Source organism: Dunckerocampus dactyliophorus, chromosome 4 (assembly GCF_027744805.1).
Source record: "Dunckerocampus dactyliophorus isolate RoL2022-P2 chromosome 4, RoL_Ddac_1.1, whole genome shotgun sequence".
Taxonomy (NCBI): Eukaryota; Metazoa; Chordata; class Actinopteri; order Syngnathiformes; family Syngnathidae; genus Dunckerocampus; species Dunckerocampus dactyliophorus.
Genome location: NC_072822.1, coordinates 17,158,912 through 17,280,807, shown reverse-complemented (window position 1 = coordinate 17,280,807; position 121,896 = coordinate 17,158,912). Strand labels below are relative to the sequence as shown.

The following is a 121,896-nucleotide window of genomic DNA, read 5'->3' as shown; positions in this document are numbered from 1 at the left end:
TTCGGCCACTTTTCAAAATAAAACATAAAATACATAAATAAAAAAAAAAAAATGAAATGGAAATGATTTTTTCTTTCTTTGCGGCCCGGGGGTTTGGGACCACTGCTTTAAAGGTTTAAGGTAAGATAGAAGCACTCTCAGAATCTTTATGACGATGGCCCCTGCAGCACAGAGTTCAAGTAAGACCACACGTCCCACAAAATGAAATGTGTTTCCATGCTTTAATATTCACATTGAGCTGTGGTGCACAGAAACATGACATAGTGTTTGAGCTCTTATTTACAGCACTTCCTGCCTTATGTTTTATCGCCCAAGTGGAAGTATGTTACAAATACTCCAAAATTGAGCACATATAGTTTTATCCAAGTCAAATGAAAAAGAATTTTCAATGTCTTCTCAAATTCTAGACATGGACACATGTTAAAAGAAAATAAAATAAAAGGAAATCTTAATTTAGCGTAATGTTGTAAAACACACAAATGTACGTGTTCAGTAAGGAGTTGGATTTGTCAGGAGTAAAATTCTCTTTTTTACAAATGTCTTCTCCCCCCGCCCCCATAACGCCACTCGATAATAATAAAAAGTGTGCGATGCCATGAAAATGGTGGCAGGCTCACGGATCACGTCGAGCAGCAAGTGTATCAATACACACTTTGCTGCTAGAATGACATACAAAGACAGTACAAACCTGATTTCCAGCAGCACTGCAGACTTCAGACAGATGGGCGTACACTGATATGAATACAGGTATAGATACACAGTATATCAAAAGAAAAACCCAGTGTGAATGTATTCAATAGTAAAATGCTGACACCAGAATAACTTAAATCTAAATAAAGTGACCCGAGTTGGGTCCAAAATGTAAAGTACCAACATGGGAACACATGACTTCCTGTTTAATGGAAATGATGACAGCCGTAGAAAAATGTACGTGTAATAACTTAAAAAGTTGTGTAAAATGTTTTCTCGTTGGATGAGACTGAATTTAAACACAAAAAAATGTGGTTGTGCTAAAAAGGTCAAGCAAAAATGTAAAATGGTAGCTTCTTCTCTTGGGAAATACATACCGGTACATGATTTTGAGGAGAGGACAACGCATCAATACGGCTGACGGGAATAATTAACACACGGACACACACATTCGCAACCCGCCCGCCTGGTCTGTCGGCAACGATGTGACCCCGTCACACTGAGGCTGGACGTTCACTGGACGTTCGCAGGTCAGAGGTCAGAGGGCCGGCCCATGGCCATCTCGTGTCTGCGCAGGTGGTTGACCAGAGACTGCACGTAAGTGAAGACGCATTTGGAGTCAGGCTTGTTTCCCATGATCATCATGTCCTCCACCTCCAGCAGGGGCATGCAGTTGGCGTACGTCCTGAGGAGGCATTCAAAGACAGACCACGTGAGACGTTTGATGAGCTAAGAGGAACCCACAAAAGCTATTCAACTTGGGTGGAGGAACAGACTAAACGTATACGTCATTGCCTTTTTCACCACTCAATTCTCATGTTCTCATCTGAAGACACTTTATGAGGTACACCTGCACAATTTCATGAGATCCAATACAAACTAAAGCGCATTCATTTAACGATATATTTATTAATGTGGTTGTATTACACTGCGGTGGTGTAAAACTGCACTGCATCATCCTGACAGCTCATTTTATTTTAGTTTGATGCAATGCAGATTCTACACTACTGCAACAGTGGAATTCATATAAACTATTTTTTAATTTAATAGCGCTCTGGGAGTGTTGTGAGCATTGGATGGCACTACATTGTGCAGCTGTACCTAATGTAAGTTTATCGTATGCAGGCGTTCATAAATGTTCCTCATGTTTTTGTCTTTTAATAACAATAAATACCACGGCTGCCCAATTTTGTTCAAAAGGGCGCATTCTTGGCAAATGTGCAAAGGACGCGTCCCTCCCCCATCTGCGTGAAATTGTTTGATCCTGCCTGAGGGCACTCACTGGTGCTGACTGTGCTTAGTAGCAGTCAGTCGTTGCACCAAAAGCGCTATAAAGCTGTCTAGTACTACAATAAAATCTGGTTTTCAAAAAAGGAAAGGGAAATGCATGGGTGCATTATATGAAATTTTACCTATTCCCTGCACATTCCTTTGTGGGGCCCTGTTGTTGTAATGGTACACACTGCTGGCAGAATGTGTGTGTGTAAGGGGTTACAATCCCAGCCCTAGAAAGATTTTTTTTTCTTTAACAAGAGGAGGCTCCTCCCACCTCTCCAAATAAAATTCTGCTTAGGACCCCAATGTGCCCGCGGGCACCTCTGATTAATAAAACGTGTCTTCATGCGGGAGTAATGCACCAAAGTGACCACCGGGTGGCAATGTGTGCACATACTGTAACTTCTCCCACATTTCTACACAAAGTATCAGAAATAGCGCAGACATCCTGTCTGTGCTCCTGCATGAGAACAGAAACATCAACATAATAAAATAAGTGCTGCTATTTTTGGAACTGCACGCATGTCATTCTTTACTTGAAATGTGTCTTTAAAAGGGTTTAAAAGCCTAAATGCATAAACACATGTAAACTATCGCTTGATTAAAAGAAACTAAACATTTTTTCCTCCGTTTTGTCTGTGAGGCTGTCTGTTCTGGAATACTTGCTCCTTTTAAAGTATTCAAGTGCAGATGGACCAGACCTGGAGCCTCCGCCAAAGTCTGGATAATACACACTAAGGGACATGAACATACCATGTTTGGATCTTTAACGTGAACATCCTACAGCAAGGAAGGATATATGCATCTAGCTGCCTATAACACGCTGGTTACACACGCATACACGGTCCCTTTCTCACCATGGGGTCACTTTTAGCCTGGGGTGCAGCTTTAGGAGGAGTTTTTGGTTTTAACCAGGCCCTTGGTCACCAGACCCCTGTAGAACTCCTGCAGGTACGTGTACACACACTTCCAATCGGGCTCGCGCATCTTCACCATGTCATCCACGTCCAGCAGCTGAGGACAGTCCACTAGCTTCCTGCTCCCGGCAAAGAACGGGAAAACGCAGACAGGAAGGAGGAACCAAACGGTAGGAAGAGGGCAAGAAGAGTGAAAGGAAGGAGAAAGAGGAGGACAACAACAGGTGGGAGAGACATAAAGCAGTGAGCAGCCACGATAAAGAATCAGTGTGAAGAGACAGCAGAGAGAGACAAACAGAAACAATAACATTACATTCTCGGTGTTCACACAAACACAGTGAGGACATGCTCCAAAAACATCATCATACATAACAGTGTGTGGCGTACACAAACACATACACATACACAAAACAAAATGTCAAATGAGCATCAGTCCATGCTCACTTAGACATTTTGTTTCTTTGCTTTAAGACAATAAGATGTCTTTGTGACAACATAATAAAGGAGGTGGCTGAAAGCACACTGGTGAACGCACGGTGTATGCTGTACAACACGTGGTGTTCAGGATAACTGCACACTGCTGCTGTGTTCACGACTGTACATGTGCATCACAAACACACAGGTGGTGACTGTGGTTGGGCGACAATCCAGTGATGAGGACATAAATTATGAACCAGCGTGCACGAGAGCCCACTGGCTGCATGGTGCACATGGGTAACATCACAGGTGAAAATGGTATGATGACAGAAATAAAAAGGAGAGAAACTAGAAGGAGAGATGATATCCCATTGTCCGTTTTTGGTGGGGGTTTTTTTTGACCTGGTGATTTTTTTTAGTTGCTTACAGGTCTCTCTGGTTGAGAAAGAGGAGACAGGTGGAGGCATGGCTGGAACGTGTCATATAAGACAGGTGCCAAGGAGGTTTTGAGGTCATTATTATGAGGAAAAAGTAGTAGATTCACTATACGACTGAATTAAGGGAGAGGTTATTCATCTCTATACTTTTAAGCCCAAGTGTTGACTTGTACATATATTTCATTTATTGCTTGTACAAATATTTCAATATCTTTCCAATTATTTTCTCTCAAGAGTTATTTTTTAGAGCATATTAGATGTATTTAGGAGTTTTAAACAATATATATATATTTTTACGTTTTAAAAATAATGTATTAAAATGCAGACTGTATAACATCCTCAAATAAAAGCAAAATAATATATCTAAAAGAAAAATTATATAGAAATTACTATTTTCATTGTCTTTCTTTATTTTACTTGCTTTATTTTCAGTTATATTACATTAAAATATAGTTACTGCGCTCTTTTATCTTTTCATATTATTAAAAAAAATGTATACATTTTGAGAACAACTACTTAGCTTATCCTATGTTTAAGGAGGGAAGCAGAAGGTTCCATTGCTTCATTGCTTAGCTCCATTGGCTTTTCAATGTGTACTGTATCAATTCTGAAAACAGCACTGACATGCAGCATGAGCAGTCACATGGAGTAAAATACAGCTAAATATTACACTGCATTTGAGGTGTATATCATTTCTGCTGCTTTGTCCAGATTTTCTCTTCAAGAGTGATCATGTGAGTTGATGTGGTTTCTCCATGTACTGAAATGATCAGTCACCTGCTGCCCTGGTGAACCTGCTTGTGTGTTTGGACTCACTCTGCATTGCTGAAGGCCACCTCAAAGTTTTGCCTGCGGTTGCAGGGACTCAAGGAGCTGTAGTCGAAAGCCTCTGGAAAGAAATTGTGCACCAGCGCACAGAACGCCATGCCATCGCTCCAGCTGGATGAAAAGTTTTGTATATCCACATGCTGATTGGGGATGGAAAAGAGGACAAGTTAAGTGATGGAAACATTCCCTGCGTAGGAAGATATTATCTTGGCCTAGAGTGCATTAGCAGCTCGACGTTTACTGGCTGTCATGAAAGAAGAGTGGCGAGCATGAGGCTGCGAGGCTCACCTCATATGAGCGGGTCTTGGCGCGGCACCAGTCGAGCAGCATCTGCTTGATGGAGTTTGCATTGGGTACACCAAAGCTAGTGGAACGCTGGACTCTGTTTACTTTGGAGACCACCTGATTTACCGGGCTTCAAGAGAAGAGATGGTTTGTGTCAATACTTTCATGCTCTTTCTTTCTTTGGTAGTACTAACTCAACTGTTTATCCTCACCCGCCTTCCTCCTTCTCCAGCTTCTCTATCATGGCTTTGCGGGCCTGCATGGCTGAGGTCTTGGGCAAAGTCTGCGCTCTCATCAGCTCCTTGTGCCTCTCTGCTTGCCTTCGTTCCACAGCGGCCAACCCACCACTGCGAGATGTTGATTCATCCTCACGGTCAAACACACTGAAGCATTCACATGGACAGACAACTTCATTATTAAAAAAGGCACACGGCTTATCAAATTGAGTTTAACTAGAAATGCATGATCATAGTAGATCGGAGTAGCCCACCGGCATAAATGTTCCTCAAAAAAAAAAAAAAAAAAATCAGGTTCTAATAAGGTTAGCTAAGATAAAACTGCCTGTTGAATGAGAAGAAGAAATGGCATGACCATTATCAAACTTCAATAAACAGATACCGTTTTGCCCCAAGATCACAAGTACATTACCGTTACAAACGCACAACGTGAACTTTATCCAAATAAAAAGTGTGACCTGTGTTCATTTCGTGGAAGGACCGCAACTCACCTGCCTACTTTTTTGCTTGTATTGGAAGAGGATGAAGATGTGTAGCTGTATGATTTAGACTGGACTGTTCCTCCTGAAATGTAGAGAGCTTTTATCAAAACAAACCCAGCAGATACTAGTATATGAATGGAACTGTAATTTTCAAGAGAGAAGGGCTAACTCACTGTCTGTTTTCTGCACATAGCTAGCCTCTACGACTGTGCTGCGACTTGATCTGCTGCCATCATCTAATCAAACACATTTGATATTGGACTCGTGTAGTTCACTGTCTACTTAACATGTAAGTTTTTTGAGGAATAAAAGTGGTAGGAAAAAAAAAAAAAAAAAAGTACCAGACTGTGCAAAGCGGTCTGTTTTGGTGACTTGGCTGAGGGTGGAACCATCGGCTGACTTCTCCACTTTCCTCCTCATCATCACCTCTTCTGCTCCGACCCCAGCACGATTTTTATGCGCACGGTCATCTCTCTGCTGACGAAGCTCCTGCAGGCGAGTCTCGCGCTCTTTTTCTCTCTGGTCTGGAGAGCATAAACAGATAGATGGAACAGAGGTGGGACATGGGGAGGGGGGAGGAGATGAAGTCAGTGGAAAAAAGAAAGGGAAGGGGATGATACTTATGAAATGCCCCATCTACTTGCACAAAGGTGGATAAAAACAGGACTTGTAGGGGATTTTATGATTTTGTTTTTAGTATTACTGCATATACACTAGCCAGCAATAGCATTACCACTTGCATGATTGAATGTTATCCAATACAAAAACCTGACATTACAAAAAAAATAATGAATTGACACCGTCAGACAGATATTCATTTAAAAGTTTGTTTGTAGTAGTACTTTGTAGTGTTGTACAACTGCAATGCACCATACAGAGAGCCATTTCTAAAATGTTGGTAACTTCATTTAGCTACATGACTGAGTCACGTAGCTCTCGTCATCCGGGGTGGGATGACGGCTGGTGTATAATGTGCAGAGACAAACAGTGACAGACAATGATTTTCAGGGCCAACTCTGCCAAATTCAGAGAGGCCCACTCCACATTATTTAAAACCTACCGCTATTACACTTGTGTGTGTTTAGACTAGCATTAATAAATCATGCACTTTAATATTAGACCATCGGTTGACTTCTCATATTCTACAATGAAGTAGACGTAACACTGTTGTGATGAGTGGCAAACAAAACAATTATCCTGCATCATCATATCTTGCATTGCCCAACACAAGGGATGTGAGATTTACTTGTATGTGCCGGTATTGTTGGACAATACTGGGGGGGTGAAAAAACACACACACACACACAGAGATGATGCAGGCATGTAAGGTGTAAAACCACACTGCAAACCAACCTGTCCTACCTATTTCCTCTTGAGTACAGCCGAGCATGGCCTCTAGGAGCAGAATGGATAGACATATTTTGAAAATGACCTGTGAGCTTGTTTTTTTAGGTCACCCCTTTCACCTCGGTGACTCAAGGTTGTAACAACTTAGTAAATACTTCTCTTTGGAGACTCTGTGTCATCGTAACTGACATAGTAGAGATTTATTATCTTTTTGTTACCTCTCTTTTTCTTGCGAAGGTCTCTCATTGCTGCACGGATCATTTTCCTCTCCTCAAAATCTTTGGACTCATCAAGCTGTCGGAAGAGATCAAAATAGAAACAATGAGTGGTCAGTCCTGACACAAAGGAGGTCACAGCTGTTTATTCACGCTGCGCTGGGGATGATAACGTGCTAACACACTGCAACAAGCTGTGAAATCTCTGAATATAACCCAGCTGACAAGATTTACTGCACTTACACATACTGTGTGTATGTCTCAAGCTATTTGTCACTAAGTGGATCCACAAATCCTCCCACATCATAACTTGGATGTGAAGTACCATTTTATCAAGGAGTTCTTCATCCTCGATGGCAGCCAGCTGGTCAGCGGTCATCTTTCCTGGACACTCAGTCTTGGTTTCGACCGTGGAACCGTTTGGGATGGTGGGGATCTGACATGCCACCTGGACAGAGGGACCAGAAGAAAACACCGGCTCAGAGGCGACGACAGGCTCTGTCTCCATCTGTTGGAGACACACAACACGAACGATAAGAACACATCCATACACAAAGAGGAAAGGTTGCATTACTAAGTGTGAGATTGTGACCATAGTTGGATACAACGAGAACACCCTATGCTGAGCCTCAGATTGTTAAGTTTTATGATTATGAGACCTGGATGATGTGAAGAAAAAAAAAAACAATGTTTGTTGACATTTAGCAGCAATAGGCACAGGGGGATTTGGGTTGAACACCATAATAGGCCTGAGTCAGTGAGGTAGGTTGTAAAACCCACATCTTTCCCTCGTTCTGATAATCTCTTCTCGGACAAAGACTGCCCACTCCTCATAGGCCATTATTTCATCCCACCTCTCCCCCGTCAAGACATGCCAGAAAGAGTGACTTCAAGCACATGAGAGTTACTTGTTCTTCAAGTGTGACTGACACAGTGGGTGTCTAAATGAGACCGAGCTGCCAGGAACCCACCACTTACACGATACCATTAGTAGACAGTGGACATAATGGCATGGATGAAATTAATCCAAGTCATTCTGCCCGCACAATGCTGGAACACACAAATATAATGCATCTCTGTGGTTGCGTTTTCAGGTTGTGACAAATGCGCATGACAGCTGGTGAATGTGTTTTTATGTGGACATACATTTTTTAAAACTTCACTCGTGTGGATTGACATTTTTTGGGGTGGGGGGAAATGTGCATTTTTTCGCGTTTGTTCATTCCTGCTTGAGATTTCTACTTTATGATAGCCTATGGACTATGGTTGTTTTGGCGTGATTGTTCGTTTCGATAAAGTCATTGTTGATCGACCACCTCTTTTGTCATTCTCTCAATGTCGGGCAAAAGCTGCAGTATTTTATATCAACACAAAAACATCACAATCCACAAGATGTGTCACCCGGAAGAGTTTGCAGCCGTGGAATGGGCAGATTACGCATTTCCCAGCATGCTCTGCTGTACCTAAAATTATCACTTTTCACTGTCTTATGCCTCTTTAAAGGTGTTATTTTGTACAGACGAGGTGTAAGTGCTGCGTTTTTAGTCGTGTACAGTTAAATTATTTAGACTTTTGGTCTGAATCTGGCACCCTTATTAAGAATGGTTGTCAATTTCATGCTACACACAATATTGTTTCCACTTTTAAAACTAAAATTCCAGAGGAGTAATAATCTGCGTAATAAAGCAATAGAATTTGTAGTCCATTGCTTTATCACGCAGATCGCTGTAAGCACTTTGTCTGATTCCACGGGCCAGATGAAATTGCAGAGTGGGCCAGATACGGCCCCGGGCCCTGAGTTTGACACATATATTGTCTACGGGCTCTTGATGAGTGTGTGGTGGGATGATGAGACGAAGCTGTGTGCTAATAAAAAGTGCCTTGGCTGATGCTCTTTCATCGTGTTGAGCTTGCACAACATCTTCAGACCTTAAACATATTGACAATCCAAAGGCAAAACTTGTTGCATGTCATGACTTGCATGCCGATGTCATCATCGGCAGAAAACAAACATACATTTTTACGCCAATAAATGAATATATCGGTCGGCCGATATCAGGCATCACTACAAGAGACAGAAAAAAAGCTGAGCATTGATCTGAGGCTATGGCATGACTGTACGGTAGGCGGCTAGTATAAGACAATTAGATAGTTTCCTTGCAACAATATAAACAGATATTACAATATTGCTTAATTACTGTATGTCTCCATGGATTGTTGTAATTTACCATGCAAGTCATAGCACTGACTTGCGATCAAGTTAAGTGTACTGTACTTATACTCTTAACCTAATTTGAAGGGGAATGCATATTTTTTAAATTTAAACATTGTGGGAAGCCTCTGAGACAATGAAAAGTACCTTAGTCTGGTTGTTTGTAGACTTGTTTTGGGAGGAAACGCCCTAGGCGTACACCAAAATATATTCAGTGGCCATGAAGCCCAAACAAACAACTCTTAAATTTTTCACATGGTGGTGAATGAATGTGGAAGACTACAAACTGTAGCTGTGGGCTTTGTGCTTATGCCACAATCAAGTCCAGGTCCAGATATAGCTCAGACAGCTGTCCCCATCATCTACCACCACCACCACCACCACCACCACCTGCCTTCTCCTCTATGAAGGCCTGACTAGGTTTCCCCAGGGAGAGACTATAAGTAATGTAGAGCCAGTGTCGTACGATAACTGTTGACCGCAGCTTTGTGAACTTTTGACCCCTTAGACAGGGTGGACTGAGAGTAACTTGACCGACAAGGAATGTTTTGGGCTGAGTGAACTCGAAACTGAAACCAGCAAAATGCAACAAAATGGAGAGCAGTGAAGCATACAAGCGTGTTCAAGAGTCAAATTGCATGCTGAGTACGACAAATTCATACATGTTGGCAGGTCTGAACTAATATTGAAAGTCCTCCCTGCCTCTCATGCCCCCCTTGACAGTTCACCGCACCCCGCCAGGAGTCCCACCCCACTATTTGGAAAGCACTGCTGTAGACAGATACTGCAGTTGAAGCCAACTGGTCACAGATCAATGACTATTTTTTCAACTACTAATATTGTGTATAGACAAACACACTCATTATTAAGTGGATGTTGAGGGATTACTAATGTCGAAGCTTGTTTAATAACCCACTGACAACCTAGTCTTCAATAGAATGTGTCAAGTGAGAGGCAAACAACCTGACAAGGTAAAAGCTTTGTTAGGATTGGAGAAAACCATGCTCTCTGCTGAAAAGGCAATTCTGGCCTTTGGTAGAACTAACATACAGTATGTCTGTCTACAACTATCCACACAGGAACACAACATGTCCCAATCAAAGCAATCAAATAAAAACAGATCAGAATCAGAAGCGTGGTGATAGCAGTACCGTGCTACTGTTCCATGAAATGTTTGCCATCAGAGCGGGAGCAGAGAGGGAGCGGCAGGATGCAAAGGCCGGAGGGTGAGAGACTGGCGCTGACTCGTTTTCCATAGTCTGTGTTGTGTCTGTCCATTTGGAAGCAGAGTCTGAGACTTGGGAGCAAGATTTCTTTGTCTGGAGTTTGACTGAAGGATCATCCACAGCTGAAATATGTGAGGTTGCCTGATGCTCTGTATCAATTGTTTCATTCTGGGTTGTGCAGGCTGGGGAATGACTCGAGGGAACGTTTGTTTTAGATGGCTCGGAGGGTAGGTTTGAGATGACTTGTGATAAAGAATCAGGAAGGCCCATCGCCTGGCAAAGAGCCTCAACTTGCCTCAACAATCTCTCCTGCTGAATCGTCAGCCTCAGGTTCTCTTCTTGCAGCCTGATCACAGCCTCAGTCAGGGGTACCACCTGAGCTGCTGCCTCCTCCATCTGTAAATCCACTCGCTTTCCAAATGCCTTGAGATCACAGTGAATCTCCTCCACCACACATCTCAGTGCCGATTCAAAACTTCTATCACTAAACTGCTCCTCTTCATACACTTGCGCTGCAAGGAGATCTCCAATGACCTCCTCTAGGCCTGATGTGGAACAAACACTATCTGGGCTATCCAGTGCCTCTGGAGCCTGTGAGGCTGGTAGGAAGTCCAAGTTTACCCCAGGCATGGCGACAACAACTGACAGCTTTTAGGCCTTCAAGAAATTACAACTGTATTTTTTCCTAAGTGGGCCTCAATGTGATGGCTGCATGAAAAAGTGGCCTAGTCTTCTGTCCTTCAGCCCTTTTCAGGCCCTCAAAACACATGCTCTTTATAGCCCCCGCAAACCGCTCCTCTTTGGTAGCCCACACTCTACCAGCCAATGAGCGTGAAAGGAATCCCGTTACCAAGGCAGCAGCAGTCCCATCCCCTTTTTCCAGGTGCCATAGACATGTCTATTTATCTCCGACTGGGGCATTATTCCAATGAGCCAGTCAGCTGTGGGGCTGAGAGGGCACAATAGTGTCAGCAATTTTAAAAAATGCCCCCCTCCCTTTGCCCTTCACACCTCCATTGGAAGGCAAACATTATTAAGTTTAGGCTTAGGCTTTTAAAGGGCTAAATATGTATTATTAACACATATATATTAGTCTTTCAATTCCCTCAAAATTGCTTGTTTGGGCAGATTTCTATGACTGTGATTAAGAGCATTCTACGTAATTTTTAGGATTATGCATGATCACTGGGGGTAAACTTGAGCTTTAGGCACATATTCTAGAAGTAGAGTGCTACAAATATACCGTATTGAATGAGAAAAAAACAAACGTGCAGCCTCAAGGTGCTGTGTATAAAGTGTGGTCAGGTACATGCAATAAACAAACAGAGTTGCATTATCTCCTTTAAATATGTCGGTGTCTGTGCATATTAGAAACAATCTGCTGCTGCGTTTCTAAAAATAACAGTGGAGCTTCCCTCAAAGCTAAGAAATATAGGCATGTAGAGACCATGGTTAGGCACCGGTCCATAGAAAAATAATAAACCGCAATGGAGTAGCAAACTCAAATAAATCCTCAAGATGAACAACAAGAAAAGTTTTGAAACTTTCCAGTTCGCACCCACTCTGCAAACCATTATCTGTAATGTACAATATGTGAAGCAGCATGTGACATGCCTCAGTGGTATTTTAACAATGGGGTCATCCTCACACTGTGCTCATCTAAGATAATCTGTCATTGACTGTAGGCCACAGTGATCCATAGTTAATGCAAGCAGCATGCTTGATCCACAGCTCCACAGTAATCTCTCTGACGATGCGAAAGACTGACTATGCTGTCATCAGTCAACATTTATTATATGAGTGTTAACGGACGACAAGCACAGTAAGCAGAGAAGAGAACAGCTGTGATCACTGGGGCTGTGAAGCAGTATTTTGCACACACCTCTTGATCTTCCTATTGATCTCATCTCAGTCATGCTGTAATAAATTATGAGGGGCAGCACCAAAGCGACATCTACATAGAAAGTGATACTTGTCACTTTGACACATTCTAGGCTCTAGTTACATATAAGTAAGGTTCTCTTTTCAATCTCTCCATCCAAATACAATTGCATCACAGCAACACATCACTGCTATTTGTTTTTGTGATTGCACTTTTCTTAAAAGGCTCAAAACGCATCAAAGCATTGCACATAAGACAAGAATGTGTGGCCTGTGGTTTAATATCTCCAAAAATAGCCGAACACATCAGTTTTTTTTTAATCCTGTTCAGTGTTGCGGGGAGCTGAAGCCTATCCCAGCTAACTTTAGGCAAAAGGCAGACTACACTACACCATTGACTAGATGCCAAACACAGGGCTTGTGAGTAGATTATTTCAATGCCACACGTAATAATTAAAAGGTGCTGTCTGCATTGGTTGGGTACCGCATGGGAGGGCTAACTTTCAAATGTGTTTTTTTTCGCCCCTTCCTGCTCTGACATTTCACGCTACGGCCCATGTAACATGCACATGCGGTCATTAGTTATATTTGTTGTCAGCTAATGAAAGCGATTTGGCAAAGTTTAGCTACCAAAGTTGGCTATCATTGAATGTATAGCCTATCATAACCATACAGTGACTTAATTGTCGGTCGCTTCTAAGACTGCTTTTGTGTATGTGCACGTGCCATGGACATGTACGACTATACGACACTGCGGTGAGGGTGAGTGAAAGCCATGAATGCCAATCGTTTTATTCAGGTCGAACAGAACTTTTAGTTTAACTTCTAATTGTGACAAATATAGACATTTATTTGTTCAGCCTGTTCTTTTAAACCACTGTTGATAACATATTCTAGCCGGTGGTGGTGCTGTTTTATTTTACGGTTGAAGAAAATATAGCTTGGAGCCGAAGAAGGACAGCTCCTTTAATTCCCTACAGATGCTCCAGAGATGGGGAGATGTCCATCTGTCAGCTATAGAAAAGTACAAGAGCAATAAAATGGAACGAAGGAAATAGTGGAGGTTTGACATTGGACCACCGAGGCAAAGTCGAGACCACACAAACAGATCAGAGACTTGCTATAGTCTGTGGTGCTGTGTTTAAAAAAAAAAAAAAAAAAGAAACACACAAACACACAAAAACAAGCAATCTGCAAATCTTTGCTGTTATGAAGAGTTTTGATTATGTAAAATGATTAATAAACAAAAATAAAATATTCTTGATCTAATCCTTTTAATTAACTTATTGAACACATTCATGTTATGCCACAAATTAATTTGTTTCTAATCATACAGTAAACATTGCCTTTATTGTACTGCAGTGGTTCCCAAACTTCTTACAATCACGTACGCCTCCAACATTTGACCTGAAGCCAGGTACCCCCTACTCTTGCACAATTAAAACATAAACCTTTTTTTTAATCTTAACTTGAAATATTAAACATAATTATTTGTTAATTTAAAAAGTAATTCTGGGTCAAAAAATGTATTGTGTGTGGTCAACTTTTGATAAAGTTTCACATGAGCACTGATAAATAGAGAAATAATTGTCCTACATATACATTATTCCAGCCTGATGTTGGGATCCTTCCATTTAAATGGGTTAAATTTGAGCTTCACTTTTTTTGTCCACTCACGATTGCTATTTGATACCATATGGAAGGGGAAAGTTTAACATACATGATAAACCTGTATTCGAAGCAAAAAAATAAAATAAAATACATACATACAACCAGCGATAAAGCCTCAATTTCTGGGGAATACCCACTCTCTCACGTAGACACACACACACACACACACACACACACACACACACACACACACACACACACAAGCCTCAATTTCTGGGGAATACCCACTCTCTCATGTAAACACACACACACACACACACACACACACACACACACACACACACACATGCATACATATACATATACACACGCATGCACGCACATTGACAGGTTTTCACCGCTGCACATTGCAGGGGCTAGAACACCAATAAAAATAAAATCTTGTCAGATTAAACACTCTTAATACACAAAGTAATTACACTTATTTGTTCATATAATGCATACAGAGCAATGAACAACTTCATGCTCTGTCTGAGTCTCCTCCCTGCTTTTTGTTCTGTGCTGTTTGTGCTGTAAGGCATTCAGGCACACTCGTAATTGTGAGAGTTAGGCACTCATTTTTTTTCATTTATATTCACGTACCCCCTATGACAATTGGCGTACCCCTGGGGGTGCGCATACCCCACTTTGGGGAACTAGGTTCTACTGATAATCAATGATATGTCTTTCTAAAAATTATGCCCATTTTTGATTGACAAAATGGTGGAGTGCCTTTCTACATACACCATTGCAAAACTACAACCACAATAATAAACATACTGTTAAATTAACACCTCTTTAACAGTGTCAATGAAACCTAAGGATTAAAAAAGCAGGGTTTTGACATGGCTCTTGTATTGGATTAACTGTTTCGGATGTAATTTTTGTACAACCAAAATAAGTGTGCTAACATTACTGTTATATATTGGGGTAAAAATCATATATTTGTTTGCCTTCTGTTAAAGGGATAGTTAGATTATTTGTTTGTACTTTGAGCTAAAACGGAATGTTGCCATCACTTGTTTCTTAGTCAGACATGTTTACTTTCACTATCCCAGCAGTAAACACTGTGAAACATGTGATGGAAAGGTATGCAACAGTTGACAGGCGGCAGCCCGAAGAGAGAAAAAATCACGTCAAGCAATTATGAAGACTTTTTCGTGTCAAACGGTTTTGTGATGCAAATGTATTACTCTATTGAAAGTATATTGTTTAGAGAAGCAAAACGCTTTCTTTTTGTGACCCACCAACTAGCCGGAACTACTTTCTTCAACACCAAAAACTAACCAGAACTCACGAGACAAAGTGGGGGAAAAGTCACCATTGATGCACTATACTGCTGGTGGGGATGTCACACAATTTCATGTCCAAAAAATCCAAACTGTCCCTTTAACATACTATACATATAGGACAACATACTACATGCTTGCTATTGCTGTTAAAAGAAAAAAATCAGCAAATAAAAACTAAATGAAAGACTCACTGTCATAGTCTTAGTCCTTAACAATGTTGGCATTCATGATAAGCCTATACAATAAGGAAACCATTGTTGTGGTTCTTAGCTTATAAGTGAGAGTCTTGCTGTGTAGGCATGCAGTCATCCCTGCTGTGCAATGGTAATGTCTGTGGCTGACCCTCAATGCCAGTTGTGATGAATAAAACTTGGTAGCAAACTCATAAGACTTTAACGATTAGTGAGTAACTACACTACATACAACACTGTATGCTGACGGGTTGGTGAAAATAGTGAACTCTTGGATGATTGAAAGATGTGGTCCAACTTACCAAAACTGCACATCCTCTTTAAGAAAGCAAGCATTTACCTGCACGTTGTTAGGTTGTTGTACTCAGGTATGTCAATCTCATCTCCTACAAAATGCTGCCCTCTTCTTGTGAAATAGACTGATGAAGTGTCTTAGTTCATACCTGTGTCTCAGTGAGGCTCGAACTGATGGACACACTCTCATTCCAACCTCTTAAATGCACTCTTCAGCCTCGAACACTCCTCCCAGCCCTAATTAACCAGCTCCCTGATCCCATAACGAGATTATGTCTGCTCTCAAGAGCGCCATTAAAGAGTAGGCAAGACACCACCTCTCCTCACCTTCTCACCCTCCCCTATCCTCAGTTCATCAGAACACTTCCTTTCATGGAGGGCAGTGGAGGTTAAGGAAGGCAACACATTTGGACTTTAGCTCCTTTCCAAAACCCTGGAGGTCACTGAGCATTCTAACAGCAGTGGCTCTCCTCCATCAGCGGACAACTTGGGCTGCTCTCCAAAGAGATGCATCTTAAAGGATGGCCAAAAAAAGACGTGATGGAACGACTTGAGTTTTCAGCTGAGACTTAACCAACACTTCCCATATAGATCTCAGTGGGCATTTGCCTGCTGAGAGAAAAGGAGGAATGCCCTGAGCACCTCCTCTTCCTTCACTCTCCTTCACATACCCTACAAGGAGAGATGTGACTGGCCTTTCTGTGTTTGATAAACACTGTTCCCCTCCGCTCTCCTCTCACTCAGTCTTTCACTGAACAGACGTGCTTACCCCCCGAGTCCTTTGTGGGTGATTTCTGTCATACAAACAGGTCAGAAACATTGCATAATTCAACACTAAACCCCTATTTGAATGCCCACAGAGTGTAGAAATTGCTTTATGTTTTGATGAACTCATAGATGAGTCATAATTTTCAGAGTAAGGTTGTACCTTGATGGAGGATCCAGTGGACAAGCTGGAGGAGGAGGAGGAGATCTTGAATGGTGTCGCCCGGAGGCCAAGGGTCAGCTCTGAAAGACATATCGCATTTTTGGGGTTAAAATACATCCGCGCAAAAAAGCCTCTGATATGTTGGTGCATCTTTAAATGTGAGACGTGTGCATGAACTGTGGCCACCATTAGTCAGTTACATAAGCTGCCATACTGCCAAAAACATAAACTAGTCTGAAAAGACACAAGCGAGAAATACATACATGACACCGGCATTAACATAAATAACTCTTACCTTTACCTTCATTAGTGTGCACGTGATCCCCCGCCCCCGAGCACAGAAGACACATCTGGATCATGACATACCCTTAAGACTCGCTTGCCGTTTTTTGGTATGGGAAAACATTTACACCCATTAAAACAAATGAGGCCAAAAAATAAAAAACTAAAATAAATCCCAAATATGTGACCCTTGTGAAGCAGCACAGTTAGGCCAGCGGAATGTGTCCTGAATGAGGTGAGGAGGCATAATAAACACACAGGTCTGGCCTGGGCCTAAATTGAGTGTTTGGGTTGGCGGTCATGGATGACAGGATTAAGTAAAACTTTAGATGCCTTGCTGTTTGGACAGACAGTAATAACTGTCGCTTCATCTGTGCTTCTGAAACACACACTTACAGGCTGTACAGCTGGTACACTTACGTAATAATGTAAATGGAATATACAGTATATATATGAGAAAGATCTTAATATGTACCATGTGGTATGATCTGTAATTTCATTAATGTATATGCTGAATAAATACAAGTTATATGTAAATTTGATATATGAATTAATACTGTTTTAATTGAGGAAATAGGACTGCAGTTACACTGTGAATGCAGATTAACTAGAACACTTTTTAGCTTGGGAAAGAAACCTAGAGCATAAAACTAAATGCTAAAGAAGCTAAAGCAATCAACTAAGTAATAGACAGGATTTGAGGTGCACTGCACTGTAACAAAATAGTGAACCTTCATTTCACCCCTAAAAATTCTTAACTTAGAAAGTAAATCACATAGCAGACAAACCAGTGCACTGTTCAGTCTGGTCTGAGTAGACAGTTGTTGTGTCCTTTGTCCTGATAAACTCTGTGGTGAACTGCTGACCTCACCCACTCAAAAGCCCTCCTTATGACAAGGACCCTTTAGAACAAGCATGCTTCTTCATTTGCAGTCTGACAAAAAGCTTTGTCATCATCCCACTTGTGACCAATTCTGGTGATTGTCACCTCCTACAGCTACCGGGTTCCAGTGGGAAATTAGGGTTGATTCCAATGAGCTCAACATGATAAAAGCTTAAGACAATATATACTGTAAATACATGTATTAGAGAGTGGAGTGAAGGTGTTTCCTATTGCTAAAAGGCCCTACCTGTTCTCTGCCCCAGAGCATTAGCAGTGATGCGTGGGGTCATGTTGTTGATGGGGATAACGTTGCCCCTTTGAGTGGATGTAGGTGAGGCACGTGTGTGCCCATCTTTGATCTCAATGGTGAGGAAAGTCTTCATGTCTGGGTCTGTCTCTTCTTGGATGCACTGCTGTCCAGCTGCTCTCCCTGGGGTCCTGTCGTCCTTTGAATCCCTCAAGACAGGCCCACTCTTCTCAGCCAGATTGTTCGTACCTCCCATGGACTCCTGGGATTGGCCGGCTGAAGACAGAGGTTTGTTAGCCACACCTCTGAAATGAGGTGTGGCCTGACTCTTGGATGCAAGAGAGGTGTGAGCTGTCGAGTCCACGCGCACCCATGCGGGCCTGTCGCCAGAGGAGTTGAGGGATGTTGCAGTGGGTGTAAACAGCTGCGCAGCTCTGGAGAAGTTTGTCTGGCCAATGCTGCTCAGAGGACTCTTCTTCAAAGCCGGGACGTTTATGTTCTGACTGGGCTCGTTGAACTTGCGCATCCGATCGCGTACAGAGTTAGCACGCTTGGCCTGGTCCAGCACAACATCTTTCTTTTCAGGTGCTGTGAAGACATAATGACAAAGGAAAACTGAAAGGTGATCTGAACTTACCACACTTTCCTCTTTAAAGTCCTGCTCTCCACTCCCACCTCAAATGCTCCATAAATCCCCTCCCTCTGTGTTTGGTTCCAACAGTTTTATGTATCTTCTTACAATATCTCCTTTCACATCTTTCAGAAAATAATTCTTTCACTTGTTTTTTTATAATCCTTATTAAATGAAGGTTATACCCTGACTTGCTACAACATTATGACAACTATTGAGCCAAAATAGGACATGTATAAAAACATTCTGCATGCAAAGATAATGTTTACTTTTTGCATCACAAGGTGTGTTCCCCTCCCTGCTGTCCCTCTTGTGGAACTAGACATCCAGTGTTTCCCATACATTCAGTTATTTATTTATTTGTGGTGGCCCGCCAAAACGTTGTACATCGTAACTCTGCTCCGAATTCCCACACGATATGCATTAAAAAGTGAAAGAGAGGAAGTGTTTCTTGCATCATGCATTTATAATACAAGCGGTCAAAAGGTAAGTATTCGCCACAGGAGCAGAGAGATCAAGCCGTGTGTGCGTTAACACAGCCGTGAAAGACGAGGTGTGGAAGCGTGCAGAACACCTCCACAAGTGTGCAGCCGAGCCTTTAACTGTGCCTGTGGCACACTGTAGAAATAAATAAATAAAAACTCCAGCAAAAATGGAAAAGTGGAGCAAAAAGACGATGTAAAAAGAAAAAGCTGAAATGTTGATACTACAGTACTAATAAAAAAAAAAAAATCACAAAAACTTGTCTTTTTTTTACAAAATCACAAGCTCATACGTCATGGCCAATTTTGCTAATTAGAATGACATCTAGGCCCACCTCCCCGGGACACCTGTCACCACAAATAGACTGCAGTCCAATAGGAAACACTGCATTCACAATAGTCAGTATCAGTTCATTATTTCTTACCAGCATCCTTGTCCTTTCTATGAGTGAGGGTCAAATCACCTTCAAGTACCTAAGTGCAGGGAACCAAAAACAGACAACAAAATGATTAATGAAGGGCGGAGTAAGAAGCACCGGATTGACAAACACCATGTACTCAGTGCAGGGTCTCACATTCAAGAGGCCTTACAGTTGCCATGAATGGATGACCGTGGTGACAACTACACACAATCCTTAACACAGAATTGACTGCTGTTGTTTTTATTTTTTCAATTTATTTAGGATAGCCCCTTGAGATGCAGCATCTCATTTTCGAGGGGGTCCCAAGACAGATACAGAAAATATAAATACACATAATATACACAATACATAGAGACAATAATACACAGCAAGCATAAAAACACACTGCTCTACCACTTCCACAAACCATACACCATTATGTAACATTTGTGTTTGGAGTAAAGCAGAGAGCCCCTGTTCTTTTTTTGGCTGTGGAGGCCCAGAGTGTTTACATTACATTCAGTCGGCTGAGCATCATCCTATATAAAGCAGGCAGTAAAAGAAGTCAGGGCTGGGCTAGGGTAAACACATTTAGAGAAGCCACCCCATGGAGTCATGGACATTCAGGATGACAACTAATATCTGCTCTGTGCTTTGGGATGAACAGATACTGAACTGTGTTTGCTCCTCTCTGATAGCAGGTGAGGCTGACACACTGCTGACAGGAAGCAGACACACTCAGGTGCACATGTGTTTGTACTTGTAGCCCAGCAACAAAAGCTAAACAGCACAGACTAGGACCTCATCTCTATGTGTTTATGGATGCCAATGTGACCTGGGTGTCAAATAAGACCGGAATGTGTCAGGGAAAGAACTGCTCACACTAGAGGTTCTAACACTCCACAGCCCCATCTAGTGGAAGAGTTTAAAAAATGTTCTTAGACACTGAAGAGACAACATTATACAATTACAGTGTACTTACTTTTCATTTAGATATGATGAGTCGTTAGCTATTTTTACATTAACATTGATTGCATTGAAATAATTCTCACTTTTAATAAAACTAATAACAGTCACATATTTTGGTTACCAAAACAGATACTTGCCAATTGTATTTTGCGAGGAGTTTAAATGTACGGTTTTGATGAATCGGATTAAGTGAGGATTTGAGGTGATATGTTTTGACATATGACCATGTTTATTCATGTTTCCATTGAACACCACACCCCAGTAACCTCATTAGAAATAACAATACGGTATGTAGTTTACCTTCTGTCTCAGAAAGTTGTGTTTCCCCTCAGCAGTACCATTGACTGGGCCACTTTCAGGAGTTCTCCGAGATAAGACAGACCCATCTGGAAGATCCTGGTCGACAACAAGGTCCTGGTCGGGCTGAGTCTGAAAGTTGGTTACACCCTGGCTTCTGCTCTCGGTTTCTGAGTCAGTGCTGTATGCTGAGATACTTGTGTCTACCTCGCCTTCCTCTGTCGGACACCTCTCCTCAGAGGACATACTCACACTTTGGTCTGAAGCCACTGAGTCATTTCTCTTTCTTGACACCAAGCCAATGTTGTCAGAAGCTCCAGAACCTAAAGAAAGTCTGATAGCAGAATCTGAGACATCTGAGTCCAGTCTTTGCCTGATGTGAGATTGGGAGGTGATGCTGCGCTCTGATGCCCCTGAGTCTTGTCTGCTGCGTTGAGCGGAGCCCTGGCTCCTGTCAGAACCTCCAGAGTCCAAACGGGCTCTGTAGGTCGAGCCGAGGCTCTTTTCTGTGGCCACAGAATCCATATTGGACCTGGAAAGCATTGAGGCCACGCTGCAGTCTGAAGCTGCAGAATCAGATCTCTGTCTATGGGACAGGACGAGGTCAGGCTTTGGTGCCACTTCTTCTCTCTGCGAATGGATCAGCAGAGGTTCAGAGCCCTCCGCCTTCACGAGGTGATCAAAAACCAGCACCATGCCTGATTTGGACCCTGCAACACAAATGTGCAATGTAAAAAAAAACCAAAAAACAGTACAATCCAGGTTAAACTTTGTTGCTGCCTCTGGTGTTTAACTCGATAAGAGAAGAGATGCAACAGGTGGTTATTAGGTGAATCAAAAGAGGGGAAAAAAATACTTCCGCAGATCAGCAGCTCAAAGAGAGGCTAGAAAATATAACTTGGGAACAAAGAGGAGACACGTGGAGACATGAAGGGATGTCGTCATTTCCTCCAGACTAGCCTCAGTTCCTGAGCAATATTTGCTGGATTGTGTTGCACATCAATAAAAAGAACTGAAAGACGAAGCATGTTGTAGGTGGCAGGCAAGACGACAAGGAGGAAGTGGGACTGAAATGGAGACATGAGCTCCCTCAATGATTCCTCTCTCCTCAGGAAACCACACTCCAAACAACACAGCATGCCCACATCCTTTCTACCTCTAAACAAACAGTGCGTTTTATGGGGGAATATCTGAGGCTGCGCACATACCATAGATAAGGAAACCAGATCACAAGGATAACTTCAAGTTACCAAAGTTATCCAGCAGCTGATTTTACCTCCACCGGAGATATTATGTTTCTATTGCCATTTGTTTGTGTGGGCTGAGGAAGAAGATATTAACATTGTTCTGTGGTTTCAGATAAAAAAGGTACAAATGCAAATATTTTTCCTCACTATAACATTCCAAAATTTGTATTTTGTATATTACACTACGCATGTCCACCATTTGGAGCTTGTTTAGTATTTGCACCCCTCCATTTCTAAAAAAAAAACAGTATGCTGTTAATTTAAAAAATATACGTATGTAATGTAATACAATTGCAGCTACATCCCACTCGAGGTCAGAGGTCATTCTGTGTATAATCTGCTCCTTTACTCTTTAATTAAAAGTTAAGAACCCAAGAACGCTGCTTCTCTTCCAAAGTCTCACATTTTGCCACTGGGGAAAACAAAAAAAAGTCTGGTACATTGTGTAACAAAGTCTGGGAAGATCCCCACTGCTCCTGGATAATGACAGCTTTTCATTTTGCTTGAAATTAGCAGTAAAAGCACTTGCACTGCAGCCAATGTGGTGTAGAGTCTCAACAATAGCCAAGCAATGAGTCGTCTTCTTCTCACTGAAGCCATGCGCCAATGCAATCAAGAATTTGTCATAGTTGAGTGTGCATCTTGACTGATGTTGCTCATGAGGATGATTTCCATATAGTGATGTTATAATCCTTAAAAAAACGAATGCCATATTTGAGGATCTGTAGCTTTTACTTCAGTGCACATAAGGACAATTTTACGGTGGCCGTCACAGTCAAACATGCTTAACGTCCAAACATTAAGATGATCCAAAACCAAAAACACACAGACACCATAAGGCACATGCAACGAGAAATGATGAAATCATATAAACACTACATAATCAAACAAATGACATGATAAAAGTTGGTGGTGCAAAGGTAGATTTTTATTTTGATGTCTTTATTAAACATGGTTCCGTAAAAATCAGTTGCTCTACTATGTCTTAAATTTTTAAAGATGAATATCCCTCATGTCTGGAAGCCTGGCTAACTTCCTGGAGGCCTGGCTAACTTCCATTTTGTTCCATGAACTTGAAGTATTTCTGTCATTTGTGTGATTTGGGGGTTTGTGTGTGTTTTTTGCATTTGTTTTTGATCCTGCAGCATTTATGTGACTGTAGTATTTCTTTGTTTTCCGTTTTATGGTGTGTGTTTTTTTCTTTTGGATCAATTTTTGCGTTTGAAGCGTTCGGACGTTGCTGCATGATTGCCCCTGTCTACCACCGGACAATTTGGTCACAAAAAATACTCATTAAGATAAATCATTTGTCATCCATGGTGGAGACAAATTCATGTTCTAAAGTGGTCATGTCAGAAACGTATACAATGCATCCTACAGTCTGTACAAACATTTCATTTTCTAAATCACAGCCTTGCCAATTACAGTTGTTGCATGCAGTATGGCTGAACATATGCTCATATACTTAAAGCATTTAAATAGAAACTTTTGTCTTTGCGCCAGAGGAATGTGTTTTTGCAATGTTGACAATCGCAAAGAATGCACTTCTAAAAGGCTCATCTGTCATTTTCTCTCATACTTTTACTCCAAAAAAGGACAACCACCCGCTAGAAAAAACACCAGCTCACACTGCCGACTCTGTGCTGTCACAACCGCATAATGTACTCTCTTTGTTGACAAGTGATTTTCACAGGTGGTCTTCTTTTGTTGACCCAAGCTTTACCCTGACTTAAATTATAAGGTAGGAATAAATTAGGAAAACTGGCAGATATACTATGCCACATGAAGCAAACATAAGTCCTGTTATGGTATCAGCTTTATTTAGCTGAGGTGTGGCTGCTGGGTTTCCCTCTGCTGGTTCCCATAAACCCATCGCCAAAGTCGAGGTCCATGAGAAATGCCCTAGGAGGCTAAGTGGACCAGGCCACACAGAATAGCATGGCTGCAGAATGGACTTTAAATTGTATGACAAGGATATTTCGTCAACGATCATGACGTTTAATAGGGGGAGTCATTGTTTGACAGGCTATAGATGTGGTTAAAACATTATTACAGTTAACGAGGCATAACAAGTTATTAATGATCAGGTCAGCAATAAAAGAAATCCATCCATTCCCCCCTGAAGGCTTATATTCATACCCTTTTATTAAAAGGCCCCAGTAACGGCAGTTAATGAAATTACTTCACACTTAAGATGCAAAAGAATTTAAGCTGTTGGCTTGAGGGGCTCCACACAGTTAATAAACCTACATGAATTAACTTAAAGGGTCTGAAATAATATTACTTTTTGACTGCCAACTTGGAAGAAAAGCTCCTTTAGGCGGTTGTTTAACAAGCGCTTAAGAGGAAGTTGTGTTAAGTTTGCCGAATCCAGCCACAAGTTCACTGCACAGAGGTGGTCAGTGTTTACCTCTCGTTATTAGCGACTGAAGTAAATTTGACCTTCTTGGTGAATGTTTACACCGTACACAAGCTTTTGTATTGCAACAATCCTGAACGTGTGGGATGTTGAAAACTGATTCGAGTGTGAGGGTGTGCACGATTTCAAAAGAAGTGGCTCTCACCCAGTCTCTGCAGCTCTCTTCTTGGGTTTGTCTGCTGGCCACGCAACTCCCGGATCTGAGATTTGATGTGATCTTGTTCAAATGGACTCTCCTGTTCTCTCTTCTGTAAAAAATACAATAGGTAAAGCTATTAGCTCAAAAACAGTCATGTTTGATGTCTGCTGAGGATCGCAGTTAGAGGTCAGCTGCTGTGCTTGAAGATGGAGCCATGCTGTGGAACATGCTTTGCCAGCTGGCAAAGTAAATACAAATTTTACTTCCCCTACTACAGTCTCTAGATAGAGAAAAACGCATATACATTATACATTATACATTATACATATACACACACACACACACACACACAGTATATACACATACATACATGACGGCAACATTAATGGAAAGGAAGTTGCAACAGAGGGGCAATCTACAAGGACTGGCAGCAGCATTTCAGGAGGGAAGTACAAAGGGTGCAACAATGTACTGTTGATGCACTCCACAGGAACATCAGCTGCATAAATATGTCTCCTCCAAAATTCTGCATAAAGGCAACTGTCCCAAGTTTTAAAATATAATAGTTCGCTGAATAGCTAAAGCACTTTGGATGTGATGTCGAGGTACTTTGAAAAAGGTGTTGGGAAAAGTCTAACATAGGTTTGGGTGGATCCTAAAACATAAACACAAGCTTATGTTCTTGGGGGAAAAAATGACTTTATTCGAGATTTACAACTCAGTATTACTTCAAAAAGCCTCTGAACAAAAATTGCAAATCTTTGAAGCAAGGAATGAAAACACACACAAACATTCTCAAGCACACACAGACACAAACCAGTGTGTCAAAAGGTAAGAATGTAATGTAATGTAATCTATTACATTACATTATTATCTATTACAGTTGTCAGTTACATAATTAATCAGAGTTGTATTCTAAAGGGCTTTTAATCTAGCTGCTGTGTAATCAGAGATGACAAGATGAGCATTATTGCATTGACCTGGCAGTACACACCAATGTTCCCTCTAAGCTGCACGCGTGCACAACCGCGCACTGATCTTGTGTTCAACGTACAGCTAATCCTTGCAGCACAACAAAATAAAATCCAACCTGAACTCTAAACAAACAAAAAACATAATAGGCCTGTAACGATAAATGGATTAATCAATAAATAAATAAAAAAAACAACAAAGTTGGTAATTTTTTCCGGCCTCAATAAATTGACATGTATACGCATGCGTGTTTGTTTTCCTCGTCTCGCTTTCAGGCTGCATGACAAGAGGGTTCACTCTGCAGCTGTCTGTGCAAGTTGGTGCTACAGTGGAATGAACGGAGAGAGTGAACCCTCCTCTCAGCTATCTATGAGCTTTGTCCCTGTATGTGGAGGTGGGGCTACCTTGGCTAGCAGCAAGTTAGCCTCGTGGGCAAGCATACGCCAAGATGAATGAAGGCACAAAACTAAGGCGAATGCCACAGCTCCAGTGTGGGAATATTTCAGTTTTAAAAACAGAATGAGCAAGGTGAGTGCATGAACACCAACGAACCCATATGTCGCATTTGTTCGAAAGTAGTGACGAGGAAGCATAAATGTTGCTTGCTGTCTTTTAAGGTGGACTGGCTGTTTGAGTGTGTGGAAACAGAAGAACAACAGTTGAATCTGGGTGAGACTTTGAGCCAGTTTTCTGAGTGAAAAGTGTGGACTGAATGTGTTGCTGAACCGTGCATGTGGTTATAGCATGCTTTTATTTTGATGGCAGGACTTACCGAATACAGGAAGTATTACGCCGAGTTTGCCCGAGTCATGCTGGAGGGACCGGAAGATGGTTGTTTTTTCAGTTGAGACTTTTTTTTTTGTTTTCATTTAGACAAAAGTAAACATATACAGCAAATGTGGCATCACTTTGAAGTAAATTTCCAGAATGAAATAGTGCCAGAACAGGCTGCTGCCAAACATAAAGGAAATTAGGAAATAAAAGTACACATAATTAACAAAATAAATGGTAAAAAAAAAAAAGGTTAAAAATTTTTTTTAATGATAAACTAGGCGTTTCTTACAATATTCAGATCATTAATTGGATGAGATAGTTCCACGGCTTGTTTTGTCCAAGGTGGACAAAAAAGAAAGCTACATTGTGAAATACGTGTTGCTGACCTTTTGAACCCACTAATATACAAAATACCACAGAATGGAAGTTGGACTACCTCAAGTTCTCAGGTTTTGGACAGGTGCAATACTACAGTGTGCATGTCTGATGGGGCTCACAGTGGGCGATGCTCAGGTCGGTGTGTGAATGCTCAGACAGTGGGAAAATTGGCAGACACGCATACAAACACACATCTAATCTGTTTAAATGCAAGTGAGAGGCCTTCTGTTGAGTCATCTTCCCCACCTTGAGCAGATTATGAAGTATAAACTCAGATAAAATGTCACCAGATAAGAAAGGCAAATGTCTGTTAAAGTAATCAATTAAGCCACATCATTGGATGTGTCAAAAGCTACAATGTGTTTATTAGTTTAGGCTTTGTTATTAAAATCGGGTTGAGATCAGATAGTGTGTGAGATATCTGAAAGAAGTGATCTGGAAAATTTTTTAAAACAACACACGGCCAAGTAAATGGAGAAAGAAGATGCTGCCAGTCATTTTTTCCACTGCGCTTCTTCCCATAGTGGAACAAAAATCTCAAGTGACCAGGCTTATTGCCTCACAAAAAACAATAGCAAATGCTCACTGCTCCAGTGCGGGGTACTATGCTGAGGAGTGGGAAATCTCTGGAATGCTCCTTTAATGACTGATTGCAGAGACTGACAATCTTGGAAGGATAGAAATAGGACATTTGCCACAACACAAAAGACTAAAGACAGTGGCGAGTAATAATGGGAAAGGTCACACACAAAGAGCGGTCTCCACGTGAGTGGACCTACTTGGGAGCCACAGGAGGAGATATTTGTGTCCGAGCTATAAACACAATTAGAGAGACCGACTCTTTCCTTGCCTGCCTGTTGCACTGGCAGCCATCAGTTCACAGCTCCCACTTAAACGGTGGGAACAGGTTTCTCACAGACACAGAAGATTGAAGATGGAGACCTGCTGCCTGTCGCCATGCGGTCATTAGCAGCTTTCTGCTGGTCCAGACATCTGTGACCTGAAAGAGTCAACAGTGACACCGGCCTAATGCCACACTCCTATAAAGCACTCATCTCTGCTTGCCCGCAGGAAACCATTTGTGTCAAATGACTATCATTACAAAAGCTCAAGCCACGACCACAAAAATGGGGACTATCCTCTTTTGCGACCACAGCAAGGCGTAGTTCATCTTGACTTTTCTGAACCCCCAAAGGAGGCATAAACAAACAAAAAAACAGTACAGCTGAGAAACTGCCAACCCTGAAGGTAGCACATTCTTCACTAAGTCTTTCAGATATCCAGGTATCGATTAACAGATTGTGGATCAGTGCTGTTCATTTCCATGGAATTTGCACCAGTGTGGGTGTGTTCCATACCTCCATGTGAAAGGGACATGAAACCTGGCGGATTTTCATGACTGCCTTCCTACACTAGGCCCACATCCAAAATCAGAGTTACAGTAGCAATCAAGTCTACCTCACACAGATGAGGGAACCCACAAAGGAAATTCCCATTACTTTCTGCTCTTCATCGCAAGCTTTTGCAACGTTAAGATGCTTTTTAGCTCGGCTTCTTCTCATAACATGTTTATGATACGATCAGACAATGTAGCTGCTGCAACAAGCAAGATGCCTGAGTTTTTTACCATTTTACACTAACCTCTTGGACAATTTGGACTCCACCTCCCATTTAAAAGAAAATGCCTTGAATGACAACTTGCAAGCAACAAACTGACTTGCTTTCTAAGGTATCATTATAATGGCAAATGGTCTTCTACTTGTATAGTGCTTTTCCACCTCCAAGGCACTCAAAGGGCTTTGACACTATTAGCACATTTACTACTGATGACGCAGCATCAGGAGCAACTGAGGGTTCAATATCTTGCCCAAGGATACTTCAACATGATCACAGGACGATGGAGGATCGAACTCACAACCTCCAGGTTGGGAGGTAACCACTCTACCACCTGTACCACCTCTACCATAATGTACAGTTAAGGGCAACATTATTCATATCCTGGCAGAATGTTCAGTTTATGTGAATTTTGTTTGCCTAATAGTTACGACTCACCTAAAAAAAAAAAAAAAAAATTGCAGATTGTTTTTTGGCACTTTACACAAATTGTTCATATCCCTGACACTTTTGTCGAAACAAACTTTCGACTATTCTAAACCATCCTAATAACTTCTAGCATAATGAAGACCATTTAATCAACTATAGAATTTGATATGCTTTAATAATATGACATGCAACCTTTTTCAAAATGTTAAAAATAAACAATATCCTAAAACACATCTTACTTTTGCCACTTTTCTGTCCATTTTCCAACTATAAATGTCCCGTTCACTAAATAAAAATGCTAATTACAGCCAGGGAATGAGTCGTTTTGGGATTAACACTGCACTGTACATTTAGAGTTATTTTTATCTGACCTACTCACCCCCTTGAACCTTATCCATGGACCACAACTCATTGTGTGATATGTAAACCATAGCAGAAGGCTGACTAAATGGATGGAAGGTTAACATTTAGTATCATCATTGAGTTAATGTGGGTCTACATATTTTCATCTCATGCATTAAGAAGGTCATCTACATCCTGACATTCAAGCAGTCAAAATAGATAAAATTGCTCACAAACCTGAACAGTTACCAGAGAAGCAGAACTGTCCCATTCTTCAAACAGATATCAAAATAAGTAAAGTTCACTAATTGCGTTTTTCAGTGTCACAGAGGTGGGGAAAAAAGCCAGTGAGCACTTGGCGAGTGTGACACACATCTGGAGAAAAGAAGACTGACATTTACCTCTTAACAAAAACGACCGCCTCCCTCTTTCTCGCTCTCTCTCTTAACCCTGTGGAGTCAGGACGTCCGCTAACTCTGCCACATTACACAGACAACACACACATACACACCACATAGTACAAACAAAGCCACTCCCTCGACTTCCCCTACCTCCCCTTCTGTCTCCACAGGGATCCGACCCCCCAAAACACCCTCCCAATACACACACAGGTTAATGGGCTGCCTGGTTGACACATTAACTTCTGATACTCGCCTTTGTTTTGACCTTGTTTTTCCCCCCAAAGTGCCATATTTACATGAGAAATGTAAAAAATGTACCTGCAAATGTCAGGTTATACACGATGTGATAAAAATCACAAGAGTCAAAATGTATCTATATGAAAATTTATTAAAATATCACCTAGATAATGAACCTCCCTATCCCTCACAGTTTCAGTCGTTTTAAAAGTTGGCAAATTTAAAATGGCATTTTATCCAGAAAAATATGGCCCTTGAGTGATATATTTTAACACCTATACAGTCTCTGTTGCTTTGACTTCAGTTCAACAAAGAGGGAATTTCTTTACATCTGCAGAAGTGCTCTGCTGACTTCAATTACTAAGCCTGGTGCTCAAATTTCTTAGTGCTACCAACATATAATTAAAGTTTTAATATACTGTCACCATGCGGTTTCTCCAAATGAGCAAAAGGAAACTTCTTCTCTACCTCAGCCATGCCATTTAAAACAGTTATTAACGTCTAATGGGTGCTGGCTTTGGTTAGGGTTACGCGTGCATTAATCCTCTAACTCAGCCCACATATTTTCCAACTGAAGTTTCACAAGTCGGTGTTTGAAGATTGTGGCACACCTATTGGATAACGTGTGTGTGTCTGTTGTGCTGGAGGGGGGGCCCTATCTGAGATGTCATCTTCCACGGTATAATTGTGCGCAGCTCAAAGAGATCCGCTGCTGTGATGTGACTGGAAGGAGCCCTGCTGCTGCTGCTTGTGTTGGTTTTGGACACGTCCACTTTCCACTGCAGACTTGAGGTTGCTTGAGCACAGCTAGTAGCTGTCTGTCTGTCTGTCAGTCAGCCAGTCTGAAACCCCACCTACCACCTTTCAACCCCCTATCCACACATTCTGTGACTCATGACCTCAATATGGTATTGCACACAGCTGTCTTACAGGAAGTGAGGCAAAAAAGACTTGAATGCTGGAGCATCCTGTGACGCCAGCCTGCTGTTATGGCTTCTTAATCTGATGAGAAGAGAAAAGTGGCCACCTACAGTAAGGGTTATTGCGCCTTCCAGCAGAAACATAGTTGACACACGGTCACTGAAACAATCCTATCATTTCATATTTTGGTTAAACTGTGAACACTCCTGCTGTTGTCCACTAGAGGGCTGGACAGCTGAAAAGTGAGCACGAGTGAGCAAAAGTGTAAAACAAGAGGGTTGCATTGCTTTTGATTTTGAGTTTGTGAATCAAGTCACATGCTTCTTTCTGCATGTTGCATACGTGATTGTAGCAGCATACAAACCATAGTGGCCACTACAGCTATGCAAACACACTTGCCACCCACAAATTAGCCAGGACTCTGTTCGCATTTGCAAATAGAGCCTGTGACAAGACAACTAATTGAGATTATTTATAACGGTGTAAGCCTTTTAAATGATTTCTACATTCCTACAAAAAATAGATTTTTCTTTTAAGTGTACTCACCGCAGTCCCCTTGGTGCTCTGGGACTCCAGACTCTCTGGCTCCAGACTGCTACCAGGGACTTTAACTCTCTCCACTGCCCCTAAAAACGAAATTTACAACGGCGGCACAAGCCTCGTCAATTTGTAGCATCATTTTGTTCACTTGTGATGTGAGAAGGGAAGTAAACAAAGATGAGATACATGCTGAGATGAGCTGAATTGTTTACAGTGTCCTTACATGGCTTATGCAAAGAAAGGGGCAGGGTAGGATGAGGACACATTGTGTGTGTGTGTGTGTGTGTGTGTGTGTGTGTGTGTGTGTGTGTGTGTGTTTACATCACATAGTCCAATTATCACTGAGATACAAAATGGCAGAAGCAATGCACATAGTCGACCGCAGTAAGGAATGGCAGGAATCCACTATCTGATGCAACATCATAGATTGTTGTGTTGTGTCTCCATAGTTAGAGTTGTAACTGATAACTTGCATGACCTTTTGACTTCTTGACATTTTTTTCCTTGAAATTAATGTCCTCAGAGGTGAATTAAAGTAGTTTTATTACCAACTTGAAGATGCATCAAGAGTGACAATAAGTCACAACTACATCAACTGTGATGTCGTCAGACTCACCTTGCTGTTGTTCATCTCGGATTTGTCGGATGGCTGCTCTAATCAGCTTCCTCTCCTCGTAGTCAGTGGCAGCACGGAGCTACAAGTACAAAGGCAGGTAAGATTGTTCTTTTAGCATGCACAGGATAAAAAAGTTCATATATTTAAATAGGGAAGGGCAATTCACAAAATTTCCTTGACTGACTATGGGAAGAATTAATGATTGATTACTCAATTAATATTGATTGGTTACTAATTAATGGCAGTGGAGTATTTTTTTAGAATAAACCTTTGTCAATGTGACAGGAACAATGAAAATCAGTTTGGCATCTCTTCATAATTAGCAGCACTGAAGACAAAAATAAAAGATAAAAAACACACAATTATTTATAAGTTGGGAATATGTCCATATTTGGCTATGAATGGTAGTTCATGGTGTTGATTATTTAAATTTTGCACTGGTACTTGGCATCGCACTTTGGCATTCTCATTCTGAATACAGTGTTCCCTCGCTCCATTGCGGTTCACCTGTCGCAGACTCGCTGTTCCGCGGGTTTTTTTTAGTGCAATTTTACGGCTTAATTTATTTTTTTTAAACAGCATATGAACACACATTGTGTTCGGCATCCTGGTTGGCTAACAGAGAACCCGCACATTGTGTTCTGCGTCCTTATTGGCTAAGGGAGAACCTGCCCATTGCGTTCTCATTGGCTGTAGACCATTGTTAATCAATCTCTTTCGTGCGAACTGCCGTGTTTCCTGTTGTCTGATCACTAGCAAACAGCTTGCAGAGACTCTATACAGAGAACTCCGTATATTTGCGAGTTTTCTCCCTGACAAAAACCACGAGGTAGACAAAACGTTCCGCACCCAAAAGTCAGAGGAAATGCTAACAATCGCAGAAAAAGTTGGACTTGTGGACATGCTGAAGGAAGGCTATAGGGCAATGAATCTTCGATTGGAGGAGGAAAAGGATGCAGCAACAAAATGTTTTAACAAGGATACAAAAACGCTTCAGCGGAGCGGCGCCAGGACAAAGACGCACAGTCAGAGGAATGAAATACGCATGAGTCAATTTCTTGTGTCCAACCTCGTCAGTTGAGCATTAAAATTCAAACAAATGTTTGAACTTAAGAGTGTTTAAACAAGAGAGAAATGTGAGAAAATGTTAATGCCTGTCTAAGAAAAGTGGATAAAGTGTACAGTCAGGGGTTTTACAGCCTTAAAACATACATAATTGTAAAAAAATTTAAGTTGGCCACTTTGAGGATTTCACTTATTTCACTTGAGCTGAATAATGTTGCATAGAAGAGTTGCCATAGCACAGATATAGGTCATTTTCCAGTAGCTGATGTCTGCTTTGGCTCACAAACGAGTTGAGGATGCCTCTGCTGGATGCAGTCAACTGGATGCACTCAAATTTGCCTCAATTGCTTCCATATGTAATCAATCCCAATTCCAGCCATGGAGCCATTATCGATAATTTCTGATTCTCATCCCTACTTTAAATCACGATCCTCCACTGACACTCACCATCTTGGTGAGTTCATCGACATCTCTGATTGCTTTTAGTTTGTTTGACAGGACATCCAAGGCCTCACTGGATTCACTGGACCTGAGAGAGCAACAGCAGAGTGGTTATAACATTGTCATCATCGCTGGTCTGTAACTTCAGAACCCAAACTATATGGCTTCACTGACACAGCAGGACACAAAGTTTTCTTAGCTATGCAAAAAATATTCCATAACTGGAAATAATTATACTGCAGCAGAATACATTTGGCATCACTCGCATGTACAGTTTGAAAAAGACACCTCAACATTTTTATTTGCGGATGCAGTTTTCTGGTTTGTTTTCATTACTCATACTCTATTTCAGTTTGCCCATCATGTCTGCTTGTGTTCAGTTGACAGCATTTAAAAGGGCACATATACAGTATTATTCTATTTCATGTTCCACCACTAAAAGCTACTGCAGTGGTCATTTAGTGTGTGGAAGTGTAGAATGTGTGCACGTGCTGCATCTCAGTGAGGCACCTTTGTTTTTGTAACTCAAGTCATCTAAGAGCAGCAGTGAATGGAAATTCTTAGGCCTAGCCACTGGTCTTAATGGGATTCAGTGAGAACCTCATATCCAGGAGGCGCCATCTCTACTGTGGTTCAGAACAGATGCTAGAAATGAACCCATGAAACTTGTTAACGCCTGAAAATCAAGCCCCAAAAATATATATATATTTTTTTTAGCTTTTAGACATCAAATATTGCTCACCAAAAAGAGCAACTTAACATCAAATGACTTTGCTTTTTGAAGATGTTTATCTTGAAATCTTATTGGTTGACAGCTGCTGTTTCTCTAATCTCTTTAAAGGCCAAACCTGCCAAATGTGGATTTTGTGGTTTTTAAATGATACAATTTGGCCCGAATGGAGTGATTTCAGGGATTTATAACCAGCAAAAGCCAGTTCAATCCTAAGTTTGCAGAGGGGTGCCGTCTTTACTGAAGCTTAAAGATTTTTACGAAAAGTCACGTGTGATTAGTTTCAGATCTCCTTTGATCCTCTTAAAATGATAAATGAGTACACTTGTTTATTGTAAAAACACCATCAACCTTCTACTTAGATTTCAGTAGGAAAACTATGAATGAGCAAGACATTTTTTTTTTCCACAACTAAGCTATAAACGGGGCCAATAAAGAAAAAAACACAATGATAAAAATTCTAACCGCATGCACTCTTCAATCAGACTCATGGTTTAAATGCTGACTTGTAAGCGGACAGGAAGATGACCTATTCAATTTATTGTAAAAAGGGTAAACATGATGGAAAGTTTACTGTGGTTGTCATTTACAATTTAACGACTTCACATTTCCAGACTTTTCCTACTGGTGTGCTCGGCCGGGTATGCGGCATCTGATTTTATGTTTTTCTCAGCATTTACATTTCACCTGGACTTGTGCAGTTAGTAATTGGGACATTCAGGTTCGGTTTGTGTGTTTGTGTTCTCACCTGTGCTGATTCTCCTTGTCCTCCTGCTGTTTGAGTCGTGTGGGGCGAAACCTCTTAGTGGCCAGAGCGGCCTCTATGTCCTCGATCTCCCTCCTTCTCAACTCCCGGATGGCTGAACGGATGAGGCGTCTCTCGTCCAGATCCACGGTCCCATCCAGCTGCATGTGCACCACAAAAAGACAGAGGGAGCTGAATGATGGAGGTGTAGACATAGCAGGGCGCCGTGCTGTCAAGCATCGGTAACAACACAAAGTATGAGTCTGCTGCTAAAAGCTCTGTTTGGTAAAATATAGGGTAATAAAAAGTGACTTTTGTTACATTGTGTCAGTTTTAGAAACAGGCTATAGGTACGTAACTATACTGTAAAAGAAGTATATCTATCTTTCCAGCCATCATAGACCTGTATAAAATCAGTGTGAATGGCTTCAAATGTAAGAGGTTGCTGGGCCAGTCAGTGGGTAGCTGATAGTTTCATTTGCAACAACATCAGGTACAACAACACAAAAGAGACCTAATACAAGCTGCATTGAAAAAAAAGAAAAAGGGAATCACCTGTGTATAATGAGTTTGAAGTTCAGTGTTAGAATACTGCAGTGCATTACACTGAAAAGTGTTTTGTAATATTTTGTCCCCTTCTTGTTACTAAATATCGGTGAAAGTAGGCTGGCGCTTGTAAGCAAACTACTCTAATATGAAAAGACAGGTCCACCCGGGCAAGCTAATGTTTGGTTTTTCAAGCGTTCAGTTCTTCTACAGGCATGGCATATTATCTCTTCTATTTATTACTTCAAGGTAATTTAAGCCAATAAAAGGCTGATTTCTAATAACCAAGGTTCTTGCCATCACGTGAGACAGATCTCTCTTTTGGAAAACGGCAGGAACCTGTCAACACACGCAGAGCTGAGTGGTCTAAGAGGTTGATACACATCACGCTCAGCCACACTCCTTAAGGTTTCCTACTGCTCAGGTCCAAATGTGCAGCGGAGAGACACCAGGCTTCATTCCTCTTAATGCCAGCTTGCTTCTACTAGCTGGATGTGCTTGTTATGCCAAGCCACACAGTTTGACAGCTCCAAAGTGGGGGTTGATGTATCGCCTCCCACACGTGTTAGAGGAGGCGGAGGCTCACAGGGAATGACGAGTGGTTTTTGAGGTCTCGCTGTGGTTTGACAAAAATATGCATCGCCCTCGTGCTGTCATTTGTGGAAATTGAAAGCGCTTAAGTGCAGAGGAGTGGAAGAGTGGAAACAGTTAACAGATACAGCGATAGGATGACAAGGAGAATAAAGAAAGCTGGGCTTTGCTGTGCCTAAAAATGGGCAGAGAAGTGAACTGGGCGGGAAAGGGGACAGGTCATTCCTCACATTCCTGCTGACTCACAAGGAAAGACATGGTGGTGAAGACAAGGGAAATGATGAAGGGAGACAGGAAATGACAACACATGTGCTTGTTTCTGTCATTGGACATTGTGTCTCCCTCCCAAAGAAAAATGTAATGCTCGAGGGAGCCGTCACTGCTGACTGAATGTACGGTCCGCTGCCAAGTTTGGCAATGACTGATTTATTTATTCGTTATAAAGATCTAACCAGGGACTATGCCACAAAAAACCCAGATCAGCTCAACACAGCTCTTGAGTTAAGAACTGAACTGACTCACATTTGTTCTACACACAGCTCATATCAGATTTCATGTAAATCTCATAAAAGCTGTAAAGACAAAAAAAAAAACAAAAAACAGATGAGAGCACCCTCTCTTGCAGAGCAGAGTGATTGATGTCTTTGCTGCCTAAATCAATTACAGCCATTAATGAAATACAAGCACTATATTAAAAAAAATGAAATGTAAACAAGCTTCTACTCTTTTACATAAACGCCTGCATGTGAAACATTGTACTGTACATGTAGGTATGTTCCAATCCCCGTACTGCACGATGTTAAAAAGGTCTCACTGTATGCGTGTGTCTGTATGAACGTGTACAGAGGATTCCCCCGAAAATGAGGGTTGCATGTTTTTTTTATATTTCAGAAACTTGTTTATCATGTTTGTTATCAAATTTATATACAGACTTAATTAATAGCGATCGGGACTGGACAAAAAAAGGGAAGCTCAAATTTAACCTGTTTAAATGGAAAGAACGCAACATCTGACTGGGATAAAACGTATGCTGAATTATAACTGGGACTGTCAAAAATAACGCGACAACTTATTTCATTAATTATGTAAACATTTTTAGTGTAACTAACACATCATGGCAATTCACACCTATCTGTTATGACGGCAGAAGGAGGCACAGTGTAGAGTCCCCACAGTCATGCAGAGTCTCTTTTACAACTTTGTGACCTGAACACATCAACAGCAGCGCAAGTCCAACATCATATCTGTATCTCCAAATCGCAAACACGTTTCTAGTCCTCATTTTCACCACACTCGCACAAAGACAATCACAGACAATCGGTACATCACATCATCATTCTGTGTGTATGAGTGGTCTGAATAAGCAGGAAAAACAAAGAAAAGCAATAAGTGGATATTGTTATGAGCATTTAAGTATGCTTAGCAATCCTAAAAATACACTCAAAACAATTTATAAGCTGCTACTTTTTTCACACGCTTTGAACCTTATGGCTTAAACAATGAGGGGCTAATTTATGGCTAAAAGAAGTGCAGTTCCCATGATGCGGAGTCCGGAAGTAGTGAATTTCTGAAGTGTATGCAAATATGATGTTGTGAAGTTTAATGTAGCAATTGTGTTTTGAGCTGACAAATCTTAAGTAAGCTTGATCAAGTGTAGAATTACTACAGCTTCTGTTTGGACTACGGCAGCTGTTAAATTCTGATGAGGAAAAAAAAAGTGTCTCATGTCTCATCACCGGCGCTAATGAGTGGCGCTGGGATTAATCACCATCAGCAACTATGGCTGAAATATGTCCAGTTTCCCATCAGGGTGTTGACATACATATTCAAAACAGCACCTGAGGTTTAAAATGAGCCAATCAGGAGACAGTTGTTGTTTTGCTAGCACTTGGATTGGTTGCAGCATTTAAACGCTGACACAAGATTGAACTGGCATGAAGCCAGAAGCTGCAACGACTTTTCCTCCTGCGTATTTGAAAGAGAGAAAGAAGGAAAAACAGTAGCCTCCCAGCACTGTAAATTAATGAGTGACCATGATGCAAGCAAATAAAACACCTCACACTGGAGCACATGCCAAGAAAAACAAGACTAGCCGTTGAAAGGAAGCAGGGGGAAATGAGTGCAGGCACAGAGTCCAGCTGCAGTGGCCTTTACACAGTGAGTGAGTGCAGTGTGACACAGGGTATGGAGAGGAGAGGGAAAAAATGAACACCTTTATGCCATTTACCGGACCTGAAGGTTTGAACTTTTTTTTCTTTCCCAAAACAAACCACATAAACACAGTACTGTATGACAGCGTCTCAAAATCCACTGTTTGACCCAGAGAAGAGCAGTTACATGCAGACAGAACCGCCTTTCACGCCACACTGCTTGCCAGCAGACGTGTGAGTCAGGACTGACATAAGTGGGTCACACACACACACACACACACACACACACACACACACACACACACATAGATGTGTACAGTGTGCTACTAAAAACTACAATCTGTCAGCAACTCCAGCAGTGGTTGGGTCTCTTCTTGTTACAGTCTGAGCTACCTGTCGACTGCTGACACACCTGCTGTCCTCGGTGGGAGTCCGCTAACTCACCCGACCAGATAAGATGATAACAAACAGGACGGTGAAGGTGGTTGACTGACAGGGTGAAGACAGAAAAGACAAACTGGGCGAATCATTGCAGATGATCATTACACTGTAGACTAATGACAGTGTTTGCTTCATATGCTCACATGTTTGCTCAGAAAGCCAGGGTATGACATGGAAGGCCTCAAACTGCACTGACAAAGAAGATACGCTCCATAGTGCCTGCATTCATTTGGATGTGCTGTAACCCATCCAAAGATCTTACTGAGCAGATCAAGCAATCACAGTCACTTGGGGAGCATTAGTGATTTAGTTTATTCCCATCCAGCTGGTGACCGACCATGCTCTCACCGTTTGAACTCATCTCAGCCACAGAATGAACTGAAATTTAACATTTGCAATTCCATTTTTAGCTTATTTTGCCAAAGGTGAAAGATGGTCAGACAAAGCAGATGCTTAAGGTTCCTCAGATAGACATAACACACAAAAGGTACTATTATGTGGGTCTGCCATCCACGTTGTAACAACTACCTATTGCCACAAGGTCAGAAAAGACTGAAAAAGGAACAGGCCACTGGGCTAAATTACTGTACAAATACAGAGCAAGTGGTTTACCAGCTGAGATTTGTCTGAGTGACACCCCTCTATTTGACACCTTTCATTAGTCATGTACCTACAGTACAGTACTACAGTACTGCCAAAAGCGGATAATGTTACCAACCTACAGCTGGAGCTTTGTTTGTCTATTTGTGGGATTATGCAAAAACTACATGCAGATTTTGACTGAAGTCTGTGGAGGGGTGTAGCCTGGAGCAAGAAAGATTTTTACCTTCAGTTTATTATAACAGTGATCCCCAAACCCCGGGCCGTGGGTCATTTGGTACCGGCCACACAGAAAGAAAAAAAAATTTCCATGATGTTTTATTTTGAAAAGTGGCTGGATTCTCTCTGTAACCGTCTCACTTGACGCATGTCCATTGTGGTTGTGCTAACTTTCTCTCGCCGCACAGATAGACTACTACTATATTTTTAGCATTTTTCTTTCATCTCGCTTCCCCCCCGGTCCGCGGGAGATTTGTGGGGACCGTGGGGACCACTGTATTATAGGACTCTTTGGCAAAGGGTGGGCAGTATAAAATCAAAGTGTGGTTAGTATAATAAGACGGAAAAAAAAATGTACACACAGTGGAACATACAAAGTGGACCTCCAATTTGTTCAGATTTCAAAACCATGTTCCCACAGGAAATAAAAGAACTACAAATCATCAGATACAGGATCAAATTGCACAAGCACAAAGTGTAAAAAGAAGGTAACCACTGTAAAATGTAAAAACAACAAACTCTACCCAAACTTTTAAAAGAAGTGACACGAGGAATTAATGTTTAATTTAAATCTGCTTAATTTATGAATGTTTAGTCTTCTCTTCCCATGTTCTTCTTTTATTAACAATCTATGTGGAGGCTGGTCCTGGAATAATACTTACTGTGTCTATTTTGAGATTTTATTTAATGTCACTGCTTAAGTTTATAGTTCACTTGACCACAAGGAGGAAAAGGTACAAGTAGCTGAAATCAACACTCACTCTGCTGAGTGACAGAAAGCTCCATAAACATCCAGCGAGTCCTGTCTGGGAGCACAATGACCCCTTGGGTCGACTCTTGACCATTTGACTCCTAGTGTGTGCACATATGCAGCTCTCATTAGTTGGTTGCAGCACTTTCACTCACTAATTTGTGAACAATGACACATTAAAGGACACAGAGATCCTAGCATTCAGGTGTGAGTGAGGGAGAAGGGTACGGCGCATTGTGGCTGGAATTGAGCACTAGAATAATCATTTCCAGAGCGGACTGAGTTAAGAGTGCATCCAGGCAGCAGATCAGATCAGAGAGCTTTAACTCTCTGGTGTAAAGACTACTAGGGAGTTTTGCCTTATAAGGACAGAGGACACTCTTTGTAACAGAGCTGAAATATATTCCTAGCTACCATTGTGCCGCCCTGGTGAAGACACAGACAAGCTCAAATAATCAGGAATACAGCCAAATACAGTGGAATCTCAGTTAGTGTCAAAAATTGACACCACAATTGTGCTTCGATTTGCGTGCATTCTCCAGTTAGTGTACAATATGATGCACATCTTGTCGTGTTATTAATACACCGGGTGAGTCCATCTGTATGTATGTAACAAAAAAAATGGCAACCGGAACCGACGTGACATCAGCCATCAATGTTGTCAGCAGTTTAATTGAAAAGGGATAAATTCACATTTAAGGTTACTTACCTTCATTGAAGACGTGACTGCGCCGAAAGCCAACATATGGCAACATGACGCCACACGGAAACCATTTTCCTGTTTTGTCATGAGTTTCTTCTTGAATTCAATAATGTTTCTCACCGTCTTTGTCCAAATACTGGCACTTGCAACTTTCTTTGGCTCCATTTTGGGTTACAGTATTGAGGTGAGAAACACTATTGAATTAAACTACAGAAACAACTCATGTCAAAACAGGAACGTGGTGGTGGTTGATCTCGTTACCACATCATGTCTTTTGGGACAGTCACGTCAACCGTTTTTTTTTTTTTTTTTTACATTTTTGGCTTTCTGGAACAGATTCATTGGATTTACATTATTTCTTATGGGAAAAATTTATTTGGTTAGCATTTTGGTGAGAGTCAGACCTTCTGGAACAAATTAATGACGCTAACCAAGGTTCCACTGTATTCCTGTCGCCCTCAAAGCTGCTTGTTGGCTTTTGTACCAGCTCCAGAATTTAACTGAAAGTCTGCTTTTTTTATTTGAGTGAGGAAAACAATGCATGCACACAGTAGGCCAGCACACACCCAACAAAAAAATGGAAATGAAGTCGGGATACACAACAGCCCCTTAAGGCAATCTGATTCATAGAAAAGTTATTTTCAGTCGCCTCAAAGCTAGAAGATTAACAAAGAAGTAAACCAGTTTCAAGGTTGAACCACATTGTAGTGCAGAGCATACTGGGCTTGCATTGTGTGCAAACACAAGAACAAAGACCACCTGTGAAATAAACCTGAAAAGGAGACAGATTAATCTACATGTGGGAACCTGCTTTCTTTGAATGCAGCTACACGTGCACTGAAGCTTAACTTTCAACTATGAATAGATGGTAGGGCAGACTGAGACATGGGAATATAAATGTCCCCCTTTCCAGTCCACAGAGCAGAGATAAAGAGGGGACACATGACTGAATGCATGCGGGCCTGAGGGGGGTACAAGGCATGAACAATGTTCTATAGTACGCCATGGAATAATGCATCGTTAGACTATTTCAATTGTTACAAGTGAGACAAGGTCTTATATTATTGGACTTATATTACAATGAAACTGGGGTACAATAACAGTTTGTGTCTTCATATATATATATATATATATATATATATATATATATATATATAATAAATTTGTGGTGTGATTTAGAATATGACATTTTTTAACACTCTTTAACACTCTCTTTCCGTTTTAATGTATTAGAATTCCGGAGTTTTAACTTTTCCACTTATTTTACCTGCAAAGAGTGTGTGCTACATTTTGTCCAGTAATTCAGAAATGGATGTAGCTTGGCTAACTTTTCTAATGGGATGTCAGCCTCAGCACATATTGCTACAAAATCTTCAACAAACTGTAATGCCTATGCTTGTGATAAAGGAAGATGTAGTTACACATGTAATTCCAATTGTGTGATTAATGTAAGATATTTTGATGACACCCTTATTTGTTTACACAATTAGACAAATGTGACAAAGAGCGCTCTTATTTTGAAGGCCAGAAGTGTGTGGTGTGTGTTGAGAATGCCAATTGACGGGTGATACGAGCTGGGTGCAAGAATAAGCGTGCCTGTCGTCTTTTTTCACTCCGCACGTTGTCAATGGGCATTGTAAAATGGTCTTTACATCTGCCCGATCTTGTATATTATCCGATCTTCAAAATACAGTAGATCAGCAGCTGATCCTGAAGATCGGATATCGATATCATATCGGCCCATTTGATTATAACAACAGTGTTTGCTAATGTGCTAACAAAGTGGCAAGAAGCAGGAGTGATGTCAACTGTGTGGCAGTAAAATGGTGCAATGGTGGCACAGAACTGGAGAAATTTAATACGACAAACCTTATCGTGCATGTGACTCCCACGGAACGGCAAAAGTCATTTGCTCTAACAGAAAAGAGCCGGCCTTGTCGAGGTGAGTAATGTCGGCTTTAAATTCTTCATTGAGCACCTCGAACCTCGCTATATTATATTGGCATTACATTGTGGATAAAACTATACCCCACATGCATAAAGAAACAAATGGGAGAAATTTTCCATACCTTCTGTTGCCCAAGATCAAGCCCTTTCTAACATTCCACCCTACAAAATAAATTGGAGTGTTCTAAAATGTTTGAAAGTGTTAAGATGGTCTGTCTCTCTTCCATTGTTAATTGGTAATTTGTTGCCATTTTTGTAGCAACAAATTACTTTCTCCAGTTCATTATTGTTCAACTGATGCTCACAAGGGTAGAGTACCAGAGTGTGTTCCAAACACTGCTTATATGAAGACAGAGGAGGTAGTAAGTACTCCAGATCATGGAACATCTGCAGGGATTAGCAGCACCAACTGCCATGGCTTGATCAACCTCTATTTCTGCAGAACAGTTTTAAATTGTTGACCCATTTTGTGGTCCCTGAAACAGGCCTTTTTGTATAAATCTGAAATATACAATATTTTTCAGTGCTGGATAACCTTCCCTTTTTTTTAACCTCTGGTACTTCACCACTTACAGTTGTACCATTTCAAGCTACTCATTGGACTTGACCGACTTGAATTTCAGTGAGCAACTGGAAAAATTGGGGTGTTCTAAAACTTTTGACCGGTAGTGTAGGTATCAGCCGATATTCAAGGCTGCAATATTGGTATCGTATTGGAACTGAAAAAGTTATTGGGACAACACTATCGTATATTATACTTATAATATGACAAACATCTAGAGTTTTAGTGTAGACGTGTTTGACACCTTGAACATAAGATACGTGGACTGTTGCTGAACAGGTGCACTTGCACGCATTTTGCCTCTGCATATATTGTTCTGCAATTCAATATGGCAAGGCGAGTCCTGAAAGGGTTAAAGACCAGTTTACACACTGTTTGTGCACTGTTTAGGCACTTGGCACAAGCTTCACTTCAAGATGTTGAACTCCAAACAACAAGCTTTCATTGTATGCCTATATTATCTCACAGCTGCAGAAAGAGAATGTGGAAAGACCAGGAAGGAGGCATAAACTACAAAAAAGAAGCCACGAACAGTGTGGGAGAGGGAATTGCTGACTAGAAGACATCGTTTTGGGCATTATGATTACTTATTAACAGAAATTCACAAGGAAGATCCTAGAGGCTACAGAAATTACTTGAGAATTCCCCTCGACTTGCTCCAAGAGGTGCTGGGAAAATTAACCCATTCATGTGAATGAAACATGCAGAGACAAGCTTTGATACGTTGTTTAAGCATAGGTTGAGGTGCGTTTGTGGTGCATTCATGGAAATTATACGTGGCATAAGTTTTGAATATCTCCAAATTTTCTTTGCGCACTGGCACACAGCACCGTACAGTTTACACATGCACCTGTTTACGACCAATTTACTCTTTGGCGCGCCAATATTCATACCCCCGCGGGGGCAAAATGCATGCAAGTGTAAACAAGGCTTTAGATAAACACATTTGTAATCCTCCGATGACATAATATTGCATGATCAGGAGGGAGCATACACACTTTTTCCTGATAAGATATCATTGTCCTGTGCGGTCACCAGAAGGGGATTGTGATGCTTCTCATACAAAAGTCACTGCTAGTCGACTTGAAGCTGTGCGTGTGGACAAGACTCGGCAGGAAGCAGCATCGGGTTTGTGTGCGAACATGCTGTAGCCTATCCCAGCTGACTTCGGGCAACAGGCGGGGTACACCCAAGACTGGTTGCCAGCCAATCGCAGGGCACATATAGACACACTCACATTCATACCTATGGACAATTTAGAGTCTCCAATTAACATGCATGGTTTTGGAATGTGGGAGGAAACCGGAGTACCTGGAGAAAACCCACACACGCACGGGGAGAACATGAAAACTCTGCACCGAAATGCCCAGGGGAGAATCGAACCCAGGTCTTCCCGATCTCCAACATGCTGACCACTAGACCACCGTGCGGCCCTCATTAAATCCACATTAACTTTAATTAATAAAAGCAGTTAGACTTGCGCCACTGAACAGAAGAGCTACGTATGTCTTCAGAAGCTTGCAGCATTAACATCAGTGAGCTGGAAAGTCAAACATCAACATCCGCTGGATGATTTCTGGTAGATCTGAGGAAATGACTCTTTCCTCAGGGATTCGGTATAAAAACCCACATTTATCTCTGCCTGGACCACATGTTCTCTCGCTTTCATCCTCATTTTATTATAGAATCCTCTCCAATCTGTGTCATTGTTATGTGTACAGTACAACACACAAACTCAAATGGGTAGCGGCATTTAGGGATACAATGGTTTGTCATTAGGGTATAATTATACGACACCTAAGAAAAAAAAAACTGATATTTTTTTCTTTGCATTTCAACTGCTAAAGCAGTTTAAATGATTGTTGTTCACGTGCAAATGCAAAAATGGGCGAAAGCTTTCCAGGTATGCCACCTGCTTCTCCACATTCGTCTCATTTGAAATATTCATTAATTTACCTTCTAATTCTTATCCTGTTCAGGGTCATGAGTGAGCTGGAGCCTATCCCAGCCGACTTTGGGTGAGGGGGGGGCACAGTCTGGACTAGTCACCATTCAATCACATGGCATTTAGACAAAAAAAAAAAAAAAAATCATACACACTCGCATATTAACCTAAACTTAACCAACGGACCTAAGTTGGTTTCCCACCACAGTTGGTGGGAAAAATATGTCCAATTATTACAGTAGCCAGTAGCTTTTTTGTGTAGAGTGCACCTTGAAGGACAGAATTTGTTTACAATTTTGACAGTGCACTGCAGAACGAAGACGCTAGATAGACAAGACTGGTTACTTGGTTACTTCCGTAGTACGCCCTTGGCAGGTTTGGGCACCATCATGGGAACCAGAATCCAGAAACATTGCATTGGGAAGATTTCCTCGGCACACTGTTCAGCCATTGAATGCGATAACAAACGGTCCAAAAGACCAGATTTGTCATTCTTCAGGTTTCCCAAAGACAAAGACAGGTATGTGTCATAAAAACGCTGTAGATTTATAACACCGATAGTCCACATGTGAAAGGATCACTGGGTAAGAACAATGTAATACATACAGGTGCCGCATGCACATAACGTTTGTAGTCTTCCGCTTGTCTGGCTTTTTATACACTGATGACAAAGTCGAAATCATTCTGAGAGTCAAAAAATATCAGGAGAATGACGACAGGGAGTCAAGCCAGTCTAAATATTCGGATATTATGTTGGCTTTTCGGCTGTGTGCATCACCACGTATTGTATAAAGAATGATTGTAGGACAGTATATACTTTCAACACCCTGCAGACAAAAAACAGTGACGTGTGCGGTCCATCAAACCTGTAATTCACTTACTGTAAGAATGTAATCACATTACTACACCACCACAACCAATGTCAATCTCTAGGACGTTTGTTTGCTAAGCTACGTGTTAAACAGTCACATTTTTCCATTATGAAACGATGTTACTGTTATAATGCAAACACTCCTGATTCAAAAGCAGTTGAGCTGAACTTTCATTCAACCTCAGGCTGACAGAAAACATTTGCTTAAATAGAAAGGGCAAAAATGGTGCAGTCATCCAAATGTATTGTTTCAGTGTAATAGACACAAAGCCCCACAACTAAATATAAACCAAGAGGCTTATAGAAACATAACTAAATATAGTCATCTATAGCTATACCCAGTCAGAGAGGTTTCCTGTTTAATCCAACAAACTCTAGTGACTTCTTATCTCTGTGCTGCATATTTGGATAGAAGACGTCAAACCTTGTTCTCCACTGTCACTGCTGTGATGCTAACTCATTTCGTTCCAGAAGAGAAGCTGCACTCACTTTTAAAACTCTTTATATACATTTGAATGTGCAGGGAAAATATTCTGTTGACATGAAAATAGAGAATGATGGTGGGCTTGGGCGAGTGAACTCGGCTATGCACTTTGCTTGTAGTTGACACTCACAAAAGGACATTTCTGCTTCCATGTCCACAAGAATATTTTATACAGATATGGTTTTCTTCACTTGGTGGCTTTTAAGCGACATGCAAACTGCATTTAAGGACACTGAACGGTCAGGGTGAAGATTTTCTGAGACTGTTGTCAGTGTTTGAATGAAGGTAAAAGTAGAGCTTTTGTGTTCTCTATTGCCTCATTTTAAGATGTAAAAGAGCTGCCTTATTCCCCTCAAGTGTTGTTTTTTGTGTGTTATTAATATTATACTGAAATGTGATATTCAGGAGTAACTGCACTTCACTACCAGACTGGTAGATTTCCATTCACCTTCACTGGTCATTGTAGTTATTGTACCTTTTCTGGAATTGACTTTCTTCTAAAACAGTCTAACAATTATAAAAAAACACCATCTTCTTCTTGCATGCGCCTGACATCATGCAAGTATATTATTTTTGACAACATTGTGTTGGACACCGCACGGTGGCTGAGTGATTAGCATGTTGGCCACACAGTCAGGAGATCGGGAAGACGTGCGTGCGTGGGTTTTCTCCGGGTACTGTGGTTCCAAAAAACATGCATGTTAGGTTAATTGCCGACTCTAATTTGTCCATAGGTATGAATGTGAGCGTGAATGATTGTATGTGCCATGCGATTGGCTGGCGACCAGTCCAGGGTGTACCCGCCTCTCGCCCAAAGTGAGCTGGGATAGACTCCAGAATACCCCCGTGACCCTAATTAGGATAAGCGGCATACAAAATGGTTGGATGGATGTTTTGGACAATATTTGTGACTGATAGTGGCAACATATCTTTCACAAATATGCATGTAAATGAAGACACAGCAGTTTATTATACAGAAATAATACAAATATTAGACATTTATTGACACAACAATAAAGTTCATTATTGCTTTTTCCCATGTTGCTGAAATGTTACATAACACAGCATAATTTTGCTGATTTATTGCTCCCTGCTGTAAGACTGACATATTTCAACACGTCTCTTGGGGGGAACTGACCTGAGAAACAAACTCATTCTTCCACTCTTACTGTGACCACTAAAAGCACAAAGAGTCCACAGGGTCACAAAACCAAGACCCGAGGGGTCCTGTATATCACGGGGGCCTAATCACGGAGAGTAGCTGCTACATGTTAAACATACAAATGCTTCCTGATCACCAGGGAGAGGGGACACTCACAGGGTGGGAATCATTACAAATCATCGTGTGAGACATCCAGAGTGAGAGATTAGCCAACCAGGCGCCATGCACCAAAAAGTCCCCAATGGCGGCCGCTTTATTCTAATATGACTGCATAAAAAGACAAGCAGGAAGAGTCAATTCAAGCTTCATTCCTTTTGTGTTGTAACACAGGTTTAGAGAGATAATGAAAGAGTGAGGTGTAGCTGCCAGATGCTGCATAGTAAACCAAGAGAGCACATGCTCGTCCTACAGGTTTGACTTCCTGGAGATGACCAAAAAAAACTCACTATTGATTGTCTGCATTCTCCAGGAGCCAAAATCACTGGGTACCATTTATAGTAATAGTCAGGTCAGGAACAATTATTTGAATTCATTTTCATGAAATAAATAAAAATTTTGGCCTATTCCATACACATGGATCCCCACATGTCGTACATGTTTATGTCTTTATGCTTCACTGTCACACGTTTTCCTCCTCAAGATTTCGTACTTTGTTCGGTGGTCCTCGGATGTACCACAGTTGCTGTGAGAAGCAAAGGTGAAACATAATTTGCTCTCAAAACTTGCAGCAAGGTGAACACAAGTTAAAAGGTGCCGTCTGCCTTGGTTAGGTACTGCATGGGGGCACTAACCCTCGAAAACTGCATATTCCGTCCACTATCTACTCCAACATTGCAAGCCACGTCACCGTGTTGCTTGATAGCCCATTGATGCATTCCATGTGGACAAAAAAGCTATTGGTGTGGACAGATTTTATTTGGTGAAAAAAACATTTAAAAGTACACAAGTAGGGGAGGACTTACCGTAGTTTAAGCAGGTGATTTAGTAGGGGGCTGCAGCTCTAATGCTGCCATCAAGACAGATGACCACACACATGCTGTGCAACTGATGCACAAAGTGGGACACCAACTGGTTATTTTTTGTGGGCATTCAAATAATTGTGGCTGTTCAGCTTAAAGAAAAATGTTTCGTCCAGTTGCCATGGAGGGGATTAGATGTGCAACATAAAAGGCAACTAGAGCTCTGAATAGAAGAGTGAAGATGGGATTAGCGGCGTTAGAGAGGCCGCCATATGACCCGCTGACCGTTTAGTTCATCAAGTACGCGGGACAGGAGTATGTGCTCATTAACAGCAGCTCCAACAAGAAACTCAAACTAGATTGAGATGTAAATCTAAAAAAGGTGTATTTTTGTTTTAAATATTTTTTTTAAAAGTATATTGTTGTCTGAGGGATCTTTTGCATGACACTCCGGACAAAAATGCAAACATTTGGGGGGAAAAAGGGCTATGTTACTATTTCCATGTAAACAGTGAAAGTGGTCATCTGAAAATTGTAGGACATACAGTACGTATGCATGTTAAGAATTCAGGTTGGACATGTGTGTAATGTCACAGTCATAACAATGAAGGTGGAACACAACACTAGTGTGTTTGTGTTTGAAACAGTTCTCTTTACTTAGAACAGAGGTGTCCAAACTTTTTTCCATTGAGGGCCACATACTGAAAAACCAATGGACGTGCGTGACCTTTTAAAATTTGTTTCATTTTGTAGAAAAATCCAATATGTTAAGACATTATGTGTTAAAAAAAAAAAAACGCTTATGGCATTCTTATGGAGTTTCAGCATTTCGTGGTGACATACACACTCCAATAATTTAATTCAAAACATAACTTTGGTCCGTAAACACTAGACTCACTCAAGAACTAGTTACAGCGGAAGGATACACTATGTGGGGCTCATGTGAGGCAACCATCATTAAGGATAAAATCATATTGTAACATCTACCCGGACGATGTAAGGATGACGAGGAGGTGGTCAATCAACAATCTCAATCTCGTAACAATCCCCCTACTGTTGGCCAAACAATGCCAAAACAACATCAGCAAACTCAACTGTCCTGCCTGCATGGAGCCATCCTCCTACCGCATCCTACCGCATCCTCCCAGCCCTGTGAGAATCTGTCCACAGAGGTAGAGGGGGACTCTTCTGTCACCACAAGTATTTCAGTGATAATATGGGATCTTGCTGACCCAAGTCATATTTGAGGACAGGAGGGACCAAGTTCACAGAAAGTATGCATCTGTGATGAGCTCAGCATCACTTGATAATAAATGTCCTGGATTCTAGTCGGCATAATTTTATTGGTTTACTGTAGCTCTCTGGCCAAAACTGCTTTGGAAAGATTCAGACAATACTTGATTAAAGCTCTCTTTAGAAATACTGTAAACATGAAGAAAATCCTCCCAGCTAAAACTTCTAGGGTGAAAATCCAAGTTCATCCTCGTTACTCCCACATCTCTGCCCGTGTCCTTTTTAAAGAAACTCGTAAATTGACTCATCAAAGCACCAAGGACTTTAATTATAGCCATTACACATGAAGGGGAAGAAATATGCTACAGTGATTTAAGAGTGACTTGGCAAGATGATGCAGTTTGGAGAAATAACAGATCGTCAGAAAGGTCAACAGAACATGACTTTCTTTCTTTGTTCCAGAATAAACAGTATCTTCTTAAGCTGTCATGAGAGTCCTAAATGGAGAAATCAAAATGCGCTTTTTAAAGCACGTTCTTGGGAAAGCAGCCTAGTGAGACTAATAACTTACGCACGCACGCAAGCAAGCACACACACGAGGGGTCTCTTGACAGTACAAAGTCGCAAACTGACACTTAGAATACACTGTACAGTAAGTGACAAGATGTGTCGGTCTGTCAAAAGAGGCTCCATAGGTAATCAGGAATGTAATTATTAAGTCGCACTGACGCACCTGCACTTTGAAATGAGATCTGAATTTCCCTCACGGGATTAATAAAGTATATATCCATCAATCTATGACAAGCATTGTATAAATATTGTGCCTTTACAAAAGGTAATAATGCTCAGCTTTGATTGATATTGACAGAGAGGTATTTTTATTGTTAGGGTTAGACACAATTGTTTTTTTCTGTAGTATTTCACTTGATGTAGCTCCATTATAGTGGCATGTAGGACGCACTACAGTACAACCACAGAAATAAATACAGTGGAGATATCAAATTTGAAAGCCCTAAAAAGCCAGTACAATTTGGAAGCTGATCAACATTTACAGGAAAAATATATCTCTAAAGGTGCACAATAATTTAAAAAGTCAAGAAGTCATTATCACAACTTTATCGTTTTAGAACTGGAAATTGACGTTATTGTGACGTGGTGCATGCATCTCTGTCCAGGCTGCTCCATACAATGTGGCTAAATGGAACAATAAGTGTAAATCAGTAATAAAATGCAGTGCGCAATGCAACAACTAGTCTATGCATCCATCATAAAGGTTAGTTCCGTACATTGCACAGCTTAACTTATTTTTACATTTTATGACAGTTATTAATGTTCAAATGTATTTTTCATCATGGAACAGCTGTGTGTGTTTAACTTGCTGGCTTTTAAATGAATAGATTTCTGACAGTATCAATCCAAAGTAAGCAGATTCTCTTTATAAAGGCAGATGTTCTGATAAAGCTTGTACAGTATATGTGACGGCATTACATTGTATAGGTGTGTCGCATTGTTGTGGCCGGTGAGTGTATATTAGAAAATGAAACAATTACAGGAAGCTCATGTGTTCCCAGATGTATCATGTGCATCTTTTGCACAACCATGTGAGGTGCGTTGGAATCAAATGAGTCAGACAGCCTCATAAATATTGTCCATGTGTTGCAGGTGTCATGTTAAAAAAAACAAAAAAAACTAATGTTGCACTCTACTCTGCGTCAGGACATGTTCTAGACATGACTAATGTGAATGAAGTAAGACGATTTTACAAGGAAAGACACTTCATCAAGAGTGATCAGTGGCATCATGTCTGGTCAGAAACTGTGAAGTGGCTGCAAAGAACATGACACATACTTGTACTGATTAAATCAGCATTTGATTACTCAACCAATTCATCTAGTACAATACAGAACAACTACGGTCCTGACTGTCCCAATTAAATAAATGAATCACTGTCAAAAAACTTTAACCGCTTGTTTGAGATGCACCCTTAAATTGCCCTTATTTCTTATTATGGCATCACTGTTAAACTGGAGTACGATACCTATTATAGTATTGATCCAAACATAAGACTTTATGTTTTCTGTTAAAAAAAAACAAAAAGTAAAAGATGGATGGTCTTATAATGGGGTTCTATATGGTACATGCAAACCAACATGCCACCAGTTTGTTTTTGAATATTTGAGTTTCATCACAAAAGCTGCCTTTACTGCCCCCTCGGTCTCATTCCAACACTTGCTAATAATGTAAAATATTACGGGTACCTAAGTGTTTAACAAAGATATGAAAACACGTGTGCGTTTTTTCATTACACCTCTTCACCAGTCAGCCAACTTTCCAATTTGCAACATTTCTCTCATGCAGTTCTTCTTGGCATTTGTAGCATTTCTCTTTTGAAATTTGCTGTTGATCCTGCAGTGTTTATGTGATTGCAGTATTTTTAAGTTGCAGCATTTCCCCATTGTATTTATTTTATGGTGTTTCTTTGTTTTTGGGCCATCGTAAAACAAGGTATATTACTGGAATAATAACATAAGGATTAGTGAAATAGTATTTTCCACTTCCTTTGTTAGTTAACCTTAGAAATTAAATGATTATTATAATGGAACATTTAAATGCACAAATAAGTAACACACTTCAGCAATGATTTCGATTAAATACTTTGCTCCTGTGGATCACTGTATAAACTCAACAATTATGACGTTTAGAACTGTATTTTAACAAATGGAAGCGGAATTTGAAACGTCTAAAAATCAATTTAACAATGCCATCATGTACTGGGAGAAACTACTGTATGCATAATCAATGCAAAGTGAGGTGGCTATATGATGCTATGATAAACAATGTTACCACTACGTTTATTATCAGTATTTAACTTGAGATAATGTCCCTCTGTGTACTCACCAAGGCTCGGAGAGAGGACTCATCCAGTGCAGCATAAGCCTCCGTGGACATTTTGGACATGTTGTGTGGTTATCAGACTCAGGTGAGGACACACTCTCAGTCTTCTTGACTGCGACGACGCCGCACCACCTGCTCGACTCCTTGAGGATTTCTCTTTTATTTCTCGAGGTACGTTTTAAAAGTTGACCAAATCAAAACGTGGAGCTATTCACGGGCATAACATGTTGCTAGTCGCGTCCAGAGCTGTGAGAGAATGTAAGAAGCCACAAACTCACCGGGAGACGTTGGCCACTTTTTGAACTGCACAATCAGAGTGGAAGGTGCAAGCCCCGCCCCCCACTGGGCCCGGCGGCCTTTCCCTGCTCACATTTAAAGCGCGCCATACGCCACTCTGTGGAAGCTCCAAAAAGAAGAGATGGGTATGGGAGGTGATTAGTGTCCTTAATCCTGTATAGCCTTTAATACTGCTATTAGAGGGGAACGTGCTCGTTTAGTTTTAGTAAAATACATACAAGATAAACATTTCAAGGGTGAGGCAGGATTGTGTAAGTTAATATGCCCTAAAAACTGCACCCCCACTGCGGCAACAGAATAAATTGTATTTTTAATACTTTACTACTTTAATACTGTCATTTTACTTGATTTATTTTATTATTTACAGTATTTTCAGTGCTGTATTTCTTTTATATCTTTGTCATAAAATATTTTCTTGAGACTGAGCAATATATTTTTAATTGTATTATCTTCAGTGAAGAGAAATTCATTATTATTTGTATAGAAATATATATACTTTATTTTAATGCTTGTAAGCATATGTTGTTGGTTTTGATACAGAATCTGAAAGAAAAATGAATTTTAATTTTAAATGAATTTGTAGTAACAAATATGCATAATTGCTTAGTTACATTTCTCACTGTGACAGAATTGTACATCTCTAAACATGGTTTCTTCTTAGGCATTTTCTCACTTTTGTGCACCAATTAATTGGGTTTCTCAGATATAAAAAGGACTGAGGTCCTCCACCCTTTGTTTGAAGAAAAAATTCCATTATGAGTTGGTGTTTAGGGTGACAAAATCATGGTAAACTACTGGATGTACTGTAGTCAAGTGTGACAGTACAGAGTTATGACACACATGTTGATGAACATTTATTGACATTAATTAAACATCCAGTTACAAAGCTGAGTATAGAGACAGTTGCTGTGAACAAAGAGAACAACGATCAACGTGCATGAACAAACACCACACCGGGAGGTTTCACCGTTTGCTTGCGCATCTCTGGTGGGGATTGTTGTTCTGATATTTAACCAGCAACAAATTTTATTTAGAAAAGAATATTCATTAACAAATGTTTTGCTGTAGATCTCATACACTTGTGGCACATAGATACATTTCTTTGATACAAAACTTTGTTAATTTTGTTTTGCAAAATATGACAACAGAAAACTCCATATTACGTAAATGAAGACTGAACAGGACATACTGAAAACTATCAAATATTACCTAAATTGCTAAATATGAATATTCAACAGTATAAAAATGTTCTGTAGTTCAAAGATGCATAATTCAAGTGCTATTAAGGTTATACAAAGAAACATTCAAATTAAGGATGGTGAATACAAATGTTTTAGTAACAACAATTGACACAAAAAAAACCAATATCAACGGAGACCAAAAATGTAAAGTATAATTTTCATAGCAAAACCAAATCACCATTTTAAATGTTAACTGTAACGTGGTGTTGCTGCTGACACAGGCACTTATATGAATTTATGATTTCACACATGGACAGAAAGGAAAAGCAGAGATAGGAGAGGAGCTCATTCCTCCTGTTGGTCTTCATTCTGCTTCTTCGGGAGCTGTGAAAGGGAGAAAAGGTCAATAAAAAGCAATGTTAAGTGCCAAAAAAACATATTCTCAGAAAAAAAAGTGGCATTAATACTTATTCAGGGCTATGTCAATGACGTAATACTAAACAATAGAATATGATATAGTTTAAATTGTAAGCTTACCTTTGTTAACACATTCCTTCTGTTTCCTCTCCCGTCTTTGTTCTCTGTTAAATGTAGTCTGGTGGACACACAAAAAAAAAAAACAAATACAGAATTCTCACATATTTTGTTCCACTGCAAACCATTCTGACCATTATAATAGGTTTGGACTGGACCTACCCCTTTAAATAGTCAGAGCCTGACTTGTCAGAGTCCAAAAAAGATGACAAAGCCACCTCGGATTCCCTGCCATGCTGAGCTTTGTTTTGTGCAGAAAGGTCACAGTTGGACGTCTTTCGCTGACTGGGCCGTCCAATGTAGCCTCTCGGCCATTCCCTTGGGCTTTGTCCTGGCATGGGGTCTCGGCCCAATCCCAAATCCTGGTCCAAGAAGTCACCTGTATGGGTAACAAACAATGAGAAAAAAAATATCTCAAGAGGAAGGCAAAAGCCAGATAATGTTGTCCACTCAGCAGCCACAACATTAGGTACACCTACACATTGTATAGTTTACAAAGATAATAATGCTCACTTTTGGTTGACATTGTCGAACACATTCATTTCACAATATATCGTGGTTGTTAATCATCAGACATGGTGCAGAAATTGGAAGGGTGTTTAGCGGGTTATTTCTTCAAACCATTATGTTCACCTAATTTTATGCAATGAATAAAATTTACCTTGAGGCTTTATACTCCTCTGAAAATCTGGAGAAACCCGTCCAAACACGTCCTTGGCAGGAGTTTTTTTTATAGATGCTTTTGTTATATTGTTAAGTGGAAAGGTGGTTTGAGGGCGCATATCACATTTATCCTACAGAAAAGGAGGAAAAAGAGAACTTTGATGAGAGAATAACAAAGCTATACATTTGTGTCGTGTTCAGCATTCATAAACACATTAAAAGATATCTTCAAAACCCATTCACAGAAGACATAAAAAATAGGTCATACGACATTTTTAGACATGTTGATCTTTTTGAACTAGAAGAGTAACATACCTGATGGTGAAAGACAACAGCCTCTTCCAGCGCAACGCCACAGAATTCACAAGGAATCACCACGTCGCCCTCTAGTGGACTGGCTGGTGGACTGTATGAGGCTGGCGAGACGGATCGAGGGAAGGTGGGGATGTTAGAGGCCAACGTGTTTGGGAGGCTTCGCATCAGACCAGAAGCATTCCTGTCCTCTTTAGGGGGAGACGACGGCTGCTTGCTGTAAGACGCAAATGCGGACGCAGGGCTGCAGCCAGTCTTAAAGACAAAAGACAAGCAAGGTAATATGAAGTTTGAACTCTGTTGCTCAACCTAACTTAACTATATACACTCCTGATCAAAATCTTAAGACCAGTTGAAAAAATGCTAGAATTTGCACATTTGGATCTTAATGAGGTTTTAAGTAGAGCTACAATATGCAAAAGCAAGAAGGGGGAGTGAGACAAAAAGCACTTTGAAAAAGTAATCTATTGAAAAAAACAATTAAACTGAAATAAGCTGTTTATCAGCTGATGAAAAGTTTAAGACCATCGGTCAAAAAATAATAAAAAACTCTCCAAACCAGAACAAAAAATGTCCTCAGTAGGACTCAGTAATGAGTAGCTCCACCGTGCTTGTTAATCACTTCAAAAATTGGTTTGCATGCTTGATGCGAGTGTTTCCAGGAGGTTAGTGGGAGCATTGCTCCAAGTGGTGAAGATGGCTTCACGAAGGGCATCAACTGTCTGGAACTGATGGACATTTTTATAAACTTCCCTTGCCATCCATCCCCAAATGTTCTCTATGGATTTAAATGAGGGGAACATGCAGGATGGTCCAAAAGAGTGATGTTATTCTCCCTGAAGAAGTCCTTGGTCAAGCAAGCATTGTGAACTGCAACGTTGTCCTGTTGAAAAACCCAGCTGTTACCACACAGATGAGGGCCCTCGGTCATGAGGGATGCCTGCTGCAACATCTGCACATAAGCATCTACAGTTTAACGACCCTGCACCACCTGAAGCTCCAGTGTTCCACTTAATTAAAAAAGCACCCCAGACCATGATGGACCCCCTCCACTGTGACGGGTAGAAAACATCTCAGGTGGGATCTCCTTGTCATGCAAGTAACGTTGGAAGCCATCTTGTAGCCATCTCATATTGTAGCTCTACTTAAAACCTCATTAAGATCCAAATGTGCAAAATGCAAATTCTAGCAATTTTTCCAACTGGTCTTAAGATTTTGATCAGGAGTGTATGTATTCTCACAGGCTGAGCACTAATAAATAGATAAGTAATCATCCTACAGGCGACTCTAAATTGTCCATAGGTATGAATGTGAGTGTGAATGGTTGTTTGTCTATATGTGCCCTGTGATTGGCTGGCAACCAGTCCAGGGTGTACCCCGCCTGTCCCCCGAAGTCAGCTGGGATAGGCTCCAGCATGCCCCCGCAACCCTAATGAGGATGAAGCGGTATAGAAAATGGATGGATGGATGGATGGATGGATCATCCTACATATTGTATCTTTTATTCCAATTTGTTGTTGGCATCCTTCCGTTTGAAAGGGTTGAATTGAGCTTCACTTTTTTTGTCCACTCACGATGGCTATTGTTTAAGCATGCGTATTAATTTAATACCAAATTGAAGGGGAAAGTTTTGCAATCATGATAAAGCAGTATCCGAAGTACAAAAATACAACCAACCAGCAACAAAGACTCATTTTCAAGGGAATCTCCACTCACAGTGACATGTTTTCACCGCTGCGCCGTACGGGAATTGGATGACCAAGAAAATGAAATCTTCGAGATTAAACACTCTTAATGCACAAAATCATCATCAAACTTATTTGTTCATACAATGCACACAGAGCCATGAACAACTTTATGCTCTGCCTCCTTTCTGCTCCGTTCTACTTGCACCGTGAGGCGCTCAGGCACACTCGTCATCGTGAGTGTGAGGCACTAACTGTTTTTCATTTTGATTCACGTACCCCCTATGCCAATTAGTGTACCCCTGTGAGTACGTTTACCCCACTTTGGGAACCTATGAGCTAGAGGATACAAAAAAAATTCACTTTAGCTCAAAATTCGGTACGGCAGAAAATAAAGCGAACTATGTTAGATTATTAAGGTGACAAATCAAACCTGATGCAAAATGAGGTCCTCCTCAGGAAACAGTTCTTCACAAAACTCACAGGGAAGCATGATGTCTGCAAGATATAATTTAGATTTTCAGGGTTTATTGTAACCTGCCAGGTCTACTGTTATAAAACAAACAAATTGAATGATTTTCACTTTACCTGTTTGATCACGGTCCTGAACCGCACTTGTGCGAGAGAGGAAGTTTGGATAGTTGTTGTTGGTCGTGGAGACTTGACCCCCGACGGAGGTGGTGGAGGTCTTCGTGTGGTCCCAGATGTCACTCCACAAACTAGCCTCTCCACCGCCAGCCATGGACTCTCCATCTGTCTGCAGGCTGAGGGCCAGCATGTAGTCCAAGCCTGACGAGTCCTCATCCTGAAGTGGCCACATACTGCTGTGACTCAAGAAGTCGTTCTGTTCTGCCACTACAAGGAAAACACAACAGTTCGGCCTAACATGTTATTGTTCATGTAAATGAAATCCATGAATACTTTGGACAAGAATAAAGTATCACTGTATTTTTGTTTATTACTACAGCTGACAACTCAATACATTGTGTGAGATTTTACCAGGAATACTTTCAGTATGACCGAGGGAGAAACGTGTAGATCCACATTTACAGATGTGTAGCTCCTGTGTGTCCTGAGGGACTGATTAGTTTGGATCATCGATCTGTAATTCTAGATTACAGATTGATGTAATAATGTAATACATTTTCACCTCATTATGTAATAACACCGCATTTGTAATAAAATTCTAGAATGCATTTTGTAATAAACTTTGCCGCATTTTGTAGTAACTTGGTACATCTTCCATTTATTACTAAATGCGGATGCTGCAGTTTTTTTGGGGAAGAAAATTTAACAATTTGGTGCATTATGTAATAAACCATTGAAATTAATGTCTTAATAAGAAAAAACATTACAACAATATTAGTAGTTTCAGCTTAATTAGAATTAATTTTAAGAAACTAGTGCAATTTTTCTTGGTCAAACCTAAATCAAATGTGACTGTATTGATTATAATGGAGAATGTGTTTACAAGCTAGAGAGAAAAGCTACACTAATCATTACAAATGCTCCCTGGCTCACATGAAAATAACCAATGCAATGAAATGTTGGAAGACATACATGCAATATGGATTGTTATGCAAATGATACAGTATAAAGCATAAAAAAACCTTTAACCATCAGTAACAATCTTAATTTGGGCCAAAGGTCCCATGTCTTGATGGACAGCCAAGCGGATCCTCCGGCTCAGGGCCGGTGATATTTTTGGGTATAACACTTGACTTTCTTGTTTCATAACTCTTAGGATCTTTGATGAAGTTTAATGACTGTCTTATTGTGTCCAACCTCAGCAGCAATGGCACGCCGCGAGAGGCCTTTGCTTATGCTGCTCAACAATCCCACCTCGTACAAAGAGAGAAAGCTTTTTTTGTCAAGAGATCATGACAGTGTGAATACCTGACAGAAAATGACATTGAATCCACATTTTTGCCAAGATTTTGGCTTTTAAAGACTGTGGTCTTAAATTTTTGATCAGCCTATTGAATATAATGCTTGTTTGCAATAAATTTTTGTTTTTGTGTCACTCCCATTTCTTCTTTTTTGCATTTTAAAGCTCTACTTAGATCCTCCTTAAGATCCAACAATGCAAAATGTAAATTCTTGGAATTTTTCAACGGGTCTGAAGACATTGATCAGCTGTGTATAAAAACCATCCATCCATTCATCTTCTACCGCTTATAAGAGATCAGGTCTCGGGGGCAGCATCCTAAGCAGGGAGGACCAGACTTCCCTCTCCCCGGCCACTTCGTCCAGCCCCTCCCGGCAGATCCCGGGGCGTTCCAGGCCAGTTGGGAGACATAGTCTCTCCAACATTGTCCTGGGTCTTCCCCAAGGCCTTCTACGGGTCGGACTTTCCCTGAACACCTCCCCAGGGAGGCGTCCGGGAGGCATCCTGACCAGATGCCCAATCCACCTCATTTGGCTCTTCTCAATGCGGAGGAGTAGCGGTTTTACTCCGAATCTCTCCCAGGTGACAGTGCTTCTGACCTTATCTCTAAGGGAGAACCCAGCCACCACACGGAGAAAACTCATTTCGGCCACTTGTAACCGCAATCTTGTCCTGTCGGTCACTACCCAAAGCTCATGACCATAGGTGAGGGTAGGAACGTAGATCGACCGGTAAATTGAGAGCTTTGCCTTTCGGCTCAGCTCTCTCTTCACCACAACGGACCGACGTAAAGTACGCATCACTGCAGACACCGCACCGATTCGCCTGTCGATCTTGCGTTCCATCCTTCCCTCACTCATGAACAAGACCCCGAGGTACCTAAACTCCTCCACTTGGGGCAGGATCTCAGCCCCGACCCAGAGATGGCACTCCACCCTTTTCCGAACAAGAACCATGGACTCAGACTTGGAGGTGCTGATTCTCATCCCGGCCGCTTGACACTCAGCTGTGAACCGATCCAGTGAAAGTTGAAGTTCACTGCTCGATGAAGCCAGCCGGACCACATCATCTGCAAAAAGCAAAGACTCAATCCTGCAGACGCCACACCGGAACCCCTCAACGTCCTGGCTGCGCCTAAAAATTCTGTCCATAAAAATAATGAACAGAATCGGTAATAAAGGGCGACCCTGGCAGTCATACAGGGAACAAACAGCCCGAATAAGCTGGTCCGATACACAATACTCCCAGAGTTCTCCCCACAGAATTCTTCGAGGAACACAGTTGAATGTCTTCTCCAAGTTCATAAAACAAATGTAGATTGGTTGGGCAAACTCCCATGCACCCTCAAGGACCCTGCTGAGAATGTAGAGGTGGTCTACAGTTCCACGACCATGACGATAACCACACTGCTCCTCCTGAATCAGGGAAAGCCGCTTGGCCTTCCGATACCTGTCAGCTGCTTCGGGAGTCCAATGAGCCAAAAAGTCCCTATAGTACTCCTTCAACTTGACGGCATCCCTCACCACTGGTGTCCACCAATTGGTTCTGGGATTACCGCCCCAACAGGCACCGACCACCTTACGGCCATAGCTCCAATCATGTCTGCTGCCTCAATGTCTGCCACTTCCCTCGGAACATGGTCGAAGATCTCCCGGAGGTGAGAGTTGAAACTCCTTCTGACAGGGGACACCAAAAATATGGTGGGTATTCCAAACTGCTGTTTGGTGCATAAGCACAAACAGTCAGAACCCGTCCCCCGTCCCAAAGGCGGAGGGAAACTACCCTCTCGTTCAACAGGTTAAACTCCAACATACAGGCCATCAGCCGAGGCACAACCCGAATTTCCTCCCCTGCCCGTCGGCTCTCACTGCTGGCAACGCCAGAGTGGAACAAATTCCATCCCCTCTCAAGAGGACTGGTTCCAGAGCCCTTGCTGTGCATTGAGGGGAGTCCGACTATATCTAGCCGGAACTTCTCAACATCGTGCACCAGCTCAGGCTCTTTCCCTACCAGAGAGGTGACATTCCATGTCCCAAGAGCGAGCTTCTGTAGCCCATGATCGGACCGCCAAAGTCCCCGCCTTTGGCTCCCACCCTGCTCACTCTGCACCCAACCCCTTTGGCCCCTCCCATGAGTGGTGAGGTCATTTGAAAAAGAAAAACATGCAATTGGTCATTGATTATATTTTTGTTCTATATTTGTATTTTTTGTGCTTATGCTTCATACCATATGTATAATATTTGCATAACAATCCATATTGCATGTATGTATTCCAACATTTCTTTGCACTGGTAATTTTCACGGGTGAAGGCCTGACCAACAGGCGCACCAGGTCTTCTGAATCACTCTGTCTGGCCCCTCACCGCAGGGGAGGATGCTGGACAGACCTGGGAAACCCAAACGTATAGTGAGGGTGTGTTGGGAACTGTTGGCAGATTCTCCCGTTCGTCGAGTCTTCAACTCTCACCTCCGGCAGAGCTTCACCAGCATCCCGGGGGAGGACGAAGATATCGACTCCGACTGGGCCGTATTCCGTGAATGCATAGCAAAGGCAGCTGATTGCCACTGCGGCCGCAAGGTGGTCGGTGCCAGTCATGGTAGAAAGCCCCAAACCCGATAGTGGACACCAGAGGGCAGGGCTGCCGTCAAACTGAAAACGGAATCCTACCAAGCATGGATGGCTTGTGGGGCTACTGAAGCAGCTGACGGGTACCAGCAGGCCAAGCAGCACGCGGCTTCGCCAGTGGTTGACGCAAAAACTCAGGTGTGGGAGGAGTTTGGTGAAGCCATAGAACAGGACTTTTGGTCGGCCTCGAAGAGGTTCTGGCAAACCGTCCAGCGCCTCAGAAAGGGAAGGCAGTGCCCAGTGCACAGGCGGAAGCCTGCCGACCTCGACTGAGGATAGAGTCGGGCGGTGGAAGTAATACCTTGAGGCCCTTCTCGATCCCACTGACAAACCTTCCACAGAGGAAGCACAGTCTGAGGACACAAACGCAGACAGTTTCATCACCGTGGCTGAGGTATCTGGGGTAGTCGAGTTTCCCAAGGCTCTGGAGGTTGAGGGACTGTCTTGGTTGACATGTCCCTCCAACATTGCATGGAAATCAGAAACAGTACCTCTGGATTGGCAGACTGGGAGTGGTGGTCCCCCTTTTTAGGGTGACCTAAGGGTGTGTTCCAACTATAGGGGGATCACACTCTCCAGCCTCCCTGGAAGAGTATATTCCAGTGTACTGGAGAGAAGGGTACTGCCCTTAGTCGTAACCTCAGTTACAGGAGGTGCAATGTGGTTTTTGTCAGGGTACATGGGGGTTTGCACAACCAGTTTACATGTGCTTTGTAGACTTGGAAAAGGCATTCAACCGTGTCCCTCATGGTGCCCTGTGAGGGGTGCTCGGGGAGTACAGGATTGGTGGCGCACAACTACGTGCCATTTGGTCCTTGTACAACCGAAGCAGGAGCCTGGTTCTCATTGCCAGCAGTAAGTCGAGGCTGTTTCCGGTGAACGTTGGCCTCCGCCAAGACTGCCCTTTGTCACTTTGTCTATTTTGTTCTTGGATCTTGTACTGACCGGTGAGGAGAGAAGTGCTTGTGTCTGGTTTTGTTGGTACACTAATGCTTGACCACAATAAGTTTAATTTGGGTCTGTGGCCATTGCCACACTTTCTGCTTTACCACAACAAATTTAGTGGCACTTGACTCAAGATGTTCCATTACATGTTTTTTTTTAAGATTATTTGATTATGTCATAATTGTGACGTTCAAACTGAGTAAATTACATATATATTTTGGACACCTGCAAGCAAAATATACCGTTAAAAGAGGAATAAACTCACACTGGCTGGATGTCATATTCCTCGGGGTAATATTCTTCCAATCGCCGCTGCCCTGTGGTCCTGCTGAAGTGTTATACAATCTGGACTCAAATGTACGTGGAAAGACCTGATGTTTGGCTGTACTGAGGTTGTTTTCCTTTGGTCCTCGCTCTTCTCCTCTGAGGGGGTTTCGGATGGAGTGGCCATCAAACCAGGCCCCTGGAGCCTGGAGGTCTGCTGAATTGCGACTCAAGCTGCTGTTGTTCCGGTCTTGGAGCAGAGCGGTACTCCCACATAACATGGGATGCAGGGCTTTTTCCCTCAGCATGACATTGCACTTGCACTGTGGACAAGGCTCGGTTCGAACTCCACAGTAATCCTCATGCTCTTTGGATTGACTAAAAACAGTCTCCAGCTCACAGTACTGGCACAGGACCAATCGCTGAGAGCAGTCAGAGTTCTGCAGAGGGCAAAAAATGTGAAGATGCATGACCACATGAAATAGGTAATGCTGAAAATTGACAAAAAAATTTTTACCAGACATACCTGGTGAACTTCAATTTGATTCTTGTTTATAGTGAGTCCACACTTGCAAGTAATCTGAAATCAAAGGGGGACAACACATGATTTAGATGAAGTTATTTATAGTCTTAGTCTGTATTGTGTTTTGGTTTGACAAAAACTGCTCCTCCAAACATACGTTTAATAGTAAATGGACTTGAAATTAACCTTTTTACAGTGATACACTGAAGTTTGATCACCCCAAAAGTTATACAGGTTGGACTTGGACAAAAATGTGTGTTGACTCAAAAATTCAACAATTTTAAGCGCTGGCCACATGATCATGTGGGATGTCAGCACACCTCACACAACCTTATTTCAGCCTTGCATTACTTTTGCATTTGGCTAAGTTTGACTTTTCTAAAAGGACGACAGCGGTTAGAGAACAAGAAGAATATCCACCGGAGGTTAACATGAACTACCAAGCAAACATGGTGTCCACGTACTTTTGCCCAATGTTACCAAGTGTTTCAGTGCCATGAGTCGGAGATGATAGCCTGTAGGCATGTGTGGATGACTGATTAGAAGTGTTGTTTTTAAAGAGCAATGTTTTACTTTGGTAGATTTCTACTTTCTTTGAGAGTTCTCTCAGGTGGTTATGGAGCTTCTTATTGTGGACATAGGACTTTGCTCTGGATCCTCTGTGATAAACCGCTGTACATTTCAGTCCATCTGTTGCTGTTTGACAAGACTGAGCACTGCAGGAAGACGTACACTGCTATGTTAGCTTCTACCTGGTTACTTGTGATGTGCTTAGCATATGCTATGTTTTAACATTTAATACTACATTAGTTGTTCACTTCATTATTTACTTGTGTGAGAGTCGATGTTAAAAACTGGGACGTGGAAGGTGCAACGTTTATCAATTATTTGTCATTAACTTAAGAGGGTGTTTAAAGATTGTTTTAAACAAATTAATATTACAAATATTAACAGCTACTTAAAACTATATGACAATTAACGTTTTAATGTTGCATCAAACGGGTAGCACAGTAATGTAGTGGTTAGCAAGTCTGCCTCACAGTCTGGAGAACTGGGTTCAAAACCCTAAAAAGGCTAAGTGGTATAAAAAACGGATTTATGTTGCTTAAAAATATTTCCTGTACTGTTAAACGTTTTAGGATGAAGTTTAACGCATTATTAGACATTTCTTTTGACAGTCAAACAAACTAAAGGTCGAGCAGCATCAGAGATTCAAATCGTGTTTAAACTCCCACCTGGATGTGCTCCTTCTGCTTGTGCTCCTGTAGATCGGCACGTGGTACCGGCTCCTGGCACACATCACAAAGTGCGATGTTCCTCCGACAGTGGATCTCATGGGTTGTGAAATTTGCTTCTGGAATGTCATGCTTGCTAAAAATGCATTGCCAAAAAAAGCAGTATTCACCACCACATAGAAAATGAAAACTTGATTGAACTTTGTTCTACTTACCAATTGCCACAGAAGTGAGTATTTTCATCTGCCATGGTTGTCCAGAACCCTGCGAAGAGGATCATTTTCAACACATTCGGCCATTACTTTGAGATGAAATGTCAATTAAAATCACATCTATTTGTTACAGGAGAGTTAAAGACTGTTTAAAAGGCGGTCTATAAATTAAATCATAGCTATTTGAATACGTTTGACAGTAATTTAGAAAATAACTTTAAAAAAACAATTTAAAGACGTCAGTAGTGTATTCGTAAATACGAAAACCGAAAGAGGCTGTCAGCTCTTTCACTTTGCTCACCCAGTAATCCTTCGTCGGCTAGCTAACGTTACCAAACTAGGGGGGGGACTTCAGAAATTACAAACAAGCATCTTCACCTAATCTGGCTGTTTTACCACACATAAACTATAAATGGCGTTCGAGGTGAAGCCTGTAGCTTGGCTATGTGGTTTAGTAACGTTTAGGTAGCGCTGCATTAGCTAATGCTAACAAACTTGCTGAGCGCAAACTGGCCTGGCTATTATACCAAGAAGCTATCATCAGGTTTCTGTCAGCCACAACAGAAAAAATGAGACGTGACAGTCATACTAAAACGAATTATGACGGTCAATTGAGTTATGAATGATAATACTGAATAAATAGAAAATTCACAGACGAAAGCTAATCGCTGCAAACCCCACTACGTATCAATTTATTACGGTGGCCGAGAAGTTCAAAACGCGTTAACAAAAGGCAATACACATTACAGTTATAAACCCGGAAGGGGAATGTACCAACTCCCAGACTTAGAGGAAGTGATAACTTTGGACCAAGGACTGTAGCGTTAATAATAAGAAAGCGTATAAATGCAAAATAATGGAACAGAGTGTAGTGTGCCATGGAGCCAAAAGTCCGCCATGATAGTGAGCAACAGAGGTGGGCTCACAACAGTGTACATTACAATGTATTCACCAGCTCTGAGCTGAGTATAAAATAAAGTTATACACTGTGCGTACAATTTGTTAAAATTGATGAATGTTGTTTATGTATTTATCTGTATAAATGTGTAAAAATCCATTATACTGCAGAAATATGATCTACATATAGTTGCCAATAAAAACCTGAGCAGCAGTATGAAAGAAACATTTTCCTTCTTTAATTTACTTTTTTCCTTCCTTGCAGTGTTACCAACACTTAACAATCGATCCATCCATCAAATGTTCTACGTCGCTTATCCTCATTAGGGTCGTGGGGTATGCTGGAGCCTATCCCAGCTGACTTCGGGCTGACTGACTGGTCGCAGGGCACATATAGACAAACAACCATTCACACGCACATTCATATCTATGGACAATTTAAAGTTAATTAACCTAACATGCATGTTTTTGGAATGTGTGAGGAAACCCGTAGAAAACCCACACGCGCACGGGGAGAACATGCAAACTCCACACAGAGATGCCCAAGTGGAGATTCGAACCCAGGTCTTCCCGATCTCCTGACTGTGTGGCCAACATGCTAGCCACTCAGCCACCGTGCGGCCCGCTTAAACAACAACATATAAAATAATAATAAATCATAATAATTGTGATTAATAAAACAATTAAATAATTGTTTTCCCTTCCTTACAGTGTTACGAAGGCTTAACAAGCAACATTATAATTATTATATATTATTCAGTATGTATATAATTAAACAATACCAATATAACAAAATAACCTGCAAGTGTGGGTGGGACCACACATGGCATCATTCATTCCCATTCCACTAATCCCTAGATTCCCAAAGTGGGGTACGTGTACCCCATGGGGAACCACTGTTATAATCCATTAATTACCATTCAAGTAAATTCATTTTTTTTAAAAATCTGGTTATTTTTTCATGTCCATAATTGGCAACAGAAATTTAATGTAAAAGTACTTATATTGTATGGCTATTTAACTGGAAGTATTTACACAATGCAAGATTTATTTCAGTAACTGCATTGTTAACACATTTTATAGACTATAATCTAAATCGTCATCATCACTGATTTGTCTTTAATTCAACTAAACGCCCAGAGAAACAAATTAGTGTAAAGCTATATTGTGTGGGAGCCCCATAGAATATACACTTTGTGAGTCTTGTCCAATATCCTATTTAATTACAAAAACCAGTATTATAAATCTACAAAAAATGTATCACACATACATGTTTTTGGATAACTTAAAAAATGACAAACCTGGTCTTTTGGACCATCTATTGGAGTAATTCACGACTGAGCAGTGTGCCGAGGATATGTTTACAATGCCATGTTGCTGGATTCTGCACACCATCATGGCGGCCAAACCCGCGCAGGGTATAATACGGAAGTGGATGCCGGTCGGCCCTTCTGTTGTGAACTCTACAGTCCTTGGTTTGTGTCACTGCGCAATACGTACCCGAAACGCAATCGGTTCAACTGGGTTCTACGCATGTGCACAACGCGTCTACATCCGGTCGGCCTATTTTTCGGCAGTCACATGTTAGGCATGTGTAATCTACACCATCCGTCGATCTATTTTACGGCAGCAAGCGTCCCTTCTCACTGATCTGTATCCCTTCTACACTCCCAAAAACGTTATTAAGATAGATATAAATTTGAGAAATAACAACATAATCAATCTCTTTTTTCTTATATCATATCCATGGTGCAAGTGGGAAATTAATAAGCCCTCTTTTCTTTGTTCCATAAATTATTTTAGCTTTTTTTTTGTCACCACTAAAAAAGTACACACAAAAGCATTTGCTTGGAATATATGTTTGGATGGACGGTATTTCCCCGTTTAGAAAAAAAAAAAAGAAAAATCCATCATTGTGCTATCCTTATGGTTGTTCACACTGAAATATGACTGCATTTTGTGTGTTTAATCTATTTATTTATGTATGTTACACGTACCGGTTATGACATTTACATCTGCGCTACGTGCATTGCGTAAGCTCCGGGGGTGGACTTGTTTTGCCCTGAATTCCTCAAGGCTCTGGATGTTGAGGGACTGTCTTGGCTGACACATCTCTTCAACATTGCATGGAAGTCGGGAACAGTACCTCTGGATTGGCAGACTGGGGTGGTGGTTCCCTTTTCTAGAAGGTGTGACCGGAAGGTGTGTTCCAACTATAGAGGGATCACACTCTTCAGCCTCCCTGGGAAAGTCTGTTCCAGGGTCCTGAAGAGAAGGGTACGACCGATACAAACCTCGGCTTCAGGAAGTGCAATGTGGTTTTCGTCCCGGTAGAGGAACACTGGACCAACTCTACAACCTTGCAAGGGTACATAGGAGTTTGCCCAACCGAGCTACATGTGCTTTGTGGCCTTGGAAAAGCCATTCGACCGTGTCTCTCGCGGTGTCCGGACTGGGGTGTTCCGGAAGTACGGGACTACATGTAGTGGCTCACTAGTACGTGCCATTCAGTCCTTGTTCAACCGGAGCAGGAGCCTGGTTTGCATTGCCAGCAGTAAGTCAAGCCTGTTTCTGGTGAACACTGGCCTCCGTCAAGGCTGCCCTTCATCACCGATTCTGGTTATAATTTTCATGGATAGAATTTCTAGGCGCAGCCAAGGCATCGAGGGAGTCCCGTTCGGGGGCTTCAGGAGCTCATCTCTGCTATTTGCAGATGTGGTCCTGATGGCCTCATCGTACTGTGACCTTCAGCATTTACTGGGGCGGTTTGCAGCTGAGTGGGAAGCTTCTGGGATGAGACTTAGCACCTCCAAATCCAAAGCCAGGATTTTCAGTTGGAAAAGGGTGGATTGTACCCTTCGGGTGAGGAATGAGGTCCTACCCCAGGCGCAGCGTCTGCAGTAATGCGGTCGCTGTACCGGACCGTCGTTGTCCGGTACGAGAGAGCCGCAAAGCAAAGCTCCCAATTTACCGGTCGATCTATGTTCCTACCCTAACCTATGGCCATGAGCTTTGGGTCGTGACCGAAATGACGAGATCGTGGATGAAATGACGAAGTGGCTGAAATGAGTTTCCGCCGTAGGGTGGCTGGACTCACCCTAAGCTCGGTCATCCAGAGTAGAGCCGCCCCTTCACATCGAGAGGAGTCAGTTCAGGTGGCTCTGGCATCTAGTCCAAATGCCTCCCTGGTGAGGTGTTCCGGGCATGCCCAGCCAGGAGAAGGCCCTGGGACAGATTTAGGACACGCTGGAGGGATTATGTCTCACAGCTGGCCTGGGAACGCCTTGGTGACCTCCCGGTGGAACTGGAAGACGTAGCCAGACGTAGAAGTCTGGACTTCTCTACTGAGACTGCTGACCCCCGTGAACCGGACATTGTATATGCACAAAATAAATATGTAACAATCTATAAAAAAATTTTAATTGAGCTTCAAATCTGCCAATACATTTACATGAAGACATTTCAATTTTGTAAAGGCACAGCTTTGTTCAGATAAAACGCTGATCTTATTTACAGCAAATGTTTGGACATTTGTGAATCCCCTCCCGTCAAAATAAACATTAAAAATTGATTACTTTTGCAGCCCTTGGACTTTCTTTAATTCTACATGTAGAAAAACATTTCAGCATTATCATATGAAATGTAGCATTGACAAATCTGGGAAATTATGAGGTGGGGGAAACAAAACACTTGTGTAGGGCCTGAATTCAACATGCTTGTCAAAATAAAACAATTAAAAATAACTTGATGTGAGTGTAATTGCTAAAATAGTATGCACACTTTATCTTAAAATAAAGTTAATGCAACTGATGACAGCTGTTGGTGCTTTCTGTTTGGTTAACTGATAGTCCACAAGGAAATAAGAGCTGTTATTACATTATTACCGTACTGTAATGTATTCCCTTGCGTCTATAATGCTGCCAAAGAAAAAAAAATATATAGAATCCTTTCTACAAACTATGGCAATACAGACAGCCCTGCTGTTGTAGCCTGAGTAGTTCAAGACTGAGAATGACCACAAGGATATTCACATTTGCCATTTTGTCCAAATGCAATACTAGTTATTAAACCGGAAGATGCAAGTACCAGGAGGAACAAACACCCGTCCACAGTTCCAATGATCGGCACCACAGAAATAACCTAAAATTAACTATAATTGAACTAAAAATTCACATTCCAAGTGTGCTTTCATATATTGTTTTTTCCGCTAGACAGGAATAATCAACACGGTGGCTCCTACAAACTATACAGTGGCTTGCCGAAAGCCCTCTATCTTGCATTTTATTATAGCAATTCACCTATCTATAGTCATAAAAAATAAAATTCAGTGAATTCAGTCATATGTTGCAAAAGGCTTCTCACATGGAGCCACCAATGCATTGTATTGCATTGAAAAGCGTGAAATCACACAAGTGTTCTTGATGGACTAAAAACCTGCAGCATGGTTTCGTCCACCAATATCACATCTTGATATGTTACTTCAGAGTTATCTAAAAATGGACTATTTGGTCAATCAGAAATGAATAAAATGTATGAAAAACAACTTCTGAAAGAGGGAAAAACTTATTTCCACTTCCAAATTGTCCTTGGTCTTCCCTTACAAACTAAACAAAAAACTAGAATTTTGTTTTCTTGACCAGTCCTGTGAATAACACATTTAGTACACTGTGCTATTCATTTCTAGAAGGAATAAACTGGGGAAGGAAATTTAAGACAGCAGATAGAGCTGTGAGGAATGAAGAGAAGGCACACACTGAGTTGAGACAAGTCGTCACAGAGGTAGCAGAGGAGAAGAAGAGGGATATAGATGAAATGAAATGTTCAGAAAATAACCATAATAAAAAAAAAAAAACAGAAGTGTGTGATGAAATGTCTATCTGTCCTTGGAACCGAGCTTCTCAATCAAGTCCTGGAGGGGAGCAAGTTCTCTCCGGTCAATAAGGTTGAATTCCTGCAAATCAAAAAGATAAACACTTCAGAATATTTACTTAACACTGTATGAATGGAAATGGGAAATGTTAAAATAACATTAGGCATTGATTTTCACCTTTATATCAGAGCTTAAAGTTATAACTTCTTCCTATTTTGGGTTTTCCACATGATAAAAACATAGTTGAGCCACAGAGATTTAATTACTTTTTCCACAGACGGAAGGTGGCCATACAAAAACACAGCATCACGTGTACGAATCAATAAACATACAGACATTAAAGACACCGAGTCTAAAATGACGACACTGTGCAGTCACTCACCTGGACAAAGAAAATGAAGTGCTTGAAGGAGGTGTTGAGGTGAGCTTCCTCCTGCAGCTGCATCACAGAGTCAAAATGCTGATGGTAGATGTGGGCGTAAACCCTGAAAAGGCGCTTCAGGATTGTTTTGGCCACAGACATGAAGTTCTTAGGAAAAGGAACTCCTATAGTAGACCAAGATGATCGATTAGAGGATTTGCTTCGTTTCAACCTTCATTAAACTGTTCGACCTCATAAAGATTTGTCATTTTGTGAACATGATGGGGTGTGCCATTATTTGTTTTCTGTGCTCATCAAATCAACCGCCTTTCAATAAGATGATATTAACTTTTAAAAAATGCATGCCTTGTAGTGGTTTTACACATTGTCACGTGAAAAAGTTCAAATTAAGACCCAAGTCACAAGATTGGATATTTGTAGCAAAACAAGTCTTCTCTATCCCCAGGCAGCTCCTCAGTGTGCCTAACACATGATCATCAAATAGCGGAACACTTCACCAATGGATTTAGGATTATTCTATAAATATACAGAACAGAAGTGTCTTTGTTTTATGTGTTATTGGTCAAAGCAGAAAAAAGAAAAATATCAGTTAACACCTTTTGCATCTGTGCCTTAACAGTACACACAAAATATTTATCAGTTTGGTCAGCTCTTTGTAAAGATGTAGTCGTTTTTTTACATGAAGTCAGTCATCATTTATCTAGACACTTAGATAATAAATAAGAGAATGACATCTGTCATTTGTCTAGATCTGTGATTCTCAACTGGTGGGTCAACACCCAAGAGTGGGTCACGGATCAGTTTTCACTTGGCTGCAGGCAATTTTTTTTTTTTTTTTTTTTTTTTTACAAAAATAATCTAACAACCCCAATGTCTGTGAATTATTGTCTGCGCTATTAGTTTGCTATGTCGTCATGAGGTGCGTGCCATGTTTCTGGGTGACTTTGTCAAGCTTGAGCAGGAGGCGAAGTACATCAAGTGGGGACTTAACTTGCCATTCCCAAGAGAAATCTATCTGCCATTAAGAGAGAGAAAGCGTCTCACTGCCACAGCTCAAGTTGTGATGCGTGGGGGAATTCTGAAGACTCAGGTATGGGAGGAAAAGTGGACTAGGAGGCGTTTCAATTCGAACTATTGGCCCAGGCTGGGGGATGGTCTACAGAACTCAAATCCCCAGACATACCATGGACTGAAAACTTTTGACACTTTTTGTCAAAATATTTTTTTGTATCAAATAGTACTTTGATGTCTTTTTATTAAATATATTTATATATTAAAATACCAAATATTGAAAATACCATATATAAATACCATATATTTCATTAAATATATATATATATATATATATATATATATTTAATGAAATACATGGTAAACATATGGCTTGCTACTTGTCATTAAGGGGTGATGGTGGGTTCCGCAGTCAAACCAGTTGAGAACCACTGATCTAGATAACACTGTTTATGTTTTTTGGTGGTGCTAGCCCTTCCTGTCTGCAAACCTCTGCCAGTATCTCCACAACATGCTTTAATGTTTCTGAAAATTTTAAATAAGGAAATCTTACCAATCTTTGAGGGGAAAAGTGTCTCATCATCCAGTTGATCTTGGACCCAGGTCATCAAGTAATCTATGTACTTCGGGGCAGAGCACTTGATAGGCTTTTTAATATTGGTGCCATCAGCCCAGTGGTACTCATATCTGCAAAGATAGTTTCAAAGACAACCCAGTGAGCATAGCCGGTAATATTAATCTGAATGGAAGATGTAGACGCAGACCATAAAAATCTAAATTCTCTACATACGGCATGGACTTATCCTTCGTTTCTGCCAGTTCAGGAAAACCTTGTGTGTGAGGAGATAAGCTAAAAATAAAAGTGGAAGGGGGAAATGCAGCACTATCTTTTGTACGCGTATATTTTTGATGGCAACTCTGAAGGCAGGAAGTGAGCCCCAGCCTGTTCCTCTTGATTAAACATTGCCCGTCACGACAGGAGAGGACAGAGGAAGTGCCAAATCTAGATTTCAGCAAAGAAGCATCTCCAGTCGTCCTTCCCTTGAATTTCGCAGCTTCACTCTATCACGGTTTTTCAAAAATATATTAAGAAATAATGCTGTTTCATGGTTGAATACGGGCTGTAATAAAACAAGTATGCATACTTCAGCAAATTTTATGTATTTTTTGCCCAAATGAAGCGTTTTCAAGCATATACTGAAATTGGCTTAATTAGCTAAAATACAAATATAGGGCACTAAGAAGAAAGTCACTAGGTGTCAGTAGGTAAAACGTACAAGTCGCAGACTTGATCGCCAAAACAACAGGCTTTTATTGCAGGTTTGAATCATTAGGCACAATAATAGTAACATAATAATAAGCATAATAATAATAAGAGGGGTAATGTTGCGGTGGTAATCCAGCTAGAACTCAACTCTGAACTCCCAACATCACTGTGTGTCCACATGTCTGGAACGCATTTATTGCAACACACACAAGCACGAATTTTATTTATGTCTTAAATGGCTTATTTTCTGAGTTTATATCTACTATATTGGGTAATGAGTGTAAAGGTGATTATATGGGTGTTATTTAATGTCTAGCGGGCTCTAATAATGTTAAAACCCCTATTTAGAAGGTCAGAAACAGGTTTTCTATGCTCTGACAACAAAAATATTCAATTTATAAAGAACAACTATAAATAAATAAACGACTGCAACTGGACTGTTCAGGTTGTCTTAGAAGAGGGTGGGAGGATAAAGTGCTGTGATTAACGATTGAGAGAAGACTTAAAGAATTTGTATGTCTTGTTTACAGACACTGTAATGACCACATTCAGCACAGTATGGTGTTTTTCTTCTTTGGTGAATTCACTGGGAAGTTATACATTACGCTGTCCTGCTGATATAATGGCATAATATCCACAGAGCTCATGCAGTGGAAATGCTAACTGCATCAGTGCACCATTTTTAGTTTGAATCTAGTTTGTGAGACATTTGAAAAACCCAATACATACACTGATTTGATCTATAATTGGTTTAACACAGTGATACTGATGTATATAACCATTACTCACAGCATTACTTCCTTACCTTGGTCCAGCAGACATCACAGAGCAGCTGGTCTCTGTGCAGAACTCTGTGATGGTGCCATAAAGCATGTTGATCTGGTTGAAGAAATCCACCGCTGTAAAACAAAATTATGTTTTTTTTTTAAAGAAATAACAGAAGTACAGCTGTAAATTGCCACCAAAAATGATCCATGTTCGACATACTGTTGACGGCGATCCACTCATTGAGATCCTCTCCCTCTGGCAGCATGACTGCCTGCCGCAGGTTCCCACTGCCCAGTGTCGCCTCAGCATGCTTTAACAGCTCATACTGATGGGAGCCTTCCGGGATGTTCTTCTTAGGCTTAAAGGTCTTGGATGAGCGACTGCCACTGGAGAGAAACACAAGTAGTGCTTAACCGCATGACAGCATGACTGGTTATCGTGATCTCTTTCAGGCCAGAGAATTTTTCTGTGGCAGCTGGCCCTTATGTTGGAGTCTGCTTCATTATCCTGTAGGGTGCCCCAGGGTTCTGTTCTGGGTCCAACTGCTTTTACTTTGTTTACGTTGTCTGCGGAACATAGTCATAACTTTTATTAAAATATTGCTGGGTTTAAACCACACAGTTTGCGTCACTTTCGCTGAGCAAAAGGGGCTCAAACAAAACTATGAACACATACAGACTCAGTATGTTTGTCTGTACAATATTTGACAGATTGAAGTGAATAATGGTGCATGCAGTTGAAATAATCTTCTCCAGTTGTGTGTGGACATGGCGTGATGCTTGAACACATAAAATAGTTGAAAACAAGACAATCAAGTGAAAGCTCATGTTCCACAGATATAATGAATGTAGCAAATGAAAGTAAGGCTTCTAACATGTCTAATTGCATTCCTACACCAAATCAGTCTGCATGAATACATTTTTGTATGTCCATCGTTCCGCTGCACTGTTGGTAGGGGTGTAACGATTCATCCACTACATCGATGCAACGATTTATATTCCTATGACCCAACTACATCAATCTATGATCACAAGTTTAAATTCCGGACGACATACAGTGGTATGAATTCTTTCTTCTTTGCACGTTTGTCACACTTAAATGTTTCAGACCATAAAATGTAACTTAACTGAAATTAATTAGTCTCACTGAGATCTATTAGTCTGGAAAATGTTATAAAGCCATTTCTAAAACTTTGGGACTCCAGCAAACCACAGTGAGAGCCATTATCCAAAAAAGGCGAAAACTTGGAACAGTGGTGAACCTTCCGAGGAGTGGCCGGCCAATCAAAATTAAACTGCACGACTGACTTGCCTCAGTTAAGGTCAGTGTTCATGACACCACCATAAGAAAGACACTGGGCAAAAACGGCCTGTGTGTGTAAAGCTTGTCTCATTTTTGCCAGAAACTATCTTGATGATCCCCAAGACCTTTGTGGTCTGACTAGACAAAAGTTTAACTTTTGCAAGGTGTCTATCACATTACATCTGGCCACATTTCAGAAAAGAACATCATACCAACAGTAAAATATGGTGGTGGTAGTGTGATAGACTGGGGTTATTTTGCTGCTTCAGGACCTGGAAGACTTACTATGATAAATGGAACCATGAATTCTGCTGTCTAACAAAAAATCCTGAAGGATAATGTCTGGCCATCTGTTTGTGACCTCAAGCTGAAACCAACTTGGGTTCTGCAGTAGCACAATCATCCAAAACACACCAGCAACCACCTCTGATTGGCTGAAGAAAAACAAAATGAAGACTTTGGAGTGGCCTAGTCAAAGTCATAACCTGAATCCTACTGAGATGCTGTGGCATAACCTTAAAAAGGCGGTTTGAAAACCCTCCAATGTGGCTGAATTACAACAATTCTGCATAAATGAGTGGGCCAAAATTCCTCCACAGTGCTGTAAGAGACTCAGTGCAAGTTATCGCAAATGCTTGATTGCAGTTGTTGCTGCTCAGGGTGGCCCAACCAGTTATTAGGTTTAGGGGCAATCACTTTTTCCACAGAGGGCCATGAGCCTTTGGATTTTTTTCTCCCTTAATAAAAAGTTTAATTTAAAAACTGCATTTTGTGTTCAGTTGTGTTGTCTTTGACTAATATTTAAATTAGTTTGATGATCTGAAACATTTAAAGTGTGACAAACATGGAAAAAAAAACAAAAAAGAAATTAGGAAGGCAGCAAACACTTTTTCACACCAGTGTATTCTATATCGCCGCAGGGTGGTCTAGTGGTTAGCATGTTGGCCACACAGTCACAGTCTGGAGATTGGGAAGAACTGGGCATTTCTGTGTGGAGTTTGCATGATCTCCCCGTGCGTGCGTGGGTTTTCTCTGGGTACTCCGGTTTCCTCCCACATTCCAACAACATGCATGCGACTCTAAATTGTCCATAGGTATGAATGCGAGTGTGAATGATATTGTGAATGATATTTTGATGTAAACTTTGAAACGTTGAATGTGAAATGCTAATCATTGTTGTACTTTCAAATGTTACTGTTTAGATTTGCTATATGTTACATTTTCTATAGAGTCACCTGTCAGATGGAGTTTCAATTCCCACCTCCAGGAGAGCTTCGACCTTGTTCCGAGAGAGGCAGCGGACATTGAGGGGCTATCCACATGGAAACGTTTTCAGGTCAAAACGACCAAAGTATTTTATCGTTTCAGCCTCTCATCCACACAGAAACAGCGTTCTGGGTGCGCTGAAACGGCATTTTTTGAAAACGGAAAATCTGACAACGTCGGCTTGTTGTTTTCGTGTAGACGGCCGCATCGCTGTTTTTCCAGACTTATGCGCATGCATTCTTTCTTCTTCTATAGTTTGGTGTGTCACGTGGTACAGTCTGCGTGTCTCTTTTACAGCGCCACATGTAGGTGTGCCATGTATATTACATTGTTTTCACCCAGTGATCCGCTCCCGTCTGGATGCAACTATATACTAATCCGGTATAGTGTGGATGAAAATTTACCCAAAAAACAAACAAAAAAATGCCAGGAACTTTTCCGTGAGGACAGGGCCTGAGTCTGAGTGGGTCATGTTCCGTGCCTCCATTGTCATAAAAAAATAATTATGTTGTGACCTTCTTGGGTCACTTGAGTGCATTTATTTGCATTTTGTGTTTTTTTCTTGTTTGCTTGTTTTTTTGCTAAGAAAATATTGTGTTGTGACTTGAGTTGCAGGAATAGCCTCAGTAGACTGCATTGAGAACTGCACTTTATTTATTTATTATTTATTTAGAAATGATTCCTTTATTTTTTGTTATTTACTTTAACTAGATATGTTCCACTTCCATAGTGTTCTATTATAGGGTTTTAAAATGACAGTTTTGGCTTTACATTTTTTCTCTTTTCAATAAAGATATTTCAAAAATAACTTTTTAGAGCTATAATTATAAACCGTTAAACCGTCAAACCGTGATATTTTTCCCCAAGGTTAAAATACCATCAAAATATCATACCAGCCCATGCCTATGACGCACATTACTCCCAGGCTTTCACGTGCTCCATCTGGCCCCCAGTCCTTGAGTTTGACACCTACGTAATAAAGTGTCCAGTGAGTCTTCACGGAAGCGAAGCGGAAATGACACATAAGATATGTCACCACAACCTCGTTATTCTTGCCAATGATCAAAGTTGTTTGTGTTAACTAAATAGCCTATTTTCACGTAACTGGGGAAAACGTTTCCAAGAGGTCATCGTTATAATGTAAATACATGCGACAAAGATGTAAATGGCGACGAATGTTTACAATATCACTTAGAACACTGAGTAGCAACACAACTCCAGCTAGCTTTTATAGTCAGGCTAGCACGCAAGTTATAATTAAATGGCCGTTGCTGACCATAGTTGAATAACAACATATACCAGATAGTCCTGGGATGAACGATAATTTAAATACAGTACTTTCAAAACGTATAATAACCGAGGTGAGTCGGTTTTAGTAACGGTGTTTTGTTTTAACTTACTTCCCCTGCTGGAACTTTAGCAAACCGCAAGCTCCGATGACAAATTGACAGTAACTTCGCGAATGACTGCTGGGTTTACTTACAATAGAAAGCTCATCTTGGCGAAGCAGTCGTCTGAGAGCCTCGTTTAAAGCTCCTAGCACTCGTTTTTTCGATAGTAACTGATTTCACTATCACAAGGACGAAGCCACTCGGTGTGCTGTCTGCTAGGCTAACATCCACAGCACCGACTGAAGCGCTTCCTCTGTCTGCTGTCTGCTGTCTGCTGTCTGTGGCGCCTCAAAGGGGCAGACTGTCGCCTCCTGCCGTATACACGCTGAAGCTACAGATACATGATTATAACATCCACGGACGACTGATTAAATTAGTTTTATAGCTGAATATCACATCCCCCAAAAACATGATTACTTGTGATTAGGGTCAAACCAAAGCTGCAGACATCACTTTTGAAGACAATTACTATTTAACTAGCTTTCTTTGGTTACTGGCATACAGAATAGACAGGTCCTATACAGGGATGTCCAAAGTGCAGCCCAGGGGCCTTTTTGCGGAAAAAAGTTGTAAAAGTTTTAATTATTTGCGTGAATTAATTGCGTGATAAAAATCAGAAAAGTCATCTTTAGATTTTGCTTTCAAAGATTGTTGAAAATCAATTTCAAGCTTTTAAATTAGATTTAAAGAATGGTTAATAGCATATGTATCCCTGTAGTTATCCTTGGCTATTATGAAAATATGCCCTCTTGGGGCTCCGAGCAGAGCGAAGGATGACCTCAGAACAGTGGCGGAACTACGGGGTGGCCAGGGTGCCGGTCCAGTTTTCTCACTATGTTGACTTTGACTTAAATTCTGAAGCGTAATTCCATTCATTCATTTTCTATGCCGCTTATCCTCATTAGGGTCGCGGGGGTATGCTGGGGCCTATCCCAGCTGACTTTGGGCGAGGGGCGGGGTACACCCTGGACTGGTCACCAGTCAATCGCAGGGCACATATAGACAAATAACCATTCATGCTCACATTCAGAGATGAGACACAGAGATGCCCAAGCGAAGATTCAGACCCATGTCTTCCCAATCTCCTAACTACGTGGCCAACATGCTAACCACTCATAAGCGTATTCAGCACATAAATCTGTTGATAATGGGGAGCTCTCTATAGCAGCATGAGTGGGCATGTAAAGTCTAGAGTTAAAGCCGGAGTGCACATCCACTTCCGTATTATGCCCTGTGCGGGTTTGGCCGCCATGATGGTGTGCAGAATCCAGAAATTATGCATTGAAAACATGTGCTTGGCACACTGCTCAGCTATTAGTTGCTCTAATGGACCATCCAAAAGCAGTGGCGGAGCTGGTCACTCTCAGGCCACCCCACTGGCCATCTAGACAATTTAGGTATCAACTTATTACTACCCCTATGTGAGTAATGGTCTCACCTTGGCCACCCCAATGAAAAATGTCTGGCTCTGCAATTGTCTCAGAGCAATGTGGTCAGGCGAAAGCAGGGATTTTCAAAGTGTGGTGCAGTGAACCCGTCAAAGAATTCAGTGTGATTGGGACTTTCCCTATGCCGACAAAAACTGATGACTGATTCCGATGTTTCCAAAAACAGGAGGAATACCTCAATGTAATTTTCTATGCTGTTTTGTCTTTGACTACCAGCATTAATAAAATGGACAACATAGAATCAGGCAGGACGCCATACATTAACAATAAAAAAAACCATCATAGCAAGCAATACTGAGATTCTATTCTTGCATATTTCAGATGTTTTGCTGTTATTTGGTCAAGGCCACATGCTTTGTTTACTGCCTATTGCTAAATGGCTTGATACACTTTATCAGGTCTAAAAACCACACCATCATAGTAAGAGACATCACCAACATTAACTTCATCACTATTAACACAGTTATCCTTATAATAAATATCCTTTATAATGTTTTCTCCACAGTTCAGCAATGTTTTCAGCCCCCATAACTCCATTAATATTAGATGGCAGGTGCATCTTACAGTTATTAATTAAGGTCTTTCCAGAATTCATAGACATTATTTTGCTGAAGCTTTTTGGCCATAGAGTTTGCCATCGTGGCTTGCTCATTTCTTTTAAGAAATCGTACAGCCTATTTAAATCTAGCATTTGCATGCTTTTTCTGTTCCCACTTCAGGCCATGCCTAACTTTTCCGGAAAGAACCCAGTTTTTAAAAGCTTCTTTGGCCTCTACCTAAAGTTCAGACACATACTCATTCCATCCTTATGCTGTTTAGCTCTTTTTTGGCAGAATGATTTACTGCCCTTTTTAAACAATTACAATTTTGTCATACATGATAAATAAATAATTATTATTCCGTTTTATTCTTATAATACAAAGTACAATTACATAGGTAAATGTCTGGGTTCACATCATAAAGCGAGATGCAGTTCTCTTCATTTTTCACCTCAAGGGGGCAGAATATACTCGGTGGTGGGGTGTTTTTATCACCTGAAGGGAGTAAGAGGTTTAGGAGAACAAAAAAGTTGTAAACAGTGAGAGTTAAAAAGTCAGAGGATCCCTACTTTGCAAGGCCATTCGGTGAACAAAAGTCAGCTGAAGTGGGAGGTTGTGATTTGAGAGGGTCTTTGCATCATCTGTGTTGGAGCCAGCGATAAGAGTCCCCTCAGACTCAAAACACTGGCTTTCTCTCTCCTCTCCACTTCATCCTTTGAGCTACACTTCTGTTTTGGATTATTGTTTATTCTGGGTGGCAAGGAGGATGACTGTGGTGGACTGACAGAGGAATTGTCAAGGAGAACTATCATTATTGACACTCTAGTATTCTTCACCTCACCTTGCATGGGATCTTCAGATGGAATAATGCCTTCGTGCTGGAGTAGAAGATCCTGGCTTCCAGTTGTGATTGCTGCCACTTTGGTTCTAGTTGCTCTTGCTGGACCCAACCAGAGCAAAAGGGAGGCAGGGTCGTCCTCGTGCTTTGGAGGTTTTGACCTCTACTTTGTCCTGGACAAGTAAGTTGTCATTTAAAATCGGTTGAGAGACAATAAGTATGCACAAAGACAATAGTGACTTCATATGTAATACATGCATCACTGAAATATATAAAATTATGTATATCCACCCTATCGGAAGCATATTAATGAGGTCTTTGTGTTGATTAGCGTTTTAAAATCTTTCATATGGCTGTTGTGATGATTCCAGTAGCAATGTTTTGGTTGTCACGTCATTCAGGGTATGGACGATTGGCTCATAGGCTTTAACCTACATTTTATGTAGGTTACCACACATGGTAACCATTAGTGCTGTGTTGATGTGCTCTTTCACCATTCATCTGCAGGCTAAACACAATGCACTCTGTTGTGTTTGTTCTCATCAACACAGTTCACAGCACGTGGGGGACATTTAGCCCAAAATGGTGTTAGGCAATAAGTGTGTACATGTGTGACATGCTGTTTTACTTAAGTATTATAGCTTAGGGGAGGTTTAACATAATGTATATACCAGTGGCGAGCTGTGCATTTGGTACCTGGGCCTTCAGTGGGGACTTAACCAACTTAATCCAGCTCTTAGTACCACCACTATCACGTCACAATTATACAAACCATCAATAATATACAAAAATGCGAAATAACAAAGAGTGGTATTACAAGGAGAGGCACTTTGCATGTTGGGGTTGAATATTTAACATCTGCCTGGACGGTGTACGGGTGACGAGGAGGTGGTCAATCAACAATCTTTTTATTGAAGCAAAACAGGTTGCTGTCGGCTGCAGCCACGCCAACATAGCGTCAGCAAAACCTGGTCTCTCAACAGGCAGCCTTAACTGCCACCTACAATATTGTTATTACTAAAGCAAGAAACAAAACGCAATAAAACTGAGATGTTCTCGGCGTGGTGAGATGTTTCCAAGGATGCACTGGTAACTAATATTACACATAAACATAATGATTAGCCAAAGGCACATCAAATACAGAATTCAATAACGAAATTAAGTCAATTTGATGCTCATTAATACAGTATAATAGATTGCCATACACTTAGCTTGAATGCTAATGTTAGCATTGATGAACACAAGAGTTGCACTGCACAATATGTGTACAATAGCACACAGCACAGTGAGAATGATACAGATGAGACATATGAAAACTTTCTTAACATTTATATGAAGTACTACAATAAACACTGTCCACTGACAGAAGTATCTAATAAGTAAAAGAAGAGGAATCAGCCGTGGATGACAAAAGGATTGCAAAATGCTTGTAAGAAGAAAAACACATGATATAGGGGATTTATAATCCAAAAAACTAAAGAAGCAGAAAAAACATATAAGATATATAGAAAGAATATTACATTCAATTATTTGACAAGAATAAAAACAATATTAGAGCAACATGGGGCACTGTAAATCGTATTAGCAGGAATGGTACTAAGAAAGCTGAACTATTTCACAGAGGGAAATGTTAGGTATGATAATATGAACAAGGTAGTCCAAAGGTTCAATACCTACTTTGTACATTTTGGACCAAAATTAGAAGAAAAGATACAAACCCTTTAGTCCTAAAATCACGATGATTAAAATCTGCTGATCTGGTAAACTTTCAAACAGCTAAAATTATGCATAAAGCAAACAATAACCTGTTACCCAAAAACCTTAAACAATTCTTCTCAGCAAAAGAGGAGAAATATGATCTTAGGGAAAAAAAATTAAACACTTTTATGCACAGACAACACTAAAAACCTTCAGCATTTGTGTGTGTGGAATTAAGTTGTGGAAAGGATTGTGGAAGGAACTTAAACAATGCATTAAAATGAGCGATTTCAAGAAAAAGTAGTTGATGTTAATAAAGTACAAAAAAGAAGACACCTGAACAACTGTGCACATACAATGCTATGTCTAACCAGTTTTATACTGACAACTAACTCTTCATTTCTGGTGAGTACAGTACATTATCTGTACTCAGTCATCATCAAACTGTGTCTCTGTCAACTTTTTCTCCAATCATTAAGTCAGTTGTACATTGAAGACATGTATTGCAGCTGATGTGAAGCGTATGATGAGTAGGATTAAATAAACTTTGCTTCATCCAACTCCGTTTTGGACATGCGGAATTGTGAATTGTGTTATGTGATGTGCTCCAGTGTAATTTGTGTGCATGTTCAAGATGAATTCAACCATTAATATTACCATTGCCATTACCATTACCATAGCATTCACACAGCTCTAACAAATTTTGGCGTTCCACAGTGTTTACTTCCACAGACGAAGACTGCTGCGACGGGAGACTCTCGCGTCGCAGCAGTCTTCATCCGAACACATACCTAACAACAGGCGACAGCGCATAGTGATACGAACGGAGAGAAAATGACGCGGAGCGATTGAGTGGTCTGGAAATAAAAAAAAAAGTCGTAATATTATGAGAAACAACCAAACAATGTCATTTCGGAAAATTAGGTAGGGGGTGACAATATTATGCAAGATAAAGTCAAAATATTATGGGAATAAAGTCATATTATGAGTAACAGAAAATCTATGATGATTATACAAGAAGAAAGTTGAAATATTTGGAAAATAAGTAAAACAGCAGCAAAAATGGGTAAAAAGGTGAAGTTGATACTAATAATATGCTTTTTTACCTATATGCCAAAGCTGAGGTGCAGTTTTTTTCTTGAAATATGCAGAACTTGTATTCAAAGGTAAAGGGGGGTTTCTTACTTTAGAAATAATGGTATTCATCCCCAATTCTGTAATGCTATATTGCGTTTATTGAATATAGTTGGTGGGGACGGCAAAATGCTGTCACTGTGGGCCAGCTTGCTGGCCTTGTGAGGTGATCCTGAAATCTGATTGGTTCATAAATAAGCCCCATTTCTAATAGTGTGTATGTGACATGGGCCAGCACTACTTATGCTGAAGGCTCTGGGCTGATTAAATTGACATGGCAAGACACAGAAGGTGATATCTGATTGTACAATTATAAATGTAGGTCAGTGATTCTGATAGTGTTTAAGCCAGCAGAAAAGGTCTTGCTGGCCCGGACTGCACACCACTGTGCCCTTATACTGAAATGTTTACAGTTCCAGACAAGCTGATGGATTATCCAGCTGTCCTCCTAAATATTTTATTTCCAGGGTAGGAATCATCAGTAAATGGTCCGTGAATGCATAATTTTGCCACATTGGTATTGGATTTTTTTGCTTTGTATTGTATTTTCTCCTGGATGCAAAGGACTTCTCCCTGACTTTTCCATGTCCTCCACCTGCCCCCACCGTCCTGTCCCAGGCTTAGCCTCATCTCTCTGCACTCCTCTATCATCTCCCAGTGTCTACACAGCCTCTCCTTCATTGGGTCCAGATGTTTTAATGTTTCAGCCTGTTGTCTTGGCCGTTTGCTCTGGAACTTATGTCATGGTAACAATGGAAAAATAGGTGTTGTGTGAGAAGGAGGAGGGGGGGGACCTGAGGTTATAAAAGCAAAGTTTAAATGAGGACAAAGATGCAAGCACGCACAATGCTTTTTTGCTTTTGATTTGATAAACTATTCACATCAGTATCATTTGATAGTTATATAAACTGCATTCATTATGGATAGATATTGGTTGTCTTAATGATAGATGGCTTCTTCCTGCTCTGCGATGCGGCTCTGTTTATTTTGTAGCTGCACAGGATATAGAGGACTTTGTGGCAGTTGCTTTATAGCCCAATAAAAACATGAAGAAAAAACTACTAGCATCTCAGCTTGGAGAGCATTCACTGCGTGGGGAAAAGAGTTCAGGGTTGATTAACATCAACATTGACCTAGTTCTGATCACAGGGCCGCTTGCTTGGAGGCTTAATGAGGGATCATGTCCCTGATGGTAATAACAACACTTTGATTAATTGCGGGTGGATTATAAGAACAGTAACAACAGTAACAGTTAACAGTAACATGAGCAGAGCTGGAACTTTGCAACACCTCAAGGGAAGAAAGCATCAAGCTGTTGCTGATTTGCTTCTGTGGAGGCACTCTGGTTTTAATTGGATAGCAGTTAATTAAAAAGTAAATGCAGGGAATATAAACTTAAACTAACCTCGTGATTTTTCTTCTTTGTAGATCCGGGAGTGTGCTTAACCACTGGACTGAAATCTACCATTTTGTTGAGCACCTAGCTCATAAATTTATAAGGTAAACTAATCAGTATTATGAAGAAATCATCAGGCGTGGAGAAATGTTTGCTCAACTAACAGTGCTTATTTCTCCTTTGCTTAGTCCACAATTAAGGATGTCATTTATTGTGTTCTCCACTGAAGGAAAGATTTTAATGGGCTTGACAGAAGACAGGTGAGTACACATTACAAACCCCCTTTTATACTGAAACATATAGAAGATAACTCATGCTTCATGTATAACATGTGAATATTCGTGTGGCTGTTTTTTATAAACCACACCAACATGGAAGTCGACCCGGCAATGTTCTGCTCTAGGAGGTAGTATCAGAGCTGTAGCCGAGCTGGGCTGCACCTGTGTGCAAGGGTATTAGATTAGATTAGATAAGACAGAATTGTATTGATCCCTTTGGTGTTTTCCCTCACGGAAATGAAGATTCCAATAGCAATTATGCTGTTTCCCGGTTGAATACACCTATTATTAGTCAAAGCTTATGCATATTTAAGAAAATGTTGCTTTTTTTGTCTCAATTAAGCATTTTCAAGCATAAAAATGGCTAAATGAATTAAAGTACAAATATAAACCATTGAAAAGGTGGAGGTGTTGAAGATATGTAGTGTTCTACACTGGTCACTAGGTGTCAGTACTGCCACTATAATGTTCTGTGAGCTGGAACAATATAATAGATCGCTGGAACAACAGGCTTTTATTGCCGGTTTGAATTATCTCACAACAGGCACAGTAATCCCTTATAAAAATCAACCCCATCGTCACTTCCTGTCCGCCCCTCACTCTGCTCCTCTAAGGAACCCATTTATAGCAACATACATGAGCACAAGTCTTATTTATGTCTTAAATGCCTTATTGTCTGTCATTATGTGTACTTTATTGGGTAATGCGAGTGTAAAGGTGATTATGGGGTGTTAGTTCATGTCTTGAGGACTCTAATAATGTTAAAAACCTTTTTTAGAAGGTCATAAACAGGTTTTCTGTGCTCTAACTTCAAAAATATTTCATTTATAAGTAAGGAATCCTACTTTGCGGAAATTCACTTCACGACTTCACGGCTAATTATTTGGTCAGGGGATGGAATTATCTTGCATTGTGAAAGCGTACACAGTTGTGGCAATATTGCAATGCCCTAGGTTCTGTATAAAAGGCACAGGTGGATAAATGATCTTCTCTTATGGCTCAGATCAGGTTATTTTGTGGGATCTATGTGTAAAAGAGGCTACAGTCACTCAAATACTATGACTGTGTTAAATAAACACTTTGCTTGATATGAAGTGTGGTGGGTTTGTGTCTGTCACCTCAGGGAACGCATCCGCAAAGGTCTGGAAGAGCTTCAGGGGGTTCATCCAGGGGGAGACACCTTCATGCACGAGGGCATCCTGAGGGTGAGATGCAGCACTCGTCATTCAAAGTGAACTACATGACCTAACAGCTGTTGCCTTTATGCAGGGTGGAGTTGTTTGATAGCTCATTGTCCATGTGTTTGTTTCACAGGCTAGTGAGCAGATCTACTATGGAAACACAGAAGGTTTGTATTATTGGATTGTATTCGCCTATGTATTTGGGTATATTGTCTAAATCAAACCAGTTGGCAACCATCCTTAGGCTAAAGCCTGTTTTTAGCTTATTGACCTTTCAGAAAGAAGACTTTAAATAACAGCATCTGTGAAACTACAATAGTGATGGTAGTAAACTAATTTAATTGTATTTTATGGGAAAAAAATCCCCAAATAGTAAAACCTTTATCTTTTACCTGGTAGAAAGTCCAGTAGAACGGTATCCAAATGAGTTTTTAGTGAACTTTTAAGTGAACCACACCTTAAAAACACCTGGCGGGAGAAAACCACAGCGTATCCCACCAGGGATCCTAAAATTGTTTACGATATGAAAAAAATAAATAATCTGTTAACTGTCTAAATTTGACCATGATCCTAATAAAACAATGTCCTGTGTCTTGCAAAAAAAAAAAAATCCAATAATTCCATTAATTCATGGATGTGTAAGATTTTTTTTTTACTAATGGTGTGAAATTTGAAACATCAAATCAATAACAATAACAATAATTCAAGTAAATAATTTTATTTTGTTATTATTACTTATTTTATTATTTTACTTTATTTTTTTACAGTTGGTAGTATTTTTTTTCAAATGGTTAGCCTTATATGTCAATATAGATTTTTTTAGAATTATCATTATTTTTCCTCACTGATTTGCCGAGAGAAATCATGCTATTCTGCTGCTTACTGTAATTGTGAGGCATAAGTGCACATTTTGAACACATAATTTAACAAATAGGGTTCTTGCCCATAAAGGGCTTAATCCAGAGGTGTCCAAAGTGCGGCCCGGGGGCCCATTTTTGGTCCATGGCTTGTTTTGACCTGCGGCACAAAGTAAAATTTAAATAAAATGAACAAAAAAAACCCAGCAAAAATGGCAAAAATTGACCAAAAAGGCACAATGTGCAGTGAACAAGCTAAAATGTTGACACAAATAGTGAATGCACCCGCATTTTCAGATTTTTCAGGCCTTGGACACCCATATGGTAATCCATCTTATTTGGCAACCAAATAGCCAGGAGAGTCATACTATTTATCAAAGAGGTATCATAACAACAACAGTAATCTGTAGCATTACATTTGTCACTAGCCGGCTTACAGTATTTCTGAATGGAAGGTCTGATATTTGTCAGTGCTGCAGCCTAGATAAGAAAAGATATCGTTTATTTTACGAGGATAAGCTAAGTGAGAATAGAGTATCTAATTGCATGGATTGTGTCTGCAGGTTATCGTACGGCCAGTGTTATCATAGCTTTGACAGATGGAGAGCTGCATGAGGATCTCTTCTACTACGCTGAGAGAGAGGTCAGAGAGACAAATGGTCTTGCGCACTAATTGCAAGCAGGTGAAACATGTGTCTGCACAACACAGATCCTACTCAAAAACACCACATTGCCACTTTGATCCGCCTGCTGTTTACTGCTAAGTAAGAGCTTCTGTGAGAGCCCAGTGCAGGTGGAGGTCCATTGGACGTTTGTGTATGTGCTCAGACACATGTTGACCTTATTTTCTAGTCAAAAACAGTGATTGATAATTCAACATGAACATGGGGGTGGCAAGGCAAACAAGGCTGTGTAGCGATGTGTTGTAAAGTGTTGGCTGGAAGGAATGTTGTCTTATTTGTATGAATCTTTGCATACCTGACAGGCTAATCGCTCCCGGAGTCTGGGGGCCACCGTTTACTGCGTAGGGGTGAAGGACTTCAATGAGACTCAGGTGGGTTTTTACACTAGTCTGTGTCAAACCCCAAAAATATTTCACATGTAGCCAAGAGACAGGTTTCTAAATGAAGATGATAGACTGTTGGGAATAAATTAATACATTTTCATGTAACAAATACTAGAATTTAAGTTGTAACTATAGGTCAGTGCTCCTGATAATGTTTAAGCCAGCAGAGAACGCTTTGCTGGCCTTGACTGCACACCAATGCAGATTTATGGTTAGTTTTTGATTTGGATACAGGTGGCAGTTCCATTGACAGAAGTGTGACTGAAACCACAAAAATAGTTGACTGTATCTGCACCTTTATTAAGACCCTCACCAAAATGGAATTAAATTGCGGTGCTGGTGCTGAATTCCAAATAATTCCAAATAAACGCACCTTTATGCAGATTCTGACCAAAAATGTATTTGATTGTTACAGCCCTTAACAAGGAAAGAAATGTGTTGTTTTTCCTAATCCTGCCAACAAACCAACAAATCAAAACCACACTGTATTTTCATGAACGTGACATCTTAGCAAATAGCACACATTAACTTGTTAAATATGACCACTGTATACTACTCACGTACAGTATGCTATCACTTGTCTTTAGTTACACAGTTGTGTGCCACTCTTTTGCTAACGTAGGAGGAGAGTAGATTTAATTGAAGATTTTCTGCATAAATCGTGAATTTTGATTGTTGTCTTTTAGCTGGCAAAGATCGCTGACAGTAAGGACCATGTATTCCCTGTCAATGATGGATTTGAGGCATTGCAAGGGGTCATTGACTCTGTAAGTATTTTCCCCTTGTTCATATGAACACTTGTATGGAAATAAGTGATGTTCAGAGCAGTGACAGCGACAGAGACAATTATCTTGAAATATAAGACACGCCCCGATGACATTAAACTCATCAGATAACATCTAGGACTTTCAAACTCGTAAGTCCTATAAGCTCTTCCATCTATGAAGCACGGCCAGGGACACGATTCCAGAAAAGCTGCTGTGACTGTGACTTTCCTGTTTTTGATCAAAGGGGACCATGTTTTGCCGAACAGGATCGAACAGCTTACTGGTTCTCTTGTGACCTGTCTGTTATCAGGAAATGAAAAGCAGTTTGTCCTGACAACACATTTTTCTTTTGATAGGAGCACGCTTTAAAGTCGGGCTTGTCATCTGCAGCGCATTATCATCAAATTTGAGTTTCAATGACCATGCACGCACTTGTGGTGGCCAAGGACACTTAAAAACTGTTTAGGTAGCAGTATCAAATGTCAAAAGGTTATATAATAGGCATGTAAATGTTGAAACGTGTCCTGTGATGAGATTAGCGTAAGAAAACACAGACACTGCAAAAATACAGAGGAAAATGCCAAGTTATTCCCCTCATAAGGCTTCAGGCGTGATACTTTTTTCCCTTTTTTCCTCAGATCCTGAAGAAGTCCTGCATTGAGATTCTGGCAGCTGAGCCCTCCAGTATCTGTGCAGGAGGTGAGGAAGCAAGATTCGCCTTCACACTGGGAACACATAAGAGTTAGAATTAAGATGTTAAAGTTACCAAATATTGTGGTGACATGCTGTGCTTCTTTTCTCCTCATCTAGAGTCCTTCCAGGTGGTGGTGAGAGGAAATGGATTCCTTCATGCCCGCAATGTTGATAAGGTCCTATGCAGTTTTCGCATAAATGACACCCTGACTAAGAGTGAGTACACTAGTTCTCTCAGTGTGTACACAGTATGATGCCGCATACATACAGTATGCAAGTGGCCATCATGTTGGGGTTGTTAAAAGTTGAAATTAAGTCAAACCTCAAGTTGACTGCGCGGCTGGAATTCTCTATGATCAAAAAAAGGTCTCATGCTGAGCTTACTGCTATCATGGCTTTTAAAAGTGTGTGCGTTTTCACAACCTACAAAGAAAATGACAGTCAATGCCACACATGAAACACAAGGTCTTCAGGCAATAACCACTTTCCCACCAGTACAGTATTTAAGTTCTATAATTAAAAAGCAACATCAAACATTAGTTCTGAATCAGCCAATATGGTAAATGTCTGTTGTCCCTCAGGCTAGCAGCGGGAATCTATGGATGTCAGTGTTGACATGTTGGTAGGCCACATACACTGTACTTTATAGGCAACACTACTGGGACACGTAGCTATAATTCCCACAAGAACGAAGTTCTCCAAGTTGTTATCACAAAGACTGACGTACAGAATTCGACATGTCTTGGTAAGATAAATGGTTCAGGCTGAACGAAGAAGTTTAACCCAACCCCTGATTGATTAATTAAGAGCTTGTGATAAAATGTGATAATTTTGGTGTCAAAGGAAATGCACGTACTGTATCTCCAAATTTTCTAATTTTTGTTTTTTATTACATATAAATAAATACTGTTTTGTGGAAACAAAACAACAATTTCTAATAGTCAAACCCCAGTTTTTGTATGATTTGGTTTTCAGTGAAAATTTTGCCACGGTTTTCATACATTTTCTCGGTTACTGTACAATATTTCACATAACAAACTAGTATCACTAGTATCACTGTATCATTCCGCAGAGTGCCCAAGCAAACCTGCCATGGGGCCAAACACAGTTTTGAGTGCCATCAATTTGATAAAGATGGTGAGAAACACTAAATACTTAAAATAAAGAAAGAAATGTCCATTTCTTTCATTATTTATAATTATTTTCCATTTCTGCATGTAACAATATAATTATTCTCAATAAAATTTATTTTTGTTAATGTTTAGGGGTGTGGGCTGCACAATGGCCTAGTGGTTAGCATGTTGGCCACGCAGTCAGGAGATCGGGAAGATCTGGGTTCGAATCTCTGTTGGGCATCTCTGTGTGGAGTTTGCATGTTCTCCCGCGCGATTTTTCTCTGGGTACTTTGGTTTCCTCCCTCATTCCAAAAACATGCATGTTGTCCATAGGTACGAATATGAGAGTGAATGTTTGTTTGTCTATATGTGCCCTGCGATTGGCTGGCGACCAGTCCGCTTCTCATCTCAGCTGGGATAGGCTCCAGCGTACCCGCAACCCTAGAGGATAAGCAGCATAGTAGATGGATGAATGGATTTTGGGGTGTCTGGAACAGATTAACTGGATTTACATGATTTCATTTGGGAACAATTGCGAGGTTTTTTGTATGTTTTGGTTTTCATCTGGGCCGCATGGTGGTCTAGTGGTTAGCATGTTGCCCAATACAGGAACAGCCTGGAGATCGGGAAGACCTGGGTTCGATTCTCCCCTGGGCATTTCTGTGTGGAGTTTGCATGTTCTCCCCGTGTGTGCATGGGTTTTCTCCGGGCACTCCGGCTTCTTCCCACATTCCCAAAAACATGCAAGTGAGGTTAATTGGCGACTCTAAATTGTCCATAGGTATGACTGTGATTGTGAATCGTTGTTTGTCTATATGTGCCCTGCGATTGGCTGGCGACCAGCTGGGATAGGCTCCAGCATGCCCCCGTGACCCTAATGAGGATGAAGCGGTATAGAAAATGGATGGATGGATGGGTTTTCATCTGAGCTTTTGGAACAAATGAATAATGAAAGTCGAGATACCACTGTAATTTTACTTACATATCAATCATGGTGTGATCAGGTCTGTATTGTGAGTCACTATGCTTACTCAAATAATTCAAATAACACTATAAATATCCATCCAGCACTGGTCGTACAGTGATATACTGTATATTGCTGCCTTTCAAATGTGTTCGATTCCTAGTGTCCAAATCATATGTGTGAATCGCTGTGGCGACTCCTGATGGGAAATACCAAAAGACTACATTATGAATATCCTAGAGAAGTTCTAGGAGTACAAATCCGTGTAAAACAATGCAACATGGACTCTGAAGCTTCAGCCAAAAGGCAGTTAGGTGGAATTCTACAGAATTGAGGAAATTTTACATTTTGATGTTACCTGGATTTCCCTCTCAGTCCAATTCATCCAGAGAGTAGAGTAGATGTAGAGATGAGTGGGATCATATGCGATCTGGCCCACTTTCTACTAATGCTGAGCTTATCTCCCCATCCTGCATGGAGCTTCAAGAGTAGATCAGCCATGACCCATGTGGCTCTCGTGTTGATTTCCTCAGTTCTGGGGTATGCTCTCCTCCTGCCAGGATAAACAGCGGCCTGGTCATGGTGCTTCTTGGAGCTGCTTTCCTAAAAGCCATCTGGACATGGACAAGACCTAGATTTTCCTCAAAACAAAAGCTGTCAGTTTTGTTGACGTGTTTCTCGGAGGGATTCTGCCTCGATTCTCGTCTGTTGAAAACACTTCTTTTTACTTTGAGGGAACTCTCTTCTCAGAAATGTGCTGAAATGACTTCTATTGAAAGATCATTACTTTCCGTGAACTTGTTCCTGGAGTCCCTTGTCTTATTGCCCAATATTTGTTCACGTAACGTCACGTCTTGCTGTTTAACACTTGTGGGCAAACCCAATTCGATTGGATATCAGTAAAGCGTCATCGTCAAGAGAGGAATGTTTGGCTCATGTTCATGTGTACTGTTTTTATAACCCTTTTCCATCTTTGTTTCTAGCGGTGAAACCTTTGATAGTGGAAGATACATATCTTCTCTGTCCTGCACCAGTGCTTCAAGATGAGGGAATGTAAGTTACCACATGTATTAAAATACACCCAGCACTCCCCTTTTACAGTATCACCTACATGACCAATGTGTCATTTTCTTTTTTTCAAGGGCCGCAAATCTTTATGTCAGTATGAACGAAGGTCTGAGTTTCATCTCCAGCTCGGTCACTATTACAACTGTGAGTTGTGTAAGTATCACCACTCAAAAACATAATTCTTTTAACATGCTACATCCACTCTGACACTGAAAGTACACATAAGCACTAACAAAAACAGTTAATCAGAAATGAACACAAGCGTTTTTCCTACAGGAAGTTATAGGAAATAACCAGTTCATGGGTCAAACTGCCCTTTTTCATAAAGTAATGACATTCTTAACTGTCATACAAGTAAAAATAACCTGACCATTGTTGATGTAAAATAATAATACTCAAGTTTTCAACAACAAAAACGCATAATGTAAATGTAATTTGCACCTCACGCATCCCATTTTTCTAACATTCTTACTTGTCACACAGGAGTAAAAAGAAGACAACCACTTAAAACAAAAACACTGCTTTGTCAACAAGTAACAATGCAGATGATGACGTTAAAGTCTTACTGCTTTGGACGATGGATTGCATTTCATGTAACTTCTGGTTAAAACAAAAAAGACACAAAAAGTAACTTCTGCTTTTGATGCTCTCTGAATATTCTGGTCAAACACACATTGTATGACTAGAACACACTTGCAATAAACAATGAACTTGTACAGCCCATGCCAAAAATGTAATGCAGATGTGCTTTTTTTTGGACATATGACATAATAAAGCCCATATGTACAATGGTTCCTGCACACATGGCTATTTCAGCTGGATGTTACAATAGGCAGATGGAAGCAGGTTACATGAACACCAAACAACTGCACACCTCATTTTGCAAAAAGATGCTATGGGTGAAGGTAGGGGTGAAGCTGTGCATCCTGACACCCCGGAGACATTTGATAGACTGCCTCATTGTGTGTGCTTCATCCAGTTCTACCTGACCCTGTGCAAGAAGCATCTGGACCTCCTCGGTTGACCATGTGTGTGTTTATGTAGCTTGACTCCAAGTGAAGAAAGTGGTTGTTCTGTGGTCACAGAATCGAGTAACATGCTATTCAGTGGTTTATAGTGTTGACCGTCTTTCCCATGCATTCATTTATTTGTGGGCTTGGATTTGTGGAAATAGACTTGACTGCCTGTTTGCCTTACTCTTACTCAACGCACCTGGTCTGCCAGAGAAAGAGAAGACGTAGCAGGAGGGATTGGTGTTGACATATTTTGCCATACCTGGCGTATCAGACCTCTCTAGATCCTCTTTCTCAAAAAAGCGACTAGTGACAATTCTAATGAAGCAACGTTTGGCGAACGACACGAAAGCACCTATCGCTCTTCTCAACGAGCGGTGAGTGCTGTTGTGGGCCCCTCAATCATCTAAAAGCACTCACAGGCAACTCTGTTTTTCCTGACATTGAAATAAATGAGTAAAAGCGACAGAAGAAAGCTCATTTGTAATTCTAAACATATTTGTTTGGTTTTCAAATATGGACCGATATTAGCTAGAGGTGTCGCGATACAACCTCCGATAAGATTCTGATAGTGCAGCCTTGACTATCGGCCGATACCGAGATTGATCCGATATCAGCATGAATTATACATACTTTTATTATTTGTTTAGTAGAGTGGACTGTTACAAAAGGCTTGGTCAAGAGATATTACTAAAACAGAGAACAATAGTCAGCAACAGTAGGAATCAGAAAAACAGACCCGTAGCGAGGCTCGACGTGCTCAATAAAGCTTTTACACCCGACATTACTCACCTCCGACAGGGGCTGGCTCTTTTCTCTTACAGCCAGTGACTTTTCTGTGGGAGTTTCTCACGCTTTGAAAATGTGTCAAACATTTGTAAACATACATATTTCAGGGCGGGCCGCATGGTGGTCTAGTGGTTAGCGTGTCGGCCAACACAGTCACAGTCTGGAGATCGGGAAGACCTGGGTTCGATTCTCATTCGGGCATTTCTGTGTGGAGTTTGCATGTTCTCCCCGTGTGTGCGTGAGTGGGTTTTCTCCGGGTACTCCGTTTTCCCCCACATCCAAAAACATGCATGTTAGGTTAATTGTCGACTCTCTAAATTGTCCATAGGTATGAATGTGAGTGTGAATGGTTGTTTGTCTATATGTGCCCTGTGATTGGCTGGCGACCAGTCCAGGGTGTACCCTGCCTGTCGCCCAAAGTCAGTTGGGATAGGCTCCAGCATGCCCTCGCGACCCTAATGAGGAGAAGCGGTATAGAAAATGGATGGATGGATATTCCTGCTTCAAATGCATCATGAGGTTGGTCATATTAAACTTCCCCAGTTCTGTGCCACCGTGGGAAACTTGTGCATGACAAGTTTTGCACTCACTTGCAACGTCTTTTTCGGACTTTAACGAAAAATACTGCCACACGGCTGATATCGCTCTACGTGCTAAACCGCTAGCACACGCTGTTGATGTGATCACGTGGGTTCTGCATAAGGAATAGAAGGACTGCTGCTGGATAGTGCTGGTGTGGACTGTAGAATGCACTGCTTGTATCGGAGTGCCATTACCAGAGATTACAGATGGGGGCCGATATAATCCAATAATGTTTTTTTTTTTCCTGATGTCGGACTGATATCAATATCTGATCGGGACACCCTTAACATTAGCGGCCGATATTAGCAGAAAAATTAGATATCAAAACATATCGGTATCTGTTTTTATGCCGATATTAATATCAGCGTGCAAGTGATAACATAACTTGCTAGCTCAGTATGCTGCAGTCTGAAATTATTTCCAAGTTTCACCTTTGGATTGTAAAAATGCAGTTTGCAATGACTGGTAAGCACTGGTTATGCAAGGGGTTGGAATAAAGAGTCTTCTTTCAACACTTCTACTCTAATATTATGATCTAATATCACACACAGTGCTTTGCAGCAAAATAATGAGAAGTAATAAGAAGCGACCAGTGGTATTGAAAAAAACTACCCAGCTATAATCAGTTTGTAGTTTTGCTGATTGAATTAGTCCAGAGTTTCATAATTTGTACTTTTTATTTTCTTATGTTCTTACACAGATGTTTGTGCCACATAGAAATGTGCAGCATTCCAATTTGTATCGTTGCAGTTGTTACTAGGAGGACGTGTAATAATAGTTGACTATTGTTCATTTATTTTTAATGAATATTTTGTTGACACAAAATAAATATGGAACTTTTTCTATAACTACCATTGCGTATTACGGTATTTGTCTTATTTTGCACAAACATTGTTTATTAGTGAAATGCATCCTGTGGCATCACAGTAAAAGAAGCATAATGTGTTGATTACATGAGTTTGAGGGAAGAGCTGCTGCCAGCATCGGTATCGTCTGACATTGGTATCGGTAATGTAGTGCTGGGTAATATCCCTTTGCAAATACGCCATGACCAATTATGCAAATTTCCTGAATACATACTGTATACAATACCCACCACAGCCGTAAGTAAACTGCAGTCCTGGGGGAAACAGTGGTGGTGGTGTCTAGCAAAAGGGCAACATGACATTTGTGTGTATGTGTATGTGTATGTGTATGTGTATGTGTATGTCATGTACGTTTTTGATGACAAGTACTTAATATTAGATTCAATGAAGAAGCAATAGAGAACAAAAGTAAAAGCACTACTGTACACAGTAAATTTTTACATAGTGTGATGCTTTGTGTTTACATGTTACAGTCTGATGGGACCATCCTGGCCATCACGCTGCTCATCCTCATGCTACTCCTCATCTTGGCTCTCCTCTGGTGGTTCTGGCCCCTCTGCTGCACTGTGGTGAGTCCTATCTGCTTGTTTAGATGTTAGTCTATGCCAGTGGTTCTCAGTTATTTTCTGTCATGCCCCCACTGGGGGACAGAAATGTTTTTGCACTCCCGATTTGAAATACTGTTGAGAAACTGATAATATTTGTTTATCTGTACTGTACACATTGAACTCAAAACTGAAACGAGCGAAATGCAATAAAATGGAGAGCAGTGAGGCATACAAGCATATTCGAGTCCAATTGCATGCTGACTACGACAAATTCACACAGGTTGGCAGGTCTGCACTAACATTGAAAGTCCCCCCTGCCTCTCACGCCTCACTTGACAGTTCACCGTGCCCCCCGGGGGGGCCTGCCCCACTACTACTGCTTTTGTAAATACTGAAAATGACTACTCTTGAAAGGCTTTTGTACCCACCCTTTCATTCGTGTGTGGCCAACCCTAAGGCATCTTGTGAACCCTAACAGCATTTCCACTGTAAAAAGTTTATGGTTTACCCATTTGGAATCATGGTTGTTAGGTAAATGCCTGTTTAAGTGATTATGCTGCTGTTGAGAGTATTTGTCTTTCAGCATGTGACCTCTAATTACTACACTACACTCACTAGTGACGTTTGGTGCGCCTGTAATATCTACTGAGATTCAATAGAGACATTCTGCCTTGAAAAAGTTAATAATGTCCAACTTTCATTGATGCTGGTATTCATTTAACAACAATATGGGATTAGACTGCAGTGGTGTAGAACTGCACACAACACAACAGACCTGATCAAATTCTTAAGACCAGTTGAAAAATTGGCTATAGGATATAAAAGCCAAGATCGGCTCAAAATTCACATTCACACTGTCATGCCAACCTGATGGCTAAAGCTAAGAAGCTTTCTCTTTTTGAACGTGGTTGGATTGTGGAGCTGCATAAGCAAGGCCTCTCGAGCGTGCCATTGCTGCTGAGGTTGGGCACAGTAAATCAGTCATTCTACATTTTTTGAAAGATCCTGAGCATTATGGGACAAAAAAATCACACCTGTGCTGTGCCAGAGGATGCAAGTCCATCATGATCTGGGGTGCTTTTTCATTCAGTGGAACACTGGAGCTTCAGGTGATGCAGGGTCGTCAATAACATCACAGTAGATGCTTACGCAGATGTTGCAGCGAGCATCCCTCATGACTGAGGGTCCTCGTCTGTGTGGTAACAGCTGGGTTCACAATGCTTGCTTGACCAAGGACTTCTTCAGGGAGAATAACATCACTCTTTTGGACCATCCTGCATGTTCCCCTCATTTAAATCCCATAGAGAACATTTGGGGATGGATGGCAAGGGAAGTTTATAAAAATGTCCATCAGTTCCAGACAGTTGATGCCCTTCGTGAAGCCATCTTCACCACTTGGAGCAATGTTCCCACTAACCTCCTGGAAACACTCGCATTAAGCATGCCCAAACCCATTTTTGAAGTGATTAACAAGAACGGTGGAGCTACTTTACTATCTTTAGTATTTACTTTACTATTACTGAGTCCTACTGAGAACATTTTTTGTTCTGGTTTGGAGAGTTTTTTGTTATTTTTTGAGCGATGGTCTTCAACGTTTGATCAGCTGATAAACAGCCTATTTCAGTTTAATTGTTGTTTTCAATAAATTACTTTTTCAAAGTGCCTTTTTGTCTCACTCCCCCTTCTTGTTTTTGCGTATTGTAGCTCTACTTAAAACCTCATTCAGATCCAAATGTGCAAAATGCAAATTCTAGCAATTTTTCAACTGGTCTTAAGATTTTGATCAGGAGTGTACCTTTCTTACAGTGAGCAACGTTACCATTTGCGAAGGCAGATTTGCTTTATCTTGTGTTGGATCTCACTAGATCGTGCTGGTATTCCTAATGAAGTGGTCAATGAGTGCATACTGTATGCTTTAGTCTTTTCTTTCAACAGTTAAGTGACTGAATCATTTTAATTTCTACTTGTTGAAACAGAAACCTTACACAGTCAAAGTGTTGGGTTTGGATGAGGTTGATGTAAAAATATGGTATAATGTTCTAAATCAGCAGAAGTAAAGTGAAACAGTCAGCTGCTCTGGATAGTGTAAAGCGGAGGAATGAAACATGCGTGGAACAAGACATCTGCGCCAGTATCAGAATATTGCAACAAATTATCTCGTCATGGTCAAATTCCTGGCTTTCACCTTTCGAAATCTATTCTAATATTACCACTGCTGGAAACACTACACCAGTATGTCCATTTTTACAACGTGGCTCCCTTTACCCCTCTCTGTTCTTGCGTATTTCACTAGAAGACCATGCGTGTGTGTTTAGGAAAATGATGCCGGGTTACCATGGAGAGTCATTCTTGCTCCAACATTTGGAGAAAGATGGAGGAAAATCACGAATAAGAAAAATCAGGGTCATGCATATTTGCCAAGTGCGTTTAATTTGCTGCCTTTATTTGGTTTGAAATCAACCTGACAGCTCATGTGTAGATGGCAAAAACGACACAAAATACGCATGAAAGGCGAGTGCATCCTGTGCCGGGGAGACTAAACAGTACGTGCAGTGTGCTATCATTGCTAGTAACTGTTCAGCATTGCAGCATGCCGAAACAATGCATTTCCAAAAAGATGAAGAAATATGGATATGTTACACGGTACACGAGATATTGCTGCAGAGATGACAATACAGCTTTTTTGAAACTCATACTTGCCAAAAAATGTGGAAGGCAGATTTCTAGGTCAGCGCATTGTTCATCAAAGTGGACAAAAGCATTTCCTCAGCCATGGGAGGAGACGACAAAGTTTTAAACATGCTTTCATGACTTGATCTGCCCTAGCATCATTCAATCTTTTCTCACGTATGTTTTTATTCTCTCTCAGATCATCCATGAGCCGCCGCCACCTATTGCAGAGGAGAGTTCGGTAGGAGCAGCACGCTTTCCGACTTTAATGACTCATTTTTGACTCCAGAGAGCTGCCAATGTATAGTTTATTCTGACATCTTAAACCACAGGGACCAAGTGGTCTCATTCTCTCCCTCCTTGAAATGAAAGCCTTCTTAAATGTGTTGGGTGTTAACTCCTTCCAACATTAACTATGAAATTAAGACTATTTTCCATCCCATTTCGGTTTTAAATCTGATTTTAATTTATTACCTCAAGTAACTCTCCATTCACTCTGTTGGGAAAAAAAAGGACCAACAAGCCACTAAAATGGTGCACAAAAACACACTGCATTTGTTTACACTAATTATACTGTATATTCCTAAAACAGACAAGATTAGGCTTGAAAAGCAACAACAATCATTACAACGTTTTTGACTTGACATGCTGATTCGATTATTAGATGAAGACAAAGTACATAACAAGGATGAAATGTCATCAGATTTTCCTTTTGGCATGCTCTGCTTCCTTGTGTCTGAAGAATATGGGGACGGAGGGGAGAATACAGACAGGGGGAGAACTATTTTAGAGAACTGCCTGGTCACCATGTGAGCGAGCCTTTGCACAGGTTGTCTGCAGGCCACAACATTAGATATGACAGCACAATCTGAGAACTCTATCCAAAATCCAATATAACAATGCTCAGTTTTGATTGACACTGTCAGAGTTGTTTTCATTTAGCAATATATTAATTATTGTGGTTGTAGAAGTGCACTGTGTGTGTTCGTAATATTTTCTTTTCCTCATGTGGCTACATGAGACAGACGGAATATTAGAAACAGTTTTTGTAGTTGCACGTGAATTTAAACAAAAATAAACATATTAGCTCAACCATAACATCTTTGTAAGTGTTAGATATCATAGGATTTGTGCAGTTGTACCTAATATTGTGGAGAGTGAGTATATTTTATGAGGTTTGACCTGGTTTAGATGAGAAAAGTCAGATCTACATACGTCCCTCGCCACATCACGGTTAGAATTTTGAGGCTTCACTCTGTCACAGGTTTTTCAAAAATACGCTACCGGTCAAAAGTATAAAACACCCCAATTTTTCCAGTTATTTGTTGAAATTCAAGTCGTTCAAGTCCAATGAATAGCTTGAAATGGTACAAAGGTAAGTGGTTAAGTGCCAGAGGATAAAAAAAAAGTAAGGTTACCCAAAACTGAAAAATAATGTGTATTTCAGGATTATACAAAAAGGCCTGTTTCAGAGACCACATAACAGGTCAACAATATAAAGCTTTTCTGCAGAAATGGAGGTTGATCAAGCCTTGGCAGTTGGTGCTACTAATTCCTACAGTTGGAGTACTTACTACCTCCTCTGTCTGCATAAAAACAGTGTTCGGAGCACACTGTGGTACTATACCCTCGTGAACGTCAGTTGAACAGCATTGTACTGGAGAAAGTAATATGTTCCTACAACAATGGCAAGAAAAAAGGGAATTAACAATGGAAGAGCGACAGACCATCTTAACACTTAAAAATGTAGGTTTGTCCTCCAGAGAAATTGGAGTGTTCTAAAACGTTTGACTGGTAGTGTATATTAATTAATAATTCATGCTGTTTTGTGGTTGAATACGGCCTATTACTAAAAAAAAGTCATCTTTAAGCTAATTTTACGTGTTTTTTGCCTAAATTAAGCATTTTCAAGCATAAAACTGGCTAAATTAAGTAAAATACAAATATAAGGCATTAAGAAGACACATTCAGATTGTGATATGCGGTATTCTACACTGGTCACTAGGTGTCAGTACGGGAAACATGCAAGCCAGACTTAATTGCAGGCTTTTATTGCAGGTTTGAATTATCCCACAACAGGTACAATAATAATAACATAATAATCATAATACTAATAATCATAATAGTAAAACGGGCTAGACACACACGAGCAAGTCTTAAGTATGTCTTAAATGGCTTATTTTCTCTGATTTTAGCTACTACTGTGTATCAGGTAATACGATTGTAAAGGTGACTAAAGGTAAGGTGATGGGTGTTATTTTATGTCCAGCGGGCTCCAATAATGTTACATTCCATATTTAGAAGGTTGTAAACATATTTTCTACGCTCCAACTACAAAAATATTCAATTTCTATAAAAGGAAATATAAAGGAATCCCACTTCGCAGAAATTCACTCATCACAGGGGTTTGGAAGCAATTATCGGCGCTAAATGAGGGATTGCTGTATTGCACTTTTATGCGCATAGAGGAGCTATAGTATTAAGCATGTCTCATTTAAAATCCCCAAATCAAACGTGCTTCCTGTCACAATGCAATAGGATGATGAAGACGGTGATACCCCAAAGAAGAAATGGCCCACAGTAGATGCTTCCTACTATGGAGGAAGGGGAGTCGGGGGAATCAAAAGGATGGAGGTGAGATGGTGTGAGATTTAAGAAGAAGGCCTTGATCACATGAACAGAATCTGAACTAACTAAGTCCTTTTTGTCAGGTTCGCTGGGGTGAGAAAGGCTCCACTGAAGAAGGGGCAAAGCTGGAGAAGGCCAAAAATGCCAAAGTGAAGATGCCTGAACAGGATTATGTGCAGACCCCCACACGGGTTCTCAACAATGGCATGCAAAAACCCCTGGGGGCCCGCAAGTGGTACTCTCCCATCCAGGTACAAGAAGACTGTCTGGGGCATAAGTATGATCTGACAGAACATGTGGTGTCCACCCTAAGGTCTAAGGTAGATGGGGTTTTCCATTGCCAATGTAAATGGTGCCGAATGCTTAATCTAGATTAAATTTTCACTGAGGTGCCACCTATTCTAAACAGTAGAATATTATGGTACGTATCAAGTACATAAAGTATCATCAATGCGGACAGTACCGTCTAAATCAGTGGTCCCCAACCTTTTTTGACACACGGACTGGCTTGTCATCAGTCATCAAAACTTACCTTTATGCATTCCCACATAGTATCAGCATTTGAGACCAAATATGAGGTGAAAGAAAAATGGTAAAAATACAGTAGTAGTCTATCTGTGCGACGAGAGATAAAGTTAGCACACGCACAATGGACATGCGTCAAGTGAGACGGATGTAACAGAGAGAATCCGGCCACTTTTTAAAATAAAACATAAAAAAAAAATGAAATAATGGAAATTATTTTTTTTCTGTGCGGCCAAATGGCCCACGGCCCGGTACAGGGCCGCGGCCCGGGGCTTGGGGACCACTGGTCTAAATTGAACAGGACAATTCTTGGAAGAATACCTCCCCAGCACAATAGAAATCCAATTGAATCTATCAAAAACTACAGACAGGAAAATGCACACAAACAAGCAGAGCTAATACATACAGTACATACATATTGTTCATTATTCAATTATAGAGGCCCTCAAAAGCAACTGTTTGCATATGTTCAGCATTAAGTACAAGTCTGTCATTAACTACCAGCTGCATTAGCAACATCACTCAGATGCGATTGTACAAGTAAAACCAGCACAATGTGTGTGCAGGGAGTAAGGCTGCTTCCACACAGTTATGTCAGCATAGAGTTAAAAAGGAGTAACACTTCCCCTTCAGCCAGAAGGAGATAGCTAATAGAAACCAGACTCCTGTTGGACGCATCTCCAGGGAATGAGGATGCTCGACAAGCATTTTTGTGAGGAACAAACAGCTGTTTTGCCGGCCTTTAGCCTCAAAGTATTTGCTTTGAAAAAGTGCGGACAGACTGAAATAGCTTTGAGATGTTCTGTTTCTGGGAGGAAAAAAAAGTCATATTTGTTGCTATGAAAAATCTACCATTACAGTTCTACATTTATGTTGGTGTCATTAAGACCAATTTGAACTTTTTTTTTCTTTGTTTCTATAGAGCAAGCTGGATGCATTGTGGGCCTTTTTAAGAAAAGGCTACAACCGTGTGTCTGTAATGAGACCGCACCCTGGTGACAAGGTAAGAATATCACTAAAAAACAGGCAGTTCAATCAGTGCAAGCTGCTAATCTGATAATTTTACCACTTACATGAGGACCTTAGCTTTAAATATGCATTGTCCAACAAGGATAGGGTGACCAAATGTCCTGTTTTCCCACGACATGTCCTGTTTTCACATCCTCTCCTGGCTGTCCTGGGTTTTTTTTTTTTTTTTTTTTAGAAAGTATTGAAAATGTCCTGGTTTCTTGGTTTTGCATTGGGACATTAAATTGACCGGCACTCTGCTGCATGTGACATATTCCCGGACAGGCAGGTTTTTAAAATTAGTTTTGCAAAAAAGCCAAAGAAAAAGTAAAACACATGCATGGGGTTAATCCTGGGACACTTGTCGAATTGAATTCTCGTAAGATCTGGGATGTCATGCACATGGGCGTTTCAAATTGCCAGGTTTTTGTGACTTTAGAGGGAACATTTTTCCTGAAAATACTGGTTGCATTCCAACACTTAACAGGCTTTGACCTCAGGTTCCTCTGTCATTCCGTTTTTGGGATAATTTTCATGACGGTTTTTGAACATTTTTGAACGTTCTTCCTTGGGAGTTTATGTCTTTGGTTATACAATCACCCCTGGCTGCATTTGAATATCGCTCCTTCACTCTACCACGTTTTTTCAAAAACGTATTCATTAATAAATGATTGCTGTTTTGTGGTTGGCTATGGCCCATTATTAGTCAAAAAATATAGAAATACAAGTTTTAGTATTCTGGCCACAAGGCGTCAGTAATGACACAAAATATTGACAAGACATGATATTAAATCACACCCTGTGTCTATTACTGATAATTCTATCGCACCAGAACTTGTACTTGTACTTGTTGACACAATAGTTCACTTTCCGACATTTATTATTATTTTTTTTTCCCACTTCCTGTATGAAAGGATGGTGTTAAAAAAAACAACAAGCAAATAGGAGCTAAAATAATGACACTATAAATCTTACACAGTATTAAGGAAATAAATCAAATAAACAGAAGAAGAAGCCCTTTTTCTAAGCATTGTTAACGTTGGTAATCAACACCTTCGAAGATCTGACATTAGCAACAATTAGCTTGTCTTGATGCGATTGCCAGCACTCGATGTAACTTGTTTACTTTAACAAATTAGTTCCTCACGCTAGACAGTATACAAGCCAGTGGTGTCACTAAACAGATCTGCATTTGTAGTCGAGATCTATGTGCAGGAAAAGTGCGAAAATAGTTCTTTGAACTTTGAGATTGGTGCAGAGCTTCTTTCAAGCCATCCACACAGGAAGTGACCTCACAAAAAAAAGATGATAGAATGAAAATGGTAGCGCGAAAAGAAGTTCTCTTATTCCGTGTGGAAGTAGTAAGTTTTTGGCTTCTTATTTTGTCTTTCTTCCTCACTCTGTTTGAAAGCCTTTCTTAAGTTTAAAATAAATAAACTGGAGGCCAACTAGTTAGCTGGCTAGCATGCTATGCAGCCATGGCCATCTCTTGTGTCTCTGCAGTGATCCCGTAGCCTGCGCATTAGCAATGTGGTGTAGTCAAATAATAATAGGAGTATAAAGGTGATTATAGAGGTGTTATTTCATGTCTACATGGCTCTAATAATGGTAAAACACGTATTTAGAAAGTCATAAACATGTTTATAAATATTCAATTTAATCCTACTTTGCAGAAATTCACTTACTGCGGTTGTGTCTGGAACCAATTAACCACTATAAACGAGGGACGACTGTATATAGTATTTTGTAACACAGTAGAACATCGGTTAGCGTCTGCACCAGTTATCATGTTTTTCATTGAAAATGTACGCCAAAATTTTGCCTCGGTTTGCATACATTTTTTGGTTAGCACACTGGGTGAGTGTAACTGCGTTCTTAAATCATTTCTTTATCCCAAAACGTCTAACAAAGAAGGTAGTTTGATGAGTTACAAAATGCCAACCGGAAGTCAACTACATAGCCCGTCTATGATATCATCAGCGATTGACTCAAAAATGTTAACACAAAACACATTTTTATAGTTTTACATGCATTAAACAATTCTACACTGGGACACACACTGGCCAAGTGGTTAGCATGTTGGCCGCACAGTCAGGATATATAGAAGATCTGGGTTTGAATCTTCGCTGGGCATCTTTGTGTAGAGTTTGCATGTTCTCCCCGTGCACGTGTGGGATTTCACGTGGGTTTCTTGCCATATTTTCAAAAACATGTATGTTAGGTTAATAGGCGACTCTAAATTGTCCATAGGTATGAATGTGAGTGTGAACGGTTGTTTGTCTATATGTGCCCTGCGATTGGCTGGAGACCAGTCCAGGGTGTACCCCGCCTCTCACACAAAGTCAGCTGGGATAGGCTCCAGCATACCCCGCCGACCCTAGTCGGATTAAGCGGCATAGAAAAAAAAAGAATGAACAATTCTAAATGCATAAAAATGATGAACGAAAGGAATAAATGTAACATTTAAGGTTACCTTCATCTTCACTGAAGACGTGAGTGTTCCCAAAGGCAGCGAGACGCAACACGAACACCATCTTCCTGTTTTGCACATGCAGGGACCCGGTCATAATGGGGGGGGGCATGTCCTGTCAAGCTCGCAACCTCAGACTATCATCTGCGTGTACACATGTGAGTGTGCTACATGAATTAACCAATTAGGTTGTTAAAAAGACATGAAGGTTTTTGATACTTTTAATATAAAGAGTTCCAAGTTGTCAGGAGTGGAGGGGGTTATATATGGGGGGTTTGGGTGTAGTCTTGTTTGGTCCGCGACCTACAGTAAAGTCGGCTTTGAGTTTTGGCCCCCTGTGAGATTGAGTTTGATACGCCTGCTTTAAATGTACTGAGTAAATTCCCAGTATCATGTGAGTATTATCACTGATGGGCCAAGTCCATCCATCCGTTTTCTATGCCGCTTAGCCTCATTATATCCTCGCGGGGGTATGCTGGAGCCTATCCCAGCTGACTTCGGGTGACAGGCGGGCTACACCCTGGACTGGATTCATTCATACCTATGGACAATTTAGAGCCGCCAACATGTTTTTGGAATGTGGGAGAAAATCCACGCACGCACGGGGAAAACATGCAAACTCCACACAGAAATACCCAACGGAGATTCTAGCCCAGGTCTTCCCGATCTCCTGACTGGCCAACATGCTAACCACTAGACCACCGTGCGGCCCGGGCCGAGTGTACTGGTTTTCAGTAATCAAAATATGGTAGCCCTAAACAAGGAGGTAGCGTATTATTTTTCCATAAAAGTGCACAGAGATCCTCACGGGAGAAATTTTGGTGAGCTAGACGGCGTATCACATCTGGCTGCAGTGCAATGCAGTGAAAGGACGTCTGGTGAAGTCATCATAGGAAAAAGAAAAATGTTATTCTGAAAGACCAGCTGTGCAGGTGGGCAGGGTAGCATTGCACTTAACACAGTGTTGGCAGAGAACATGCGGTCGAGGAGGGTGGAATCTACTCAAATGAATACAGCTCTAAGGTGATATGTATTATTTGTGGGACAATAAACATTTTAACATGCGCCTGCATTGTTTTGTTTGTTTGTCATATTGTTCGGCATATTTTTTTATTGTAATTTTATTTCAATTAATGTTAAAACCTTGTCTCATCTCGCTCTCATCCTCATGCATCGTCTTGTCACATGAGTTGGGTGTCTTGTGAAACCCCGACTACTACCAAACAAACAACAAAAAAACTCACCTTTTCACCTTTGTGCTTGACTCAGGTAAAAGCTCTTCCCATTCATACAGATGTTTGGAGACTAAAACGGAGGTATGGATGTGTGTGTTGAAGTTAAAGAACGCAGTAGTTTGTCTTCTATTTAGTGGATTTATGAAGCTGTGGCAGCATTGGAGATAGTTACAGTATGTGTAGGTTTCACTTTTGCGTCACATAGCACATAACTGTGGCGCTTTCAAGGTGCGAAATCTTTATGCTTGACGAAAAACATTCTCGATGAAACAAAGCTATGAACATGTAAAACTTGTGGGCTCTCTGTCGCGTGCCGTGTAACAGGTTGGATGTTCAGTTGTGTTTTCCTGTGTTTCCATGATTACTTCCATGTTGACTTTTATTTTGTGTTTGTGTTTCCTGTGTTGGCACTGTATGCTGCAACTTGACTTTTCACTTGGGTCTGCTGGCAGCTTACCTGCTTCTGGTTTGTAATTAGAACACTTTCAAATGGACTCTTTTCTCCTTGCGAGTTGCTGGATCGTTGATGTATTTGTGTTTTCCATGTTGGTGTGATAAGTTTGATCTTCCTCCTGTGCCTGGATTTATGCTCTTTGCAACCTACCGCATTCTGGTGAGCATTTCCCTCGCTCCTGTGGTGATTTTTCCTCCGCGAGCCTCCTTTCAGTGCTCTCTAGCTTGTCTTAATTGCTTCTTTAGCCTCCTAGTATTTTTGATTTCCTTTTTTGTGAATAAAAGACTACAGCCACCATCATGTATACCAGAGGTAACCAAAGTGACACTTCTAACAGAATGACATGAACGCATGTATCACTCTGTATCACTCTTCCCCTCCCCTGTCTCAAAGCACTCATAAGCGGCTCCTTCTTGTTTGTGACATTAAAAAAACAACCAAAAGGCACGATTGCCACAACATTATTGCTCTCTCCTACAGCGCCGATGACATCATTAACCCCCAACCCACCACTACCACAAATAGATCACAGTCCTGTGGGAAACACTTTGCCAACAATCTAATCTAATGCCAACTTTAGCATATTTAGCCTGATGTGTTGCATAAAGGCATAGCTATAGCAGCTGCTTTGATTGTTTTGACAAAGCTGTGTCAGGTGGCACACAGCTGTGCTTACACTCAAGTGCAACTGGGAGGGTGGAACAATGTGAGTCACCGCTTCATCTCAAGTGTTTCTCTTTCACCCACAAGGGTAAGAAAGGCAAGGGCAGCGCCAAGTCCCAGTGGTCTAAGTGCCATTTGTAATTTGAGAGTAGTCGTGGAGATGGCCACACGTAGAGAGATATTGGCTGCACGCATGTTGTGCAAGTACCATTGTGACACAAAGTGTCAAACAATGACAAACTTTAGTGGCCTAGTCTTATTAGCAAATTGAACTTAAACTAAGGCAAACAGCGCGCCCTGCAAGAGGTTTTTGGAATGCAAATGTAGAAGCGGCATATGTGATGTTACAAGAAAAACATATTTCACAACATCCTCCAAATGATAACATGTCTGCAGATTTCACTCGGCAAACAAAATGTTCTGTGACATTTCCTAGAAAGTAGACAGTTATGCAACTAACGCTAAGCAAGCACACATATCATCAGCAGTATATCACTGGCTTTGTCTGTGATGATTCCAACATCCTTTGGTAACATCATGCTCAAGCATGCGGTGCCAAGTGAAGGACGTTGCAACATTGGAGCGCTGGCTGCCCGCCATGTTGGCCAACCTGCCATAATAATTACCTTTTTAAATATTTTTCCAGAGCGCTTCAAACTTCATTACAGTGCAGCTGCAGCACATACGGGATGTGTATGTTAAGTACACACACAAATGCCCACGAGTCAAGTTAACCTTCAAATTAATCGTTTTTTTTTTACATTCAGTCCTCAAGTCGAGTGAGGTCAGTAGGGAGAAAATAGCAAACAGGTGTAGAACATTAACCTATATAATGTATTCACAAGTCAGATGGTTTCCAGCTACAAGTCTGTTTTTCCAGTGTGTCTCCACATACAGTTGGTCTGGCAAAAAAAACACTTCATTTAAGCCCGTTGAAGGCGACTAACATTTTAAACCAAGTACAATTTAATCCATATCGAGATACTGTTTTTTTAATGTAATTGAATTTAAACATATAAATTAAATAAAACTTTTAAAATGTGATTATGTACAAATTTTAACTTTTCTTCCCAAAGGAAGTGAAAATTTCCTCCAAAAAAGAAAATATTGAAATCATGGTCAAACTGTCACCATCATAAATCTTTTATTAAATGTGCCCCGTCATGCAAAATTGACTTTTAAAATTTTAATGAAGTTCTGTCAGTATGATGTGCCCCTAGAGCCAAATAATGAGCAACCAACATGAGAAGGTCTATCATCTCCCTCACTTGTTCGTTCCATTTTAAAGAGAAGATGCGCTCAAAGGGTGGCTTTAATCATTCAAGATTCAAGATTCAAGAGTTTTATTGTCATTTGCACAGTAAAACAGGTAGTTCTGCTATGCAATGAAATTCTTGTTCTGTTCATTCTCCCAAGAAAGAAAGATGGATCATGGATAATCATGGACACGGTACCACCTTTGACCCGCTCCTACCTAGATATTTGTAAAAAAAAAAAAAAAAAAAAAAAAAAAAAAAGACAGGCTTCGCTACACACCTTAAAATAAAGCCTAGATTTCTGCCAACTACCCGTCAGTCAGTTACAGATGTGGGAGCTGAGTTGTATCGTTTTGTTTTTTCTTCAGTGCATAGCCTTGTGAAAGCTGTTGCTTCTCTTTAGCTTTTCTTCCCAGTTCTTGGGACCACGTTGCGATCAGAGAAGTAGTCAACGATCACACAATTTAAAAGGTTTTCTAATTGTATTAAAAAAACAAGCGCGAGAAGAGGTCACAGCGCTGGACTCTATCATCAATGAGGAAGATTGATCAAGAGCCCAGAATTAAAGTACAGACAAGGCCGATAGCTTTGAGAATGACACAAATAACATTTTTCACAAAAATATTGCAAAATAGTGAGCACGGTGGGCTAGTGGTTAGCATGTTGGCCACACAGTCAGGAGATCGGGAAGACCTGGGTTTGAATCTTCGTTGGGCATTTCTGTGTGGAGTTTGCATGTTCTCCACGTGCGTGCGTGGGTTTTCTCCGGGTACTCCGCTTTCCTCCCACATTCCAAAAACATGCATGTTAGTTTCATTGGTGACTCTAAATTGTCCATAGGTATGAATGTGAGTGTGAATGGTTGTTTGTCTATATGTGCCCTGCGATTGGCTGGCGACCAGTTCAGGGTGTACCCCGCCTCTCGTCCAAAGGTCAGCTGGGATAGGCTCCAGCACATCCCCACACATACCCAAGCAGTGTAGAAAATGGATGGATGGATGTGTTGGACATATGTTGGCAACATATCTTTTAAAAATATGCATGTGCATGAAGACACAGCAGTACACAGAAATAATAAAAATATTAGACATTTATTGACATGGACGGAAATAAATAGGACTAAGAAGTATTTGAAAACATTTTTTTTAACAAAAGCGAACTATTCTCTTCTTTTTCTTGTCATCCTCTTAATCAATAACATAAAAAAAACTCCAAAGCGGTCCAAAAAAGTCAATGCTCGCTGAACTGGGGTACAATATCTTGTGAAATACTGACATCTTGTCAGGCATGATTGCAGTTCCATGCGACTTTAGAGGCATACGTTTTAATGGTCGAATTCTGAATTGTAGGACGTCGGGGGCGTTTGACTTAGATGTTCCACTACACAACTTCTGACTTTCAGTCAAATACGAACAACTGCCAGCATCCCGTTCAAGTGAGTCTTCCTCATTGTAAATCTTCACCAGGGCACTGGAAAAAGCTTCCTTAAGGATTTGCAGTAAACAAGCTCCTCTGGTTGCAATTAGGAATCTCTTGTCAAAGCCTTGTTTTTATAACTTCCCCTGAATGAATGCCGCGGCGGGACTAACAAGATCCATCAGTGGCAAACTCAGTGTCAGCTTCCTGTAAAATGCAGCTCACAAAGCCCATAGAGATCAACTGTGTTTTTTCAAGTTGTATTAAGAAGATAAGTGACTCACTAAAGCAGAGCACAGTAGGTCTAAAAACATCTTAAAAAATAACATTAGTCCTAGAAGTGGCTGACTACAGCTGCAGTATAATAACAAAATGCACTGGTGAACGAGTGAAGATCTGTCCTGGGTCAACTGGTGTGCTCATCATTCCCCAGTAAAGCTGTCAAGTTGAAAGGCACATCATGGTTTTAGTGTTCAAATGCAATAAACACACACTGCTTACTGTCCATAGTTTGGCTATTGTCGTCTTATGGAGAGAACATAGTGCGTGCTAATTTGTTTTCCACTATACTGGTCGCACGTTATTTGTTTGCCCACTTGTAAATTTGGTTATGTTGTTAGGGGAACACATTAGCAGTTGTAATGCACGAATACAAGGGCATTCAGTGAGCACGGGCCTCTGCCAAGGCTTAAACATGGGACAAATGGGATTTTCCACGTTGAATTGAAATGGCTGGATCAGGTCTGTTTCAAACTTCATTTACACTACAGCCGCTGACCGTGCATGCACATAACACATGTCAAGTTCATTCGAACTAGACAAGATTTACGGGAACTGAGATATGATTTTCACATTAATGTGTGGATCATCTTTAGAGGAACATGCACATGTATTGACAGGACCTTGCAAACAAACAAGAAGCCTATAAAAAACAATTCCTTGGCAGAGTTATTGAAAGAAATACAGGGGATACAGTGTGCCTCATCATCTCCAGATGTGTGGTTCTAATAAACACACAACAGCAGCCCACACAAGCTACAGTATATGTCATTTTAAAGAGGAAAACATCAGCTTCACAAAGAGAAAACACGCATTCAACGTCAAGCAACTACATTCAAAACTACATTCAAATTAGAAACTACATAAACTTTGATCCCAGGGGTGTCTTTTTCCACCGAGGGCTGCATACTGCTGAAAAAATTAAACGGTGTGGGGGCCACTTTGATATACGGTTACAAAGAATTGCAGGCCTGACTTGCCTCAGTTAAGGTCAGTGTTCATGACTCCACCATAAGAAAGACACTGGGGCAAAAACGGTCTGTATGGCAGACTTCCAGGATGAAAACCACTGCTGAACAAAAAGAACACTAAGGCTCGTCTGAATTTTGCCAGAATACATCTTGATGATCCCCAAGACCTTTGGGAAAATATTCTGTGGTCTGACGAGACAAAACTTGTTTTTGGAAGTTTTGGAAGATGTACACTGCATTTCAGAAAAAGAACATCATATCAATAATAAAATATGGTGGTGGTAGTGTGACGGTCTGGGGCTGTTCTGCTTCTTCAGGACCTGGAAGACATGCTGTGATAAATGGAACCATGAATTCTGCTGTACCAAAAAATCCTGAAGCTGAAACGAACTTGGGTTCTGCAGCAGGACTATGATCTGTGGATCTGTACAAAAACAAAATAAAGACTTTGGAGTGGCCTAGTCAAAGTCCTGACCTGAATCCTATTGCGTGGCTGTGGCATGACCTTAAAAAGGCGGTTCTGTCAGGGTTTGGCCCAGGGCCGGAACTCGGATCCCAAGATGCATGAGCCAGTGACCGGGTGTAATAATATTTATTACACAAAGAGCACAAAATACAAACAGAGGATGCAAAAGTACAAACAAGGAAAAGTTCAACTAAAAATCACCCGGAGGGTACACGGGGGAAAAAATACTAAAAAATACAAAAGGAGCCACCGAAAAAGGAGTGGTAGAAGGCAAGACTAGAGTCTAAGCTAACGAGACAGTGCTGCAAAATACAGGTCAGGCTGGAACAAAGGACAAACACACTGCAGGCGGCAAGTGTGGCAATAAACAGAAAACACACAGCGCAAGGCTGGCGAGGAATGCTGAGGGAAGCAACGGGTCAAAAACACTGTGGAGTAGAGCCTGTGTTGACGGGTTGTTGGCAACTATCTGGCAACGACCATGCAGGAGCTCGCTGCTTAAGAGGAGAGCGCTCCTGATGGGCTGCAGGTGTGTCAATTAGGACCTCGGTGGCGGAGGAGGTGCGCTGCAAAAAGGCAGAGAGAGAGAGAGAGAGAGAGCGGCAGAGCAGCGCACAGAACATAACAGGCTCATGCTGGAAAACCCTCCAATGTGGCTGAATTACAACAATTCTGCAAAGATGAGTGGGACAAAATTCCTCCACAGGGCTTTAAGAGACTCATTGCAAGTTATCACAAACGCTTGATTGCAGTTGTTGCTGCTAAGGGTGGCCCAACCAGTTATTAGGTTTAGGGGGCAATCACTTTTTCACACAGGGCCATGTAGGTTTGGATTTTTATTCTCCCATAATAATAAAAAGTTTCAAAATTTTATTTTATTTATACAATATGAGGCAGGCCAATAAAAAATGAACCGTGTGCCGCCAATGGTTCCCATGAATAACTTTGGACATCATTACCTGACCCGGAGACACAACATGCTAGCTTGTTGACAGCTAAAAGCTACAGATTTCATCAACCAGTCCTTTAAACTTATTTTAAAAACACATAAAACAAATAAAACCAGCAGTCAAAAGGTACAAAGCCATCGCAGCTGTAGACAATAACAGCTAATCCTACCTGACGCCTTTTGCTAAATGTTAACATGGAAAGTGTCTAAAGTGTTTCTCTCTTGAGTATGCTGGTCTGCTGAACTTGATTCAATACCGTGGCCTCTGATTGGTCAAATGAGATGTCAATCGTCTAAGTTGACCAATGAGCTGACAGCACACATATTGCCAAAAGTTAGGTCAGGTTTCCCTTTGCTAGCATGAGATTCGTTGTAGATTTGTGAAATGTTGTGTGTTTATTCTAATAGTTCTAACATCTGCTCCACTTTGTCATTTCAGGGCAGATGCATGAACTTTATCCGTATGAAGTCTGCACCCCTTCACTACCCCCACTACAACCAGCACCCATCTCCCATCTACACCCCTCCCAGCAGGAGTCCACCTGCCCCACAGGGAACCCTCCCGCCAATTCCCACCAGCCCTCCATTATCTCCCCTGTTCTCTGCTACCCTCCCCCTCCTGCCTTCGACACCCTCCGACACCTCTCCCTCCCCTCCCGTCACCCCCCCCTATTACACCCCGCCTCCCAAACGGGCTCTGCCACCCACCACCTTGCACATACCTGCCGCCCCTGAGCTGCCACCCAACCCTCCGCCGCCCATCTCGCCCTCTGGGACCCTGCCACCCCTGCCGCAAGGCCCCGCCGTGGGACGGGCCCCGCCCCCTGCCCGCCCCCCACCTCGCCCTGGCCTGTAGTTGCTGCAAAGAAAGTCCCGCCTACAAAGATGAGCACATGTTTGATTTTGTGTGCAGGAGAGCAGAGCCCAGCAGGCTGTGGCCTTCCTGCCGTGAGCAGAGGACAATGAAGACCTGCTTTCTGCTAGTTGTCGACACTGACTGGACTCTTGTGGACTCAAACAAACGGAGCCTGCTCCTCCATAGAGCAGTTTCACATGCAGAATTTGACATTATTTACATGTCTTTTGTATTATTGATGTCTTTATATAATTGAAAGCCGAGCAATTGCATGTTTTATTGGTGCATTTATTTCCCTTGTTACGTACGCCACATAGATGATTCCTATGTGGGTGTATTTTTGCCTTTGTATTTGCTGATGCGTAGACTACACTGAGTTTTCAGGTGAAAAGAAAGGGCGCCCTCGTCATGTTCCTCACAGTGCTGAAGCAGCGTGGTATGAGTCACAGCTGGCCTCTATTTGCGCATGTCACGGTAAACAGCCGGGGGCTTGGACAACATCACGTTTGGCACATTTATGACCACTCATGTTCAACTCTGCAATCACAGATGCTCTTTCGATCAAGATGTGGGGAGAAATAGACAATAAACAGGAACGTCTGTATCGCCTCAGATAGCAGTAATTCCCAATCACGGTACAGCTTCTGCCTTATGAAAGTGCCTCAAAGAGACGCCATGTGCTGCTTATTGATGTGGAAAGGGCTTCTTTCTTCAACCTACCTGTCTGCGTCTGTCATGTGTGAGGGTGCACGTGCTTAAGCGGGGTACAAAGAACCAAGAAAAAGCAGCACAAATGGCAAGTGCATCGAGCAGACGCAGGTATGCCGAGGTCCACCCAAATGTGTGTCCTGTATGCTCCTCACATTTCAGCAACTATTGTATTAGTCTGACTTCTCAAAGGACAATACTATAGAAATGAAACTTGGGTTATACTTCAGAGTACTCGTTTACCGCTTGTATAGCAGTACAGACTTACATTCGCGCTTTGAATATCGCAGCTTTTTCAAAATACATTCATTAACAAATCATGGTTGTTTTGTGGTTGACGACGTCCTACTTTTAGTTCAGAAATATGCATAATTTAAGTAAATGTTACATATTTTTTAACCTAAATTGAGCATTTTAAAGGATACAAATGTCGAAATGAACTAACATACAAATATAAGGCATTCAGAAGACGCATTGAAAGACGTGTTGTGATATGTAGTATTCTACACTGGTCACTAGATGTCAGTATTGTTACATTGCCACCACAGGAAGTACTGTACAGGAACCAGAAGTAAAAAAGGAACGCACATAAGGAACTCTCCCAATTCTAACATGTGTGAGCCTATATTATATCCTTTGTGTCATATTTTTATCTTATTATGTCTACGACATTTGGTAATATGAGTGTGAAGGTGGCTATAGGGGCGTTACTTCAGGTCTAGAGGGCTTTAATAATGTTAAAAAATTTATTTAGAAGGTTGTAAACAGGTTTTCCATGCTGTAACTATGAAAATATTGCTTTTATAAATAAGGAGTCCTTATCACGGCCAGGTGTGGAATTAATTAACCGCGATAAACGAGGGGTGACTGTGCTATCCCCTGAAACTGACTCAACACACGACTGTTATTGTCAAAATAGCTGGCGACGCAAGTGAGTACCAAGATTATTGTGTCTTGTCTCTGGTCAAGAAGAATGGTGGTGGTGGCGTCATGGTTTGATGCTGCACGAGTGCTGCCGACACTGGGGAACTGCGGTTCATTGAGGGAAACATGCGCTGTGACATTCGGAAGCGGGAAAGTGAAACACATGGCAGTTTTCCAAATGATAACAAGTCCAAACACAACTCCAAGATGGCAAGTGTGTGTCTCCGCACCTGAACCCAGATGAGCACTCGTGGGGCATCGTCAGGTAAGTGGAGGAGACCAAAGAGTCTAAACATCCACCAGGTACACCAGTGATGTCATCACGGAGGAGTGGAGGAGGATTCCACTAACAACCTGTGCAGCTTTGGTGAATTCCACACCCAAGAGGATTAAGGCAGTGCTAGATAACAATGGTGCTCACACTTTTTAGTGGATAATAAATCTATGCTGCTATACAAGCTGGACACTCACTACTATTAATTCTATGTAAGTATTGTCCTTAAGAAGATACCGCATAAAGTCATTTGCTGAAATATGAGAGCTCTTCTCACTTTTGTAAAGGCCTCTTCTCAAATAAATGCCTTACTTCAAACAAACGCCTGGTGCATTCTGCTGTTAAATAAATAAATTGCAAGTACTCGGGGACATACAGTGCTTTAATATATAGATATGCGTGCTTACATATGTTTGTATTTAAGACAGAGTCTATGACCAGTAACAGGACAGTTTGTATTTAGTTTTTGTCAAAGGTGCTCACAGTCCAGCTTGCAAAAAGCATGCATGTGAAATGCTGTGTGTAGAGATTCTGATGAATGCGCACATTTTAATTTGATATAAAAATGAAAAAACATGAGTACTTTCCGCTGACACAATTCAAAAACAAAGTAAAGCATGTAAAAAGTATGAAATTAAACCTTTGCATTTCTGAATTTTGTCTAATTTCATAACCCTCATGTCCACTGTCTTGCTTTTACTTGGGTTCTATTCCAGTGGGCTATTCGTGGCCCGGACTAAACTCGTTATCAATTATTGAGTCAACACGTTTTATTCTACCTAAAACAATATGAAAAGTTTCAGTTGTTTGAGTTAACTTTCAAATCTCTGCAGTTAAATAATCATAGAAATACTCTCCCTCCTGTATTAGAAAAATCAGCCTGTAAGCAAATAATAGGTCTCTTTTCAAGTCAAATACTTTCAAAATATGAAATAATAATTGCTATATATGCAAATCCAGAGCACAGGCCGCAGGTCAATTTTAATGGCCCAATGAAAAACAATGAAATGAAGTGAAAACCAGGACATTTCCATCCTTTTCTCAAAAAAAAAAAAAAAAAAAACGCCCAAAAAACCAGGATGTGAAAACAGGACATGTCCTGGGAAAACAGGGCGTCTGGTCACCCCTATTAAGTGACTTTCAATGAGTGTCACTGGGTTCACACAGTGACGTTTTGCAGGGCAGCCCACACAGTGTAGACTGTGAAGGAGAATGAAAAAAACAAAAAAGTAAAAGGCATCAGGATGGCTAACCAGCTCCAGATGTTCACACGCTGCATTATGCACACATGTGGAGAGCCATCACGGAAAATAGCACAGCCCGACTAATCCTCTGGAAATATGGACGAGACTTAGGAAAGGCAAAATGGTGCTAATGGCTCCTGGCGGGGGATAGAACGAGCGGCTCAAGCCACGTCTCACATGTAGAAAGTGACTGAGATGGAAGCGTTTTGTGTTTGGTCAATTGCTGCAGCCCTCGTGTGTCCTTTCTCCAAGATTTCCCTCAATCCTATAAGATGCTGACTTCTCCTGTCATGAAAGAATGCTATTCCATATTTTAAAGATGACATCAGTTATTTTGTCGAATTAAAAGATAAACTTTGCGTAGCGCTCACTGGTGTCTTGGCAGTCACACAGCATACATGAGCTCATTGGGCATTAGGTCATTATTTGGCTCCATTTGTGCATTTAGCACTGACATGATTGACTTGTCCAATAGTCCACATCGTTGTTAGGAGCCACAAACCTAAGACATGCATAATCAACCCAGTTTCGGGATGTAAAGTGAATGCAGTCATTTTCTCCTTGTATACTCAATTAGGAACCTTATCCGCTGCATGGTGGCCAGGTGGTTAGCAGCCTCACAGGAGGTCTGGGTTTAAATCTCTGTGGAGTTTGCGTGTTTGAATTTCACAGCTTCACTCACGGTTTTTCAAAGGTATATTATCTAATAAATCATGCTGATTTCTGTTAAATACGGCCTATTATTAATCACAAAATATGCCCATTTAATCAATGTTGACATATTTGTCTAAATTAAGCATTTTCAAGCATAAAAGTGTCTAAATGGAACTATAAAACGAATATACGACATTAAGAAGATGCATTCAAAGATGTAGTATTCTTCTCTGGTCACCAGGTGTCAGTAATGTTACTGTAATGATCAGTGAGGCACACAAGCATCAGCTTGATAGTCGGAACAGGCTTTTATTGTAGGTTTGAATGATCTGGTAGGCACAATAATAACACAATAATCCTAATAATAACATGAGCTACTGTTGCAGCTGTAATTTACTCCAAGCTAAAACTCACCTCTGAGCCCTCGATGTCACTTCCTGTCCTCCACACGTTCGGACCACAATTATTGCAACACACGAGCATGAGTCTTATTTCTTAAATGTTATTTTTTTCTCTGATTATGTCTACTACATATACGTATAGAGTCCTCTAATTATGTACAAAAACATTTAGAAGGTTGTGAACAGTTTTTTTTATGCTCGAACTACAAAAATATTCCATTTATAAATAATCAATCCTACTTTACGGTCGGGCTTGGAATCAATTAATCGCGATAAACAAGGGATTCCTGCACTCCCGTTGCCACCACATCCCTAAAAGACGCATGTTAATCTGAGACAATAAATTGTCCCATGAGTGTGAACGGTTGGTTGTCTACTTGTATGCTGCGATTGACAGATCACCCAAAGTCAAGCTAGGATAGGTTCCAGCTCACCCGCGACTCAAATGAGTATAAGCGGTACAGGAAATCGATATAGTCCACGTAATTCGGAACCGTGTCCATCATTTGGACACCGTGATGTCAGAATGAACAGTAGTGGCACATGCAAGCAATGTTTTTATACTGTGTATTTCAATAATCATTTGGCACATTTTGATATCAAATGCCCACTGTTCACTTTCCAAACACTGCTGCTTTAATCCGTTTGGGATCCGTCAAATACTTGTATGGAACACAAACAGACACACACACACGCACAAACGTTAATACATGAATGTTTCATCTCATTTTAATGTCAATTTAAATGCAGATTTAATTGGAATCCAACTGTGCAGTATTTCTTTCCAAATGTGCAGCACCATATCATCAAATGAGCTCACTTGAAGAGAGGTTGTTGACTCTGTATTGCATCAACTGTGATACCAAATAGTTACAATTACTTCAATTAAATATACAAACTGCCCAATAAAAGGCTCGATGTTTGGGAGACATGCATGTCTTGAGATTAAGGCTTGATTGCAGAAGCAAGATGAATGTCCAAAGCAAACCGTGACGAGCAGTATAAATGTTATCTCCGGCGGTTCCTGGTCCCACAGCTGTGCATGAGTAACATCTCCTTGCAGCTAAAGCATCTACGGCGTGACACGCTGCCACCACATGTTTATTAATGATTAAAAGTATGCTACAAAAAAACCCATCGCACACCATCGATATATATGTTTTGGTTCCGTCCAAACCGACAGCGCGTTTGGTTTGACAGGACATTTTTTTCCTGTAACATTCACATTTCCAATCAAACAATACAAAAATTCTGATTTCTATCAAGAAAATAAACAAGTATAAAATTAATAGTAGCTACAAATGGTCCCAATATTGTGTTGGCAGTCATGGTGGAAGGGTGCGGGCTGGTACTCACAGAGCTCTTCCAGAAGTAACTTCATCTCACTGGTATCACTTCATTGTGTAAGCAGGAACGTAAACTAGAGTGCAGATATTAATGCGTTCAGGCACACACAATAACAATAGCGTGAGGTCTAGAAAATATACAAGTAGAAAGAAAAGAATGTAACAAGAGTAGCGAGCTCATAAATCAAAGCTCGTTTGACCGTGATGTGGATCGGGCGACTGTAACACCAAGACCGGACCCACCAGTGTAAACGCTGCTACTTGACTAACTGGTGTACGCACATAAATCCAACAGTGTCAAAACTGGCATCCAGCGTTTGCAGCATTTATGACTCTTGTGGCCCAAAATAAACCGAGTGAAGACACTTCAAATGATTAGCTGCCAAACAGAAAGGAAGACGCCAACTAAACTACAAATCATTGCACTTACGGATGGAGCCAAAAAGGTTGTTCCGTCGGTCAGCAACATCAGCTCCAAAATGCTTCCAGTGAAATTGATTTACTCACTGGTTGGCTGCGTAACTTAGATGGAGGAACTACCAGTTTGATGCTACAGGTGCCCCAAGTCAGAGCCAGGAGGATAACTTTATCAGTGCCAGCCCAGACCTTACTGCCACCAGCCTACGATACCACCAAGAAGTCTAACAGTGAGATACAGAGAGATGCGACAGTGTGATACAAGTCAAATGGTGCATAAAAGTAGACGCATGAAGCCAGACACGCAAACAGGATGTTTTCTTCTTTACTCTTTCGCCACGTGTCCTCCAGCCTGCTGCCAAGTTCACTCCACTGTCACAGACTTGGCCAGGTTTCTTGGACAGTCCACCTGAGTGGACACAGCACAGTGGGCGGGTCATTAAAAGTGAAGAGGTTTCAACTGTTTAGAATAAATCATCAAAGTCATATATATATCAACAGTACCCCCCCTCCCCCCTCCACCCGGTCTGCGGGACATTTGTGGGAACACAAGCCGGTCCGTGGGTCAAAAAAGGTTGGGGTTAAAGTAACGTTGTGTTAAAGTAACACAACGAGCACAATTCTTATATGTGGCTTATTTATTGTTATTATGTCTACTA

At 41.0% G+C, this 121,896-nt stretch overlaps 5 protein-coding genes and 1 long non-coding RNA gene across 12 annotated transcripts in view; 2 read left to right on the top strand and 4 right to left on the bottom strand.

Annotated features, from left to right (window-relative positions):
- Positions 1-207: 207 nt before the first annotated feature.
- On the bottom strand, positions 208-53,390 carry smtnb (smoothelin b). Of its 7 annotated transcripts, XM_054773947.1 has the most exons (21): positions 53,068-53,389; positions 35,009-35,166; positions 33,537-33,618; positions 32,025-32,103; positions 31,415-31,494; positions 24,807-24,909; positions 20,999-21,705; positions 19,754-19,802; positions 18,216-18,803; positions 16,804-16,883; positions 7,455-7,637; positions 7,133-7,208; positions 6,921-6,962; positions 5,909-6,091; positions 5,741-5,803; positions 5,577-5,649; positions 5,062-5,232; positions 4,853-4,979; positions 4,553-4,704; positions 2,823-3,001; positions 1,226-1,375 (listed from the first exon to the last, which is right to left on the bottom strand). In XM_054773947.1, the coding sequence occupies exons 1-20, from the start codon at positions 53,125-53,127 to the stop codon at positions 2,854-2,856; spliced, it is 3,204 nt and encodes a 1,067-aa protein (XP_054629922.1). In that variant the 5' UTR covers positions 53,128-53,389; the 3' UTR covers positions 1,226-1,375; positions 2,823-2,853. The 7 variants fall into 7 exon arrangements, with proteins under 7 accessions (XP_054629921.1, XP_054629925.1, XP_054629923.1 ...); XM_054773946.1 differs by lacking the exon at positions 2,823-3,001 and having other exon boundaries at positions 208-1,375; positions 53,068-53,390; XM_054773950.1 differs by lacking the exon at positions 2,823-3,001 and having other exon boundaries at positions 208-1,375; positions 7,455-7,577; positions 53,068-53,390.
- Positions 26,168-27,219, top strand: LOC129180000 (uncharacterized). Its single transcript, XR_008570079.1, has 3 exons — positions 26,168-26,300; positions 26,390-26,441; positions 26,538-27,219. It is a non-coding gene; the product is annotated as an uncharacterized LOC129180000 (long non-coding RNA).
- An 899-nt stretch (positions 53,391-54,289) lies between the features above and the next one.
- Positions 54,290-66,285, bottom strand: trafd1 (TRAF-type zinc finger domain containing 1). Its single transcript, XM_054774568.1, has 12 exons — positions 65,731-66,285; positions 65,433-65,481; positions 65,218-65,353; positions 63,986-64,039; positions 63,461-63,899; positions 58,325-58,591; positions 58,170-58,234; positions 56,055-56,306; positions 55,738-55,870; positions 55,239-55,455; positions 55,080-55,137; positions 54,290-54,926 (listed from the first exon to the last, which is right to left on the bottom strand). Exons 2-12 carry the CDS (start codon positions 65,465-65,467, stop codon positions 54,888-54,890), a joined length of 1,695 nt encoding a protein of 564 aa, XP_054630543.1. The 5' UTR covers positions 65,468-65,481; positions 65,731-66,285; the 3' UTR covers positions 54,290-54,887.
- A 3,447-nt stretch (positions 66,286-69,732) lies between these two features.
- Positions 69,733-78,840, bottom strand: LOC129180361 (MOB kinase activator 1A). Its single transcript, XM_054774763.1, has 6 exons — positions 78,676-78,840; positions 74,844-75,010; positions 74,662-74,755; positions 73,143-73,276; positions 71,579-71,742; positions 69,733-71,277 (listed from the first exon to the last, which is right to left on the bottom strand). Exons 1-6 carry the CDS (start codon positions 78,687-78,689, stop codon positions 71,200-71,202), a joined length of 651 nt encoding a protein of 216 aa, XP_054630738.1. The 5' UTR covers positions 78,690-78,840; the 3' UTR covers positions 69,733-71,199.
- Positions 78,841-81,135: 2,295 nt separating this feature from the next.
- On the top strand, positions 81,136-117,815 carry antxr1a (ANTXR cell adhesion molecule 1a). The gene is made up of 18 exons (XM_054774582.1): positions 81,136-81,589; positions 85,669-85,740; positions 85,825-85,896; positions 87,038-87,119; positions 87,229-87,262; positions 88,516-88,595; positions 88,938-89,006; positions 89,705-89,785; positions 90,424-90,484; positions 90,596-90,694; positions 93,541-93,610; positions 93,700-93,778; positions 97,349-97,444; positions 100,293-100,334; positions 102,632-102,727; positions 102,805-102,972; positions 104,169-104,249; positions 114,853-117,815. The coding sequence occupies exons 1-18, from the start codon at positions 81,417-81,419 to the stop codon at positions 115,267-115,269; spliced, it is 1,872 nt and encodes a 623-aa protein (XP_054630557.1). The 5' UTR covers positions 81,136-81,416; the 3' UTR covers positions 115,270-117,815.
- A 2,358-nt stretch (positions 117,816-120,173) lies between these two features.
- Positions 120,174-121,896, bottom strand: part of LOC129179352 (glutamine--fructose-6-phosphate aminotransferase [isomerizing] 1) — a 21,558-nt gene continuing 19,835 nt past the window's right edge. Inside the window, exon 19 of the mRNA XM_054772495.1 lies at positions 120,174-121,646. Within this exon, the coding sequence (XP_054628470.1) occupies positions 121,602-121,646 (45 nt within the window). The 3' untranslated portion in view covers positions 120,174-121,601. The remainder of the gene's footprint in view (positions 121,647-121,896) is intronic.

What these genes read in the sequence shown, in the direction of transcription:
- LOC129180361 (XM_054774763.1), bottom strand. An exon ending in GTGATGTCTGCTGGACCAAG is followed by an intron (nt 73,277 to 74,661) that starts GTAAGGAAGTAA and finishes CTATCTTTGCAG; the next exon opens with ATATGAGTACCACTGGGCTG. An exon ending in ACTTCATTTTCTTTGTCCAG is followed by an intron (nt 71,278 to 71,578) that starts GTGAGTGACTGC and finishes TTTGATTTGCAG; the next exon opens with GAATTCAACCTTATTGACCG.
- smtnb (XM_054773946.1), bottom strand. Translation starts at nt 53,127, where the DNA reads ATGTCCAAAATGTCCACGGAGGCTTATGCTGCACTGGATGAGTCCTCT. An exon ending in AGTCCTCTCTCCGAGCCTTG is followed by an intron (nt 35,167 to 53,067) that starts GTGAGTACACAG and finishes GTGCACATGCAG; the next exon opens with CTGGATGGGACCGTGGATCT. An exon ending in AAGAGAGCTGCAGAGACTGG is followed by an intron (nt 21,706 to 24,806) that starts GTGAGAGCCACT and finishes TTTGTGTTGCAG; the next exon opens with GGTCCAAATCAGGCATGGTG.
- antxr1a (XM_054774582.1), top strand. Translation starts at nt 81,417, where the DNA reads ATGGGATCTTCAGATGGAATAATGCCTTCGTGCTGGAGTAGAAGATCC. An exon ending in CTATTACAACTGTGAGTTGT is followed by an intron (nt 93,779 to 97,348) that starts GTAAGTATCACC and finishes TACATGTTACAG; the next exon opens with TCTGATGGGACCATCCTGGC. An exon ending in CTATTGCAGAGGAGAGTTCG is followed by an intron (nt 100,335 to 102,631) that starts GTAGGAGCAGCA and finishes ACAATGCAATAG; the next exon opens with GATGATGAAGACGGTGATAC.
- trafd1 (XM_054774568.1), bottom strand. Translation starts at nt 65,467, where the DNA reads ATGGCAGATGAAAATACTCACTTCTGTGGCAATTG. An exon ending in ACTCACTTCTGTGGCAATTG is followed by an intron (nt 65,354 to 65,432) that starts GTAAGTAGAACA and finishes ATGCATTTTTAG; the next exon opens with CAAGCATGACATTCCAGAAG. An exon ending in AGGACCTCATTTTGCATCAG is followed by an intron (nt 56,307 to 58,169) that starts GTTTGATTTGTC and finishes TTTGTCTTTAAG; the next exon opens with ACTGGCTGCAGCCCTGCGTC.